The 124,733-nt window shown below is 37.9% G+C and overlaps 2 protein-coding genes across 6 annotated transcripts; one reads left to right on the plus strand and one right to left on the minus strand.

The window, feature by feature from the left end:
- The first annotated feature begins 40,702 nt into the window (after positions 1 to 40,702).
- Positions 40,703 to 106,126, plus strand: KIF2A (kinesin family member 2A). Of its 2 annotated transcripts, none has more exons than XM_042987586.1 (20): positions 40,703 to 40,997; positions 73,735 to 73,829; positions 75,028 to 75,147; positions 77,196 to 77,250; positions 78,661 to 78,783; positions 79,355 to 79,455; positions 81,449 to 81,544; positions 83,025 to 83,079; positions 83,460 to 83,622; positions 85,985 to 86,075; positions 86,213 to 86,276; positions 86,851 to 86,942; positions 87,297 to 87,439; positions 87,809 to 88,013; positions 88,730 to 88,840; positions 90,387 to 90,454; positions 94,740 to 94,890; positions 98,204 to 98,305; positions 100,247 to 100,382; positions 102,636 to 106,126. In XM_042987586.1, exons 1-20 carry the CDS (start codon positions 40,934 to 40,936, stop codon positions 102,719 to 102,721), a joined length of 2,121 nt encoding a protein of 706 aa, XP_042843520.1. In that variant the 5' UTR covers positions 40,703 to 40,933; the 3' UTR covers positions 102,722 to 106,126. The 2 variants fall into 2 exon arrangements, with proteins under 2 accessions (XP_042843520.1, XP_042843526.1); XM_042987592.1 differs by having other exon boundaries at positions 78,661 to 78,726.
- On the minus strand, positions 105,805 to 117,566 carry DIMT1 (DIM1 rRNA methyltransferase and ribosome maturation factor). Of its 4 annotated transcripts, XM_007079911.3 has the most exons (12): positions 117,378 to 117,566; positions 116,980 to 117,053; positions 115,504 to 115,590; positions 113,112 to 113,173; positions 112,935 to 113,028; positions 112,799 to 112,848; positions 111,598 to 111,721; positions 111,137 to 111,229; positions 110,028 to 110,092; positions 109,184 to 109,247; positions 107,864 to 107,970; positions 105,805 to 106,343 (listed from the first exon to the last, which is right to left on the minus strand). In XM_007079911.3, the coding sequence occupies exons 1-12, from the start codon at positions 117,454 to 117,456 to the stop codon at positions 106,301 to 106,303; spliced, it is 942 nt and encodes a 313-aa protein (XP_007079973.1). In that variant the 5' UTR covers positions 117,457 to 117,566; the 3' UTR covers positions 105,805 to 106,300. The 4 variants fall into 4 exon arrangements, with proteins under 4 accessions (XP_007079973.1, XP_042843537.1, XP_042843539.1 ...); XM_042987603.1 differs by lacking the exon at positions 116,980 to 117,053 and having other exon boundaries at positions 117,378 to 117,459; XM_042987605.1 differs by lacking the exons at positions 116,980 to 117,053; positions 117,378 to 117,566 and adding an exon at positions 116,347 to 116,480.
- Positions 117,567 to 124,733: the final 7,167 nt, after the last annotated feature.

Raw genomic sequence — 124,733 nt, forward strand, 5'->3', positions numbered from 1 at the left:
TCGGGTAACTATGCCTTAATGTGCTTATTAGTTGCAATTGCTTTTGGATTATGGTGGATTTTCTGTGTATACAATAATATTCTACGCATATAATGACCGTTACATTGCTTCAAAGTTGATCTTCATACCTCCTATTTTTTTTTTTGCTGCTTTCTTTTCCATGTGATATCTCAACTATAGTGCTGCATGGAAGTGGTTAAGGCTGGGCTCTGCTTCCCGGAGAAAAGCTTTCCATACATGTATGTTAATATATTGTTTGTCATAGGTTCGTTTTAGACAAACCTAAAATCAAGGAAGTTGTTTTCTGTTTTATTTCAATGTTGTCTTTAATTGAAGAAGAATTAATACACAGTGTTATATTAGTTGCAGGTCTGCTATATAGTGATTCAATAATTCCATATTTTACTCACTGTATATGTGAGTAAATTCCATATTTTACATCACTGTATATGTGGTCATCACCTGTCACCATACGTTATTACAATATTTTTTTTAATGTTTATTTATTTTTGAGAGAGAGACAGAGCATGAACAAAGGACAGAGAGAGATGGAGACAGAAGATCCGAAACAGGCTCCACACTGACAGCAGAGAACCTGACACGGGGCTTAAATTCACAAACCATGGGATATGACCTGAACCAGTCAGATGCTTAACCAACTGAGCCACCCAGGTGCCCCTACAATATAACTGACTACATTCCCTGTGTTGTCGTTTTCAGCCCAGTGACTTATCTATTTTATAAATGGAAAAAAAATCCCCTTTGTTTATTTCATCTCTCCCACCCACGTTCCCTCTGGCAATCACCAGTTTGTTCTGTGTTTTTAGGAATCTGTTTCTTGGATTATTTCTTTGTTTGTTTGTTTTGTTTTTTAGATTCCACATATGAGGGAAATTATACAGTATTTGTCTTTGTCTGACTTATTTCACTTAGCAAAATACCCTCTAGATCCATTCATGTTGTCCCAAATGGCAAGATCTCATTTTTTATGGCTTAGTAGTATTCCATTGTATGTATATGTGTGGAATCTTTTTTTTTTTTAATAAGTGTCGGAAGCTTTTTTTTTTTTAATGTTTATTTATTTTTGAGACAGAGAGAGACAGAGCATGAGTGGAGGAGGGGGAGAGAGAGAGAGGGAAACACAGAATCCGAAGCAGGCTCCAGGCTCTGAGCTGTCAGCACAGATCCTGACATGGGGCTTGAACCCACGAGCTGTGAGATCATGACCTGAGCCAAAGTCGGACACCCAACTGACTGAGCTACCCAGGTGCCCCACAGCACATCTTCTTTATCCATTCATCTATCATTGGACACTTGGGCTGCTTCCTTATCTTGTCTATTGTAAATAATGCTGCTATAAACATAGGGGTGCAAATAAATTTTCAAATTAGTGCTTTTATTTTCTTGGGGCAAATACCTAGTATTTGGGGAATTACTGGATCATGTGGTATTTCTATTTTTAATTTTTTGAGGAAGCTCCATACGTTTTTCTATAGTGGCTGCACCAATTTACATTTCCACCGACAGTGCCCAAGGGTTCCTTTTTCTCTACATCCTAACCAACACTTGTTATTTATTATCATTTTTGAGTCTAGCCAATCTGACCAGTATAAGGTAATATCTCATTTATGGTTTTGATTTGCATTTCCCTGATGACTGATGTTGAGCATCCTTCCATATGTCTCTTGGCCATCTTCTTTGGAGAAATGTTTATTCAGGGCCTCTGGCCGTTTTTGATCAGATTATTTGGGGTTTTTTGGTGTTCAGTTGTATAAAATCTTTGTGTATTTTGGATATTAACCCTCGTATCATTTGCAAATCTTCTCCCATTGAGTGGGTTGCCTTTTTGTTTTATTGATGAGTTCTGTTACTATACAGAAGTTTTGTGTGTGTGTGTGTGTGTGTGTGTGTGTGTGTGTGTAATCCCGGTAGTTTATTTCTGCATTAGTTTCCCTTGCCTGAGGGGACATATCTAGAAAAATGTTGCTACGGCCTGTGTCAAAAAGATTACTGCCTATGCTTTCTTCTAGGAGTTATATGGTTTCAAGTCATACATTTAGGTCTTTAATTCATTTTGAGTTTATTTATGTGTGTGGTGATATAAAAAAAAAAAAATGGTCCAGTTTCATTCTTTTGCATGTAGCTGTCCAGATTTCCTAGCCCTGTTTTTCCCCATTGCATATTCTGCCTCCTTTGTTGTAGAGTAATTGACCATATAAATGTGAGTTTATTTCTGGGCTCTGTTTTGTGTATTTCTTAAGCTAGCCATCTTATTTCTTTCTTTAGAAATGCAGCAGGATGGACATGAGTAAATGAATACACAATTGTTAAACTTCTGTGCACTCCACATAGCTCAGATTCTGTTACCGCCTCTAGGGAGTCTTCCTTAAGCCGCCCCTTCCTCTGCCTGAGTCTCATTTAGATGATCTCCTATGTACTCACATATCATCTGCTCGCCTCTACAATCACCAAAATAGTGGCTTGCTTCCTTGGCTGCCTTTTCCACTTCCTTTCTTCAAGAGAAGGGATCACATCTTACTTACCACCAGTGGATCCACAGGAATGCCTTACACATCCCAAGCCTTCAGTAAATGTTTGTTGAAGGAGTGAATAAATGACCACTTGCAAGTCTTGCCTCTTACAAATTAACTCCCTTCCGACACTTCCATAGCTAATTGCCTGGGACAGTTTGGGAATATTTTAAAATCTCAGAAGGGTCAGGGCTACCTGCGGGGCTCAGTCGGTTGAACGTCCGACTTCGGCTCAGGTCATGATGTCATCATCTCACGGTTTGTGAGTTCGAGCCCCACGTCAGGCTCTGTGCTGAGAGCTCCGAGCCCGGAGCCTGCTTCGGATTCTGTGTCTCATTCTTTCTCTGCCCCTCATCCACTTGTGCTCTGTCTCTCTCTGTCTCTCAAAAACAACAAAATGTAAAAAAAAAAAAAAAAAAAAAAGTTTTTTTTAAATCTCAGAAGGGTCTCTGGCTCACCTACCAGGGGATGATGTGTTTCACATTGACGCTTGTGCTCTTTTTCGTGCCACTGCTCACCCAAAGGAGGCTTACCTCTCCTTTTTGCCAATGTCAAGTTGGCTTTTATTTCAGTGCCACTGGAAACATTCCAGTGAAAAAGGATAAGTCCTTTTTCATTTTTTTCCAGCTCATTGTGATCTTTTATCCTTTGAACCACCTAAACATCTAGGGTGTATATCATTAATCTGACAACCCCCATATACTGCTAAATACTTTATTTTTTTTTTAATTTTTTGATTTCAGGAGTAGAATTTAGTGATTCATCACTTCCATATAACACCCAGTGCTCATCCCAACAAGTGCCCTCCTTAATGTCCCTCACCCAACACATCCTCCAGCAACCTCAGTTAAACACCTTTTTTATATTGTTGTATATAACCTTTACATACCTGCAGTCCTGTAGTTCAGTTCATGTTTATTTCTTGGTCCCCCAGCTCATACAGCATATTCTCTGAAGTAGTTGCCAAGTCTTGGTGATCATGGCCTTTTCTGCAACATTTTACACGCATGTATCCACAGATATTTTTTAACGGACTTGAAGCAAAGAGATGCCATTTTAGGAGCTGTATTCTCTGTTTGCCACCCCCACCAACTCCCTACTTCCTGACCCCCTCCATTTTCTGTCTTCTCTGCCTTTCTCCAAGGGAAGCTAACACCTTCCAACTTTCTCACTAGGGCTCCTTTGCCTTCTGGCTCCCATTTGAGTTCAGCCAATAGAACCACTTTCCTGAGTGGTCTCACACTCAGGAGACCAGTGGTGGCAGGACAGAGTTGTAGGAATTGCTTCCCTTCCTTGACCAGTCTGATTGTTTGAGTCCCTCCAGGACTGGCGTCTCTAGAGTCACCCCTCAAGGCCCTACTTCTCCCCTGGGCTCCCATAACATCATTTTCTCCCTTTGTCCTCTCAGGCGGGATCTCTGCTTCCTTTGTTGATTGTCCTGCCCTGCCCACGCTTTGGTAGATAATCCTTTCATTAAGATCTCTCCAAAATCCCAGTAGAGTGTGCTGTTTCTTGTTAGGACCTTGACTGATACAGGAGCTTTCAATTTAGTTGGGATGAGACTAGGGTACCTTTATAAGGGATCATCCAAAACAGGACACTTTTGAAAGGGAAAAGGAGCAATATTAATCATTCTTCTCTGGCAACAGGCATAAAGCAGAAATGCCTCAGACAGCCTGGAATGGATGGACATCCTAGGTAAGTCAGACACATAAAAAGATAACTGTTCTAATGAAAAGATAAAACATTTCTAAAAGAGGTATTATTTCAGGATAGTGTAAGCTAAGTGTCAAAGGGTGGAAGAGACTTTCAGTGCCATAGCTGTGCCAAGAAAAGGGAGATCATTTCTCCTAGGGGATGGCAGCTGAGATCAGCATGATGCTCAGTGTTCCTCCAGCTAAATGAAGTCACGCAATCCATGCGTGCTTGGCCCGTTTTGTAGATTTCCTCCAGGAAATCTCATTCCCAGTGTAGACCCACCTCCACCCTGATACACACCCAGTGTAACTCATACCGTGTCTTTCTATTATTCCAGGTTTTTAGGGAAAACAGATTAATTTAAATTTTAGTCAATTATTCCTTTTAAAAAACACTAAATTCATTCCTGGTTCAGCTGTAAATCACTGCAGATATGTGCTATTTTTAATTGTTTAAACCATGGTTTAGCTTCATTTTGCAAAGATATCTGAGAGGTGACTAATAAGCTTTACTTGGAAATTCAGACATTCTACTAATAATGGCATAAAGCCTAGTAAGTAATCAAGAAACCCTTTTTTTCCCCCCACTGTATGTATGTGTGTATCTGTTGCTCTCTAAACAAAGGATTTGACACTTCACAAATATCAAAAGGCTTGTCCCCCCTCAGCACAGGGAATCCAGACTCACAGCTTCCCCCACTTGTAGCTGATTCAAAACCACTTGGCAAGGAAGTGTTTCTAACCCTCATGCTGCCAGTAGACGCAAGTTGCTATGAGCCCCAGTGTGTGACTCCAGGCTTGCCAAATCACCACTTTGTTCAGGCATTTCATGCAAATGAGACAGTTCATAAAAACACTGCACCCCTGTCTGGAAGCAGAGAGTACCACATAGACTAGTGCAAGAGTTGCTTTTCTCCTAATTGCCAGCCAGCCCGTGCTGGTTAGGTTTAGACCAGTGAGAGCTGGGGGAGATTCAGAGAGTATCCTACGGCCCCAAGAACAGGAGAGGAAAGCCACAACTGAAAATAAAAAGCAGGCACAGAAGTTGAAGGGAAATGGTACGGATCCAGGCAGATAGGACGGAGGAAAGACAGCAGCAAAGTCAGGGAAGAGGTATCAGAGATGCCAGTCACATGGGCAGCCTCTTCTTCCACGCTGGCAAGCCATTAAGATCTGAAAGGAGCAGTGTGCACAGAGCAATTTCAGCACGATGCACGGTGCAGGCCTGAGACAAGAAAAGCTGCAGTGTGCCTTCAATCGCAGAAAAATTAGAACTGACCTAAGTGGCTTTACATATCTAATCCATTTCAGGCCCAGTCCAGATTCTTCCAAGGTACTTTGAGCCTCCTGCTTGCTCTATCACCAGGGAAGATCTCTTGCTGCTGTGATGGTCAGTGGAGTCTGTCTCTCTCTTTCTCTCTCTCTCTCTCTCTCTCTCTCTCTCCCTCTCCCTCTCCCTCTCCCTCTCCCTCTCTCTCTCCTGGTACACAGTACACATAGTAGTCTGCAGGAGGAAAGGGAGCACCGGAAAGTCCCTGATGAGAATATTCTGGGTCCATATGGGGTGTAACATTCTGTCAGTCTGTGAATTTTAAACACCACCCTAAGGCCCCACACTAATCCTTCAATTATGAGCCATTGCCTGCTGTGCTTTGCATGCATTATGTGAAATAGATTATAACTAATTTTTCAAACTCAGCAGATTGTTATTTACCCATATGTTGACAGTTTGAAGAGGCAGAAACCGGTGTCAGCTCCTCCATGAAAAATACTACACTTCCTCAAAAGTCTTCATTAGCAACATCTACATGGTTTTTCCTTTTAAAATTATATTAAAATAATTTTAGATGTAATATAAAATAATACAATTTTTATATAATATATGGTACAATTATAAAATTGTATAATCTAGACACAAATATTTTGACAACACATGCTCTATAGCTATAGAAGTTTATATTAAAATATAAAACAAATATATAAAATAATTTATATTAGAAATATTATATTGTATATTATATGGAAGTAATTTTATAGTGTATAAAATATGTGTATATAATAAACACTATATTATAAAATTATATAAAAAATTTTGTTATAATTTTTAAAGTAAAAGCCAATGTAAAGGTTAACCTGTGTATGTGTGCTATATAACGATAAAAATCTTTTCTAAAATGTGCAAAGGATCTACATGGCAAAATGCCAACATGTGTATGTGCATTTTAGAAATAAACCATTACAATTCTATATTATTGGCAAATAATTACATTTTTGTACAATTTCATTTCCATTCATCTCACAAACACATTATGAAGCCCACTTTGCAATAGGCACTATGCTATACATCCTGATATAAGGTCCTGTAAGGTAGAACCCCTGTTCTCAGGAGTTTTGTTGACCCCTTTGAGGGAACAAGTTCCTTCACGTTACAATAAATGTCTTGATAGGTATGTGCTCAGATGCCAGAGGAGTGGTTTCTGGGAAGATTTTTTTCAAAGACAATCTCAGTGGGAGCTGCATTGTTGTTTTCTTTCTTTCTTTCTTTCTTTCTTTCTTTCTTTCTTTCTTTAATGTCTATTTTTGGGAGAGAGAGAGAGAGAGATCACAAGTGAGGGAGGGGCAGAGAGAGAGGGAGACACAGAATCTGAAGCAGGCTCCAGGCTCTGCGTTGTCAGCACAGTCCGATGTGGGGCTCAGACCCACAGAGTGTGAGATCATGACCTGACCCAAAGTCAGACGCTTAACCAACTGAGCCACCCAGGCACCCCAGAAGCTGAGTGTTGAAGGATGATGAAGAGCTTGTTGAAGAGGGGACGAAGGGGAACAGAAAGGGTCTTCATACAGAGGGTAGAGGGAACCATGTCTTGCTAAGGCACATCGCTCTGCCTAATGCCTTTATGCCCAGGGCTCATGGTAGACCTTGAATAATGACTGACAACGAGACTGCATAGACAAGGTCCGTATCATTAGGGGCCTAGTATGCTAACCTGGGAGCTGTGGGAAGATTTTAAACAGTAATATAGCATGATCAGATGGTAGAGGGGGAAAAAAAAGATGAGTTTAAGAAGAAGGGTTATAGAATGACACTAGAGACTTTAAGTCACCCATGGAAGAAGAGATAGAGACAGTGGAAAGAGATGAGATTAATCAGTCTGTTCAGGAGTGGGAATCTAAGGTCTTGGAGCTGCTTGGATATGGGGAATTAGTGAGAGGAAGAAGTTATCTAGGTTGTCTCTCCAATTTCAGACTAAGATGAGTAGCGGTACTATTTGTGAATACAGGACTACTGGAGGATAAACGGACTACCACTGTTGGTTATTTTCATTTTGGGGTGTTTGGGAGAAGGATGTGGAGATAAAACATTCCACTTGGGAATGTTCTTGTTTGAGAAACTCTATGACTCCACAGCTCAGAGCACAGTGTGAACTGTAAGCTCCAAAACTGGACCTGGCCAGCATATGAGCAGATATGGGTACATGTAATGGGGTCACCCAGGAAAAGTGAGGAAATGTGGAAGAACAAAGGCCAAGGATAGAATCTTGGGGTCCACCGCCAAGGGCAATACGCACAGATAATACAGGAGTAGCCAAAAAGGTAGAAAGAAAAACAGTATATTTTTTCTTTGAAATGCAATAAGGAAAAGGGCTCAAGGAGAGATGGAATTTTAGAGTGTCAGATACATTGGAATCAAGAAAGGCTTTTAAACAGGGAAAAGTGCTTCTTGCTTTAGCAATGCATTTCAGTGTGCAGAGAAAAAATTAACTTTCTGGTATATAATTAATCGATAAACTTTAGTGTGGCAATTTCATACCAACGTAATCACTGGACTTTAACTCCACATATATTCTAATCTCAAGATGATGGGTAAAAGATCATTCCTCTCAAAAAGCAGAACTGCTTTAAAGTGACTGACTTTATATGGTGTCGCAGATGCCACGGGATGCCGAGAAGGAATTGAGTGTGAGATGTTCATGAGAGATCCACCCTGACAGGAAGGAAAGGAAGGAAGGTGGAACAGAGGGAGGAAGTCTCACAGCAGGTGGAAATGCCTGCGCCTTTCTATCCTGTCCCACTCAGTCCCTGGATACGCGCTGTCCCTGGAAGGGCACAGCTTCGGGAGGTGGTCTCTCTAGCTGAGGCAGACCCTGAAGGAGCAAACAGCTGGAGAGCTCTGCCATCGCTGGGCAACAAGGGCATCTGGGCAGCGTGCATTTGTTTAAACCCCACGTGGCTTGCAGTGCCTTTGGCCAAACGTGGGAAGCAGAGCTTCATCCAGTTATGACCAGGGGTAGCTGAAGTAGCCAACTGTTTGTTCTTTGCTCTATATCCGCATTACGAGGCCATTTCTCTGACCTTACAAATATGAAACAAGTTCTGATGATAAAAAGACATTAAGTTATGCTCCTATGATATTGGTTATGTGGGTGTAAAAACCTGGACTAGACAAGAAGGTTATAATTACATTTGGTTTTGGATTAAGTGCCGGATATAGTTTATATCTGAAGGAAAAGAGGAAAACAAATTTAAGTATGAGACAATAAAGCAATCGAGCTGTTCAATAATATCTAAAACAACTGAGCTGCTCAGTAACGTCTAAAACAAAGTTTGGATTACACAGGTTGAGAGGAATGTCATTTAATAAATGTTTTGTAGAAAATGCTTTGCAATTGGGCAGCCCTGAGAAAGTAGAATGAAGCAATCATAGTTGGTTATATATTGCATTTATACCATTTGACATCTCCTCCCTTGCAAAATAAATTTCCTCTGTGCCAGCTGTAATTAGGGGCTGAGATAAAGCTGCCTTAATATTCTGCATATTTGATCAGGGCTGCCAGCAGCTGTCAGATCACTGGCTCTGTTCTCATGTACAATGCAAACATCAAAGACATCTGTGGTTTGCCCTAAAATTAGTGCCAGAATTGCCCTTCTTTCCTTTATTGTGTAACCAGCTTTGCTGTTTGCATAACTAACGAGGGAAACTCCAGACCCTGCCGCTGGAACTGTGAAGGAAAATGACCAAGGCAAGACTGGAAAGTAGTGGATATGTCCTGTGTGCAGCATAAGGTCTCAGTGCCTGGGTTTGGGGAATTGCACAGACCCGGAGTTCAGACCCCAATCTCTACCACTTCCTTGTGACTTTGGGCAACTTATTTAGATTCTCTCAGCCATGATGTCTTTTTTGGTGATATGAGAATGAGGATAGTACCTGTTTCATAGAGTTGTTGGGAAAAACAATGAAGATAATGTCCATGAAGTACTCAGTACATGCCCAAGGTTTAGTATGCACTCACTGAGTACTGCAGTCTTCATTCCTTCATTTAGTGCCTTTTCGAAGAAATAATAACTTCAGTGGCCTTAAAATACTCATTTAGTGATCACACAAAAGTGTGAAGAGTCCATTGGGTTTAAGATCATAGATAGAACACATGCACATGCACGTGACATACATATACCAGCAGTGCAGTGACAGAACTCCAGGCTGTCCTGCTTTCTCTAAATACCCCAAATGCTTTTGTTCTTTTTATACAGTGCCCTGGCAGTTTTTCCATTCTTCCTCCTGCCTCTTAAGATGTGCATTTTCAGAAACATGTGCTGGCTACCCTCCAACCACCCCTCGAGCCCCCTATGCTATCCTGTCCCGTGTCCTGGAAGGCTGACTGAAATGGAATTGCCTTCTGGTTTCCTGATGGGTGGGGCCAGTGGGGAGCCTTGGGAGGAAGTAGAAGAAAGGGAAGAGAGTGAGGTCAAGCTATTCTTCCCCTTGGATCCCTCTTTGGGGAGTTTTCAACATGGGTTCTGGCAGCTGCACACCTTGCCCCACGAAGCTCAGTGGAGGTCAACAGCTCCCAGTTGTCATTAACCCTGGGGTACTTCGGCATCTCTTGTTAGTTTCTTGAAACTCTGCTCAGTCCTTTGTGAACAGTCCCTTAATGAAGCTCTTCTCAGTGACCCAGCGTGAGTGTGCCATCTGTTTCCTGCCAGGATCCACACTGATACAGACATCTCAGGCTCATCTAAGTTGCATCTCTTCTAACTCATTTTTTTCACCTCTCCAACCAAGCCCCTGGTTTCCAAGGAGGCAAAGACTTTTTTTCATGATGGGGGAGTGGGGAATGTATAGGGGAACTTGGTGAATATTACTTCATAATTTTTGTCTCATATGAGACCAAATAGAGATAACATGGATACATTTTTCTGGATACAAAGAAAATCTATAAAGAGTGCTTAATCCTGGGGAATCGGGAGTGGGGTCAAAAGGGAAAGGTAGGCGGTCACGTTTTTTCTTCATGCATACTTTTGTTTGATTTTTGTTTCTATAGGCAGTTACTACTTTTGCCTCCAAAAAACATATATTTATATGTATACACACACATTATACATTGTATGTATGTATATATGTATATTTGTTATACATAAAATGAAATGTATTAAAATATTTAAAATACATATAAAAATATAATTTATATAGATATAATTTTTATATATGTAATTTTTTAAAGTTTTTTAGATGTTTGTTTATTTATTTATTTATTTATTTATTTATTTTTTTAGATGTTTATTTATATTTGAGAGAGACCGACGGACAGCGCCTGAGTGGGGCAGGGGCAGAGAGAGAAGGAGACACAGAATCTGAAGCAGGCTCCAGGCTCTGAGCTGTCAGCACAGAGCTTGATGCGGGGCTCGAACTCGCAAACTGTGAGATCATGACCTGAGCCGAAGTAAGACACCCAACCGACTGAGCCACCCAGGCGCCCCTCATTTTTTTTAAGTTTAAGGAACAAATACAATTCCAGGAACTTCCTCCCAAAACTCTGAGTCAGTGGTAATAGAGTGGGGTCCTGAGATAAGAACCTGAGATATGCTGGTGTAACCATTCTTGTGGAGCCACGTTGTGCATTTGTGTGCACGTGGGCCTCAGTTGATGTGGGCTGACAACCAGCCTATGATCCGTCCACCAAACCTCAAGACCTGACACTAAACCCCATCTCCTATAAGAAAGGGTAGTTTTTACCAGTGTACCCCAAAATGCTCTTAAGGACCAAGAGCAGCCCTCACCTGCTTGTCTGGATCTGTGCTGATTTGCTGCCACTTGGAGATTTTGGGGTACTGTCTTCACTGCTTCTCCTAGTACTACAACCTGAACTTGGAGTTTGAAGTAGGGTTATGCTGATAATAACTTATATCTTGCCCATCTGTTTTCTTCACCCTGTCCCCAAACCCTGCTTTGACCAATCCTGCTCAAATCCCCAATCTCTTGGCCTTGTTCTAGGATTCTTTACTAGAACAGCTGTCTGCCCCCCAATTTTTCTGATCTTGACCATTTCATTGTTCCCTGAGCCCCAGCTTAGAAACTCCAACAATTCTCTTGGACCTTCTTTTGAGTGTTTAAATAGCTTCTTTGCCACTAACCCCATTACTAGGAGTCATCTAACCTGAATTTAACTTGATTTTCAATCTCTCTTCATATCTGACTTTTTTTTCTTAAGTAGCTTCCATTTAGAAATGCATTGGAGGGCCCCTGGGTGACTCAAGTCTGTTAAGAGTCCGACTTAGGCTCAGGTCATGATCTCGTGGTCCATCAGTTAGAGCCCTGCCTCGGGCTCTGTGCTGACAGTCTTGAGCCTGCTTCGGATTCTGTGTCTTCCTCCCTTTTTGTCCCTCCCCCACTCACACTCTGTCTGTCTGTCTGTCTGTCTCTCTCTCTCTCTCTCTGTCTCTCAAAAATAAATAAACATTAAGAAAATTTAGAAATATGGGGCGCCTGGGTGGCTTAGTCGGTTAAGCCTCCAACTTCAGCTCAGGTCATGATCTCGTGGTTTGTGGGTTCAAGCCCCGTGTCAGGCTCTGTGCTGACAGCTCAGAGCCTAGAGCCTCCTTGGGATTCTGCGTCTCCCTCTCTCTCTCTGCCCCTCCCCCATCATGCTCTGTCTCTCTCTCCTTCAAAAATAAATAAACGTCAAAACAAATTTTTAAAAAATTTAGAAATGCACTGGAATTTTTTCTTATTTTCCTTGCCTTAATGGCCATGACATATGATGTCACTAGGTCACCCCAGCCATTTCTAAAACAGTCCCATCTATCCCCAACACTGACTCAACAACCTGAGTTTTTAATAAGCCCTCTTTTTTTGAACCACATGTTATAATTTTAAAGCATTTATTGAAAATTGAGTAAATAAATATGTTTGTGTATATCCCTTAAAATCTTTGTACAGTGCAATTTTTTAAACAGTAAATACTACATACACGGCTCTCTACAAATTTCTAAGGGTTTCTGAAGTGAACTGAGGTTCTGTTTGTTTTCTATAGTGGTACTGTCTGGCACAGTTCCACCAGACTCTCCCTAAAACGAAGGGGTGGGCCAGGAACCGATCACCTCTCTCTGTGATTCACCTGCAGAACTTGCCTCATCCCTTCTGGAAGCTCAGACATGAACTAACGAACTGGGGCCCCATTCACCTTTGGTTTAGCAGACTCCTATTCAATTATCTTTCCCTCCCACTCAGGAGCAAGATTTGGTTACTCATTAATTTCAAGGGGATTTCCTAAGAGACACCAGGAAAGATTTCCTGGTTATGTGGGCTGACGGCTATGGAAGCACTAACAAGGGAAGTCATAGAATCTCTTCCTGGGAATCTTTATGAAAAGCAAAATTAAATGGGTCTCATTGAGAAGCAGTTTAAGAAGGAGGTAAGAGACTTGAAGCAGGTGAAGTGTCATCTGATTCTATGATTTTGTAGTAACAGGTGGGCTGCTAATTTAAAATAAGAAGCTGCAATCAACAAGACTTAGTGATTCCCACATTCCATGGATGTTTTAACCACAGATTTATGCTAACTGTATTCTCACCTTTTTCGAGCTTAATTTCGAGCTTCAATTTCTTCCTGAGTTGCAGTGCAGTATTCACAATTACAAATAGTAAGCTGAACTTGTGATTTAATATCTGATAGTAACGTATCTTCCTCTCCCATACAGTCCCAATCTCTAGTAGTGCAACAATTTTTGATGTGGGTAGAAGGTAGGATGTGGCTTTTTATTTCTCAAGTTCATTTCTACTCAATCTCTATCCCTCTTGTATAGGAGAGAGTGAGGAGGAACACAGCTTGCCCACATCTCTTAAGAAATCAGAACAATTGACTGTCACAAGCATAATTTCCATACGTGTCTGTATAATTTACTATAGTAATCACATGTTTGAACCAAATTATTGCCATCATGTGAATGTAGGTGAACATAGCAACAATCCTTATCTTTGCTGTGAAGTCAAATATTTTTTTATTCTTATGTTTTGCAGGTTTGCTTATAGTAACCCCATCACCACCATGTGTAAATGCCCATGTAGAGGCATTTTTCTGTGCCTTTCTTTTAGGAAATTTGTTATTACAGCACAGATGATTTTAAACTATTCAAGGGAAAAAAATTTTTTTTAATAGTTGATTTTCAAAAGCCAGGTAACTGCTGAGGACAAGAATCAAGTGCTGGAGACCACAGTCCTCTGAGCCGCTCCATCTCTAAGGCCTTTAACCAAAACTCCTTCCAGCATCCCAGCAATGATGTGTGGTTATTTATTGCACACTGATTTTTAAATCTTAAAATTTACTGCACACTAATTTCTAAATCTTAAAATTGATACTATTAGAATGATATTCAATTATTGAGCACCTAGCATGTGCTAAACACGAAGTGCTTTGCATATATCTTCTCACTACATCTCGTTCAACTCCCTGAGAGAATACTAATATCAGCTCCATGTTACAATGAGGAAAGAAGAACAGAGAGATTGAGTAACCTGCTCAAAGTCATGTGCCAGGGAGTAGTGGAGCCAGAGTTTGCACTACACAACGTCCAAGTAAGCTTTTATTAATTTGAGGGGGGCTTTTGTGTACAGAAAAGCATATTTATAATTGTATTTTGAGTAATATTCAATTTATTAGAATAGGACTTTTAAATCTGTCTTTCTTTATACATTTTTATATCATCTCGGAACAATCACTTGTGCTCTGATTAATCCTCAAATATCTCTTACATTTGACAGCTCACCGTCTTGTAAATATTTACCTATTTGTACATTTAATCAATCAGATTCTCTCAGACATCCTAAATTACAATAATAAATGCTTACATCGCCTGACCAGTCAGTATAAATAAAATCTTTATTATAAGCAATTTTATATACCTAATAAACCAGACCTTTAAATTTAGAGGATCAAATCCTCTTAAGCCTAAAATACGAACAATATACGAAGTATATTGTATATTGAGTGCAAGTCTAGTTACTAAACTTGTTCTTTTTTTTTAAGTTTATTTATTTATTTGGGGGGTGGGGAGGGACAGAGAGAAAGAGGGAGAGAGAGAGAGAGAGAAAGAGTCCCAAGCAGGCTCTGTGTTGTCAGCACTGAGCCCAACATGGGGCTCAAACTCAGGAACCATGAGATCATGACCTGAACCAAAATCAAGAGTTGGATATTTAACCAGCTGAGCCACCCAGGTGCCCCACTAAACTTGTTCTTGAATTTAAATAATCAAGTATAGGTTTATGGTTTATCATTGTATTATTTCTGTATCTTCCTGGGTTTAAAAGTTAATAATTTTTTACCCAAGCAAAGAGGACAGTTACCTCTTTAAGACAATTTATAATAGGAACACAGTTCCACTTCCAAAACTAATCCAGTGAATGTTGTTGAGGTGAGCCTCAGTTTATGGTCAGATTTTACCTTCACATCCTGTTGGTTCCTAAACTTATCCAACCAGCTTAAATTATCAGATAAGTTTGAATTCCTTATGATCTTATGACTTCCAAAAAATCCCCCATTGTTTCAAATATTGGGGACTTTTCAGACCCTCAGGTTTTAATTCCCTTTTAAATAACTGCAGACTGTTTCATTAATGACATTTTGAACGTGTTACCCAGACTTCAGTTTCTGCCCCCTTTCCTTTTTATCTTCCTCATCAAGCACCATTTTATGGTCATAAACAACCCTGAAAACCTTCCTGTACTTTCTGTTGCATCTCTACCTCTGGGAATGAGTTTCTAACCATACTATTCCCAACAGCAAAGTGTGTCATTTGAACATTTCTTTTGCATGATAGAAAAAGCGTTGGGCTGTGCCTCCAGGAAGTGCCTCCAGGAATTGCCCTTTTCAGAGTTCCACATGGACCCAGCATGTTTTTCCCATCATAATGTGGTCTTCGCATAAAAATGCCAAGAAACATTCAAAAAGGCCATGAATGTGACCCAAAGTCCCTGGTCCCAGTCTGTGATTGCTTGATAAGATCAGACCAATTTGCAAAAAGCACATGACACCTCACCGTAATTGCTCAAGCGCTAGCCTTGACCACTTTGTCTTCCACCATGCTACCACCTCAGTGATAGTGACCTCTGGAGACTGGACACTCTCCTGGGCACTGAAGGGTCCTCCCTACCAGTGCTCTGACCCCAGGAAAAGAGGACACCAATTTCCTCCTTACCTAATTCCCTAAGTTTAGGAAGAATGAAAGGGAAAAGCAGCCTAATGAATTCTTTTACCACTTCTTCGAAGTGGCAAATAGAGACTACGGGGATGCAATCCCAAGAGTATGCCACCCATTTCCTGTGTGGGGGCCACCTGACTTCTACATCCAAGAATGATCCAAATATTTCCACAGCCCCAGGGCAAAAAGTCAAGTTCAAAAGAGAGAACAGGAGATTTTCTTGTGCCCCAACCCAAGGCTCACCTTCCAAGCCCTCATATACTGACATGAGTCTATCTTCCCTAGATGATCCATTCTCTTCAGGGAGGTACTGTTCTTATGCCACAGCCTCCAAAAGACATCAGAACTCTCATTGTCCACCGTTGTCACATTTCCCACCATCCATATACTCGTGTCCTAACACCACAGCCTCAGTGCCGCCTTCACCAACCTGTGCCAGCTGAGGCTGCCCTAGGTCTCTCCCCCAGCAAGAAGTGCACATGTCAGCCCTCAGTATATTCCCTGTAATTTTGGAAGGTTCTTACTGCCGGCATCCCGAGGGGAAATTCTTCAATAAGAAAACATATACGCATGTACACATTATCTCTATAAGAACAAGAAAAAATAAATGAACACAGAGCTTCTAAATTCAGATTGAAGAAGACGAAATTTTCAAAAGAAGTGTTTGCTATCATGTGAGTCCCTGGGGGACTTGTTAAAACACGGATTTTTGGACCCGATGCCAGACCCAATTGTATGAGGATCTCTGGTGACAAGGCCCAGGGAGTGTGTATGTTAAACCAACCCTTCCAGTGATTCTTCTGTGTAAGGTTTGAGAACTAATCCTCGGAGGGCAGCCCGCCCCTAACATTTGTGGTGCCCAGAGCAAGGGTACAAATGGAAGTCCTGGGCCCACCCCTCTTCTGCTTCTACTCAGCTCCATCCCTAAGCACAAGGTCTCACAAGTGGTCACTCATTTAAGCTCTGTCCTTGCACCTCTGTGCCTCAGAGTATTCTCAAGAAATCAGACTCAGTGAAGAGGCTTGCAAAGGGATGTGGATGTTTGAGCAGGGAATTAAGGGGTCCTTGATGCCCACAGTGCAGTCAGGAAGTGGGAAAACAGGCTCCAACTTGGCATGTCCCCTTGGCCTTGGGGATTTCTCACCTTGCAGAGAGTAGCTAACCTAAAGAGGCCAGAATGGAGGGCTAAATCTCATTTCTAAGGGAAATATCATTGGTGGAGACCTAAGTTTCCTAATTTATTTACTAAATAGCGCTGCTTTGTTAGATGTATCTCTGCCCAAATGACTTCTCTGCTTGAAGTCTCTTCCCCAAGAACGTTGGAAAAGAACCTAATTTGCTTTGCAATGTCATTTTCCCCAAAATGAAGGAACTCTCCGTTCCACAGGTAAGGTTAAGTCTCAAACTTTAGTAAGTAAAAAATGCTTAAAACTATAAAATGGCAGGTTTTTACAGCTGCCACACCCATTAAGTTTTCTCCCAAAACGAACATTGTGAGTACCCCATTACACCACAGCACTCTGCTATTTAAACTTAAAACCTTCTAGAGTCAAGGTAGATTTGGGGGGGGGTGGATCATGCAAGATGGACATTATCTATCTTTGATGACATGAAGAGGTAATTACTGTCAATACCCAAGAACGCACTGTGGGTTCCATACCAAAGGACATCTTCAAGGCAGAAAGACTTGAATTATGAAACCATTTGCAACTCACCATCAATACTCACAAACTTTTTCCCATAAGTAAGATAAACATTTCCAGAGCAAAGGGCCTAGTTCACTGCCTCCTTGACAGGACCACTGCCTAGAACCCTGGGCATTTCCTCTTAGTGAAAGACGCTTTGATAGCCACACATGGAGTTGTCTGCCTAGACCCCCTTCTCTGGGGATTGATCCCTTGCCATGGATTATTTCACAGAGGCCAAGTTTGTGTTATGTAACTCTGCAACCCTGGTGACAGTTTCTTGGATGGGGGGCACCTGACTCCAACTGGGTCAGCTTGATTCCCTTAGAATTAGAAGAGAAAGAGAGAATGTTTCTCTATGTAGCTGAACCTGAAATATGCAAATTTGGGAGCCGTGAGCCAGCCATGAATTGTTCTATGTGAGTTGGAAGCCAAGGAAGCCCATCTGCCCAGAGACAAATGAAACAGATGTTCAGAGAAGAGAAGGAAATACTTTCTCTGTCCCTGTATCAGCTGCATTCCTGGCTTTGGGTTCTATGGGTCAGCCCTGGAACCTTGCAGTAAATGCTTTTGGGGGTTTAGGTTAACGTCGTAAGTTACTGGCGACTCTTCTACTTAGAAGTGCACCACTAGTGATCTACTTACTTGCTTTGACCCTAATTTTTCCCTGAGACCCTCATCCAAACAGCCAGGAAGTAGAGTGCATTGTAACTCTTAGTAGCTATTCAGCTCATCCTCTTCTATTATCACTGCCACAAGTTGAAGTCATATAGAATGGAGTTCACTTCCCAGCCCTGCTGACTAATAACTGTGTGACCCTGAGCAAGCTACTGAACCATCCTAAAATGGGGATAATCATAGTATTTGCCTCATGAGATCGTTGTAAGGACTGAATAAAAGTGCATATTACAAAATGTATGGACCATAGTCTATTATGTCTATTGTTGACATTATTATGTCAATAAATGCCTATTACCATTGTTATACCACTAATGTTGTATTTATATTACACTATTTTTAAAGAAAGGTTAAGTTACTCAGAGATCCCTGCCTAATTGCTAATACAGCCAACCATATCTTTCTAGGTATCTGTTTATTTTAATGACTATAGTATGTACAGAAGGGACATTTGCTTTATTAGACTATATCTAAAGTTGTTTAATTTAATTAAGCTATTTAAAAAGAAGGAAAATATTATCAAGTACACTGATAAGCTTTTTACACATATTTTCCTGTAAATTCTTTTTACTATTTTATTATTTATTTTTGAGAGTGAGAGAGACAGAACACGAGTGGAGAATGGGCAGAGAGAGAGGGAGACACAGAATCCAGGGCAGGCTCCAGGCTCTGAGCTGTCAGCACAGAGTACGACCCGGAGCTCCAACTCACCAACTGGGAGATCATGACCTGAGCTTAAATCAGACGCTTAACCGACTGAGCCACCCAGGCGCCCCTACACGTATTTTCTTAATTTACAAAAGCTGATACTATCTCTAATTTAAAAATGGGAGAAATAGAGGCTCATGAACATTAACTTACCAAGAGACAGAAAAAAAGAGACAGATCTGTAGTTCAAATTCAAGTTTGTCTGACTCCAAAGTCTATGTCCTTTTTTTTTTTTTTAATGTTTTATTCTTTGTTTTCTTTAAGATAATAGAAAATAGGGACCCTTGGGTGGTTCAGTCGGTTAAGCATCTGACTTTGGCTCAGGTCATGATCTCGTGGTTCATGGGTTCGAGCTCCGCATGGGGCTCGGTGCTGACAGTTTAGAGCCTGGAGCCTGCTTTGGACTCTGTGAATCCCTCTCTCTCTGCCCCTCCCCCACTCACACTCTGTCTCTCTTTCTCTCAAAAATAAATGAAAACATTAAAAGAAATTTTAATAAAAAAGTAATAGAAAATAAATATTTTACTAACTTGAACATTGAAAACAGATGCAATAATGACTAGACATGGATTTTTCCCTAAAATGAGATCCAGTTTATTTAGCAAAGGAATCTTGGAGGAATATCTAGTCCAGTTGTTCCAAGGAGTATGTGTATTGAAGGACTGTCATATCCTATCTTCTTTGTAAAACATACTAACCCCTATTATTATATTCCATACTTAGCTCCCTTGTGAATCTCATGATGTATTTTAAATTCTCCTTTTTATTTCATAATATGTTTTACTTCTCACTTTTGTTTCATTTCTATAATGCATTATTTTTATTTTTATGGTCAATTATAGTTAACATACAGTATTATATTAGTTTCCAGTGTACAATATAATGATTCAACAATTCTATACATTTCTTTCAATTTTTTTAACATTTATTTATTATTGAGAGACAGAGAGATAGAGCATGAGCAGGGGAGGGGAAGAGAGAGAGGGAGACACAGAATCCACAAGCTCTCAGCACAGAGCCCGACGTGGGGCTCGAACTCACAAACCGAGTGATCATGACCTGAGCCGAAGTCGGACACTGAACCGACTGAGCCACCCAGGTGCCCCTACATTTCTCAGTGCTCATCATGATAGTGTGCTCTTAATCCTCTTTGTCTATTTCACCCATCCCCTCCACCCACCTCCCTTCTGGTGACCATCAGTTCTCTATATTAAAGAGTCCAGGGTTTTTGTTTGTTTCTTTTTTTCTTTGTTCATTTGTTTCCTAAATTCCACATATGAGTGAAATAATTTGATATTTTCCTTTTTCTGTCTGATTTATTTCACTTAGCATTATACCTTCCAGGTCCTTCCATGTCATCCCAAATGGCAAGATATTGTTCCATTTCATAGCTGAGTAATATTCTTTTGGGTGTGTGTGTGTGTGTGTGTGTGTGTACATACTACATCTTCTTTATCCATTTCATGTATGGATGGACACTTGGGTTGCTTGTACATCTTGTCTATTGTAAAAAATGCTGCTATTAATTAACATAGGGGTGCATATATCTTTTTGAATTAGTGTTTTCATTTTGGGGGTTAAATATCAAGTAGTGGAATATGGTATTTCTATTTTTTTAAGCTTATTTCTTTATTTTGAGAGGGGGGTGGGGTGGGGCAGAGAGAGACAGAACCCCAATCATGGGGCTTGATCCCACGAACTGTGAGATCATGACCTGAGCTGAGATCAAGAGTCAGACACTTAACCAACTAAGCCACCCAGGAACCCCTGGTATTTCTATTTTTAATTGTTTGAGTAACCTCCAAACTGTTTTCTACAATGGCTACACCAGTTTGTATTCCCACCAACAGTGTACGAGTATTCCTTATTTTCTATGTCCTTGCCAAAATGTGTTATTTCTTGTGTTTTTTACTTTAGCCTTTCTGACAGGTATAAAGTGATAACTCATTGTGGTTTTAATTTGCATTTCCCTGATGACTAGTGATGTTGAGCATCTTTTCATGTGTCGGCCATCTGTATATCTTCTTTGGAAAACTACTGTTTAGGTCCTCTGTCCATTTTTAATTGGATTATTTGGGGGTGGATTGAGTTCTTTGTGTATTTTGGATATTAACCCCTTATTGAATATTTCGCTTGCAAATATCTTCTCCCATTCAGTAGATTGCTTTTTGATGGTTTCCCTCACTGTGCAAAAGCTTTTTTATTTCGGTATAGCCCCAATAGTTTAATTTTGCTTTTGTTGCCCTTACCAGGGGAGCCCATACTCTTCCTAGTATACTATTTAGTCTCCTGATTCCTGGGTATATTATTTTTATATTGGAGAGAGTGCTAGAAAGATTCATAACAATAACTGTGGATTACAATCTTATAAACTTATCATGTCTACCTAATGTAATAGTTACCCAGAATCTTTTTTTTTTGAGGAGTTAATCATCTGAGCATGTTGACATCCGTGAAATTCTGCTATCCCTATTCCAAACCATGAACATCACCTCGTACATTAAACCAAAATGACAGTACTAACCCTTTAGTTGGCATGCTGGGTAGCTTAAATATAAGCATAAATTTGAATTGCTGATGTAACAGATAAGAGTCTGTCAATACACCAAATGTTATATAGATATAGATATACAGATGGGATATAGATACAGATTCACAAGATATTTAGCTTGATAAGGCTTTTGTAGTAGGTAACTAACATGAATTTGGAATTCATACAATGTTTCTTCTTGGCAAGAAAATTTAGAATACTGTAATCTTTTTTCAGAGGTCTCTTTCTTTTGATTGAAACCACAAATGCAGACACATTTACAACAATTCTCTTTAGTACTTGAGTGTGCATATTACCTTCAGATAAAGTCAAGAAAAAAAATCCAAAGGACTTTTGATGCAGGAAAAAATTAAAAAGAAGAGAACAAGAAGTATTTCTTTGCTTTTATCATTTCAAAGTTTTTTGATGTTCTGAGAGTTATAAAAATGAGTTGTACTGTAGGAAAAACACTCTTAAATACAAATTCAGGTAACGTTAGAAATAAAATATTGAAGAACATATGCACGAGGTTTAAAGATAACCATCATGCTTGACAACAAAGTCTAATCTGCTTCAAAGGAGAAATATAGTTCATCTCATTCTTTAACTAGTAGGGAAGTCACTTGGCCTAATGTAGAATGTATTTTCTCCTACACAGTGTCTTATATTGTGTGCTGAGAAAGCCTGGGCAACACAGACCACCCTTTGAGTCTTCTCTAAACCAAGAAGTTTGAGAATGCAATTTTGCTGTAGGATTGAAATAAAGACTCAGGGATACTTTAAAATAAGAAAATATCTTCTGTTGAGCGCGTTGATTACACTGCTGCTGCTGGTATTTTGTAATCCTATTTCCCCCATCCATATGCTTCTTCAATGTACATTTCCTGCTAAAATTGAGGGTCAAGAGAGAATCATACTTCTGGTTCCTGCTGATAATGTGAACCCAAAATAACAGCCAAAAAAAAAAGGGCGAACATCTGTGAAGGCTTAGTCAGAGCATTTTCTCACTAGTAATACTTGCTAGAGTGCTATTGCTTTTACTATCAGAAAAAAATTTTCATGCTTTCTCAGGGTCTTGGCCAACAGCACCCTCTAATAGCCAAAGCAATCTTCTAGGGAAACCCTGTATATGGAAAAATAACTTTCTCCCCAAAATTGAAGAGGGAACTAATACACACAACCCAAGAATATGAGCATTCACTAGTACAGGCGTCAGTCAGTAAAAGTGGGATACAGAAATCAGATTTTCACATGCAAAGTAATGATTCAAGGCAAAGCCATAACTTTCATTGAATATAATCACACGTATTCATACAAACGGTATTTTTCACGTGGTAAATGTCAATTCTTTTGCCAAGTGTTAATCAATCACAACTAGTTCTGAGTTCTTTCTTGCACTTCTAGCCAACATATTGATAGTGTTACAAACATTATGTTACTAGAGCATTGATTTCATCTTGGACCTGAAATTATACATTTGGATTTCATGATCTTGTGAATAATTAGGGTCACCAGAAGTCAAATGATGGGCACTCTTGGTTTTTGGACATTTTTTTGGTCTTTAATGTTTATGTATTTATTTTGAAAGAGAGAAAGAGAGCAGAGGAAGGGCGGGGGGGGGGGGGAGAGAGAATCCCAAGCAGGTTCTACACTGTGAGTGCAGAGCCCAACATGGGGCTCAATCTCACAAACCGGGAGAACATGATCTGAGTTGAAATCAAGAGTCAGACGCTTAACAGACTGAGCCACCTAGGTGCGCCCTTTGGCCTTGTTTTGATGCATTTGGTATGGCAAGCTTTCTCAGGGTCAGTTTCTTATCAAATCTCTGCCTTGTATCATAAAACCTGCAAAGAAATCTGCTTAGAATGTGGAGGTAAAACTTTTGACTTGATAGGGTATTTCTCCAGCCCCATTCTGTGGCATGTGTATTTTCCATGTTATATTGACCCGTTTTGAAAAACTCAGCCTGCATTTTGCAGATAGAACTTTTATGAGAAAGTACTCTTGCAGTTAAAAAGAAGTCAAAGAGGGAGGTGGCTGTTGCAAAAGGATGCTGTGTGTGGTAGGTTGGAAAAAGGCTCCCCAAAGGTCTGTCCACACCCTAATCTTCAGAACCTGTGAATGATGCCTTAGGACGACATCGCCTTGGATTGTATGGGTGGGCTCTAAATGCCAACGCATGATAAATACAGAGGGAAATTCGACATAGATACACAGAAGATAAGGGTGTAAAGACGGAAGCAAAGATTGCAGTGATGGGACCCCAAGCAGAGGGAGCTAAGGAATGCCAATAATCCCCAGAAGCCAGAAGAGACAAAGAAGTGCTCGTCCTTAAAGCCTCTGGACAGAAGTGCTGGATTTTGGACTTTGGGCCTCTTGAACTATAAGAGGATACATTTCTGGTGTTTTAGGCCACCAAATTTGAGGTAATTTGGTACAGCTGCTCTAGGAAACTAACATAAGTGCCTTTACCGAATTCGCCATGGCCCTCAACCTCGTCGGTTTTGGAAAGTCCCTTTCATTACTTCAATCATAAATGCGCTAGTCCTAGATGACTGCCTCCTACTAATCAATTCATAAGAAACAGATTGAAAATCAGATTATGAATCTGTTCATTTACCAGAGAAAATATCCCTGTTCTAGTAGTTAGGATTAATGCCATATTGAGAGCATTGAGAGGTATATTTAGAAGCAACAAAATTCTTCTCATAACCAGACTCAGGCAGAAGACTTTCTGGGACCTCACCAGCTCAGGCTAAGAAGAAGACAGAGGAGAATCAAAAATAATGGGAGAAGGTTAGGAGAATATTGATGCTGCTGCAGACTGATGCCAGCAAGGGCTGCTGGAAAATAAAGTGTGCAATATTTCAAGAAATGACAAAAGTCATGTTTAGATCAGGCAGATATAGGTATTGGTGGGGAAAGATCCAAATCCCATAAGGGTAGGAGAAGCCCAAATAAAGAGCAATGAATCTGAATAAGGTTCTCCAGAGAAACAGAACCATTAGGATGGAAAGAGAGAGAGATAGTTTAAGGAATTGGCTCACACAGTTGTGGAGGCTGGCAGGAGTGAAATCTGTAGAGCAGACCAGCAGCTAGAGACCCTGAGAAGAATCCATAAGGCAGTCTGGAGGCTGAATTCCTTCCTCCTGGGAGGACCTCAGTCTTTTCTTTTCCGGCCTTCAACCAGTTGGACGAGGCCCACCCACATCATAGAGAATAATCTGCTTTATTCAAAGTGTACTGATTTAAATGTTAATCACACCTTAAACATACCATCACAGCAACATCTAGCCTGGTGTTTGATCAAACAGCTGGATACCATAGCCTGGCCAAGCTCACACATAAAATTAACCATCACACTGGCTATTCACGATAGTCTTCCGACCAGGAGAAAGACAACATAAAATGCAGGAGCCAGCTCTCCAAAGAAGGAAGCAGAGAGTGAAATGAAGAACCTAGGAAAACCAAGCCTGGGCATTATTAAAGATTATAGAGAAAAATGAGGACTGCTTAGAATTGAACCCTGGGAATATCTTTAATATTTAAACTGGGGTCAGGTCTTAGATAAAAGAGTTTGTTACAAGCTTCACCTTAAAATGTATTTGCTACCTACTGACCCCTCTACATTTTCTATTAAGATGTCAGTGGCCAGTGACAAGTGTCACTTTTTCCTCTTGAGAGACTGGGAATACGGGACTTTTTGAGAATTGCTTATAGGAAATGAAAAGCAAAAAGCAGAAGTCTGAAAGGTTATCTTTAGGAGAGACTTTGAGAGACTGCGCACAAGTAGAGTTGCCTTGGGGCCCAAAAAACAAAGGACACAAACCCAGGGTCATGGAACAGATGCCGGCAACATCTGGGGGTAGAAACCTTAGCACAGACACTGTCACCAATAGAAATTTCAGATACTTTCATATCTCATTACAGTTGTTACAGATATCTCAATGTATCATTATATTCATCACGACTTTGAAAATATGGTAGTTATTGGGCATGATCATTTAATTTAATGGGTTGATAAAGAAACTTATGTGCTATTTTATCTCAGTTTTCAAAAATACAATACTTTGTTTCTTCAATATATTTGATTTCCTTTGTAATCTTATTTATTTTATTTTGAGCATTAAAAACACTATCCTGAGAAGGGTCCATAGGCTTCATTAGGCCGCCAGAAGGGTCTGGACACAAAAAAAGTTAAGCGCCCTTGGATTAAAGGAGCTAAAATTTTGTCCCATTTAATCTTCATTCATTTAGCAAATGTTGTGTAGAACTCACTTTGTTCCATGGGCAAACTCTTAACTCAGAAAGTGTTTTGGAGGGATTTGGGGGAACATGCTTAAAAAGGAAACATAGAACATAGTGAAGTATTAATTTAAACCACAACATAAATGCTACAAAAATAATGACACAACGAAAGCCATGAATTTAGGGACAAATCCATTTGAAGGATTTCTTAACACTATGTAATTTGTTGCTGCTAAGCTTTTGATTACTGTATAATCAGGCTGACAAATGACTAATGCTGGGCAGGTCCAAACAAGTGAATTCTAGTTTTGTCTGGGACTCTGTCTCCCCATCTTTGTGTAGAGTCTTACAGAATTTAATGGTCCTACCTCCTTTTTGGTTGTCTGTCCCTCTATGTGACTGACAAAAGCTTTATAATTTTTCTCATCTAGACTCTAGACACCGGGTGGGGTAATTACCCAGAAGCTTAGAGTACACTTACTTTGTCTATCATTCATTTTTAAATATTATATTCACAAGTGGAGAGAACACACAGATTTTATAAAATGTGTGACATTTTGATAATGAAGGTTCAAAAAAGAAAAAGAAGATAGAAAAAAATGTAATTCTGCCAAAATTTCTGGAACTCAGTTTTAGGAGTTGACCATTGATTATCTAAAGGAAATAGAATCAGGGCACCTGGGTGGCTGAGTCAGTTAAGTGTCCTACTTTTGATTTCTGCTCCTGTCATGATCTCAGGGTTTGTGAGTTTGAGGACCACGTTGAGCTCCACACTGACACTATGAAGCCTGTTTGGGATTCTCTCTTTCCCTCTCTTGTTTGCCCCTTCCCTGCTCTTTCTCTCTCTCTCACATGCGTGCATACTCTCCCTTCTCCTCTGGCTTTCAAAATAAATAAATAAATACTTTAAAAAAAGGAAATAGAAGCATAATTATAATTGGCTATAAATGTTGGCATTGATGAGTTTGAGACGATCATTATTACATCAACACTTGAAATCAAAGTGGAAACCAAATGAATGAATGACAAGACTGCAGATGAAGGTAGACCTTGATGGAAAGAACTGAGAGCGTAAGTCATAGTCAGCAATGCGAAAAAGCCTGAAACCAGGGAACTTGGAAGCCAGGGGGGAAATGAGCAAGCCAATCCAACAGGCAGTGGAGGAGATTGGTTTATGCTTCCTCCTACCTCAGACCACACAAAGGCAAAAAGGAGCAGAGAACACTCATATTGTTGAGATCATGTTTCCCTGGTTGCAATGCTGACTTCAGTGGTGCCATCTAACAAGTGGTGAATGTAGGGGGCTCAGTCGGTTAGGCATCCCACTCTTCATTTGGGCTCAGGTCGTGATCTCACGGTTCGTGAGATCGAACCCCACATCAAGCTCTGTGCTGACGGCGTGAGCCTGCTTGGGATTCTCTCTCTCCCTCTCCTTCTCCTTCTCCCTTTGCCCCTCCCCTACTCTGTAGCCCAAAAGCAGTGGTGAATATAGACTATGATAAGGAGTAAAATAGAATGTTTGGAATTGGCAGATTTGAAAAAGGGATCTAAGAATAGTCTTCATTCTTCCCAGTCTCCCCACCACCCTCAAGACACACATACAACATCCCTGCTGCTTAGAAGCCATTTGTGTAATAGTAACTACTGTGCATTGAATGTCTGTGTTCTGCCCAAATTCATATGTTGAAATCCTGACCTACAAGGTGATGGTACTAGGAGATGGTATTACAAGAGGGGGTCTTTGGGAGGTTATTAGGTAGGTTACAAAGGCAGAGCCCTCATAAATGGAATCACTGTCCTTATGAGAGAGACCAGAGAAAGCTCCCATGCCCCTTCTGCCGTGAGAGTTTACAGCAAAAAGACAGCCATCTAAGAAGTCAGCTCTTACCAGCTATCGACTGAATCTGCCAGCACCTTAATCTTGGACTCCCCAGCCTTCAGAACTGTGAGACAACAAATGTCTGTTGTTTATAAGCTACCCAGTCTCTGCCATTTTGTTATAGCAGCCCAGACGAGGATGGTAACGTTTTGCAGAGATAACTTCACTCTGACCGTGATTTCTATTCCTTCTAAAAACTAGATCAGGAACATAATCTTCTATGCCTCCACATTCAGTAGTTTTAAGTTTTCTATTTTACCATAATAACAACATTTGTAATGGAAGTTTTTACACCTTTTAGAGAACACTGTCTTTTTTGCCAAAGTACACTAGACAAAAAGAGTAGGTAGTGTCAGAAGACATTTGAGTTTAAATATAAGCATTAAACTCCCCGATGCCGAAGTTAGCTATTAGCAAGTCTACTGTTGTCACTAAAGTCCTACAGGGAGGTAGGTGTTACGAAAGCCATCTGAATCCTCCTTTATGGCTAAACACTATAGTTAAAGCTGTAATCTGTAGTTGATCTTTTCTGAAGACTTCCTCAACATGTCAGCAAAGGAAATTAAAATCTTAATTAAACCCTTTTCATTAGATGTAGCAATGAAGACAGTGCTTTCACTATAGCCATGATGATACTGCGATAAAATGACTAGAGCATGAGAAATGCCACCTTGTCTTGGACCAAGATTCCAACCAGTCATTTCTTACAGTGCCATTGAGACTATCTTGTGATTTCTTATCAAACCCCAGGAACTATTGTTGGATCTTGAACAACCTTCATGTTTTATAATGAATATGTCATCCCTTATCTAAATCATCGTTGCGCACATATCTATGATTTTGTCTACCCAGAAACTATTTTCCAGGAATTACTGTCACCCCTTTGTCCAATTTGTAAGGTTGCAGAAGGTTTTGCAATATTCCTGTAACGTGACGTTGTTCCCAGGCATGACCAGTTGGTCTTGAGGGCACTTGGCCTTAAACAGGCCTATTGATTCCTTCCTCAGAAATTCTAAAACTGGAACTGAGAGGAGCAAACATAAGTGGCTACACTACATACGCTAACTTGGGTACTGTTCCTACTGACATGTAGACGGCAAACAAGAAAGCTGGTCTGCCCTGAGAAAGTAAAGGAGATGTGGTAAGAGGGGCAGAGATACAGGTCCCAAGGAGAAGAATTTCTGAGTTTCCTTTTGTGCTCCAGCTAGTGCTTGTGTTCTTGAGGATCAGGCACCTCTTGGATTCCATTAATTACTCCAATTATTTTCCAATAAATCTACTTTTTGTTTTTATTGTTAAGCTCGTGTCACTGGGCATCTGTTTCTTGCACCAACAAATATGAGCCCTAACTAATATTTATTTAAGACACTTTTCTTTATTTAATATTTAACATATAAATTACTTATACTTTACCTTGTTCTACCTTTTGAAGGTACAAATTTCATCAGTCTTTAATTCATTTCATCTAAAGGATATGTCGTTCAAGTGTCGGGAAGTACCTTCTAGTTTGAGATTTGATGTTAAGTTTGTGTTCACCTTAAACATGCCCTTAATTATTTAAGAGCTTTGTTCATATCCTCTGTCTGTTGAGTTCAGTTGAGTTCACACATTTTTGGTTGTCTGCTTGGTGCCAGACAATGTACTTGGTGATATAGACTGAAATATGAAGGAAGAGATCTTATAATCTAGTAAAAGTGAAATATTTGTAAATGAACAATTGAGATGTAGTACCAAGAGGTACCAAAGAAGTGCAAGGTATGAGCAAGGTATGAACAAGGGAATTACTAACACTCTCACTAGTAACAGACAATAGTTTTTCCCCCAGCAATCTTCCCCCAATTTTTCTAGAAACTTCTCTTTCACCTTCTTCATGCGTATAGTAGTAATTCCTTCACTCAAGGGAGTTGAATGTTCTCACACGCATTTATATTCCATTTCCACTCTGGCCGCAAAGTCTAGAATCCTAACACAAGTTGTGCCAGTTCGAGTGCCCTGTATGTGGCCCCGCAGCTGACCTCCAGTGAGCCTTACCTCCTGCTTTCCCACACTTGTGTCATCTCCTCCTACACTAGATAGGGCTTACCTGGGTAATAATTAGAATAGTAAAGAAAAACAGAGTATGACTTCCATATCTCGATCAGAGAAAGTATTTGAGCTTTATAATGTGTATAGCAATTATACTCTCCCGCAAATTAAAATAATTTTAAACATAAAATTTTTTTACAGAAAAAAAATATTACAGCTCCTGTCTTGCTCCTTTGGAGTACTCACTCTGGGGTAAGCCAGATGCGTTGCCGTGAGAACAATGAGGCAGCTCTGTGAAGATGTCCACGTGATGTGGAACTGAGGCCTCCTGCCAACAGCTGGCAGTAACTTAGCAGGCATGTAAATGAGTCCCCTTGGAAGTGATCCTTCAGCCTGGTCAAGTCTTCAGATGCCTGCAGCTGTAGCTGATATCTTGACTGCAGCTTCATCAGAGACTTCCCCAGCTCCAGCCTAAGATAGACCCACCTAGCTAAGCTGCTCCTAAGTTCTGGTTGCACAGAAACTGTGAGATAAAAAATGCTCGCTGTTGTTTAAAGTTGCTAAAGTTTGGAGTAATTTGTTATGCAGGAACAGATAATACCATACCACATCCTTTTGGACTCCATAATCGGTCCAGGGATGGGCAACTAACCCAAGTTAGGCCAATGACTAATTTCCTCCTAATGTTTTGATGAACTGTCACAGAAAACACGTAGACCATTTCTCTCTGGTGGCTGAACTAATAAGATGTATAATTTAAATGCTATCAGTGACCATGTTTCCATGAGGTGGAGAAAACCAGTCTTAAAAAGCATGAAGTTGACACAGAGAGAAACAGAATATCAGGAATAGAGCCATGGTCATGTTAAGGCCTTAGTTCCAACTATTCCTGACACTTACCTGGATCTTGCCCTTTATTTGTCTTGTGTTTGTCTCTTCTCCAGAATCTTCCATCCTGATGTTATGGCCTTACAGCCTCTGCATATCTTGGTTATCTTTCATTTATTCTCTTGACCCATTCTCTTGCTTCAGTTGCTGTGCATATGTCATCTCACCAATGAGACCACCTTGCCTAATATGGATTATCCAGTGCGTGATGACTTTTTAATTTATCATCCTGGCAAGGTGGAACATTTCCCAGAATTTACTTTCTTGTATGTTTCCAGGTACAGTGGGCCACAGGGAAGATTCTTGAGAGATTTGCAGGGTCTACAACTGCTCAATCTTCCCGTGGATCCTCCTTCAGTTCCTCCTACTTCCAGTCCCTGTGAGTGTGTTTAGCTCTGTGCTGATGAGCCCCAGCCTTTGCAAGATACCCTTATCACCAAGGTCAGAGGCAAGGTCAGAGACAGGTTTCTGTCTGTCCTTGTGGAGTTGCTTCTCAAGCTTATGGATTCCATGCTGCCCTTAATCATCTTTCTCACTTGACATCCATTTTCCCCTCCCAATGTATTAGCAGACACAGAGACAATAGCCTTACAGGGCTTGCAAAACTAGCTCCCACAGTTGGGAGAGACAGAAACATTAAGTGGAGAAGAGGCTGAAAGAGGTCCTTAGCATCAGAGGGGGCCAAGGTGACTCTGAGAAGTAACAAGAAAAAACCTCACTCACCATCTACAAGGCAGAGGCCATAACCTTGGCAGAATCCAGCTATAGAGAACAGGACTAGACAGAGCCAAAGGTCTTCCACAGAAAATTCTATCTTTCTTCCTAGTGATCTCCAATCCAGTGAATTAGGAGAGAAAGGGGAGAAAGAGTAAAAGAACTGACTCTGAAGTTCCTTTGTCCCTGGGTCAAGCCTTGGCTGGTGGAAAAGTAAGGATGTGATTAGAGTTTTAAGTGGACTCAACCAAAAGTGTCCAGCAAGCTGTGGGATCTTTTTGACACGTTAGGAAGAACCTACCTACTAAGGGAGAGCTGATATAGCACAACTGAAGACAGAGAAGGGAGAAAAATAAAATCTTTAATGTTTGTACTCCATCACATTTATCCTATTCAATAAAATGGTGATGTTCAGATGGACATATTTCTGGGTTTGAAGATCATCATATTCCCAACAAAGGAAAGAATACAGTGTAATTGAGTATGAGAAGAGAGGAGGACTTAGGGCAGAACCCAGGCAGAACATTAAAGGGTCAAGAATTGGAAAGAAAAGCCAGTGAAGAAGACAGAACACTCAGAAGAGGCAAGACAAGGGAGAACTTCAAGAAGGAATCAGTTCCATAGTAGTTTATGCTGCCTTAATGCCACTTGACTGATTCCAAACCCTACCAGCTTGTAGACACAAATCTGATCACGTCAGTTTCCAAACTTCACAGGTTCTACACCTCATCTGTATAATTGCTGGTTATCCTTCTCCCCTGAAGGCTTCTTTGCTATAAGCTCTTCAAGAGAATGTTGTTTCTGTACTATCTCTCAATTCCCCAATGCTCCAAAGTACAAAATCCTGAGTGAGCTCATAGGACTGCATTTCATTTGTAGTCATGTGTGTTGAAGCCACACTCTCTTCCCAACAAAGATGGGGAATATGATAGTAGTAGAGACTATTATACTTCGGTATCCTTTTGTTTGTTTGCTATCCTAGACCACCAAGAATAAAATAAAATATAAAACCTATAACCCAGTTTCTCTTGAAGCTAGGGATGGCAATATGATTAGATTCTAGCAATAAACTGTGAGCAGAAGTAGTGCATGCAACCACAAGGATGTTCCCTTTTACTTCTTTCCCTTCTTCCAGGAGGTTGGAATGCTGAAATCATGCTGAAGCAGCCCTCGTGGACCACAGGTGACCTTGGGAATGAGGACCCCCCACCCCCACCCTGGGATTGATGCTGAGGTATACTTCCCAGCGGTTCCTTTAATAAACGCTGCTGGGAATGATGTCAATAGACAGCCCACTGCTCTCAAACCCCTCAGCTGACGAGAGCTACCTTGTTCAAGTTCACAGCCATTCCAAGGTGGCCCACATCCAGTGACACATCACTGTGGGAATATAAAGACCTGGTCATTTTGGCCTAATTCAAGATAACTCTGGCCACAGCTATTATTGGGGCTGGATCACAGCTTGACCCCCTCTGCCCACTCCTGTTCCTCCCCATACCAACCAGACAGGCCTTTGTGTAGCTGCCCACTAAGGCTGCAGTACTCCTCGCCAGCCCCCCTCCCAGTCACAGAACTGAGCTCCTTCATGTCCTTCTGATTTTTGTTCAAAACTCATGACCTCAATGAGTCTGGCCCTGCCTACCCTCCTAGACTATCTTGCCCACCAACATTCCTGATCCTTGTCATCCTGCTCTACTTGTTTCCTTTTTCCCTATGCTTACCATTCTCTAATATGCTATATCAGTTATTTATGTATCTATTTATTATGTTTTTTTCTCTCTCTCTCCCTTAGTAGGATGTAAGATAGCAGTAGCACAAGGACAGGGATCTCAGTTTTGTGCACTGATATATCCCACACACCTACAACGATGCCTGGCACATTCAGTAAATATTTGTTGAATAAAGTGAATAATTCTCAAAGAGAATTTTGCAGATATTCAATCTTCAGGACTCTCAATTCCAAAAACAGATTGGAAAGAGTTCTTGGGCAGCAGATTCACTAGTTATTACATATTTATATCATCCAATAAGAAAAAAAATGGTCGTGCATTTAAAAAATTTTTAATGTTTATTTTTGAGAGAGAGAGAGAGAGAGAGAGAGAGAGAAACAAAGCACGAGAAGTGGAGGGGCAGAGAGAGAGGGAGACGCAGAATCTGAAGCAGATTCCAGGCTCTGAGCTGTCAGCACAGAGCTGGATATGGGGCACAAACCCATGAACAGTGAAATCACCTGAGCCAAAGTCAGAAGCTCAACCTACTAAGCCACCCAAGCTTTCCAGTTGTCATTTTTATGGAGTATAAATCATTCCTTTTATAGTTTATATTAATTAATGTCTCTCTCTGTCTCTCTGTCTCTGTCTGTCTGTCTCTCTCTCTCTCTTACATACACACACATTCACAAACACACACACACACATACACACACACACATACACCCCTCTGAATATTATGATACCTATTTCACAGGTAAGGCCTGTGATTTCTGTTCCAAAGAGATGGTCATTGTAAAGAGTGACTTTCCTTAGAATAGAAAACTTAGAAAAAACAAACCTGAAATTCTCAAGTGTGGTGATCCAGGACAGCTTGCTGGGTTACATGATAGGGTACGGTTACTTCTAACAGGAACTGTCTGTTCTCAAGTACAATTCATCACAACTGAGTTGTTGGAAACTTTGTTTTGCTTCATATTACCAGCTTCTGAAAGAAGTCAGTATTTGTGAAGTTTCAGGGAGTTTCCTTTGAAGTCAGCACTACAGTAAAAACATGAACTAGATCAACTGAACACTCATGGAGTCAGCCTGAGGATTTATTTCTGTATTTTCCAGGGGCTTTCTTCTCCTGGGCAAGTTCCTGCTTTTTCACCATTTGCCTTAAGAGTTAGTAAAGGTTATCTAAATGTCATTAGTGAGTAAACATGAATAATAATTCCAACAAAATCTTGTCTTCTGAGGCTGTATTCTTTAATATATTTCTCTAAATTATCAGTTATCTTTTTATTCTTTGACTTCCATTTTGCCTGGCTATTGTTTCCCAAACTACATTTTTGTAGAGACTACTTTTTACTTTCTGTAATTGTACACCAGAAACATTCCGACATCTGGTAATCACATTGTCCTCCATTCTTTTTATAAAAAATTGTTAATGTTTATTTATTTATTTTGAGAGGGAGAGAGAGCAGGAGAGGGGCAGGAGGAGAGAGGAAGAATTCCAAGTGGGCTCCAGGCCATGAGCGGAGAGCCCAATGGGGCGGGGGGCGGGGGGGCTCAATCCCATGAACAGTGAAATCACAACCTGAACCGAAATCAAGAGTCGGGCACTTAACTGACTGAGCCACCCAGGTGCCCCGACAGTATCCTCCCTTCTTAAGAATCAGAAAAGTGCACATACCACTGTCCTTTATGATCCATGTTTCATATGTAACCAGTTTCTATTCTTGATGTCTTTTATATGTACTATCTACTAGATCATATTAGATGTACTACTCATCTACTATACTAGACCTACAAAATCACAGTCTCTGGTGACAGGACCCTAGACTCTGCCTAACAATCAACCACATGAATTTTGTGCCTTATACAATTTGAGGATTAATAGATTATTATGGTATTAACAGGGGCTCCTCCCAGGCCAAGGAACTTGGAGGGAAGGGGGGCTTTCCTTCTCATTTTACTTTATACTCTTTTGTATTAAAAACAATTTTATGAGCACTTATTATATATGTGATAATCTATATCTACTAGAGATTTCTTAGGTTTAGAAGAATGACATATTAAATATTGATTTTCTGGGTTATACACATGAGGAAATATCAACTTAGATCATTCACGAGGAGAAAAGACTATCAAATCAAAGGCTATACATTTGACGATATATAATGCAGTTATCAAATTTTCCCTTCATTTATTCAACAAATAGTTGCTGAACATCTGTGTTTTAGGTACTGTTCTATGTGCCAAAAATATACTGAAGAATATTAGATAAGGTTCCTACCTCCAAGGAGCTTACTTTAGAGTGGGGGAGGGGACAGACAAAAAATAAATAATGGAGCAAGGTAATTGCAGGTTGTGGTAAGAAATAGGGTGATATGACAGTAAAGTTGGGGTAGGTAAGGTTAAGAAGACTTTTTTCAGGAGGTGATTTGTGACTGAGAGCCGAAAGATTAGAAGAACCAGTCAAATGAAAAGTTGAGTAAGAGCCTCAATTTTGATCTGGGTAAGAACTTGATATTTTTAAGTGATAAATAGAAACCCAGTGGGACTGGAACAGAGTGAGCTAGAGAATAGTACTAGATAAGGTTGGAGACATAGCCAGAGCTAGGTCACGTACAGCTCTGTAAAGAGTTCAGATTTTATTCTAGGGGCGCCTGGGTGGCTCACTTGGTTGGGCATCCAACTCTTGATTTTGGGTCAGGTTATGATCCTGGGGTCATGGGATCGAGCCCTGCATTGGGCTCTGTGTCGAGCGTGGAGCCTGCTTGAGATTCTCTTTCTCTCTCTTTCTCTCTCTCTCTCTCTCCCTCCCTCTGCCCCTTTCCCTCATTCATTCTCTCTCTAAAATGAAAAAAAAAAAAGAATTTAGATTTTATTCTAGGAAGTTGATGATATTGTCTCATTTGCATTTTAAGTAATCACTTTTGTACCTGATATTTTCATTTAGAGGAATTTGCCCACAACGAAAAAGTTTTACACAGATGTTCACATTGAGAATTTTATATCGGTAAAATACTGAAGACAGCCCAACAGTACAATGAATGTATAAGCAGAAAATGATTTAGAAATATATGAAATATTATGTAGCTATTAAAAATTACAAGTGTTTATACATTATAAAACACACTGAAATAGTCCTAACAAATGAATCAAACCAAAAAAAAATCTCTTAACAGAAAATTAAATCGACAATGTAGGGGTGCCTGGGTGGTTCATTCGGTTAAGTATCCAACTTTGGATCAGGTCATGATCTCACAGTTCGTGGGTTCAAGCCTGGAGTCTGGCTCAGCTCAGAGCCTGGAGCCTGCTTCAGATTCTGTGTCTTTCTCTGTCTCTGTCCTCCCCTGCTTGTTCTCTCTCTCTCTCTCTCTCTCTCTCTCTCTCTCAGAAATAAACATTAAAGAAATATGATGTAAAGATGTCTTTAATGTATTTCCACAGTTGGAAAATATATTCACTCTGTCCTAGCTATGCTCCACTGATGGTATACAACATACATTTTCAATTTAAACAAGAAATTCAAACAGCCATCAAAAGTAGTGTATATTAACAAAGGTTAGGAAAATAAGACATGTTTTGGGGCTTAATATTTATTGGAAACTTTGTCTTCTATAAATTTGCTTAAAGCATTATGAAAAAAAGTCAAGTGTTCTTTTTTAACAACAAGAAATATTTCAGTGAAATCCATTTTTTCCAGTTGTGCTTGATTTGGACTGAATACACTGAGAAAACTAACACTGCTCATAGTTTTTTAAACTATGTAATGAGGATGAGTAGCACACCATTAATCATTTTGGTTTATATCACCAATGCTCTTTGATATATAAGACTTTATTAAGTTCCTGCATTAATTTTTATTAATATAAAAAACTTTTAACTTTACTACAAATGGTGAAAAGACTCCCTGTTATTTCCGAGTTCATACTTACCAAATTACTGAAAATCTGGTATAAGGGAAAGCCACGATACTTCCTTTGTTTGAGAGGGATTAGTCATGTAAATTGAAATTAAAGCAAAAATTACAATAATAAGTATAAAGATTAGGAATATCTCAATGTAGACAATAATTGAATATGACACCATATTATGTGATATTTCTATATAGACTGAGTTGAATATGGACCTCAAAAGGTTTTGTACATTAGCTGTCCACCAACAGCTTACCATTAATCCAATGCAATACACTAGCAAAGAGTATAAGCACAAGAATTATAATGAAGAAGGTGAACTAGGAAAATAATAAAATCAATTCAGTACATAGTCCCTAAATGGTCAATGTACAGAAAATACTAAATTATGGGGATTCAGGATAATCAATAGATCTCAACCAGTTGCACTTACACCTCAGTATCTTCTGATGAGATTTACAAAGTGCGCCACATTGAGGTCCCCACTGGAGATTTTAAACCATAAGGCCCTAGAGTAAAGTTTGTGCTCTGTATTTGTTTAAAGTGTTTCTCAGGTCCTTCTGATGATGACTAGGGGAGAATCACCCAGATAGGAGAGTCATTATAGATTAGATCGAGAAGAGAAAGCTCCATAAAGAAGGGGGGACTTCCACTGTGCCATGCCAGATGGAAAGGCTTTAAATGGAAAGAAAAGAGAAGGGTAAGTCATTTACCAGAGGAGCAGAAACAGGCAGGAATGCGCAAGGTGTTGTAGGGAAGAAAGTAGGTAGACCATTCTTCAAAGAGTTCAAGGTAAATAAAGATAGTAATATCCACTGAGTGAGGTAATTAGAAGGTAATTGTTGACTTAAAAAAAATACAATTCAGTAGAGGATTGAATCCAGATTTAGGGCTTAGGAAATAAATGAGTGATGGGGAATGAAGGCAGTGGGTATTTAGAGCACTCATTTGAGAATTTGGCGGGGGAGGGAAAGTGAAAAATAGAATGGAATTTCATAGGAAGTGAAGGATCAAGAGAAGATTCCTGCCTCACCCCCCCGAAAATTGCCTGAACATGTTTGCAGGCAGTGGAGAGAAATCCAGTGGAGAAGAAAAGAGTCGATGATATTTTAGAGCAGGTAAAATTGGGATTTATATCTCCCAGGTGTTTTTTAATGTATTCATAAGGACTAAAATGAGTTACAGTGAAGTTACACCAGTTTAATTATAATTTAAATCTGAGTAAATTCAGGGGAATGAGAATCACTGACAACCAAAAAGTCTACAAGAAAGTTTTGGGCAAAAGTGGACAGCCCCAAAATCAAAGACAGTTTCTGCCAACACTACCTGTTTTCTCCATTTGATCCTACATCCGCAAACTGTGGAAATAACTGAGTATAGATGTAAATATTGAACGGGACATTTCAAGTAAGATGTAATCAAGTACGGATAATCTAAGCTAAAACTGGAGCCAAGTTGTGCCTCTGCTCTTCCAACAAAGGAGCAGGTAACTGGCTAAGGTGAGTGCTGGCTGCCACTTCAAAACTCACTAGTTTAAGAGCCTCTTTCTTAGAATAATCTCTTAAGGTGTGTGTACTAATGACCCCAAGGCAGAGAAATTTTTAAAAGAAATCCAAGCATAAGAAGGAGATTGCTTTCGCTGGACTTTTTAAAAAAAAGTTTATCAACTCGGGTAGAATAGGTCAACAGCAGCCACTCTTGTTAGGTTATGACTTGACAGAAATGATTATTGAGCAAGTTACTCTGCCAGTTAAGGTAGGATGGACTGGAGTGGGTAAAAGAGTATAGACAGATCTATAAAGCTCTTGCTCTCCTGCCAAATGTGAGGTGATGAAGGTGAGAGCCGATGCCAACTGTGTTTAACTTTATATCACTGGACATAAAATTCTAATTAGTGACTTGAGGATCATAGTAGAGTAGTGGTTTATTTTTTATAGGATGGTCTTACTATGTGTTTTTTTAAACTTGTATTGTACTTTATAAATGTCAAAGCACTATCATGTTTTGTGATTTTATTTGACCATCACGAAAACGTTCTGCAGTTGAGAGAACACTTTTCCAGGTTGTTCTAAGAGGTAAGAGATTCAGAGTAGTTTAACAAGTCAACTTATTGAACCAATGTCAGTGTCTACCATGTGCCAGTTACTGTTCTCATTAGGGTTATAGATTTTGCTTATGCCTGAGCCAGAGTCAGAATTCTTGATCTAGGATGTTTATGGAAACGTAGCTATGTTGCATTTATTTATGACTGTTCTTTAGGAGGCTACTTTCACACAAAGCCCAAGATGCAAGTCTTGGTAAATACATATGCTGGGATGTACCAAAAAACATAAGCCTTTTGGATATGACCTACAAAGTAAAAGTTTTTATATTCAACATGTGGCATGTCTCATACATTTTTTTTTTTTTATGGAGCAGGATGATGTACCTATTTTTAAAATACCTTTGTATATGGATTAAAGGTTTAGACTTCTTAATTACATAACCCACAGGGTACGAGGTATGTGTCAGCAACCATGATAAAACATATTTTATGAAGCAATTTTAAATTTAAAAGCTGGATAGCTTGATTCCTTTGCATTCTGTAAAGCATTTACAAGCAAATAAATAGGTGTTTTACACCTCAGTCATTGAGACATCAGAGAATGAGTTCTACTAGACAGAACCCAAAGAGTTCAGATACCACTCTTAAGATTATTTAACACAAAGAACAAAAAACAACCAAATCTTGATTTGGTCAGCTTATTTTGAAACAGAGGTCCTGAAGTGAGATATACAGTAATGCCATTTTTGGAATGTTAAAGCAGATATTATTTTCTAAGTTGTCTACCCAGTATTATTATTTTTTCATAGAAATTACTCCTACTTTAAAATGAATTTAAGAAACTTTAGGGTCTATTTAACCTGATTATTTACATTGGTTGAAAATTCTAGGTATGTGCATATATGCACATAGGCACTTAACATACATATTCAGCTTCCAGTTAAAAGAGTTTTAAACTGTATATTTTGTTATTATTACAGAGAGATTAACAATGACTTGAGAAAGTAAGGCAAGTGTGTTTTCCTCCATAACACGTCCCAACACTAGACGCTAAAGTCACAGGTTGGAGGTTTGTACGCGGTGCTGCAAACAATTTCTTTATCCCAGGTCCACATAGCCTTCGTGCTCTCCCAGGGTGGGGAGTCTTTCTCTTCACATGTTGATGTGGTCAGACTAGTCAAGTGACTCTGCAGAAAAGGCACATTCCTTAGTCAACCTTCTGTGTCTGCCCTCTGTCCTTGAATTATAGTTATTGGCTTTATTGGCCAGAGCAAATAAAGTCTTGAATCCTACCCACAGCAGAGACTGGACACCTGCTTCGGATGCACCATAAGGGAATAGTCAAGGCGGCTGGGTTTATTTTTGAACGGCGATGAGCTAGCTTATAAGGCAAGGCCATGAAGAAGCGGATCTTCATTCTGATTTAGGGTGGGTGACACCGCAAAGGTTTTTCTTCCCCTTTACCATAACTAGATGGGAAACCTTGGGTCAGCCACCTCTACGTGGCCATACAGATGACACTCAGATGATACACTTACGCCCGTGCTGTCAATGGCCGGTCCCTAAATTCACATCCCTCAGCCCTACAATACACTCAGAAAGCCCAGAAACCACAGGGCCCTTAATTCATTCCGGCCACGGGGCCAAGTCATGGAAGCCAGAGAGACAGGAAGGCACTAGCACACGGGTTCCCGCCTCTTCCAGGCCGCGCGCCGAAATCAAACTCGATCCTGGCTCTTCGGGGACCGCGCCGCGCACGCTCCGCTTCCAGGACCGGCCAAGCCAAGGCCGACGCCCTCCCACCCGGCCGCAAAGCTGCGCTGGGGGCGCCTGGAGGCAGCAGGGAAAGGCTGGCCAAGGAGGAAGAGACGCGGGAGGTGCGCTTTGCGCAGGCGCGCGGCGCCCCGCCTCCCCAGCGTCGGCTCCTGGGCGGGCGGCGCGGGCCCTCCCACTCTCCCCCGCGCCGCCTGACGGCCCCGGCCCTCGCTTCACCCCGACGCCCCGGCGCGCGCGTCCTCCCGCCGGCCTGCAGGCCCGGGGCCTCCGCCTGCTTCCCCGCCGCTGCTCCTCGCGGCCCCGTCTCGCGTTCACGCTGTCGCCCGGGCCGGCGCGGCCGCGGGCAACCGCTCCCCCTCCCACACCTACCCCGCCCCCTCCCCGCCTTTTCCGCCCTCCCGTCCCCCTCCCTCGGCCCGCCGCCGCTGCTCCAGATGAGGTGATGGCAACGGCCAACTTCGGCAAGATACAGATCGGGATTTACGTGGAGATCAAGCGGAGCGATGGTGAGCCTCGCCGCCGCCCCTGCCGGTCGGGCCCCGCATTCGAGCGTTCACGGAGGGGACGCGGGGTCGGCCGCCTCATTGATTGCTCCGCCGGGATGTGGGGGCGGGAAGGCGGCGGCCGCGGCGCTTTTGTGTGTGGCGTGTGTGCGAGTGAGGCCGGCGTGGGGTCCGCCCCGGGTGCCGCTGCAGTGCGGGGGGCGGGGAGGGGTTGCCGGCAAAGGGCCAGGGTGTCGCGGGCCCATCTCTGGGGTTCGAGCGGGTGAGGCGGAGGGTCCCGGGACTGGCGGGGGGAGGGGGGGCGGCGCTCTTCGCGCGATCCCCATCCTCCCCGGGGACTCCAGCCCGGGGGGCCGGGGCCAACGGGCTTCTGTAGGGAGCACACAGCCTCGCGTTTCACCCGGGCCTTTTCATTTTCCGGCAGTATCTCTGAGGGGGTTGGGGGTGGGGAGAGCGTGGAGACCATTGGTTTCAGGGTTTAGAGAACCGACTACCGGTCCGAGGCGGGTGGGGAAAGGCCAGCCCCGAAGCTGGGCAGGCTTCTTCGGCTTTCGCTTCTCGAGCATGCCTTTCATTTTTTTGCTAGTCCTTTCCTTGGAAGAAGGATGCCGAGAACGTCGTGCTCGGCCATGAATATGTGGGGGGGAGCAGTGGGACGTGGTGTTCGATGAGCTTCTCAGAGGTGATGAGACTGAAAGGGAAGGAGAGGGATGAGCCTAAGCTCTGCGATGCATTACTGAGAGGGTGGGGGTGGGCCACCGGATGTTGATATTTTCACACTCTCTAGAGAGGTAGCCAAGAGGAAAGTGTTAGATGAGGTGAACATACATGCCTAATTCAAAAGAAAAAAAAAATCCTTGGGCTTATGTATCTCTCTATAGGTTCTAATTGGAAAAAATGTTTTGTGTCATTGGCTTGGGGTGTGGAGTGAGGTGCCAGCCAGGCTTGGAAATAATTTATATTGTAAAGGAGAAAAACACTCATGGAGAGAGAAGTAAAATTTTCTTTCAGTGCGAATATTGAAAGGAGCTAGAGATGTGTAATGGAGATGTGTGGTGTTCTTGACTCTATTTCCCTTTTGCTCATAAGCCTTTATTTATGGCTTATTATTCTCTAGTCTAGCCAGTAGTAAGGTTGCTCTCACATTCACCCCCTCTTGGTTTCTAGCAAGTTTGACCAAGTTATGTGAAGCTAGACTGACTTTGCTGTTACTTTGTGTGATATATTGGTAGGCCCTATATAGCTAATGGGTTTTTTTCCCTCGTATTTGAGATAATTTGCCTTAACAACCAGAAGCATCATTACCCTGTATGTGAAAAGGTAAATTACACCGCTTAGAGCTTTAGAAGTTACCAGTAACACTAGTGGGAAGGCGATGTGTCCTTTATTTGGGTTGGGCTTTCTTTGCATTTTCTTTTCAAATAACTGTCCTTTAACAGTGCTGTTACTGTCATTTCTTTTTTAGAATGAATGAGGGTGCACTGTATTACAACAAAAGTAGGATTTGCATATTATTTAAAATTGGAGGGTGCAATAAAATGTGTAAAGTTCTTTACATTCTAAGCCTTTGTGATTGTAGGTGTTACTACAAAATATATATTTAAAAAGGGTCATATGGCATTCCAAAGCTTTGTATTTTTATTTTTAAAATTTTTTTTGTTTAAAAGTTTTACTGGAAACAATTTTGGTTCTTGTAGGGTTCTAGGATAGAGACTTTTACTAATCTTTCAACATTTACCTTTTGCATTTACCTGAAACCCAGACATGTCTAAGAGCTTTGTGTTTATGTAAGTGTTAATAATCTAAAGTCACATTTCAAAGCAGTTTCCCCATGAGGTCATAACGGAAATCATCGCAATGTGTATTATCACAGCGTATAGTCATTTATGCTCATCAGGTGCAAGATGGAATTGGAGGAAGGTAAAATTAGACAACTGGAAGGGAATAGCCATTTACATTGGATGGTGGTATTTCACAGAAGGAAGTCTCTGGGAGACTCCCTGCATGTTTTCCTTTTTCACTTTAAAGAAGCTGTTCTGTTTCCTCCCAAGTCTATAGCACATCTGTATAAGATAAAACACTAGTGGTTATTGTAACAAAAATAAACTTTGTAGTTGGATGAGCACTAATGTGATGCCTGAGACCATGGAAATCACATGAGTGAAGAAGGGCTGTTGCAGACTGCAGTTAACTGGTAACTTGATGTTCTGCATGCTTCCTGATGGTGATCCTTGCCCTTATTTCAGAGCATGCTTCTCCAATAAGTGATCCTCATATATAAATAAAACATATATTCTGAGGGCCAACAGGTAAATTAAAACAGATTCATTCTTATCTTTCAAAACCCTGTTCAAAACTAATCCCAGTAAGTCTTCACTGATTGCTAAAGCCAGATGGGGAGTTAGTCCCTGGATAGTCAGCCTCTGAATTCCTAAGTCATTCTGTATCACTCATGAGGCAGCATATTTCCTAAGTATTGATGTTTGGATATATTTCTTTTAATACTGTGTTTTCAGACTACACTGGAGACCAGGTGCTGTAGAGAATCCAGTTGAGGGATGGCAGGCTACTCACATCCATGTCAAGCAAAGTCAGGTGTTACTGGATTAGAATACTTACTAATAGTCTCTTCAATTCCCTGAATTTATCTGTGGATCTCCTCTATGTGCCTAGCAAAGGTTCTTGCATATAGTTTTTGAGTGGATCATTCGTTACTGGATTTCTGGTTTTCAAACATTATATAAGTTAACTATTTGGGTGAAATCTTACCTGGAAGTGAAACCCTTCCATCGAGGCTCTTCCTTTGCTACCACATCCCTATTCTGCTCCCCTCCCCCAACTCTGTTCAGGCCTCTTAATTCAGCATCCCCGGAATTGACTGCAATTGAGTGATGTACTAAAGCTAATTTGACATTTCTGGTATTTTAAGTTAAAAATGACAGAAGTTAGGTGTACTGAGATTGATCCCCACCACAGGAGATAACCTGGTAAGAAATTAGACTAATTTTTGGAAATAGGACATTCATGTGTAATCTATTTTTTTTGTATGTGGCTTTCAGTTATCCTCTGATTCGATTCCCTTCTAGAATCCAGTGACTCTAAAACTGTAGGTTTTAATTATACTGTTAAAATATCTCTTATCTCTTTGACAGTAGCTGTGATTATCCTTTGAGGACTAGGGGAGAAACGAGAAATGTTTTGAATATTTGGAAGCTGCAACTATGAAGGGATTGTTCTCTGGGGGTCCCTTAGTCACAGCATTGATGTATTTGATCTGAAGAGAAAGATCAACCTGAAAGATCCTTGAAGTTAATGTAGTTATCACTTTTATAAATATGGAAGCAGAGTCCCAAGTCACCACAAGTGACTTGTCTAGCTATATTCATACAACTTATAGTGGCAGCCAGGAACCTGTCTTGCACAGCATAGAAACCAGACTATCTGTCAAGAACTGAGAACTGTGACAGTTAAGGGAGAATTCAGTTATTTAGGAACCATACACAGCTTTCTGCAGCCCAATAAGGATATGTAGGAAATTGCTTCTCAGTCATAGGAAAAGCACTAGGGAGCAGTGTTAAGCCCAGTTGGAATGATCTGGTAAAAAGTGATGATGGTATAGTAAATAGAAAGTCACAAAGATGAAAAATATTCCTGTGTCTTAACTAGATGTTAAGGAAAAGAATGCTTTAATTAAGCATCTGAAATCATGAAATTAAAGATTTCAGAGGATTTGTTGGGAATCATGGAGTTTAGGGCAGGCACTCTTTATTTAGGAAAGATTTTAAATGGCCTAATTCTTGTATCTACTTTGCCACGTTTATTCTTCTGCTAGTTCATCTTTACATGTCATTATATAGACTTTTGGAGAATGGACTGTGTGAAGGTAGGTAATAAAGATGAACAACACAGCAATATGGTTGTTCTTTAGGTACAATTTTGTGGCTCTGTGGAGTGGGTGGAATGGGGGAATTTGCGGATTAATAGTTTCCTTTTACATGGTAGCTAGCATGATAATGGTTCCATATATGTGTCTGTTAGGCCTTCATAGTTTTCCAAACAGGTTATCTAATTGGATCTTCACTAGAAACCCTATGATGTAATAAGCAGTGTGGAAGCTGGTAGATTTATCGTTTTATAGGCATAGAATCTAAGGTTGGATTTTTTTTTTTTTTTTTGGCCAAGATCACATGTTAATTAATTAGGGACATAGCCTGAACCAAACCCTCGGTTCTTTCACTCCTGCTTTTCTTTTTAGTGGGACAGATGTTTTTGGATAATGGTAGGAAGTTGTATACTTTGTACTTTGGTGGTTTTTTTTTTTTTTGAGATGTTAAAAGCTCCTGTAGTAAGTAAATTTTTTTCTACTATTACCAGAGAGGCTCAGAAAACTTACATTGAATTAAACTTTCCGAATTGGTGAGATCAGATTGAATTCTGATATTTTATTGACTATAAGGATGAAAATTCATCACTCTAAGGCTTTAAAATCCCTTTCAGTAGTTAGTCACTTGTTGCTTCCAGAATTACTACAGAATCCCAGGTTCATTGCTTAGTCACTTGATTCTTATGACACAAATTTGGGGACCCCGGGGAAAACTTACGTGTCAGCTTGTTTTATATGTTATAATTTTTTTAAAGTCTAGAAAATAGCAGAGTCAGTTAAGCGTTTGTCTTGTTTCAATAGGGAAGGAGGCGTGAGTGGAAAATCCAGAGACGGGTTCCTTGAGAGATCATCCAGACCCATTCTTCCTAGGCACAAGTGTACTTGTCATTAAGTTACTTTGTTTCTTTAATATTTTTTAATGCTTACTTATTTTTGAGAGAGAGAAAGACAGAGGACAAGTTGGGGAGGAACAGAGAGAGAGGGAGACACAGACTCCACAAAGCAGGCCCCAGGCTCCCAGCTGTCAGCACAGAGCCTGATGCGGGGCTCAAACCCACAAACTGTGAGAGCATGACCTGAGCTGAAGTCAGATGCCCAATCAACTGAGCCACCCACACACCCCTATATTACGTTAATCTTTTGCAAAGCTTAATTCTTGGATTCAGCCATCTATTTTGCTTTTAACACCTCTGCCCTGTAACCTAAAATAATCTTTTAAGGAGTTTATTTGTTTTGAGATCATTCTTCTGAGTTTAAGAATAGATACAATTCTTAAGCCTTGAGTACAATTAATTTTCACTCTTCTGGTCCAGCTGTGGAGTAAATATAGGTTATAGGTTACCCTCCCATCACATACTACCTCTTTTGATTAAAGTAATAAAAATGGTATTATAGTGCCTAAATGAAAATAGAAGTTAGAACCTCACCATGTTAAACAATCAAGCCCTTGATTACATGCAGTGGCTACTGTGCCATGTACTTATATGGAGAGGTAAATAAATTCAAGTTCATGGTCATTGGGATTTGTCTTTAAAAACCTCCTCCAGGGGTGCCTGGTGGCTCAGTCAGTTAAACGTCCAACTTTGGCTCAGGTCATGATCTCATGGTTTGTGGGTTTGAGGCCTGCGTCTAGTTCTGTGCTGACAGCTCTGAGCCTGGAGCCTGCTTCAGATTTTGTGTCTCCCTCTCTGTCCCTCCCCGCTTCTCTCTCAGTCTCTGTCTCTCTCAAAAACACACATTAAAAAAAAACAAAAAACAAAAACAAAACCTCCTCAAAATACAATATCGTTTCATTGTTGGTTAGCCTTAGGTTAACTTTTTGTAACTGGGAGTAAAATGAGTGGGGAGGTGTCCCTTTTTAAAGTTGTGCTTATAAATCTAGTCCTTGGGCTCTCTCAGTTTGGTGCTACTTGTTTTTCTCATTATCCACTACAACCAAGCTTGTAGTTCAAGTGGGCATTTACTAGAGCGTGAGAATGTTTCGGTATATAGACTGAGTGATTATGTCATATCACAAAACAGTGTGTCTCATAGTTTTCTCTTTTCCTACTGATTTATCAAATACATTTTTATTAATAGCTCATTATGTATCAGGTATTCTGATAGGTGTTGGAGATACAAAAAATACACAGTTCCTGCCTTCAAAAGCAGTAAATAAATGATTGATGTATGGTGTGATTAGGACTGATAGAAGTATGCTGTTCTGTGTGTACATTATTACCACTTCCCTTTTTAGGTTTAGGCTCTTTATTTGGACTCTAAGTTATGAGTCTTGTGGAAAATAGATGTCATATATGTTATCCCTTTCACCTCCTCTGTGCAAGACTAATATCCATTATCCCTTATGGTGTGCTTTCCTGGTAAGTTCATATTGATCCTCAGAATTCTTCTTAATAAAGTTCCACCAGTCTTGGTAGCTCCTGCCACTTTATTGAAATTGGCATTATTTGTCATTACTGGCCTATTTTCTGTTCTCTAATACCCATCTGAGTTTTAACTTTATGACTTTTTACTTTTGTTTTGATATCTAAAGGAATAAGATTTATTCAGTTTTAAATTTCTGGTGGAGGAGCCACTGATTTTGGAATTCTGGGTTGGGGTGCTTATAAACACAGAGATTAGGGAACAAGAGCATGAAAACTGATGGAGCAGCTGCTAGTGCTTATATGTAATTTGGAAGTAACCTCCCTACACAGTGTGGCCAGGGGACTATGAGAATCAGATACCTCCCTGAGCTGTGTATTTTACTTAATTTCAGAGACTTCTCCAGATTTTTTATTGGTTTTGCTATTAATTTTAACCAGATTTCACTTACATAAAAATTTTTAAAGGAAAGACCGGATCAGCTGAGTGTCTACACTGTACAAAGACTCCTTTTTGATTATAACTCTCATTCAGCGGCTATCAGTGTCTTCCAGATACCTTGTATCTTCCATACTGCCATGTGAATTCTGTTTCTTTCTTAAAAATTGAATCCAGGTGTCACTTTTGATATCTGAAGGGTTTTAACATTTGCACCCTTTATAAAGTCATTTGCTTTCCTAAATGTGTTAATATCCAGTATCTTGCTTGATTTTTATGACAGCCCTGCAAGGCAGATAGTATTTTACCCATTTTATTGAAGAGGAACTCTATGCCCAGAGTGTATAAATTACTTGGAAGTGTTTAAGGCTTATGAAGGGCAATTTCATATATTTATACTATATACATTGGTCAGGACAATGTGGTAAGGGTATTTTAGTGGGGTGGGATGTGATAGATTTACATATATTTAACCCATTGGATAAATGTGGTTGTGGGAGCTGTTTCTAAACTGGGTAGACTCTGCATAGTGGTGTCACAACCTTGGCTACTCACAGAATTCACCTTGGGACATTGAAATTAAAAACAGCCAAACATAAAAAACAAACCCCCACCCATCAACACCATTATCCTGGCCCTTTGCATAGAGATTCTGTTTTAATTGGTTTGATATGGAGCCTGAGAATCAGTATTTTATTTTAAAACACCTCATACGTTGATGAAACTTAACTTCACACATACAGGTGATTTCAGTGTGCACCCAGGGTTGTGATCTGTTATTTTAGCAAAAGTAGCATTTCCTAATGATGATCTGACAAAATTTCATGGAGAGTGAAGTTTAAATGGTGGGAAGAAGATGACCAGTAGATTGCCTTGGAGAGGAGGCGGCATTCCAGGCATGTAATGTGCAGCATGTGAGAAGTTCCTGAGCTGGAAGTGGAGGGCTGTGAGGTAAAGGCATTTAAAACAGGCAGAAGGGAGGGTGATAGATGAGGAAAATAAGGAAGGACAAGTGATCTGGGGCACTTTATTAAAGACTTGGAAACAAAGGTAAGGTAATGCTTCTTGGAATTAATTTCTAGGACACTTGGAAACTACGGTAGGACTTAATCTCCTAAGAGCAGTAATAGGAGTTAGCTCGTGATTAGTGATAGATTAGAGGTAGAGTAATACTGAAAATGAGAGCTAGCAAGGATAAGATTGCATCATTCTAGGAGGGTGAGCAATGATTAAGGAACAGATGAAATCTAGCAGCCTGCAAAAAGAATTGATGTTATATGGTGGTATATCACTTGTGCTGAGTAAAGAACAGATGTGTTGAAAGGAATGGACTTAACATTTGGAAAGTCTGAGTGTAGGTTATAAAATCTCTTCAGTTCTGTTTAATCAAGCTAATCCTACTCATGAATATTTTGTAGAGGACTGTAGAGCCTGTGTACAATTTAATATCAAAGAGAGCATCCAAATCAGGCTGTTTATAGTTTTTGCAGCTAGTATCTTTAAAATGAGTCTAAGGTATGAGTCACTTCCAATAAATGTTTATATGTAGAGCAGGAATTTACTTAAGCTATAACTAACTGCTTTGCCTACTTAAGAAGAGTCTGTTACAGTATATTAGTCAAAACCCTCTTAGAATTCCTGGAAGGGAATGGGAAGGAAAAACAACACTTAAAGGATCTGGCTTCGGCTCTTTAATGGATGAAGGGTTTTGATTCTCGAAAGGCAGCTGCTCTCCTTTACTTTTCCTTTGCTCTTATTTTTGCCCTATTTTTTTCTGCTCTGGCTTTTGCCTTACTTTTCATCCTCGATATTCTGAATGTCATTTCAGCATTTGGAATCTCTTAACTGCGGGGTGCTTGGGTGGCTCAGTCAGTTGAGCGTCTCACTTAGAATCAGGTCATGATCTCAGGGTTTGTGATTTCAAGCCCCACATGGGGCTCTCTGCTGTCAGCATGGAGCCTGCTTCGGATCCTCTGTTCCCTCTCTCTTTATCCCTCCCCCTCTCATTCACTCTGTCTCTCCTCCCTCCCTCCCTCCTTCCCTCCCTCCCTCTCTCCCTCGCTTCCTCAAATAAAATAAAAATTAAAAAAAAAAAAGAATCTCTTAACTGCTATTGCAGTTTAGGACTTAAAGAGAAATAACTGAGGGATAAATAGGGCCTATTGGATTTTTAGGGCAGTGGAATCATTCTCTGTGATACTATAATGGTAGATACATGTTATACATTGGTGAAAACCCACAGAACACATGACACCAAGAACAAACCCTAATTACGAACTTTGAGTATTATTGATGTGTCGGTGTAGGTTCATCCATTGTAACAAGTGTATCCAGTGTGGGCTGTTGATGATTTGGGAGGGTGTGGGTATGTGGGAACAGGGGTACATGGAGAATCTGTACCTTTCTGCTCAATTTTGCTATCACCCTAAAACTGCTCTAAAAAATGTTAAGAATGAGGGTCAACCCTTTAGGGTTGCATTTAAGGTTAACTTTTGCTTTTTATTTTTGTTACACTTCATCTGTTGGCCAATGTGAGAGATTGATGGTTTGCTAACACAATTTTTAAAATGAGCTTTAGTGCAGTGGGAGAATTCAGATATGCTTGACCCATGGACATTATGAGTTTAAGTTCAAATGCTGTGACAGATGTCCAAGCAGTGTGTCTAGAGCTAGAGCTTCATTCTTGAGGGGAGCCAGGGTTGAACTTAAATAATTTAAACAGCTGTTCTATTTATAAAATAGGGAATTCCTCTTGTGGGATAAATACATGAGGTCTAATGTCTCATCTCATGGAAAGTGAGTTGGAGTGCAAACAGCATTAAACTTTTGAGGGGGGAAGGGTTATTATTTTAGTTTGCTATGGATTAAAGAGAAACGGATATAGTGACTTACCTATACATGAGTTTTAGGAATGGAGAGCAAATTAGAGGCCCTAGTTAGTGAGGTTAAGTTTTAAGAATTTAATCACAGACAACTCTGATAAAATACTGCTGTTGGTCAAAACGTGCTGATATTTTTACATTAAGGAAATTAACTTGTCTAGGGTCATACATAGGGATGCCCGGGTGGCTCAGTTGGTTAAGCGTCTGACTCAATCTCGGCTCAGGTCATGATCTTGCACTTAGTGAGTTTGAGTCCCACATCAGGCTCTGTGCTGATGGTGTGGAGCCTGCTTGGGATTCTGTCTCTCCTTCTCTCTGCCCCTCCCTCGCTCGTGTGTGCGCACATGCTTGCGCGTATGCTTGCAGTGTCTCTCTCTCTCTCTCACTCTCTCTCAAAATAAATAAACATAAAAAAAGGAATAAGGTCATACATAAAGTAAGTAGCAAATAGGAGATTAGAGCATAGGTTGTCTGCCTCTAAAGTCCTCTACACTAATTCTGTAAGAGTTCTTTGTGTACGATGGATGTTCCAGGCATTGGAAGTCATTAATTTAAAAATGCTTTCATTTTTCTGTGGTGTAGATTGCCTTCAGGTGTTTTTTATTAATCCATCTAGCATCTGCTGCATGACCATTTGTGTTCCTTCATCTGATGCCTTTGAGGGAATAGAAATAGGACTTCTCCCTAGTAAAGACTACTGTGTCAGTTATAGCCAACTGTTAAATCGCTGTTGCACTCAGTGCAGGTGCTCGGTGGTTTTATGATTTTTTTTTTTTTGAAAACGAAATTTTGGCTTCTGCCAGACTCTTTGCCATTGCATGAGTTTCAGCCGTCCTTGTTCTCATGACTTTCAGAATTTTAGACAAGAGCATATACTTCATTTGAAAGAATGTTTCTTATTAGATGAGCAGCTATATTGTCAGGAAAATACAAGAGATTATAGCAACTTGCTAGGAGTCCGTTGGCATAATTGATGGGTTTGGGGGCTTGTCTAGGTTCAGTGATCTTTATTTTTTATAAAACTGTTGTTTGAAATTGTCTTTGGGGTAATGTATGGGTTGAATTTTTACATTTTCCACTCCCTGCCATCCAAAGCTGATATTGAGAGTTGGTTACAACATGACCCTAAATATGGGTATTTTCTTGGTTTGATTTTTGGGGTATACCTTTTTTTGAGGAGGGTACACTTTTATTAAGAACAATTCATTGCTTTTAACCTTACATACTCTTTTGGGTTTCATTAAGAGCCATTCCTTAACTAATTTTTTTGTTTCCTTCCTACCCCGCCTACTCTTACTTCTCAATCTTTGTAGGTGCTTCTTTCTCTCTTCATTTTCTTTTTTTTTTTAATTTTTTTTTTAATGTTTATTTATTTTTGAGACAGAGACAGAGCATGAACGGGGGAGGGTCAGAGAGAGGGAGACCCAGAATCTGAAACAGTCTCCAGGCTCTGAGCTGTCAGCACAGAGCCCGACGCGGGGCTCGAACTCACGGACTGTGAGATCATGACCTGAGCCGAAGTCGGCCGCTTAACTGACTGAGCCACCCAGGCGCCCCATTCATTTTCTTTTTTTTAATTAACTTTTTAGAAAGTTTATTTTAGAGCAGGTGCAAGCAGGGGAGAGGGACAGATGGAGAGAGAGACAATCTCAAGCAGGCTCCACGCTCACCTTGGAGCCCAATGCGAGGCTCCTTCTCACAGACCATAAGGTCATGACCTGAGCCAAAACCAAGAGTCAGACTGAAGCGCGCAGACGCCCTTGTTCATTTTCTAAATGTTGATGTTCTTCAGGGCTTGATCCTAGCCTTGTAGTACTTCTCACACAGTAATCTCACTCTGGGTGGACTAAATGCTTCTCAGCCCTGGCTGGCTACAGATTCTTTGTGTATCTGATGGATTAATAAATATCTCCACATGGCTGTCTCATACATACATGTCCAAATTCATCATGTCCAAAATTGAACCCATCACCCACTGCCCAACTCAAAACCCTAGATGTCTTCCTAGACTCCTTGGTGTTTCCCAATGTCATGTCCTATCATCAGTTTCTCTTAATATATAACAGCTCAGATACCTCTTCAATCCATATACTTTTTCCATCCTTCCACTATAACTTTGTGAGGCTAGCATTATGTCTTGCCTGAGCCATCGCAACAAATTTCTAATAGTTATCTCCATCTTTGGTTGATTACTGTTTCAGAGTAACCTTTCAAACCTACAAATTTGGCCCCCGATCGCTTGCTTAAAACTTTCTGTTGCTTAAAACTTTGTCACACGCTGTGTGTCTGTTGCCCTTTGGCTAAAGCCCAACTTTAGCATAGTTTACTGTAGACCCTGAACAATCACCTCCCTCTCCAGTCTGATTTTTTGCAACTTACTTGAGGCATTCCAGACACACTGAACTCTTATTAGAATACTACACTTCTGCTTACTGAATCCACTGCTGTTGCTCTTTTTTGTCTCTATTAAACATTCCCTTCTTCCTTGATTCATAGACTAGGATAGGTCCCCTGCTTTGTGGTCTCCCAGTCCCTTCTGTTTACTCATAAAAACACTCATGGGATTATATTTGTTTAATTGTCTTTGGTCAGACTCAAGTTGCATTGTATCCTTGGTGCCTGGGACAGTGCTTGTTCATGCTTAGTAAATTATCTATTTTTTGAACCAATGATTAAATGAACTTATAACTCTGCTCTTCTCTCACTGCTCTATTTAATTTTGACATTCTGGAAAAAAATTGATTTGTGTTCATCTTCAGTGTCAAGAGGTATGTGTCATTGCTTTTAATGTACACTTTCAACTTGTTTTTTTTTTTATTTAATTACCTGTTTTGAATAATAATATAGTCCTGTGGTTAATAATTAAGCTGCAAAGGATATATACTGGAAAGTCTATTATATCGCTGCCTCCTAGCCACCTAAGTCTTCTCCCAGGAGATAACTGGTATTTCCAGGTTCTTGTATATGTGTGCATGGATTTGTTTTGCATTTTCAAGCAAATATTTGTGAATTTGTGCCTATATGTAGAGTGTGTGTGTGTGTGTGTGTGTGTGTGTGTGTGTGTAGTTGGTTAATAATAACCAATTTCTTATTGGTTAAATATAACACAATTCAAATTGTGCCCAATCTGTAGTTCGTACACAGGCAATATACCGTATTGAATAATTTTGAACTTTTGACATTTTTTGCCTATTGATGCCTTTATCTGTAGGATAAGGTTCTAGAAATAGAATTGCTGTGTTGGAAAATTTTTAAAAATAATATTTTTAATTTTGAAAGATCTTGACAATTTACTTCTAGAGAGAAAATGTGAATTTACCTTCTTAACTGCACAAGTGCCCCTTGCTTCATACCCTTGTCCACACACTGTACAACATACCTTTTGGAGATTTGCTAGCTTGGATTATAGAATTAGGCCTGTGTGTGTAGAATGTTTTCTTTTGATGTTAAATGGCCCAGAAAAGATAATATACTTAATCTATAAAGTGTTTATGAGGTCCAGACATATAATGAAAAACATTTAAGTTCTAGTGTTATGATAGCTAGTATAGAAAAACAAGATGTCGTGTTATGTCTGATAATGAGAAGAAGGTGATGTTTTTAATTAAAAGTTTTTGAAAAATAAACATTATGGTTTTTAACCTAATAAACTTGAGCAGTCCTACTAAATAAATGGGAATTCTTTTTTTCAGACTCTGAACACAGTGAAATAAATGTGTTAATGAAATTACTTGCCTGTATTTCTGTTCATTTGTAGTTGGTTAACTCACTTAAGTAGATTGCCTCGTTATTTGAGGCCAGATCAAGGAACTGAACCTCTTAAAGCCACTTACGTCTCTGTTCTTTTACTGTCCAAAACATCAGCTTTTGCCTGGAAGGGCGGTTGGGTGAAAGTATGTGTATTGTTTATTCATTCAACCAATATGTTTTGAGTATTTTAGGCAATGTACTAGTTTTTGAGTATAAAACAATGGGGTGGGGAGGAAGACCAAAAATATGTCTCCACATGGAGCTTTCATTCATATAGAGGAAGTGGAAGATGCATGGCTATGCCCCTTAATAATTTGTTCTTTTATTAATGGAGAGAAATCACATCAGCATATTTGTTGAAGGGAAGAAGCTAGAGGGATGAGAAGAGGCTGAAAATAAAGAGCAAGGAAAGATTATCAGTAGGTCAGGATTTTGGAGAACATGGATCAGGTGATCCTTAACATGACCTTTCAAGGCTTTATGTGATCAGGCTCTTACCTTTCATGTGTCACCTTATCCACTTACCTCCTTGCTCCCATTGTTGAGCCTCACTGGCTTTCATTTAGTGACTTTTCTTACCTCAGAGCTTTTGCACAAAGTGTTCCCTTCACCTCAGATGTTTTGTTCCCCACTCTGCTTAATTGTGGCTTTTCGTTTTCATCTTAAACATTATTTCTGCATTTGTCAAAGGGGTCTTTTGTAACTCTCATAATCAAAATTTGATCTCTCTTCTTATTATTTCTCAGTACACTTTATTTTTTCGTAATAAAATTTGTCACCCTTTGTAAGTATACAGGTCTTTGTGATTCTCTATTAGAAATTTAGCGTCAGGTATGGTACGTGGCACATAGCAGGCATTCATTGAGTATTGACTGAGTGAGTTATGAACTTAATGAACTTAACACCAGCAATGAATTAGATTAGCCATGAGCTTACATCCTCGATAATTTAGGTTTTTAAAAACCTTTTCAGGGTTTTATGGGTTATGAGTGGGGGGACGGATGAGTAGTCAGAAGTTAGGATGTTTAGGGCAGTGAAAATACTGGGTATGGTACTATAATGGTGGATACATGTCAGTATACACTTGTTCAAACCTATAGATTGTACACCAAAATTGAATCATAATGGGCTTTGGGTGTTGTGTCATTGCAGATATCAGTTATAACAAATGTGCTACCCTGGCAGGGGATGTTGATGATGAGTTAGGTTATGCATATGTGAGGGCACAGAGTATTTTGAAAATCCTATCTTCTGCTTAATTTTGCTGTGTACCTCAGGCTGCTCTAAAAAAAAAAAAGAATAAGTCTTGGGTGCCTGGGTGGCTCAGTTGGTTAAGCATGTGATTCTTGATTTGGGCTCAGGTCATGATCTCATGGTCGTGAGATCAAGCCCTGTATTCAGTTTGACTCTGCACTGGTGGAGCCTGTTTAAGATTCTCTTCTTCTCCCTCCTCCTCCCCTCCCCACTCCAAGCACTTGTGTGCTCGCTCTCTCACACACACACACACAAAAAGTCTTTAAAAAATAAAACAAAAAATGCTATAGTCTAGGAATATACCCAAGAGAAAGGGAAATATCTGTCTATATGACAACATGTACATTAATGTTTATAACATTATTCATAATAGCCAAAAGGTGAAAACCCCAGTGGCCATCAAATGATGAAAAACAAATTGTGTTTATTCTTATAATGGTATATTCCAACATAGACAAGATGTTGAAAACATTATGCTTGGGATGCCTGGGTGGCTCAGTCGGTTAAGCATTCAACTTTTGATCTTGGCTCAAGTCATAGTCTCACGATTTGTGAGATCGAGTCCCTCATCAGGCTCTGCCCTGACATGGGGAGCTTGCTTGGGATTCTCTCTCTCTTCCTTTGCCTGCCCCTCACCTGCTTGCGCTCTCGCTCTGAAAATAAATAAACATTAAAAAAAAAAGAAAAAAACCCTTCATGCTTAGTGGAAGTTGCCAGTCCAAAGGACCACATTATATGATTTCATTTATATGAAATGTCTAGAATGGGAAATCTATAGAGACAGAAGGTAGATTAGTGGTTGCTTATTATGGGGAGGGGGTTGTTGGAAGAATGGGGAAGTGATGGCGACAGTATAGGAGGTGTCTTTTTGAAGTGATTAAAATATTACAAATGCTAAAAACCATTAAATTGTATACTTTAAATAGATACATGGTATATTATGTAAATTATATCTCAGTAAAGTTTTTTTTAAAAAACTTCATAGGCAACAGGGAGGAGTTTTATTTAAATTTGCATTGTTACTAGTAAAGGTGAGCATTTTTCATATTTTTTGTCAATTGTAGTACTTTTTGTCAACTCCTACTTTTAATTTATTATTTTTTCATTATTTTTTAATGATGATTTATTTTTGAGACAGAGAGAGACAGAGCATGAACGAGGGAGGGTCAGAGAGAGAGGGAGACACAGAATCTGAAGCAGGCTTCAGGCTCTGAGCTGTCAGCACGTGGGGCTTGAACTCACAGAGCGTGAGATCATGACCTGAGCCAAAATCAGAAGCTCAACTGACTGAGCCACCCAGGCGCCCCCAACTCCTCCTTTTTAAAATTGTTTTCCTGGACTTGATTGTACTACGTTATCTGAGTTTTCTTCTTACTTCTTGATCTATTCTTCTTAATCTCTTTTCTATGTTTTTGTTCTTTGTCTCCCTCTTAAATATTGGTGTTTCCCAGTGTTTTATCATTGGTCTTCTATTTCTCTGCGTTTTCCCTAGTTACTTTGATCTACTTTTCTTTTTTTTAATTGAGATAGAACTTACATGTCATAACCTTTTTAGGCAATAAATGCAAAAATAAGTGAGACTACATTAAAAAGCTTCTGTACAGCAAAGGAAACCATCAACAAAATGAAACGGCCCCAGGAGTTGTTAATTTTGATGAAGTCCGGTTTATTCATCTTTTGTTGCTTGTGCTTTTGTTGTTCTAAGAAATTATTTGCCTAATCTAAGGTGTGATCTGCTTTTATGTCCTTTTATAGTTCTTTCCGTGACCTATATCACCTAAAATATTTGCATGTATTCTTTTCTGCTCTTAACACTCATTCTTGACCTTTCAAAATAGAGAACAAATTAATTTAGCATTTGTGAAAAACAACACTGCAGTGTGAGAGAGGATATTGGTAAAGGATAAGTAAGGAAATCCTAGTCTTGAAGTTGGCTGTCTTTGTTACCAGAATTGAAGGTTGCTGGAAGTTGACTATTATGTGTGTAGGTGTGCATGTAAGTATATTGTGTGTCTTGGATTTAGAGAAATCATAGTAAGCATGACTTAAAACCAGACATAAAGACATATTCGGGACGTGGAGTTTAAACTTGAACTATGGTAAAGATGATTTGTTTTGGTTTCTTTCATGATCCTTTCTCCTTATTTACTTTAAAACAGATCTGTGCATGGGATTCATTTTATTTAAAACCCTTCCAGCTATACTAAAACATCTGGGAAGAGAAGAAAAATAAATGCATTAGAATGGATTTCTTTTAAAAAAGGAGAGTATGAAAAACCTATAAAATTGTTACCTCTAAATGTTGCAGTAAATATGGATGATTGATATCTCAGATTTGCTTCGAAATAATCCATTTGTGGTGGTGGGAGGAATGGCAATAGGATTGACCATGTGTTATACATTAATGAAACTGAATGAAGGGCATTTGGTGTTGATAAATGTATTGTATAGGTTTGTAATTTTTCATAACAACTAAAATTTTTAAGATAAAATTTTTTAAAAATGTCTTTTGAGACCATATCTTTTCTCTTCAGTTTCAGGTCTTACATCTAGATATTATCACGTGGATTTCCTGCCAGTATTTCAAATTAAACTCATTAAAAATGGAATCCATTGCCTTTTATCACCATATTTCTGTGTTTCCTCTATTCCTTACCTTCGTTAATGGAAACACCCATATACTTGGTTTCCTAAGATAGGAACCTAAGACTTTGCCAACTTTCCTAATGTCATAAAGATTTTTGCTTCTGATTCACTGTTACTGTCTCCTATCCGATTCCAATCATATTTCTTCGTAATTGCAGCATTCACGTATAGGTGATCCCTCCAGTACCCTGGCCTCTCAGTTCTTTGAACTTCTTCGCTTCCTTTCAGTGATCTTGCTCTTGGCCTTAGCCCACTTACTATATACCTATAGAACTATCTCCCTGCAATATCTCCATAATCTCCGCTTTAGGCATGTACCGTTTTTTCACTTACCACTCAAGTCTTTCCAGCATATTCCTTCCTTCTAATATCCTGATTTCGCTAATCTTTTGACCCCACCAGGATTTATAATCCTACTACTTTTTTTTATTGTTCCTTATTGTTTTTGTTCCTTATTCCCTTCATGTCCTTACTTAACTTTTTTGTAAGCACTGCCTCGTTTGTATATCTTCAGCTCCCTTACCCCCTCTGTTGATTGGCAGATCATTCTCTCTCCCTCATGTATATTTTATACCTCTTTGTCCTTTCTTGATTGTCTGAAATTGACTGGAGGGGGAGAAAATCACATTTGTGCTGACTGACCACAATTTAAATTCATGGTTGCTTTTTTTTTTTTTTTTGAATGAGCAATCATATCTCTAGTCCATTCACTCTTTCCTGGCCCACTTTTGTCATAAAATCCTTAGTGTTTATTTACTCACCCATACTCTAAGCCGATGACCTTGCTTGCCATTTCACCACTGAGAAATACAAGCATTCAGAAAATAACTTTTTTTGAGAGAGAGAGAGAGAGAGCACATGTGTGTGCGTGTGCATGAGTGGGGGAGGGAAAGAGGGAGAGGGAGAGAGAGAATCTTAAACAGGCTCCATGCCCAGCGCAGAGCCTGACCCTGGGCTCCATCCCACGACCCTAAGATCAGGACCTGAGCCGAAATCAAGATTCAGATGCCCAACCGACTCAGCCACCCAGGCACTCCCAGTAAAGAGCTTCTGCAAGTCTACTACATGTACCCAAGTACCAGTATCTGCACGTGTAACTCTCTTCCGTATTTTTCCATGAATCAACTCTTTCTGTTCTGTTTTAGGCCGTTTTTCTCCACGTGTATACTAGATCCTATTCCCTTTTCACCTGCCCAAACTTACCACTTCTTCTCTCCTGAATTATTTTCATCACCATTGGAAGGCTGTTACTTCTGTCATCTTAAAAAAAATGTCAATCTCACTTTGACATTTAGGCATTGCTCTTAGTTTACCTGATACATTAACAACAGTTGATGCTGTTGATTTACTCTCTCTTTTCTGAAATGCATTCTTCACTCACCTTTCAGAACTCTGTGTTCCTGATTTTTCTTAATTTCCTCATGCAACTTCTTCATCCTTTTTGCTGGTATTTCATCTCCCTCACTTCTGTACATTGAAGACCAGGTTTTCCATCCAAATTCTCTTGGTGATCACATCCACTTTCATTGCCTTAAATACTGTATCATTATTTTCCAAAACCTCTTTAATTATTGCCCTCCTTCAAAGTGCTATTTTAGACGTTTTTCTCCTAATCATACCCCCCCATGAAGTTTTAATGCCGTATATATTCTGTTTATGTACTATATCCCTTCGGAGGGCTACAGGCCATTGTAATATTTAAGATGCCCCCTTCCAAAGAGCCAGTTTTTGCTTTCTTGGGAGCACTATCACCCCTGTTGAGAATGCATGATCTGTATGCTGACAGAGTTCAAGCTTTTATCTTTAGCCTAGACCATCCTCAGTATATCAGATATATACCGTATACATGGACACACTATACCTCCACTAGATGTCCAATAGGTACCTCAAAAATATGTATAAAACCAACTCATAGTCTGACTTTAGCCCCTGTCCATAATGTGCTTCTTTGGCTTTATTTTTCTTTGCACACTTTTTGTTCTAGCCACACTACATTTGGTATTTCACATTTTACCCTAGTGGTAAAAGGGCTTAAAGTAGTGATCACTTATTTTCTTAATCCACATTGGCTTGGCATTGAAAATAGAAATATCCGTGGCTCAGAGCCTCTATCATCATAGTCTTCAATAGGTAGGGTGGAGCAGAGATTGTAGTAATCAGTTTCTGGAAGAAGGAGTGACATTGCAGTCAGGGATTGAGATTTTGGCACAGGGCAGGGAACATGCCGTATCTTTGATCCTTTTTTTTTTTTTTTTTTTAAATCATGGTCAATATCATTTGAAAGAGAACGTTGTAGTCTATTCTGGATGCTATAACAAAGTACTGTAGTCCAAGTGGCTTGTAAACAACAGACATTTATTTCTCACAGTTCTGGAAGCTGGAGAGTCCAATCAAGATAAAGGGGCTGGTTGATTGGGTTCCCGATAAGAGCCCTCTTCCTGTCTTGCGGATGGCCTCCTTTTTATTATGTCCTCACTTGGCGGAGAGAGCATCTCCCTGTTCCTCTTGGAAAGCCACTAATCCCCTCATGAGAGTTCCACCCTCAAGACTTCATCTAACTTCCAAAGCCTCATCTCCAAACACCATCCTATTGGGGGTTAGGACTCCAACATATGAATTTGCAGGGAGGCGCAATTCGGTCCGTAACAAAGGAGTTATGGGTAAATGTTCCGAATTTGTACTGCTATTCAAGCAATAGAATAATGCATGAAGGAATGCGTTTTTGTTTAGTGGTTCAGAATGTGACCCCTTTAAAGTTAAACTAATTGATTTTTAGTGATGGCTGGTTGACATTGCACTTGTATGACTACAGATTCAGCATTTCCAGGGAAGATTTCATCTATGTCTGTAGCAATTTTGTTTTGAATGTGTTTTTTTTTTTAATAAAAATTTTTTTTTTTAATTTTACTTATTTTTGAGAGAGAGAGAGAGAGACCGAGTGCAAACAGGGGAGGGGCAGAGAGAGTGAGACAGAATCTGAAGCAGGCTCTAGGCTCTGAGCTGTCAGCACAAAGCCTCATGATCGGGGCTTGAACTCATGAACTGTGAGATCATGACCTGAGCCGAAGTCATGCTCAGATGCTCCCCTGAGCATGTCACGCAGGCTCCCCTGAATGTTTAAATGTAGGTATCATTATTTGGCTTGGTAGGCAGTTTCCAGAGATTTCATTTTCTAGTGAAAATGCTTTTTTAGAATATGTGTTTTTGAATATCACGATGTGTTTGTAACACTCTTTAGGGCTTCCAGGGAAGCTTTCTGTCCTGTCATCCTGGACAATAGGAAGGGTAGACAGGGTAGATTTTGAATACTAGGGATTTTTTCTTATTTATGTTGGCATATGTTATTATTTCTATAGACAGTAGCAAGTTTCTCTTCTAAGTGATAAACGGTAAGATTCATCTCAGAATATTCAGATTGCTTGTTCTCTTTATCAGTGAGAGGTTTTTTTGAAAGATTCTGGTGTCATCAGTTGGCTTGGTGTCCTCATTAACATATCTGCAACTTTTACAAAACACTATTGCGGTCAGTCAACTGACTTCAGGCCTTAAATTTCCTAATGAAATAATAGGAGGGTAGCTGAAAACCAGTTGAAATAGTTGAACATTTTATAATGTTTTTGGCAATTTTATGAGTGCTATTTAAATTCTGGTAATAAAGATTACATTACCTGGGTTACTGCTGTTGAAAACTTTCCAAAAGATCCGTGTGTCTTATTAGGATGTGTTTAAGGTAAGAGAAGATAATATATCTACATGTCGCTGTGAAAAGTTCACAAAATAACACAGCTGTATTGCTATAGAATTCCCTTTTGAGTAAATAAGAATTTAAGCTACGGAGCAATTAGATAGCATTGCTCAGTGCATCTAGCCGAACATCTGTGAAAGGCATTTCTTCAAATCTTTGGACTATCAGCAATGTGTGTTTTTTTTTTAACAACACTGGTTGTAAAACTGTGGTATTTGAGATAGCAGATCTTTTATTCTAAACAAATGAGGAAAGAAAGATACAATATGGGTATTCTAAAACCCAAGGGAATGTAGGTATAAAGAATGACTTTATAATTAGAATGTGTTGAATTACTTAGTTAATAAACTTTGTGAAGTTTTTTAAATGCTATTTTGTGTTTGGGGGATTTTTTTTTTTTTTTTTTTTTTTTTTTTTTTTAGAAATTCTGTTTTTATGTTCCCTTTACTAGTGTTTTTGAACAATTTTTAATCATCTTTCCCCCAACCCCAAATATGCAAAGTAATATCAGGAAACTACGGTGATTTAATACTTTTAAATGGCATCTTGGCCCATTTATGATGTTTTTCTTCCTACCTGTGTGAGTTAAAAATCAGCTTTCCTAAAAGGGCGCGCAGTGGTTCTTCTAAATGACAAATCTGTGCAAATTGTTAGTGTGCAGTGTGGTTCATTCATCACAAAAAAATACCCCAACAAGATCTGACATTTTCCTGTCACCCCGGAGAAACTGAGCAGTATTGAATTTTCATATCCCTCTTCAAAACAATGGGTAGATGAGGTAAGAATTGGAAAATTGGTAGTTTGTGTACAATATGAAGTTTGTCCCATATATTAAGTTGTATTTTCTTCATGAAAATTCTTAGCTGTATCATTCCCAATTTTCTCTTCTAGTATCAAAATTCTAGCTTTATGCTTTAAAGTCGAAGAAGAGAAATGCTAGAACTTTTCAATTTAGTTGTAAACAGTAACATCTTAAAATGTGATAAACCAAAACAAAAAGATCTCTATGTTTGGCAAAGTCACATTCCCCAGGGATTTACTGGACAGCAACAGCACTGTTACCAGTGTCAGCTGAGGCATTATTTGTATCCTTCTCTAATGGCTCCTTGTTTCAGCAAAGCTATTGAAGAAGGTGTGACGCTTAGATAGTCCTCATTAAGAATTCTTTTCATCACTGTTTAGATTAGTTAACAAAACCTGGATATCAGAGTTTGAGAGTTTGACTTCTGCTGGATCTGCTGTAATCATCTGACAAATGTCCATATTCTTTTCTGTCCTCATTTACTTATTTACTGTCCTTGTTCACTGTGAGGGACATCTAGGAACAGATTGGCATTTTCTGTTGGAGGGAATGTAAATAATAAATTATAAGCTACTTTGAGATAGTTGGCAAGATAAATGATGTATGAATGTTACTGTGTAATTAATGTTTATTTTCTAACTAATGCTTTAGTAGTGTCCTTTGATTGTCATATTTAGTCTGTTTTAAAGCAGCATTTTGGCAGTCTCCATTTTCCCAACTTTTTCCAATTTCACTATTATAATGCCAGAAAATTATATTGTAAACTTAAGAAAGAGGTGAATTTTTTTTCATACTCTTGACAGAGCATCCTTTTACTGTCTAAATTAAAGTAAGCTGAAAAAAAAGGAATGTCTATTTTAAAAGACAGCTGTAAAACAAACCTAAGACAATGAAAGCTAATATAACCTGTTTTGCTTTGATTCTACTTGGAAAGATGCACTCAAGTTTACGAATATGCATTCTACACTGCTATTTGGTTCCTGTAACTAAATGTACACTTGATTTATTGTACTGGAATCAATATTTTATATCAAATTTATTTAAGAAGAATGAGAGATCTTTTGTTTTCATCAGTTATATGATTGAAGTCACCAAAGTTTGAGGTCAGTGTATTTTAAGATAATTTATCACGATTCTCTTTTGTTAGGAACTGAGTTGGAAGAAAGTGCTTTTTTTTTTTTTTTTTTTTTTTTTTTTTTTGTGATAGAGTGCAAGCTAGGGAGGGGCAGAGAGAGAGGGAGACAGGATCCGAAGCAGGCACCACGCTGACACGCTGACAGCGCAGAGTCTGACGCGGGGCCTGAACTCAAAAACTGTGAGATCGTGACCTGAGTTGAAGCTGGACACTTAACTGACTAAGCCACCCAGGCGCCCAGAAGTGCTCCTTTCACATATCTATTACCAACTATTTTGAGTAAGTGTGCGTATTTTACTCACCCTCTGGAAACATTATTCTGTCAGGCGCTGTTCTGAAGGTGCGATTTCATAATTCAGAGTAATACTTCTTTATTCTCAAAATGGGTATTTATGGTTGCTTTTCCTCTCTGTCTCTGCTTGCAAGGGTACAAAAGGAGAGAACTAGATTTCATTACCATTTTTTTTTTTTTTTTTTTTTTTTTTAAGTAAGCTCTATGCCCAATGTGCTGCTTGAACTCAAGACTCCAAGATCCAAGAGTCACAGTGCTGTACCAACTGAGCCAGCCTGGTCTCCCCTCATTACTGCTTCTTTGAAGGTCAAGAAAAAAGAGGGGCACCTAGGTGGTGCAGTCACTGAAGCATCTGACCCTTGATCTCAGGTCATGATCTCATGGTTCGTGAGTTTGAGCTCCACATCGGGCTCTGTACTGATGGTGCGGAGCCTGTTTGGGATTTTTGTCTCTCCTCTCTGCCCCCACCCCGCTTGTTCGTTCTCTTTCTCTCTCAAAATAAATAAATAGACATCAAAGTAAATAAGGAAAAGTAGTCAAGAAAAAAAGAGCCTGTCACATTATGCAGTGGTATTCTGATTGAAAATTGGGAAGGTTACTAGAGGTTTTATAAGAAAAGATGCAGTAGAGAGACTGTATATTTAAATTTAGTGGTGGGATGCCTGGGTAGCTCAGTAAGTTGAGAATCCACTCTTGATTTTGGCTCAGGTCATGATCTCACACTTTGTGAGATTGAGCCCTGCACGGAGCCTGCTTGGATTTCACTCTCCCTCTCTCTCTGCCCCTATGATGCTCGGTCTGTCTTTCTCTAAATAAATAAACTTAAAAAAACAAAAACAGAGTGGGTCTGAAAAGAATTGATTGTTGCTTTTTCGTGTTTTTCCTAACATTCTACCATTGTGTCCTTTTAATAAAATACATATATTTTAAATATTACCATTTTAAATATTCAGTCTTGTAAATACTTGTAATGATATTTTATTAGTATTCTTGACTGTTTTATTTTGGCTCTTGTCTGCTGCATTTGCAACCAAATTATACTTTATATGCTAGACAAGGTTTATGCCAGCCTAATTGGTTGCTGGCATTTCTTAGCCTCGCAGCTGCTGTGAATTCAGCTGTGAACTAAGGAACATATAATAGGATCCTGTTTTCAGAGACCAAAAGGCAATTGTCAACATGTAAGACTTGTTTTTGACAGCTCAATAAATATATGAAATTTTATGGCAAGCTAAATAGTACTAATAGCAATCTTAAGTAACCACCTTAATTTTAAAGATTAGAAGAATCTGTATGTTACTTTTGTTCACTGGCGCAAAGGTGACTTAAGTTCTGGTGTTCTCTATTCAGTGATTTTTAAAAAGTAATTTGTCTTAATGTTTACTAATATTTTTATTTTTATTTTTTATTTTTTAAATGTAATGTTTGGTTTTGAGAGAGAGAGAGAGAGAGAGCGCGCGTGCACGCGCGGGGGGCACGTGGGAGTGGGGGAGGGGCAGAGAGAGAGAGGGAGACACAGAATCTAAAGCAGGCTCCAGGCTCTGAGCTGTCAGCACAGAGCCTGGCATAGGCCTCGAACTCACCAACCATGAGATCATCACCTGGGCTGAAGTCGGATGCTTAACCGACTGAGCCACCCAGGCACCCCTACTAATATTTTTAAAAGTTGAGATCTGAACTGTTTTCTCTATGATTTTACCAAACAAAAAGTTGAGGCTTTCAATGATGCAAAAATATTTCTAAAAATGAACTAAACATAAAATGGCTTTGAAGTAAAGGTTGTGATTTCAAAATATTTTGTGTATTTATATTCTTTGATTTAGCAGTTAATAGTTTTGTAAATTATCCTAACATCTAAATTTGGGGTGAAATATATATTTCTTTGGGGTTGAACCATATTAAATTAGCCTTTTTAGGTTAAAAAATATAGATCTTGTGATTTTTTTCTTAATTATCATGATTTAATTATATTTATCATATGATTTAATTATATTTAAAAATCTGTTAGTTCTCAGTAGCAGAAACTTAGGATCCTGTTTTTAAACATACACATTTAAGGTCTGTAATCTGTTGAATCTGTTGAAAATTATGTTGTGTGTGAAAATGTTAAGTGAGAGTCCATTTGCCTTTGTTTTTATTTTATATTTTAATTTTTAAAAATGTTTATTTATTTATTTTGAGATACAGGATGCACACTAGCAGAGGAAGGGCAGAGGGGGATGGAGAGAGAGAGAGAATCCCAAGCAGGGACTGACTTGGGGTTGGAACTCAGGAATCCCATGAGATCATGACCTCAGCCAAAATCAGGAGTCAGACACTTAACCGACTGAGCCACCCAGGTGCTCCTATTTGCCTTTATTTTAAGTGGGAAACAATTACAGTGTTCATCGTTGACTCACATTCCCCAAACTATTTCATAAATGCAACTGACACTATAAAATCATCTACATATCAGTAAAAACTATCATGTTGCACAAATAATAAGTATTAAGGGTAACAAATCAGTTTTATATGCAGTAAAAACTTTTCTTTCATCATAATTGCATTTTGCCCATGCTCTTTCAACATTTTCTTAAATATTTTGGGAGCTGTTCAACACTAAGCAAAACAAGGAGTAGTAAATATGAGAGACTTGAAATACATTTGGGACGAGCACACACTGTCAGAAAATGGCTCATAATGTGTATGATGCAAGCATCATTCTGTGCCTACATTTTGTATCATTTTGATACTTGACATGCTTTTTAATATGTGATTCTGACCGTCTATCAATTATATTTGGAATGTAACTCAACTTTTCTAGCATACTCTTTTGTTTAAAATGTGAATTGAGTTTTGGCATAGATAAATATAAATATAAATTCTTCTGTATAAACATTGGCCAAAGTATCTTGCATTGAGAGAGAAGTATGTTTTATGAAGTTTGAGTATTAAACACGAGGAAGTATTCTACAGGGAATGGGGAGAGAGAGGTTCTGCAGGATTTGCTTTTACTTTCCAAAACTCTTCCCAAGTATTATCCTTTGCTCTCAAAAGATGATATTTTCTACACTGTAATTCGTCTTTACAAGTAGTTGAAATAAAGTTGAAAACTTCTAAATATCTTGAGTTTTGAGATTGTAACAGGTATAATTAATTCATATAAGAGTAATTTTATATGATAGTGTGAACCTAAAGTTTTCAAATCTGACTCCCATTTTTTTATGAATTTGACATAAAGAATTAATGATGGATTGGGACTTCTGATCAAAACAGTAAAGTTTATATATTGGCATTCTTCTGACCCACATACATCAGAGAAAACAGAAAGACATAGCTGAGCTCAAGAACAAGATACCACGATGAAGTAGAAATGGATCAGAAATACTGAGGGATGGTGGGGCTCTGCAGGCAAGGATGGCAAAAGTTGATTCCTGTAGGAAGATAGGGAGATTTAAAAAAACCCCACAAGTTCCCTGTTTGAAGACAGAGACTGGTATGGCTCCTTTTTATATAGGAGCTCCCTGGAGCTAGGTTTATAGAAAATTTTCTCCAAGGGAGGCAGTCCAGTATGATTAAGGTAGAAATACAGGGCTGACACTTAGCCCCTGTGCACTGGGAAGTCATACCAGTTATTTCTGGCATTATTTATTCTCATCGGTCAGGTGCCTTATCTTTGGAAATCTTTAACAGGATATGTAGAAAACTTGCATGTGTTTGGAATTTGGAAAACACTTCTAGAAAACTCATGAGTCAAAGAATCATAAAATTAGAAAATAGTTTCAACTCCCGTAACAAAAATACTAAATACAAAAATTTATAAGATGCTGCTAAAGCAGTTCTTGGAGAGAAATGTGTAGCTTTAATTGCTCATCAGGGAAAAAAAAGGATAAAGATGAACAAGCAAAGCATCCATCTTAAGAATTTGAGAAAAAAATGATGCAGCAAAATGTGTCCGAAGTAAGTTACAGGAAAGATTAATGTTAAGAACGGTAATTAAGTATTTAATAACACAGTAAAAGGGCTCAACAAAACCAGGTGTTGTTCTTGGAAGAGATAAAACTGACAAATCTGATACAAGATTTACCAAGAAAGAACGATGAAAAATTATTAATGAAAAAGTGATTGTTACAGATTGCCACAGACATTCAACATAATTATGAACAACTTTATGCCCAAAATGTGAAAACTTAAATAATTGTCTCCCAGAAAAAAGTATAATTATCAAAAGTCACAAATAGAAAACTACAATAATCTTAAAATGGTTAGGAAAATTGAATCTTTTCACAAATAAAACCCTAGACCAAGATGGTTTTAACCAGATACTCAGGGTTCAAATAATTCTAATTTTAAACTGTTCCAGAATAAGGTTGGAATGAGAAAGGAAGACTGCTGGCAGCTATTACTCTTAGTCAATGATGTAAAGATCCAGCACAAAATTCTTAATGTAATTCCAACTAGAATCCTGACAGGTGGTTTTTTAAATTATTAGGTTATTTGATTTTTGGATTTTGACAAGCTGATTCTATAATTTATACAGACATGCAAAAGGCTAAGAAGATCAAAGAAACTCTTAAAGAGCAATTAGGTGGGGACGCTTCTTTTATCGGCTAGCAAGACTTATTGCAAAGCTGTAACAGTACGACTGTGTAATTTTGGTTCAAGGATAAAGAAATAGGCTGATGCATGTTTGCTTGAAATTTGACGAGTCATAGTGCAGATAAGTCAGGGAAGGAAGAGCCTTCCAGGAAATGGCACTGGGATAATTTGGTTTTCATGGTGGGGTTGGGGGAGTTGGGAATTGTGTTACCATACACAAAAATCAAAATGACAGTAGGTTGCAGTCTTGAGTATAACTTTTAGACTTTGTGAAACTGTGGAAGAAAATGTCAGAAACTTTCTTAATGACCCGAGTCTCAGGAAGAATTTTAGAAGGTAAAAAGCCGTAATTGAAACCTGTATATTTACATTAAAATTATCGTCTTGAAATTCATCAAAAAACATCATAAGGAAAGTAAAAGATGAGCCTTAAATTTTGAGAAAATATTTGCAACATATTTAACAGAAGATTGATACCAAAATATATGGAGAATTTGCAGAGAAGTGGGAAGAAAAAAACAGTCAAAATGTTTGGTGGCCAACAAACACACAAATAGGCACAGCCTCATTAAATCAGAGAAATTAGAACCACAATATGATCATAGTGGATGTGAAGTCATTGTTAGTAGGATTGCAAATCATTGCAGGTATAGTCACTCTGGGAAACATGGTGGCACTAACTAGAAAAGATACATATGTGTGTATTCTGTTTCTTACACTTCCGAGAGAAATTCTTGCTTATTTGTATCGGTACGCATGTATAAGAATGCCTATAACACCATTGTTTCTAATACCAAATATATGAAAACACATGTTTGTCAACAAAGTAGATAAGTTTTTGGCATATTTGTATGTAGTGAAAATAAGTGAATTAATTTACAACAGCATAAATGAATCTTGGAAAACTAGTGTGTACCAGAAGCAAGGTTTAAAGTAGTGTCACTCCATTTACACAGTTTAAAAACAAGCAAGCTGTTCAGGTACTTTTGTGTTACATGTATAGGTGGTAAAACTTTAAAGAAAAGCCACAGTATGACTCTCAGATATTAGGATAATGATTACTGCTGGTGGAGGGGGAAGAAGGGAAAGGGAGATTCACTTAGGGAGGGGGGCATATGGAGTTTCAAAGGTATTGTTCCTTTTTTTTTTCAAGATTTTATTAAAAAATTTTTTTAGGTTTATTTATTTTTGAGAGAGAGAAGAGAGAGAGCACACAAGTGGGGGAGGGCAGAGAGAGAGAGATACACAGAATCTAAGCAGGCTCCAGGCTCTGAGCTGTCAGCACAGAGCCCATTGGGGGGCTCAAACCCTTGAACTGTGGGATCATGACCTGAGCTGAAGTCAGACGCTTAACTGACTGAGCCACTCGGGCGCCCCTTAAAGATTTTATTGTTGAGTAATCTCTCCACCCATTGTGGGGCTCAAACGTACAACTCTATCAAGTCTCATGCTCCACTGACTGAACCAGCCAGGCCCCCTTCAAAGGTATTGTTTTCTAACCTGGCTGGTAGTGAATACACAGGTGTGTTACCTTTTTTTTTTTTTTTTTTTGAATGTAGAAGTGTATATGATATAATTTATAGTAAAGTAAATGGGGAATCAGAGAGTCAAAGGGCAATGAATTAGTGATGATGGAATACAGGAATTTTCTCAAACCAGAGAATGGTGATGGTGTTAGAGGGGCTATGTGGGAAGATTGTACCAGGTTCTAAGGAAAGATACTTCAAATTCTGATTGGTCTCTGAGCTGTAGTTCCTTATCTGTATCAACAACTGCACATGATCCCTATTAACAACTATCCCTATTAGGATAAAATACTTGTTTTTGATTTAGTGATAATCATAATGATTTCTTTCCCTTGAAAAATGTTGTATATATTTATCCCTCTTTTTATTATATTACTTAACAGGTGTGTACTATTTGACTTCAGAAAAAATCAAATTATGATTTTTATTACAATTAAAAATAAGAAATTTGAGTATCTCACTTGAGCTATATGTAAAACATTTTTTAAAAAAACCTTTAAAGGTATATTGGATAAAGTTAGACTTAAAACATTTTTTAGAGGCAACTTTTGTTAAACATAATCAAAACCCCATCCTGCAGATATTTCTGGTTATCTCATCCACTGACCAAAAAGCATACACTTGAGATTTGATTCATTCATTCAGCTCTAGTCTTTATTAATTTCTTCTTATTGGAATTTCATATTTCTTTGTTCCTATTAGATGAGTAAACTGGACCCTGGTAGAGATAAGCGAACAGTTTATCCTTTCTCAACATTTCTGTCTTCTTAAACCTCTAGAGCTTAGTCTCAACTGGTGAATTAGCTGCTTTTGACTCTCATTTACTTGTGGCCTAAGGCTTTCTGCATTTGTAAGTGAACTTCTGGAGGTACAGCTATTGAGGACTGCTGATAATGGGTTTTCAAAAGAGAATCTTGATTTTCTTTATCCTCTTTCTGTAGTCTGTCTGATTTCTGTAGTCTGTCTTTGGAAATTAAGGTCCCTGTGAGATTGTGTGACCTGTAGTTCTTTAGGTCCTATAGTCCACTCTTCGTTCCCAAGGTAAGTTGGAATATTGTAGTAGATGCCTAACAGGAATGTGGTATTGGTCTTGCTTTTGCAACATGATACACTTCCTCATTCTCATTATTGTGGTACTTCCTCATTCTCATTATTGTGGTACTTCTGTTGGTAATTGCATGGAGACCCCCTGTCTCTACTCTTCAACAATCTCAGCTACAGCCTCTTCATTTCCTGCTGAAAGTTAGTATTTGTGGTATTTAAATATATCTTCTTTGTTGTAGTAACCCTGTTCGTACTCATGGGTATTACTGTTTTGAGGCTGGGTTTCACTAGACCTAGTAGCTGCTGGGTCTCAGATTCACTAATTATGTTGTGGAGATGGTGTTGAATGTGGGGCTTGATGCAGCAGTGGGGATTCCTCCTAGATTATAATGGAGACCATCAGGGCAGCTCATGGCTCTCTGGGGTCCACTCTTCACTTCCACTACCAATTAAACTCAGTTTCTCTTTTTCTTTTTTAAGTTTGTTTATTTATTTATTTTGAGAAAGAGAGCTCAAGTGGGGTGGGGCAGACGGAGGGGGAGAGAATCCCAAGCAGTGCAGAGCCTTATGTGGGGCTTGAACTCATGAACTGTGAGATCATGACCTGAGCTGAAATGAAGAGTTGGACGCTTAACCCACTGAGCCACCCAGGCACTCCTCTCTTTTTCATAACCTGTAGCAGCTTTGTAGATGTACTGCTTGGGTCTCTCTTTAAGAAACTTCTTACTGTTCCTTCAGCTCCAGGGAGTACATTTAGCTGACAGCCTCTAGCTGTTAATTTAGGCTCCTAAGATTTTGAGTTGAGGCCTTGTGTTTCCTAGGAAACCTCCTGCCACTGACTGAGCATGGTGTGGGTTCTAGGGTGTTTCCATTTTGTCCCAGTGTTGGACTGTTCTAGTGGGCAGTCTTTGCTTTGGAGTACTCTACTGGGTTTTCCAGCACATTGTCAGATCTTTGTCAGGGTCTGAGGCTCTGTCTGCTCAATCCTGTTTTATATCTCCTTTCCTTCACTGATTTTAGATCCATTTGAGTCTGAAAGTTTTCCATCTTCAGTCGTGTTTTACTCCCCCCCCCGCCCAGCTTTTATCTTTCATAATAAAATTCTTGTCCTTGAACATCTGCTTCCTGGAGGACCCGACTGACACATACCACTTCTGTTGGTTGTTTACCTAATTTCTGTCCAATCACATTGGTAGTGAATGTTGTCTCATTTTCCCCTTTTTAAGTCTCTCCCTTGAATCTTCTCAGTATTTTCCAGTTCATCATTTCTGTCTACCCTTAATACCCGATTGTCTAATGTCCACTAATCTCAGTAAATGCCTTATTTTTACAATAACATTGTTTCATATACTGTGTATCTGGTTTTTTTTTAAAGATATTTAAAGAGGTATAAACTGTATTAAGGTAAATTATAAATGCCCCCAAGGATTTCATTCAGGAAATACATATGAAACCTATTAAATAATATAAAAATGCACATCTGTAACATAGTTTCTGTCCTTCCTTGAAGAATAATCAAATGGGTGGGTAAGATGAAGACAAGTAAGTAAGAAGTACACACGCACACACACACACGCATCTAAAATCTTGATCTGCTTCTAGGAATTTGTCCCAAAGAAATAATCTGACAAGTGTAAAATAATACACGTGCAGTAGTATTCATTGCATTGTTTATAATAGTAAAAAATTGCATACAACCTAAGTACCATGAATAGATATTAAATAAGTTGTAATAAACATAATGGAATATTCTATAATAATTAAAAATAATGACTTAGTTCTGTGGTTATTAACAAGCAAGATCCACAGTCTGCTAAGAGAGGGAAAACAAGTTTAATACGTTACATAGGACACCCTGTCTCTACAAATGGTAAGTAGTAGAACTGTCAAAGAAAGTAAGGTGTAGAATGGATTTAGATAGGCAGCATGAAGAAAGAGAACATTTTAGATTACATTTTCCAACCTTTTTGGACTTAGAATCCTTTTCTCAATATTTTAAAAACAATGTCACTTTGTCCAGTATATGATAGTGATTTTTTACATACAAAGTGTTTTATATTAGTATAGTATTAAAAAGTGCTCTCTGAATTTTTTTTTGTGTTTTATAGTCAGTATCATCACATAGTAAAGAAATTTTTTAATGATTAGAAGTATATAAAATTTCAGGCATTCTCTGCCACTGTGTAACCATTTTTAATGTATGTTGAAAATAAACTTTCAGTCTAAACCAATTTCTCGAGTTTCTGGTCTTAACAGCACATCTATGATCCCATAGACAAAGTTTATTCACAAATCCTGAGAGTCTGGAAATCCCTTGTAAGAAAAGTAGTGTCGTTTTCTTACCATAATTTATTACCATAATTTATGACATCTTAAAAATGTATGTTTTATTCCCACTTAGGCCGAATACATCAAGCAATGGTAACATCTTTAAATGAAGATAATGAAAGTGTAACTGTTGAATGGATAGAAAATGGAGATACAAAAGGCAAAGAGGTATGATCACTGGGTTAATTTTTTATTTATTTTTTTTGAGAGAGTAGGAGCAGGGGAGAGGGGCAGAGGCAGAGGGGAGTGGAGGGTGGGAGGGAGGGGGAGAGAGAGAGTGAGAGAGGGAAGGAGGGTGGGAGGGAGGGAGGCCTAAGCAGGCTCCATGCTCAGTGTGGAGCCCAATGCCGGACTTAATCCCACGATCCTGGGATCCTGACCTTAGCCAAAATTAAGAGACGCTCAACTGACTGAGCCATCCAGACACCCATAAATTTTTTCTGATTATAGTTTTAAATAATCTCTACACCCAACATGTGGTTCGAGCCTACAACCCCAAGATCAAGAGTTGCATACTTTACTGACTGAGCCAACCAAGCGCCCCAATCACTGGTTTAAATTTTATTTCTGGTCCCACAATCAAGGTTCCAAATATAAAACAAAACAGAGGCTCCTGGGTGGCTCAGTTGGTTAAGTGTCCACCTTCGGCTCAGGTCACGATCTCGTGGTTCATGGGTTTGAGCCCCATGTCGGGCTCTGTGCTGATAGCTCGGAGCCTGGAGCCTGTTTTGGATTCTGTGTCTCCCTCTCTTTCTGCCCCTCCCCTGCTCATGTTCCGTCTCATAAATAAAACATTAAAAAGTTTAAGACAAAACAGAGAGTATATAATTTTTTACATAGTGCATGTATTCTTTATCATTGCTTGAAAAACTTAAAAATGATTAAAAAATTTCACTCAAAGATTGGTAGGTTCCTCTTCAATATTGTAAGTGATGGGACATATAATCAAGACCACAAAATGCTGTCTTTTAAAACAAATTTAATGTTTATTTATTTTTGAGAGAGAGCAAGCACAAGCAGGGGAGGGGCAGAGAGAGAGAGAGAGAGAGAGGGAGACACAGAATCGAAGCAGGCTCCAGGCTCTGAGCTGTCAGCACAGAGCCCGACGTGGGGCTCGAACTCACGAACCTCGAGATCATGACTTGAGCTGAAGTCGGACTCTTAACCAGCTGAGCCACCCAGGTGCCCACAAAATGCTGTTTGAATACAGATTCTTTAAATATATGTGGGTTGTAATTGTAGATAATATAGTTTTCAAGGCAGTACTATTCATGAGGCCAAAATCATTTAACAATTAGTCTCTCTGTGTAAATTCGTAAAATAATGTCAAAATTTACTCTCAAAATATATGCATTTTTTAAAACAGATTGATCTCGAGAGCATCTTTTCACTTAACCCTGACCTTGTACCTGATGAAGAAATTGAACCCAGTCCAGAAACACCTCCACCTCCAGCATCCTCAGCCAAAGTAAACAAAATTGTAAAGGTTAGTGATGAAAATTCAGAGCACGGGTGGGTGGGTGTGTGGGCTGAGGGTCTGGTTTGAAATGACAGTCTGTGAAGAGTATGTTTTAAGTATTAGTTTGCTTTAAAAAAACAAACTGTAATATTTCTGCCATCTTCATGTCCTGTATATGCTTACATCCTTTGAAGGATCGAGGTTGTCCAGTTAACAGTTAATGATCATCATTAGGTAAAATCCTAGGAATTCCTTTCTTGATTAGGATTTTTCCTAAGACTAGTAGCTTCTCAGGAGATATGGATGTCAAAACCATTTGCTGTCCATATTTGTTGAATGATACATATGACTTAGATAAAGAAGGAATGTTGATTTTTCATAATAAATTCCCACTCCACTAGTCTTTTGAAGTAGTGATTCTGCTGCTTATGTTCATTAGATAAGGATGGGAAATGATAGAATGTAGTTTAACTACTGTGTTATCTGTAAAGATGAACTTTAAAACCATGCTGTATATCCTCCCTGAGAGTTTTATCTTTACAAAAATAAAAGCCATGTCGTTTTTATTATTTTAAAAGGTAATACTCGTCCTTCCTATTGAAATTTCTCACTATTAAAATTGTATATCAAAATGCAACTCTTTTTAAACCAGGTCGCTCACACCGTTGTTTAATCTGTAGTTCTTCATCTTGAGGTTTCAAAAAGTATTTGTTGATTTTGTCATGTACAGGTATAACTTTAACCCTATAGGAATTTGGTATCTTGAAAGGAAGATATACAAAAGCATCCAAATATAGTGTGATGGGAGCTTAACATTATCAACAAAACATTCTACTTTTTAAGTTCTGCATATGAACATAAGGCAGATTTTCAGTTCATGTAATTTAACTAGGATATTGAGTGTCACTGCTTAGAGGTCTTTAGTTATGACTTGTAGATGGACTGTTTTTCATATTTGACTTCACAGCCTTGAAGGATCTTTATAGTTGATCCTTCTTAGTATGTCATTAGCAGCCTTTGCTGTGCATTAAAATCACTTGGAGAATTTTTTAAAATACTGATGCTTAGCCCACTTTCAGCGATTCATTTTATCTAAAGTGAGGCCCTAGAATCAATATCCTTTTATTAGTACCCATCTGATTTAAATTTGCAAATGTTCTCTCTAGCTTTGAGAACCACGACATTATTTGATATCTTTCTTTTCAGGTGACTAAAATGAAGTCTTGGTAAATAAATAATAGGATCAAAAATTTGCTGCTCTAGTGTATGCAGTGTTGCGAGTCTTTGAGAGTCCAATGAAATCTTTTAGTAGAAATGAGAGAAAAAAAGAAATGACAGTGAGCATTTCATGGTATTTTGATGTTTAACAGTAGATTGTAAGTTGTCTAAAACTGGTATTTTATTGATTACTCCCACATCCAAAGATGAAATGTAATACATGCTTTTGAAATGTATTACATGGTTGTAGCATGATGACTGCAACTATACCTTTTACTGAAATTGCTTAACTTCACCTTGCTTCAGTTTTCTCATGAAACCAGAATAATAGTAATTAATTACCTCATAGGGTTGTTGTGAAGGTTGAATGAATTAATATTAACAGTGTCCATCTCATACTAATTCCTGAATATTGCTTTTTGTGGGGAGGTGGTGGCCAATACTCATATGAAGAAACTTGAATATTGCTAACATTAGTGTAGTAATTTATTAGCAGATTATAGTTTTTTTCCATTTAGTTTCATAACATATTTTTAAAAAATTTTTTTAATGTTTTTATTTTATTTTTGAGAGAGACAGAGTGTGAGACAAAGCGAGAGAGCGAGGTGACACAGAATCTGAAGCAGGCTCCGGGCTCTGAGCTGTCAGCACAGAGCCTGACATGGGGCTTGAACTCATGAGCCGTGAGATCATGACCTGAGCGGAAGTCGGACGCTTAACCAACTGAGCCACCCAGGCGCCCCTAATTTTATAATATTTTATATTCACCTACTTTCATTTAATTAAAGAAAGCTGAAATTATGATACAATCTGAGGAGTAAAGAGAGAAAGTAAATGAACATTTTTTTGTTGTATAGAATCGACGGACTGTGGCTTCTATTAAGAATGACCCTCCTCCAAGAGATAACAGAGGTAAAGTAAACATTTCTCTATTAATTTTTCCTATTAACTTTTTAGTATGACCCTGACAAGGTAAGTCGAAAGTTAATATCACCCTTGACATTATTATTCATTTAAACTTTACATGGCTAATTTGAAGATTGGCTATCAGAAATTCCCTAATATAATAATGTCAATAATATGAAAAACGATTTATAAAGGTACATGATGAATGTGAAACTCCAAATCTGTGCATTTTTTGATTCATCTCTTTACCCAGTAACTTTTCAGATTTGAGAAGAGTTATCATGAGAAAGAAAGGAATGGGGAAGTAGTCAGTTAATTGATTTCACAAGAGTAAATCTAATCTTCACATTTTAATGTGACTTTTTGGCTAACAGTCTTCCAAAAAGAGTCATGGGTAACTTGGGAGTCAGTTAAAGAAAAGTTGAATAGGTACAATTTGTAGTTAATTGCAGGTATTCCATATATTTTCAGCCCGGAAATGTAAAACACAGTTAATTTCTTTTCTTTTCAGCAATTCACAATTGTCATTTCTAGCAGTGATAATTTCTCTGTATGTGAAGGACAGGCATAGGTATTAGAAGAGAGATTGGAGGTAGAGGCAAAGTCTTACGCTTTAAACCTATCCTTCCTTTGAGTCTTGTGAAAATTTATATTGGCTATGTGAAATGTGATATTCATATTTTACTTTATATTTATTTTTTCACTTTTGTAACATAATTATTGGGAAATTCTTTGCTGAAGATTTGCATATTTGAGGAGCAGAGAGTGGGATTTGGAATTACAGGCAGGGTTGAAGGGCTTTTTTTAAAACTTTATGTACAGAATTGGGTAAATTTTTCAAAATGACAGTGCATTTAAATTTAAAATTTATATTTTATACACTTACATTATTTAAATGATTATTAAGAGTTAAGCTTGGCTTTAGTTTTTATATAAATTATTCAGAATGAGTTGTTTCTTTTTTTAAAATATATTTATTTATTTTGAGAGAGAGAATGGGGAGTGCAGGTGGAGGAGAGGCAGAGAGAAAGGGAGAAAATCCCAAGCAGGCTCCACACTCAGCACAGAGACTGACGCAGGGCTCGAGCTCACGAACAGTGAAATCATGACCTGAGCCAAAGTCGGACACTTAACAAACTGAGCCACCCAGGCGCCCCTCAGATTGAGTTTTGTAGCTTAAATTACATTGGTGGGACCGAAGTCCACACACATTCCTGTGAAAAACTTCTTGGCTTGTTAGATTATTGAACAGAATTGATTGTTCCATACTTTATTTATACCCACATAAGTAGAAAATCTGAGAGTTGACTAATGTACCTCTTAAGTATCTGTTCTTTTGAGGTCTCTCTGTTCCTTTTACTAGGGTTCATCTTTACTAATTTTCTGTTCTGAATTTAAAAATTGTTTCATTTACAGTGGTTGGTTCTGCACGTGCACGGCCTAGTCAGCTTCCTGAGCAGTCTTCCTCCGCACAACAGAATGGTAGTGTTTCAGATATATCTCCAGTTCAAGCTGCAAAAAAGGAATTTGGACCCCCTTGTATGTAAATCATGTATCAAGGATTCAGTTATTTTAGGCATACATGTATTCTCTCTTGGTCATCTTTAAAGTCTCCAAATGGTAAAGTTTAACTACAAACGATTGCAGATTTCATTTTACCACTGTGGAAAAATTTTTTTCCTGTTAGTTTAGTCTGTTAATTGGGTGTTTAAATGTATATTTTGGAGAATTTCTAAATGTAAAATTATACCAATATCTCAGTTGCTTTGAATTTAAAATTCTGGTCAGATGATAATTCAACAGATGTTATGGAAGAAATTCTTATGCTCCTCGATCTTTTCAATTCAAACATCTGTGATTGTAAACCAAGAGATGACATGTATCAATATGTTAAAGTCATTTTTCTTGACCATTTGTATATTGTCCTGTTCCTGGTTTCATTAAAGCAGCTCATAATAAAGTTCACGTAGTTGTTATAGGCATGCTTTGTCAGTGTGTACCTTTTTTTTGGTGTTATGTGGTGAGATTGATTATATGTAAAATTTTTGCATGTAAGTTCAGTACTATAAAAAGAAAGCTCTGCTTCTACAGCTCATCTTTTTTCTTTCAGCACGTAGAAAATCTAATTGTGTGAAAGAAGTAGAAAAATTACAAGAAAAACGAGAAAAAAGGAGACTACAGCAGCAAGAACTTAGAGAAAAAAGAGCCCAGGTTTGTGACAGAATCATATTTTGTTTATGCATGAACTGAAGATTTAGACTGTGTTAGTGAACGTGAGATGCTTGTGAAAAAGTAGTGGAGGCGTTCATTTAAAGTTTTCAGTATATTAACTGATTGTTAAACTGATGAGAAATAATATAAATTCTTATGAAAATATGTTACAGCATTTTTGCTACATGTACTTTTCATGTTTTGTTCCATTTTGAATAATAATTCATTGTGTTACTGAATTCAAATGCAGCCATTATACCTTTCAAGAATAATATATTTTGGTTTTCTAAAATGATCTAAAAATACATGCAGAAGAATATCTAATTAAAGTAGATGATTATAAAGTAGACAATTTTACTACAAAATTTTAGTATTTTTCCATGGTTGATGAATTCAGCATATCACAAGGAAAGCGGAAATTCCTTGTATTTTGATTTATACTAGATATTAAAAGCCTATCTCTTGTGTCTCTCACATTCCCTTTGGATGGTAACAAAACTGTTTACTAACAATGGAAAAATTACATAGAAGACTGGTCTTTCATCTCTCTGCAGGTGTTCATCTGCTGCAAATTCCGTTACTATACCCATAACTCTTTTATTGTGCTTATATTATAATTGTATTCTTAGAACTTGTTTCCTCTAATAAAATATCAGGATTGGTGCGCCTGGGTAGCTCAGTTGGTTAAGAATCTGACTTCCCCCTCAGGTCATGATCTCACGGTCCATGAGTTCAAGCCCTGCTTCAGGTTCTATGCTGACAACTCGGAGCCTGGAGCCTGCTTCCGATTCTGTGTCTCCTTCTCTCTCTCCCCCTCCCCTGCTTACGCTCTGTCTTTTCTGTCTCTCTCTCTCTCTCTCTCTCTCTCTCTCTCTCTCCAAAATAAAGAAACATTAAAATATTAAAAAAAAACAAAAACAAAAAAACGAGCATCAGGATTGTTTCTTTATTCAGGGGTATGTTCAAATGCCCTTAAATTATAAAGATGTTGTGTTGTGGGATTATAAAACCAATATAAAATTCAGCATTTTTAATAAATCAGGTTCTAACTTAAAGTAATCTGAGAATGATCATTTGGTTTTGAAATAAATAAAACACAATACAGATGGACCTACTGACACTTAGCACAGATGCCACCTAGTGTTTCCTGTGGGAACCTCATAATATTTTCACATTGTGATTTCTTAATTTTCACTTTACATTCAGTTTTTCAGTTGACATAGTTGTTACCATTTCCTAAAAGAAAGTTAATTGAAAGTAATTTTAATTAACAGTTTTGAAATTTATATTCAAAGCAAATCTGTACCTGGTGCATGATAAAAATCTGACTTTTTAGAATGTTTAGTAACTTATTGACTGCAGTCAACACATTCAGTAATTTAAATTTTAAAAGTTGAAAAAATTTTGTGTTTTGATTCCTTTAAGTTCTGAGGTGGTTTTTACCACCTTTAGGGTTTCTTTCTTTTTTTTTTTTTTTTTTTTTGTTGAGAGTCAACAAAAACAGAAAATGAGCATAAATGAATCCGTATTTCTACTTTATTGAAACACTGGATTCAGTATTGGGAAGAAAAAGCTGATTAAATGAATTTTTCTAGAATTTCAGTTTTTTAGAAATTTAGAGTTTTTTAGACTTCTTTATTGATGTTTAAGATGAGCACTTTTTCTCTTTTGTTTAATTTTCTGGGATGATTAAGTTATATGTAACATGATTTTGAAAGAGTTCACAGTGGCTTTAATGTGGAGTGTTTGGTTTAGAGTTAACACAATGCATTAGACTATCAGAATTGTGTATGTAATAAGAAGGTGATTCTTGGGCATGTTATTAATCCTAAACTCTGAAACTAATTTATATAATGCTAGTTTGAGTTTCAGCTTGGCTATAACAAATGACACAATCTGCTAATTTAATTTTAATTTGCAAACCGTATTTAACATAAATGCAGCAATATAATTAATGTAATTATAATAAATGATGAATTCTCTTGTCTTACAGGATGTTGATGCTACAAACCCAAATTATGAAATTATGTGTATGATCAGAGATTTTAGAGGAAGTTTGGATTATAGACCATTAACAACAGCAGATCCTGTAAGATTCGTTATAAACTATTGCTATGGAATTTTTTATGCTGTAAAAGAAAAAAAAATTTGATAACCACTTAATTAATATTGGATTTAGCTATGTAGTTTTTTTCTCTCTTTATGGGTGCACATTCCCCATATTTTAAGGAGAAAATCAAGAAATCATCCACATTTGTGCTTATCTCTCATAATTTGATTTATCAGACAGGCTTCCCATAGAGATGTCCTTTTCAGAGCAAATCCTCTCTATCTTTGGTAGGGCAGAACAACAGTTAAAGGAATGATGCCAGAAGACCCATTCTCCTTTTTGACTGTCACTTAAACTTCTGTCCCGGTTCCAAGCTTATTTCCTCTTGGGCTATAGATCCCGCTGTCCTACCAATTTGCTATTAGTTAATTTGTTATTTTTAAATAAATGTTAGTCTGGCTTTTAACAGTAAATATGGTTGTTTAGAACTGTACCAGTCCAGAAACCTAGCACTTGAAATAAATTCTCATTTTCTTACTACTCAACTACTTTCCTGTTGAAGAATGAGAATTTTTTGGACAGGGAATAGTTTGTGAGTCATTAATACTTAGGAGATAATCCATCTGACCTGGCCTGTACAGAATACCTTGGGTACGTAAAATACATTTTTGTCAGGCTGATGTATTGTTTAGGATTTCATAGAGTTGTTATTCATAATACTTTTGTCCCATATATTTTAGTCCTTGCTACCCCTTTAACCTACTACATCTGAAACTCCTACTTTGGGGCAGGGATTGGCAAACTTTTCCTTCAAAGACCCTGATAGTAAAGAATTTGGCTTTGTGAACCAAATGGTCTTTGTCACAACTACTCAATTTTACCTTTGTAGTACGAAAGGAGCCATAGACAATACCTAAACATATAACTGTCTCATTAAAATTTTACAAAAGCCGGTAGTGGCCTGGATTAGCCCTGCAGGCCATACTTTGCTAATCCCCGTGTTACGGATTTAATTATTATTAACAGGCAAGTACTGGGAGCATAAATTTTATGAAAAATATGTGTAAGAATCGACCTATTATAAAATTGTTGAAGTTATTTTGCTCACTAATATTCTGAGAATTGTGTCTATAGTTAGTTATTTTTGTCAACAACTTTCCTTTTAATCAACACGAAAATACATCACTTGGTGGGAAATTATGCCTTTGTTATATGTAGCATATCTTGTAGTGAGTAAGGCAGCTTCTTAACGTGAGCCTAATGCTACAAAGTGTCCTCTACAAGGTTGTTTACTGTTTACCAAATAAAAAAATAAGCAACTTTCCATTATGCTCAGAATTTTAGAGATCATTGTCTCTTAACTATTAAAATTTGTACTTGCCATTTTGTGTTTTAAACTTATTTATCCTATTTATGCTATACATCAATTTCTAGAGCCTCTGTAGGAAATAGTGCATAACTGACTTTTTTAGTGTTTTATAACACTGATAAACATTGAAACAAAATATTTTATTTCTAGATTGATGAACATAGAATATGTGTTTGTGTAAGAAAACGACCACTCAATAAAAAAGGTATGATGCTTTTTGAACTCTTAATAAGAGGTTGATTTTGCCTAATTTGTAATTTGTTTTGATGATAGCAGAAATTAAATTGGTTCAGAAGAGTTTAATATAAGTCATTTTATTTGTACATAATCATTACGCAGATTTCTATGGTTAGGTCTCTTGATTTGTTACTGCTCTATGAATCATTGCCATTTTTGGTTTTGGCTTCACAGAAATTTACATTATTTTTACTTGGTTGTTGAAATATTATATCTTATTGAATGGCATATTTCTGAAATTTTTGTATTTATAGAACTTAATACTTCAATTACATTTCTTTTTGCTTACATTTGTACATCCTAATGCTGTGAAAATTACTGGGCATTCATTTTCATTTATTCTTTTAGAAACTCAAATGAAAGATCTTGATGTAATCACAATCCCTAGTAAAGATGTTGTGATGGTACATGAACCAAAACAAAAAGTAGATTTAACAAGGTACCTAGAAAACCAAACATTTCGTTTTGATTATGCCTTTGATGACTCAGCTCCTAATGAAATGGTTTACAGGTAGGTAAATCTGTTTTAAATAACAGTTTTGTTCTTACACTGTGTATCTATCACCACCCTGAAACTTAATTGATCTTGGCATATCTCTCAAAAAATATAGTATGCTTTTTTTTTATTCTGAGCTTAAACAAGGTTACATAATAAAAATAATAATGAAGGGCACCTGGGTGACTTAGCTGGTTAAGGCTCTGACTTGCTTTTGGCTCAGGTCAAGATCTCATGGTTCCAGGGGTGTCTTGGTGGCTCATTTGGTTAAGCGTCCTACTTCGGCTCAGGTCATGATCTCATGGTTTGTGAGTTCAAGCCCTGTGTTGGGCTCTCTGCTGGCTCAGAGCATGGAGCCTGCTTTGGATTCTCTGTCTCCCTCTCTCTCTTTCCCTCCCTTGCTTGCCCTCTGTCTCTCTCTCTCTCAAAAATAAATAAACATTACAAAAAAAAATCTCACGGTTCGTGAGTTCAAGCCCCACATCAGGCTCTGCTGTCAGCGCTGTCTCCCTCTCTGTACCCCTCCCCCGTGTGTGTGCTCGCATATGCGCACTCTCTCTCTCAAAATGAATAAACTTTAAAGAAAAACAATGATGAATATATTAATACTTGTTCTTTGTAATGCTCACCTGAAATCATGGTTTTTATTATTGGCTAGATACATTTCCCTCCACACACACACACACACACACACACACACACACACACACACACACGTTCACATATTCAACTTACAACTCAAACTTGGAAGTATTATACATTGATATCCCAAATTATTAGGCCAAATTTAGATTTTCATATATAGTTTGTAAACACTGCCTTCTAATGGTAACAGGTCACTTTTAAGAGCAGTGTTCTTTCAGTGTATATAGAGCTGTCTTGGCAGTTACTTGAATGTTTTTTAGTTTATTTATTTATTTTGAGAGCGAGAGAGCATGAGCAGGGGAGGGGCAGAGAGAGAGAGAGAGTGGGAGAGAGAATATCCTAAAGAGGCTCCCTGCTGCACAGAGCCTGAGACCCATGAACCTTGAGATTCATGAACTGAGCCCAAACCAGGAGTCAGACGCTTAACCGACTGGGCAACCCAGGCGCCCCTTGAATGCTTTTTCATTGTTCTTTCATTTTATAAATAGGGCTGGAAAACAAAATTTAAGAATTAAGAGTCCTAAGAATTGAAGACTTATAAATGAAATATTATTGAAACCAACTTTATTGGTCCTAAGCCAGTAAACTAGAAGTTCAGTTGCAAAGAGGAGGAAATTAAAGAACCTGTGAACGCTAAATAGTATTATGAAAAATTTGTTTTATAAGGGAGCTATAAGTATAAATTATCTATTTTTTACCTTTCTGAGAATAGTCCTCTCCTCACCACTCACTTCTTTCTCTACTTCCACTCCTGTTTCATAAAATGCCTGTTTGACTTTGTAATTGTAAGATATTTTTCTCTGAATATACTAGATTTAGTAACCATTCCTTTTTACCTTATATTTGTGCTTCTTAAATTTACCAATATTGATGCTATCCCCTTTCTTTAACTTTGAGGGAGTGCAAGTTAGGCCTTTTTTTTGTCTAATCACTCTGCAGACCCATTTTCTACTTTGGTTTGCCCTTTTTATCTTACTCCCTTTTATTCTATACCTTTTTCAGTTTTGTCTTAAAAATAATTGAGCAACTGTGTAAAGTGTTCCACATACATTATTTTGAAACCTAAACAATGATTACAATAATATATTTGAAAAATAACTCAAACCATAATAATTTTGGCATACTTTTCCCGAACTAAGACTATCAACTCCAAACTCAGTGTCTTACAAATATAATTTATATTTACTTAGCCATATTCAAGGAAATCCTGTCACTTTCTGCTTGGGTAGATGGTCTTAAGATAGTTTTGTAGTTTTTTTTCCCTTTTAGTTTTTCTCTGTTGAGATTATCACTCTCTTGATTTGGTTTCTTTTAAAATGTTTTTGCTTTTCTTTGTATAAATGTTATTTGTCTGCCTAATATTTTGATATTTTGTTTATTTTTTAAAACTTTCATATTGTCATATATATATATATAGATATATATATATATCATATATATATATAGATATATATATATATATGTCCAAGCTTAGCTACTGTCATTTTTTTTTCTATCCATTATTGTGACCATTGTTTATTATGGAATTGCTTGAAATTATGCTTTAAAGAGCTTTCAGCAATATTAAGAGGAATTATTTAAAATTTTTAACGTATCAGTGGGCTTAGTTGTAGTCTGACATTTGAGCACATTGATTTGTTAAAATGATTTTGTTTATTAATAAGACTTGATATTTTATTTATTTAATTTAAATATTGACAGCACATTCTGACTAGTATATTTTATTTCTAAGGTTTACAGCTAGACCACTAGTTGAAACTATATTCGAAAGGGGAATGGCTACATGCTTTGCTTATGGGCAGACTGGAAGTGGAAAAACTCATGTAAGTAATTCATTATAGTTCCATCCTGGTATGAAGCTTGTTTATTTTCCTTATAGCTTAATTCTAAGATCTATTTTTTTTTTAAGATTTATTTCTGGAAAATGTCTACTATTTTTTATTTCCTTTTTAACATGTAGACTATGGGAGGTGACTTTTCAGGAAAGAACCAAGATTGTTCTAAAGGAATTTATGCGTTAGCAGGTAACTCTTTTTTTGCATATCATTTGTAATATTCTTGAATATTATTCAAATGGCTTTGAAATAAAACATGGAAATATTGTTCAGGACTTGAAGGATAACCATAAAGCTAAACTTACCGTATATTATGTCAGTTTTAGGTTGTCAGACTGCTTGAAAAGAATTGTGAGATTAAGTGTTTTGGACAGAAATCTTGATATTTGTGTCATTTTAATCTGGCATGTTGTTAGAGCTTAGTATTTGTTGTTAGATAGTTGATTTGTGAAAAGCTTCTGTTTGGTGTGGTTGTGGAAATAATCTTACTATGACCACCTATAATTTTATGTTATTTATAAAGATAATAGTAGCATTCTTTTACTGAACATGAAAGAGAATGGCATCTAGACCCTAAATGTCAAAAAAACTATTACTATTTTTTTGTAAAATAATGTTCACTTTAGTCTTTATTGTTATTATTGATCTTGTCATTCTAGGTAAAGATTAACTGATTTTCTCTAAGTACAGAAAATTTGAATTGCTTTTCAAAGATAGTATTTGTAACATTTTAACAATTTTCTCCATGTGAAATTCTTGATAGCTCGAGATGTCTTTTTAATGTTAAAGAAGCCAAACTATAAGAAATTAGAACTTCAAGTATATGCAACCTTTTTTGAAATTTACAGTGGAAAGGTAAGTGGAAACTTAAGACTCTGATTTGGAGGGGGAGGGGGAGGAGTGTTAAATTGTGGTTTAACATGCATAACATAAGATTTAACATTTTAACCATTTTTTTGTGTACAGGTTCAGTGGCCTTAAGTACATTCATGTTGTGCAACCCTTGCCACCACATTTTTATATATGTTAGAATATTATGTTAACATTTTTTGAGGTTTTTAAAAATTCCCTTTGAAATGCTCAACTTTTCAGTATTGAGAATTATTCTAATTACTGTAATTTTCTGAAATTTTTTGGACTCTGATTTTTTGGACACTGATTCTTTTTTTCTTCGAGGCTAGTTTTCTGATTTGGATTTTTTTGATATAGGTGTTTGACTTGCTAAACAGGAAAACAAAATTAAGAGTGCTGGAAGATGGAAAACAGCAGGTTCAAGTGGTGGGATTACAGGAACGGGAAGTCAAATGTGTTGAAGACGTACTGAAACTTATTGACATAGGCAATAGTTGCAGGTAACTCATTTTAATTAAGGACAACTTAATTTCTTAATTAGTTTTAGATACTTGGGGTTTCTAAACAAAGCAAAGGTGTTATTCAGTGCCTCTTGGCAGTAAAAATTTGTTCATAAAAACTTTTACTGTTACTTGTAACTCTGAGTGACATCTACTATGTTGATAATCATACTACAAGTATACTAGAAGTGTGCCAGATTAAATTGTATGAATCCAGTTGTATCGAAGGGTTGTAACTCAGATTGTCTTCATTTGTATTTAAATGATGAGAACTGGATAGTTTTTTCTTGCTTTTTAGTGAAAATACTCTGGTTTGAAGCATAAACTAAAAGGGTTTTTGTATGTAAAATATCCTTAATCACATTGTAGGACATCCGGTCAAACATCTGCAAATGCACATTCATCTCGGAGCCATGCAGTGTTTCAGATCATTCTTAGAAGGAAAGGAAAACTACATGGCAAATTTTCTCTCATTGACTTGGCTGGAAATGAACGAGGAGCTGATACTTCCAGTGCAGACAGGCAAACCAGGCTTGAAGGTGCTGAAATTAATAAAAGCCTTTTAGCACTCAAGGTAAATAAAATGCATTTAATTGTGAAAAGTCTTGCTTTTGACTTTAATTTTGAGTATCTACAAAATGATAGCACTTGTAACATCTAATAAATAAGAGAAGTTATCAAAATTTACTTATGTTTACAGTTCTAGATTTATATTGTGCTCAGAAATTTTCTTTACACATACTCTTTTTTTTTTTTTTTTTTAGAGTGAATAGAGGACCAATTTTGAGCCTACTTAGGGAGGTTCCATAGGGCTTTAGTCAGTCATACTGTCTTAGAAGAAGGCAAGGAACCACAAAACTCAGCTAAGAAATAATGTCAGGAAAATGTGGAATGACTTTCAGTGAGAGAGAGGGGGAGTGTTACATCCGTTCCTTGACTACAAAAGGAAGGATTGAAAAGACTACAAAAACATTATGTTTTTTCTTTTGTAGTGCCACTTTCAAAGTTTAGCTTTTTATCCTATTGTCTATTACTTCTAAATAGTAGTCATAGTCTCCAGAAGAATCTTTTGGAATGATAAGTACTTTATTGTTGTTGTTGTTTAATTTTATTTTCTTGAATTGAGATTTATGGGACCATCTTTACTGTGCTGTAAACCTGTTAGTAGGGTTTCCAGAGCTGATCAGATGTTAAATGTTAGGGTTATAGTAAAAGATCTTTTAAATATATTAGTTAAGATTACTCTTTATAAGAAGCCTAACCTGTGAAACTTGCTTTCTTAATTGGCAGGAGTGCATCAGAGCCTTAGGTAGAAATAAACCTCATACTCCTTTCAGAGCAAGTAAACTCACTCAGGTGTTAAGAGATTCATTCATAGGTGAAAATTCTCGTACCTGCATGGTAAGTTTATTTTTGTTTGTTTTGTTTTAATTCTGAATAATGAATAACTCACACTATCTGTGGAAAGATTATAATGCACATTAATAACAAACATTTAAATCCTTCTATTGTGAGAGATACAGTGATACTTAAGATGTGGTCCCTGCCAGTCTGATAGAGAGGATTATATTGCAGTTATAATGCATTCTACTAATTCCAACATCTGAGTCTTCTTGAGGTTGGTCTTCATTGATTTTTATTTTCCTTGAGTATGAGGCACACTTTTCTGTTTCTTAGTATGTCTAGTAATTTTGGGTTCTATCATTTTCACTATGAATAAATACCTTAATGAACACTCTGGATATTCATATCTTCTAAAGATTATTGAGTTTTTTGTTGTTTTAGCCAGAAGTGAACTTACTTGAACTTCAAATTCTTGTCTCCCCTGCTTGGGGGCATCAAATGAAATAGAAACCTGTTTAGTTCTTTTAGACTTAGCTATGTTGCTTAGTGTAAGCCTTGTGTATGCCTGCGTCACGGGTCAGCCAGAGATTTGGGGCAGTTTATATGAAGAATTTCTGGGTATCAAGATTACCTCCCTGCATGGTTATCTCCCTCTTCTGGGACAAAGTCACTTTCTAGCTGCTATAGTTCTACCTCCAAACTCTGTCTTTTTTAAAAAAAAATTTTTTTTTTTAACGTTTATTTTTGAGACACAGAAAGACAGAGCATGAACGGGGGAGGGGCAGAGAGAGAGGGAGACAGAATCGGAAGCAGGCTCCAGGCTCTGAGCCATCAGCCCAGAGCCCGACGCGGGGCTCGAACTCACCGACTGCGAGATCGTGACCCGGGCTGAAGTCGGACGCTTAACCGACTGAGCCACCCAGGCGCCCCCAAACTCTGTCTTTTTTTTTTTTTTTTTTTTTTTTTTTAATTAAAAAAAAAATTTTTTTTTTAACATTTATTTATTTTTGAGACAGGGAGAGACAGAGCATGAACGGGGGAGGGTCAGAGAGAGGGAGACACAGAATCTGAAACAGGCTCCAGGCTCTGAGCTGTCAGCACAGAGCCCAACGTGGGGCTCGAACTCATGGACCGCGAGATCATGACCTGAGCCAAAGTCGGCCACTTAACCGACTGAGCCACCCAGGCGCCCCCCAAACTCTGTCTTTTAATTTAACCTGTGAAATGTCAAGTTTCTAATGCAGTTGTAGTTGCCCTGTGTGGGAGCAGCAGGGCTTGCCCTTGGGCGGAAAAGCTGATGTGTGGAGGTGGGGAGGGAGGATGGGAACACTCAGTGCTATTCCTTTCTAGGTGTTGACCTCCATTTTCTGCCTGATGTAAATTATTTTTCTAGTACTTTCAGAGAGTTGTTTGTATTTTATATGGTTTATAATTATCATCTGATTATGGGTGTGATATAGCAAATTATTTTGGAGTTTAGATATCATAAGTGTTTTCTTTGTTTAATAACTATTTTAAGATTAGATCTTAATGAGCTATATGTTGATATTATTGTCTTCATCATTTATAACATTTTCTTTACCTTTGCATTTTTCTCCCGTAGATTGCCACAATCTCTCCAGGAATGGCATCTTGTGAAAATACTCTTAATACATTAAGATATGCAAATAGGTATGAAAAATAGTTATTCAGTTTCAAATTTGAGGGGAGTAGAGCAGTATTTAGTTTGACTTAATATCTGATGGGATAAATTGTATTACATTTTTCTCTCGGTTTTTAAAAATTTTTTGCATGTACATTAAGATGGTATGTAGAATCCTTTGGTCAAGTTCTGAAAGTAAATGGAAATGTGTAATTTGGAAAGAGATTTGGATCTTTAGTAGAATTAGTCTTTCTTTCAAGAACATGATTACATTTTTCTGTTTCACCAAGTTATATTTCATATTATTTTACAACATCTAAATCACGCAAATTTTTCGTATTAGGTGAGTCTGAGGGGACCGGTTTGGTCTGTGTTTCTGAAATTGTTTTTTCTGTATGCTAAAAAGTATTTCTGACAATATTAAGTGTTTTACATGGTGGAATCTAGAGGTTGAGTAAGTAATGATAGCACATTTCTTTCTGATGTTCTATATGAGTTACATTTTATTATTCATGTAATTAGTGTTACATACTTTAATGGGCAATGGCATTATTACAAATGAAAGGACAGAAAGCATTATAGACTTTAATCAATTTATTCTTTATAGTCATGAAATGCCCTTGGAACTTTGGATTATGATGGGCATATTTATATTTGTTTCATAAATTCCTCCCATTGCTCTTGTTTTGAAAAAATGACTATATAGTTTTAAATTTCTATTATCACATATTGCATTTGTGATTTTAATTTTTAGAGATCAGATTCCTTTTTGTATTCCATTTCTACTGTGGACATTCTTTGAATTTTGCTGAACCACAAGTATTTGTCCCGTTTCTTTATTTTAATTGCTATGGAAATTTTGTTTTTAATCTTTTTTAAAAATGGGAAGTATGTACACAGAAAAGGGCCAAAAACATAAGTGAATAATCTAATAAATATTTATAAAATGAAAATTCTTATCATCAGGTTGAAATAGAATGTCTCTACCTCTCCAGAAAGTTCCTCATATGTTCCCTCCTGATTACAAATCTTGAATAACATGTCCAAATCCATTAACCTCTACCCCAAGATAGACATTGTCTTGATTTCTGTGGCCTAATTTTCTGGTTTTTCTTTCTTTTTAAAAATTGTTTAACTGCCTGTGACTGTATCCGTGAAAATATACATAGGTAGCTATCTATATTTGAACGTTACATAAATGGAATCATACCCTTTGTTCTTTTGTAACTTGTTTTGTTCTTTTTCTTTGTTCTTTTCTTGTTCTTTTGTTCTTTGTTCTTGTAACTTGTAACTCTTGTTTCAACTGAAGAGATTTTTCAAAATGATGGTAAAAACTGTTGGAAAATATAAGCCTGTTGACATTTTATAAAAAGGTAGTAAGATAAAATAACTTCTTTTAAAAATATAATGGATTATTATTCCTGAATGTAAGCCCTTAAAAACTTTAAATTATAGGCTCTGAACTGCAAACATTTATAGTCCTTTTAATTGATTTTTATAATGAACACTTGTAGTATGTAGGGTTTTAATCATTAATTTTAAATGCTTCTTATTTCAAAAGTGTTCATGGGAGAGATGAGAAACAGCTTAGTATAGCAGAATATTACCATGTTGTAGGATTAAAACAAACAAAAATCTCCATGTCTTCAGACTTCAAACTGCACAGGACTCTCCCTAAGGTGAAAATGTTATATCTGGCCATGTCTCTAGTTCATTTAGGTTCTAGTAAATGTTTTAATTTGTTATCCTGTAGTGTAATTTATCTGCAACGTGACTAACCACCTGGGACAAATAATTCTGTCTTTTCTTTCTAAATCTCTAGGAATAAAGACTTTCAACCTCCCTTGATAGCTCATTTGAGGAATATGATTCCTGCATAGAATATTTCCTGTTTGAGTTGGGCAAGAGGTCTTGGAGTAGAGGAAAATATTAGGCCATTAGGGTAATCTAAATTAGGAGATTCTGAAAGAATCCTAAATGAAAGAATCCTAAATGGAATTGGGAACAAAAAGAGTTACGTCACAGTTAGAAATTTAGTCAGTCTTTGTTGTAAATAAGTTTTCCAAAGTGACCATAAAGAATGAAGGGCAGCAGAATCCCATATTGAACCTTTGACATCAGACATTACCAATAGCTTAAAGGAAGATTGTAAATAGAAGAAATAGTTAGTTTCATCTACATGATATTATTAGTTTGATCTGTGTGATTGTTTATGACAGTTATGTTATGACATGATTTAGATGAAACCTAAAAGAAATAATGAAAAAAACAGATGGTTAGTATATTGGATTTTTAAATAACATAATGTTTGTACTCAGAGCTAGGTTTGAACCTCACTTATGCCACAGTCTCATTGAATAACCTTGGGTAAGATACTTTATTTATGAACCAGTGTCTCATCTCTGAAATGGCAAAAATAGTATCGCAAGATTGTTGTAAGAAATAATAAAGTGACTAAAATTTACTAATCGTAGTATCTAACATGTACGAAGTACTTAATAAATATTGCTTACTGTTATGAAATGGGATTGGCCTGAAGGGGACATAGGGAATAACAAAGATGGGGTCAGAAAAGCTGTAATTTGGTTAAATATAACCATTAGAGACATTAACAAAAGCAATTTAAATTCCATTGCTAAATAGCCTTTTTTTTTTTTTTTTAAAGTTTTTTTAAGTTTATTTGAGAGAGAGAGAGAGAGGGGGAGAGTGTGTATGTGATCAGGGAAGGGGCAGGGAGAGGGAAAAAGAATCCCAAGCAGGCTCCACACCATCAGTGCAGAGCCTGACATTGGGCTTGATCTCACAAACTGTGAGATCATGGCCTGAGCTGAAATCGAGTGGGGCACTCAACTACTTAAGCCACCCAGGTGCTTCTAAATAGGCTTTTTCTTAACCAGGGTTCTTCATCTGAACCAAACACAAAAGATTATTTGAATGACTGCTCTCTCAGTTTGTACCAAGGATGGGTTATAGCTAATACCATTCTAAATGCATGAGAAAGAAGTTAATTCATTACAAACAGTGGATGCCATTAGGACTTAATCCTCTTGTGTTCTGTTTTAAAAGACTGCAAGAGTATTGAGGGCTCGTTAATGCTGATATAATATTTGTGGTATTGACTGCACAAGGAAATTTGATTAAGTAGTCAATAGGACAGAGAGACTCAAAACCTTAAAATTGATTATTTTTTCATTATTCTAGATGCAATAAGTCAAAACAATGTTGATCTCTTTTTCTAAATGAATTAAACTGAATACTGAATGAAAACTTGAAATGTGCATTGCTGTCTGTATAAGAGCATTTTCTTTTAATTTGTTGCTGTTTTGGTGCTGCAGAGTAAAGGAGTTTGGAATTAGTCCATCAGACATTCCCTTCTCACAGGGTAGTGGCAGTCGCCCCGATCTCTCTCCTTCTTATGAGTATGACGACTTTTCTCCTTCGATTACCAGGTCTACTTCCTTCTATGCATAAGATATTTATTATAATAGTTTCTTTTGAATTGCATTACATATAAATATTTCATTTATACTTCTTTTGTTCTGAGCCATTTTATTTTTCATTTTCATTTCATTTGGCAGGTGGTGGTTGTACTGCATGATCTTCATTTTTGTGTACTTTATTAATTTATTTGCTTTAAAGTATTGATGTAGAATTCAGGCTTCCTATTTCCCCTCATATTTTTAAGGATGATGTCATCTTTGCATATTTACAGTTGAGAGATAAACTGTCTCATTTAAAGTGAGAAGTTTACCTTTATTTCCTATGTTCTTATAAATTTCCTTGTCTCCAAGGAAATAACAAGGATCCTCTTGATTTAGAACATGTACCCTCCCACTGTGTAAATTGAAGTATAATCGGTAAACGTTTTTTTAAATGATAGAAGTTTATAACTTACAATCTTGATACAAAAGAAATATTATTTCACATGTAGCTCTTTTAATAGAGCATTATAACAACTAAAAAGTATGCAAAGTGTATTCTCTGATTTTGGCAGTAATCCATTTATTAAAAGTGCATTTTTCTGTTTATATAATTCAATTGCAAAAAGTTTCTTTTTATTAGCTAATTATCATTTATTCCGTACAATAACTATATTTGAAATAATTGTAAAGTTAACCGCAGTAAGTTCTGAAAGTTAAATAGCCAAACATCCCTTTGGTCTTCCTGCAGATTTCAGGTAAACTTGATCTGGAAAGCTGACATCATCAGTCTTAACATGTTTAATAGAATTCCCTTTTTATTGAATAGGTTGGCATTTTCTTGTTCCTCTGCATGTGTCTTTGTTAATTTTAGGTACTTCTTATGTGTTTATAGGGTGAAAGAATTGACTGTGGATCCAACTGCTGCTGGTGATGTCCGTCCAATAATGCACCATCCACCCAATCAGATTGATGACTTAGAGGCACAGTGGGGTGTAGGGAGTTCCCCTCAGAGAGATGATCTAAAACTTCTTTGTGAGCAAAATGTGAGTGACAATATAGTTATAACTATCTGTTTTTAGTTCGTTTCATCAGTAGCAGAACTTAATAATTGAAAACTACTGTCTAAGTCAGGGGTCAGCAGACTGACAGCCTCTGGGCCAGCCATCTGTTTTTTACAAATAAAGTTTTACTTAATTGTGGCCAGTGCTTATTCATTTACAAGTTGACTGGCTGCTTTCTTAGTACAAAAGCAGTGACAAAGACTATAACGCTCAAAGGCCCAAAATAGGTACTGTCTGGCCCTGGAAAAAGTTTGCAGACTCCTGGGTGCCTGGGTGGCTGGTCAGTAAGCTACTGACTCTTGACTGACTCTTGACTGACTCTTGATTTCTGCTCATGTCATGGGTTTCATGGGTTTGAGCCCTGCATTGGGCTCTGCCCTGGCAGCTTGGAGCCTGCTTGGGATCCTCTCTCCCTCTCTCTCTGCCTCTCTTCTCACACTTTCTCTGTCTCTCTCAAAATAAATAAGCTTAAAACAAAGTTTGTTGACCTCTGATATAAACCATTATTTTTTTCAGATTTTATATCAATATTAAAGTTCAGGGATTTTAAAACTAACACAGGGGAAAAAAGCAAATTTAAGAATTATGCATACCATATATTATACATACAGCTTAAAAACAAAATTAACTCGGACACATGCATGTATATTAGAAGGATACCATGGGCTGTATCAGAAGTCAAACATGGAAAAATGCTAATAACATTTGTTAAATATGGTTGTATTCTATATGTTTGAAATGTCTAGTGACATTTCATAATTTAACATATGATTCCCGATTACTCAAAAAATTATATCCCCCATTTTATAAGGACTACGAGGTATATTAAAAAGTAACAAAAAAGCGTAACACACAGTTTCACATAATTACTTTAACATATTGAGGGGATTCCTTTATGTGAGATGTGAAAGTTTACATAATTAACTTTTAAAGAATTTTAATTATTTAAATATTTTAAAATTGTGTTTTAAATAATTTTTTAAAACTTCATTTTTAAAAATTATATAGTTTTCTACCCTTTTTTCTCAGAATCTTACAGTAATATTTTTTCATGATAAAAAGTGGCATTTACTAATTTCTTACTACATGACTTAAATTTGGTAAGCATTTTATTTATTATCTGATGTAATCCTTAGAATTTGATGTGATAGGTACCATAAATATCTGCTTTTTAACTGATTTTCTAAAAGGTGAAGGAAGTCAACTAAGATCATACATATAGTAAGTGCTAAAGCCACAACTGAAATCTCCATCTTTCTTATGTGAGAGCCAAATCTTAGGTCCACTAAATGTATTGCTAGCCGCAATAATAAAATACTCTTTGGAAATTATATAACTTTAAGTTAACGTTTTTATGCTTTTTAACTCAAGTCCACAATATTCTAGAGCAACAAATGGGCATACTACTTTTTGTTATGTTGTTCCAAATTATTGTCTGTTAATAATGAAGGGCTTAATGTAGTGGTCCTCAACTAGGAGTGACTTGACCCCCTAGGGAAAAATGTGTGGAGACATTTTTAGTTGTCACATCTAGTGGGTAGAGGTCAGGGATGCTATTAAACATCGTACAAGGTATAAGACAGTCTTCCCTCGAACCCCAAATGTCAGTGGTGCCAAAATTGAGAAACTGGTTTAAAAGTAAGAGTTCTAAACTTTGAACCATAGAAAATAAAGAACTGAAAATGAGATTCTGACCTTAGTCTATCCCCCATCTCCAAAAGTTTTGAAGCAAAAGTATAGTTGCTTTTAGAATTCTTAACACAAACCATGTATTGTACTTAGATATGGTGCCTTTTACGGATGTAGAAAGCCAGAACAAGATGGGCCTCCTCTGTAGCAGACCTTTTCTGTTTTATTCTTACATCTCTTGGGTTGGGTCTTTGTAGGACTTAATAATTTGGAGACGCTGGCTAGATGACGAGAACTGATCCAGAGGTTTTTAAGCATAATATCATGAGTTCTTGCAGTCTCCTCCATATTTGAGAGTGTGTGAGTTTTGCCACCCCTAGGAAACTTTGAATTTTGCCACCCCTGGGAAACTACCTTGAGGTGGCTCAGAATTAGTTTTTAGTTAAGTATTGGTTCATGTGCATGTTAAGTTTTAACAAGGTAAATTAAAATGGGATAGTGTCTAAGACTTGCCTTAGAGATAAAACCAACACAAGTACACAAACTAGAAGATAATAAAGTGCATTAGAATTCCAGAAATAGTTGCACAAACAGAAAAGTCTTCTAAGACTGCAGGGAAATGATAGGAACTTGAACAATATTTTAAAGCAAAGGAAAGAAGGCATTCTGGGCTTTAAAGGGAGGTGGGCAGGTAAAATGAGTAAAGTTGGTTGAGTGTGTTTATTGGAGAGAGAGAGGGAGTGAGGGAAAGAATAATGCCTGAATGTCTTAATGAAAACAGATGCCTGTTTCCCAAAGAGAAGATAAAAAGGTCATTGGCTAACTTGAATGTATAAACTTGTAGTGATGGTAGCATACGATGAAAGAGTCACATGTCTCTTTATAATATTTAACCAAAATGTGTACGTATGTTTAGAATTGTGTATTTTGTTTGAAAAACATTGCTTTTCCTACTTACAGTTTATAAAGTGATTTTAAGTAAACCTTCTCCCTAAAGCCACATTTTGAGGAAATAAATCATTAGACATTGGGGTTGGGAAAGAAGCTCACAAAGAAGGCGAGGCTAGAGAAGTTTTCACTTGATGTAGGACCACAATAGGAATATGTTATATTCATGTATGTGGATTTTTTGTTGATGAGGTAAAGTTGTCATTTGTCAGTTAAGATTTCTCTAAAAACTGGAAGCACGTTATATGGTGTAACTCAGAAATTAAGACTGAGTAAGAGTTGAGACCTTCCAAAACACTAATTTAATAGTCACAGTCATGAAAGACATTATCTTGAAATCTCTTTTCTGGTGGAAAGATGTATAAGACATACATATGATTTAAACTGTTAGTGAAAATTAAACAATATTGAAGAAATATTTCAGCATCTTTATTGCTTTCAATAAATATTTTTGAAAAGTTGCGCTATTCCAAAAGAGATTGCCTTTTTAGGGTAATTCTGCAGTAAAGTCTGTGCTAAATGAAAATTATCTCTTACTTAATATGCTTAAATATGGGATATCTTATTGTGGCTTTGCTTTTTATATTATATTTTCATAGTCTTTATCTTTCAAACCTCCTCAATTTTTAAATGGCATTTTTATAAGTGACCTAGAAAAACTATTTTTTTGTAACATTTAAAATGTAAAGTCCTAATTTTTAAAACTGTTCATCTTAAGGAAGAAGAGGTTTCCCCCCAATTGTTTACTTTCCACGAAGCCGTCTCACAAATGGTAGAAATGGAAGAACAAGTTGTAGAAGATCACAGGGCAGTGTTCCAGGTAAAGTTAAGACAGGACCTTACATCAAAATGTTTCTGTAGGGAAATTAACTAAAAACTTTCATAATACTTCGAATATCACACCAATCTAAAAATTTACTTATTGTGTTTATGTGTATTTTTGGGATATATGACACGGGATATTTTGAACACAATGATTGATGGTTACAATGTTTATTTTGCACTATGGTGAAAGAATCTGGTTTATTTACTACTGTTCTGTTTTATTTGCTTTCTTTAGTTGTCCATTTTTAGAGAAGGGTTGAACTTCTCCCCTCCACTATCCTTTTCTCTCTTGTTAGGTCAGTTTATTTGACAGCAGTAAGAAAAACTTCTAAGGGTTATCAGAGTAGTTGAGGAAATACCTTTCTTTGATTGCTTTAGGAGAGGTAGGGTTACTGTCAGTGGCAGATGAGTAAGGGGTGTTAAATCCTTGCCTGTCACAGCAACTCCTGACGTATTCATCCCATTGTGTTCAGCCAGTTAAAAGCACGTTTACTTTATGATTTCCCTCTTGATCCCCCTACTGCCTTTTTAACAAGAAAATATCCTAGAGGGTGATACTTACAAGGAAGCGTAGATAAAGTTTGGATATCATTATGGAAACTATAAATATGTTCTGAGAAAAAAGTGAACAATAGCTCAGTCTTTCTTTTGACCTGTGTTCTTTCTCTGATGTTGAAGAGATATTAACATGACTCAGCTGTAGACCATTTGAGCACCTGGATGAAAGGCTTAAAATATAAGTGAACTATTAATTTTATAAATTGAGAATAGGATGTACATGCATTGAAACTGTTAACAGTTTTAGTCAAGCTCTTACTATGAGAATCTATTTAAAGGCCTAGATGTTTAGATTAAATCAAGAAAGGACACTTGTAATTTAAGAAATTTGTGTCCTTTTGGAGCAAGGTGTCTGTCAAAAAAAAAGACCATCGTTTCCCACTCTGCCATTTTATGGTGAAATCTAAAAAGTTCTTTGCTCTTTGGCAGAACTGGATGTTTTGAGTTTCAGTCCAGTATTCTTTTTACAATTCCATTTATTGTTCCTCCATACTGTGATCTGCCATTTCTTAAAATAGGGTTTTATTTTAAAAAAGTAAGTAGATAGCTAAGGAAAAAGAAAAAAATTGTGGGGGTGTGTGTGTATATATATTTAAACTGATACATGTATAGTTTTCTAATAGATACCTACATTAGCTAATTCTTACGATACACAGTCCAGTTATAATTAGCCATTAAATTGCATTGAAAGCTAGAAAGTGCCCATTTTTATATCCCAAAACTCTTTAATTCAGAATGATCTGAACTTGTTAATAATCAGTATGATTCATTACATTGCTAGGAAATGAAACTCCTAAATTCCACATTATCTCAAATCACTTAAGAATGAAGGGTTTCCTTAAAGCATGTGTGAATAGTAAGTAGCTACTATTTAGTGGTTTCTTTGACTCTTCTAAAATTGGCTGTCCCTTATAGTTAAAATAATTTTGAAGAGCTGGTGTTTAACCACTGTGAGGCCACAAATGGGGATGTAAATGCTAGATGATTTACAAGTTCTAGGCTACCATAGACCTCATTTGATTGCTCAGTAGCTTTGTTATACCCATTTTCCCCCAATTTTAGGGATAGCTACTAAGATTTTGAGAATTAATGTGCTCACTGATACTTACGTGTTTGATTCACACCCTTACCCAGGGCACAGTAAAAGAAAAATGAAGTTCTCTTGCTTGGCTTACCATGTTTGTGTTTGTGTTTGAATTTAAGGAAATATTTCTTAATTTTATTCTGTAAATAAAGATGTTTTATACTTACTAAATTCTCTAGTTTTAAAGAATTCCATCTTCAGTATGTTTGATGATATTTAACATATGCCAACGTTTTTAATTGGTCTTTGTCTTACAGAGAGGCTTATTGGATTGTTGAATTTTTGTCCTTTTAGGAATCTATTCGATGGTTAGAAGATGAAAAGGCTCTCCTAGAGATGACTGAAGAAGTAGATTATGATGTAGATTCATATGCTACTCAACTTGAAGCTATTCTTGAGCAAAAAATAGACATTTTAACTGAGCTGCGGGGTAATTCCTTTTTCATTTTGGTGTTTTACGTCTACTTAATATTTGAATATAATTAGTAGAGGATTTCATATTGCAAGAGGACATCTGAAATAAAAATTATGGGCACCATTAATACATTTCCAGAGGTATTTAAAGACAAACCAATCATTCTGTTTTTTTTTCCTAAAAACATGGAATATCATTTCAAGTGTTCTTTAGTTCTCTTTTCTCTTTAGGCATTTGTAAAGATAAAAGCATATTATGATTAAAGAGGGAAATGTATTTTAACAAATTTGTAAATTTTATACACTCATTCAGATTTTTAGTTTGATCGGCCAGTGCTTTTCAGAATGCTTTTGCTTAGATTACGTCTTTTCAGGGCCATCTCTTCTCCAGCCTCCTATCTGCGTTCATCTCTTTTCTGTGCATCCGTGTCATGTTTTTCCTTTGAACACTTGTTTTAAAGCATCAGGGGGAAGGTTTCAAGACCTTGAGCAACTCAAGACCTTTCAGCAACTATTCTTTCTGCTTTGCTAATGAGGGAAGCATGTGACTTACCCACATGCCTTGTCTTCTTGGCTTTTTATAATTAGGTTATCTGTAGCTTCAGAAATGCATTTATTGTATGTGCTTATTTCTTAGGCATTGGCAAATTAGTTGTCTCCATTTATATGCGAATGGACATCTGTGCATGTGTGTGTGAAATGCAGAGTGAGACCCAATTGAAATAGCTAGTTTTTAGCACCAAACTGGCTAAGTTTTTAAAGTAGGGTCTTTGTGAAGTTGGTTATTTACATAATCTATAAAGAGTCAGCAGTGACCATTTACCCAATTCAGAATTGTAAAAATGTAGGATTTCTAAAATTTATTTTTGTTTTTCATGTTCTTCATACTCAAGCTTTGATTTAAAGTGTTTTGATCATTTTTCTAATCTATCAGAATTCACAAGCAGCTTATCTGTTCCGAACAGATCATAATTCTAATTTTTTTCTCTGTAATATGTGGTATTCAATTCACTTGACTTCCTTAATTTTTTCAGTATTTATGTATATCAAGCATATCCATAACTTTGAAGAAATTACTGTCTATTGTATTATTCAGTCCTTTCTTAGAAAAAAAATTCTTTTGCCCTTCAGAGATAATTTTGGTATATAAGAAGTATGAGAGCTTTTATCTTTGTCTTAGCGGGTATGAGATCCAGAAGTCCTTAAATTCCTTTCTAAATTTCAAAAGAGTTAATTTTTAAAATACCCCTGTACTTCTGAAGGGGGGAAAGAAATTGAGACTCCAACTTGAATCTTTTCTTCTAAAGACCATCACCTTTGTGCTGTTAGTGCATTTTAAGTTGGGTAATTGTTCAGGGTGCTATCATCTGCATTGTACAGTGCTTACCAGTGTCTTTGGTCTCTGTTGACAAGAGGACTGTGGTCACTACCCCAGTTGAAACAAACAGAAATGTCTAGATATTATCAGATGGGGGGGGGGGTTTGGTGGGAAACATCACCTGCAGTTAAAGAAAGGAGATGAGATATTTCTCATCTTCACAGCTGTTATTTGCCTGTCAGTTTACCTATTTCCTATTCTTATGTGACTCTGAGTTAATACATAAGAGTAAAACAGAATTGTGAGACCAAAAAATGTATTGTGCTATAATCCCCCGCCCCTGTCTCCCTTTCCAGTACAAAATAACATTTCTTTTTAAAAATTCAAACAGCTTTTGAAATTTCATAGCTTAATTGAGTAAAGTAGGCATTGGGTATAGAACCTTCTTAATATATTGAGGAAAGAAATGTCTATAGTTTAATAAGACTGAAGCGTGCCTGGCTGGTACAGTCAGTAGAGCATGTGACTCTTGATCTCAGGGTTGTGACTTTGAGCCCCACGTTGGGGCTTCAGTACTGAGTACTGAAAAACAAAAAGACTCAGTGTTCTTTTAGACATGACTATACACATTTAGCACACACATATCTAGCCTGTCTACACTCCAAAAGGAATTCAGATAAACTAAAATTGAACACTGTAAAATGTACCAAGCAGATCAAAAAAGGTCAAGGTATAGAAAAAAACATAATTTCATGAATCTGTGGATAATGAAACTGTTGCTATAGTTGACTATTGTATTTAGTTCTGAGTTTCTGGACAGCAAAGAACAAAAGGAAAGATCGTTAGTTAATGTTATGAAGTAAGACAGCTGACTTGATAGGACCCATGAAATTATATACTGTATTGCATGCGATGCAGTACTTACTCTCTTGTTCTTTTCTTTTTTCCAAGATAAAGTGAAATCTTTTCGTGCAGCTCTACAAGAAGAAGAACAGGCCAGCAAGCAAATCAACCCGAAGAGACCCCGTGCCCTTTAAATCAGCCTTTGCTGCTAGAGGATCCCCAGAACCCACATTACTGTAACATACAGTGGTTCAGCTGTTAAGGGCCATTTGAAAGTTTGAAATTTTAAGTGTCTGTGGAAAATGTCTTGTCCCTTCACCTGAATGACATTTCAATTTTGTGAAACACTCCTTTGTCTACAAAATGCTTCTAGTCCACGAGGCACAACCAAGATTGGGAATAGTGAAGCATTTTGTTTCATTTACCCAAACAGTGATTTACTTTTGGAGATCCTTGCCAATTTTATTTTCTGTATGATGAAGTGAGATTGTGGACTTGATCCAGAGGTGAATAGTAGGGGGAAGCCACAGCATTTCCTTTTAACTCGGTTGAATTTTTCGTAGCAAGACTGAGCAGTTTTAAATCCTTTGAGTGCATGCATACCTCATCAGTGATTGTACATACCTTGCCCACTCCTAGAGACAGCTGTGCTCACCTCTTCCTGCTTTGTGCCTTGACTAAGGCTTTTGACCCTCAATTTCTGAAGCACAGCCAAGATAAATTACATTCCTTAATTGTCATTGTAAATTACCTTTATTGTGTGTACATTTTTACTGTATTTGAGACATTTTTTGTGTGTGACTAGTTAATTTTGCAGGATGTGCCATATCATTGAATGGAACTAAAGTCTGTGACAGTGGACATAGCTGCTGGACCATTCCATCTTATATGTAAAGAAATCTGGAATTATGATTTTACAACCATATAATGTGGTTATAATTTTCTTAGCATTTTCTTTGTAAAGAACTAAAATATAAACTAGTTGGTGTATAATAAAAAGTAATGAAATTCTGAGAAGAGTTTTATCTTAGGATAATACATATATATATGCAGTGTGTGTTCCAGTGTGGTATTAACAGGACTAATAGTGCAATTTGATCCTTACCAATACCATTACTTAAGTTAAAGTGTCCATTAGCACCCCAAAATGTACCTTTTAAATGTACTGGTAAAGGAAATTGGCTTCTGATGCATGAATATTTACATGTACACTGAAAGTAGTCCATAATAGAACTGTTAGTTTAAGCCAAGTGTAGACAGTACATCACTCCCTTGAAAAAGAATTAAGCTAAAAAAAGAGTTGACTTTGCCTTAAAAGGCAGATCGATCTAACCCAAGCCCCATCTGTTACCTACTATGTGATATTTCATCATTATTTGGTGAGAATCACCAAATCCTCACCAATAAATTGGTCTAGGGTATGCTGCTTTTTAAATGGTGGCACTATTTTTACAGATTGCTACTCCAAGGAAGAAAACTGGCCACTTTTCATGTAAATATTTTGTTAAAAGATTTATATATCTCTCTAGGAGTTTTCCCTTAGTTCCTAGGATAGAGTCCAGGAGTAGATTAACAACAAAAAGTCTCCCAAGGATGTCTTGTTTTGATTTACTCTAAGGAACTAATGCTCATTCATTTGGGCCAAAGGGAAGCTATGAATAGAGAGTCACATGAGCCAGACTCCCTACTTCATTGTTCATAGAAACCAGAGAGTAGTTGTGGGAAATCCTACACCATGGTGAAATGCTCCTCTGTAAACTTGAAATCTAGAACAAATGTAGATTTTCACAATGTGCTTATTAATAAATGATATCTATGGAATGAGTTTTAGAGATAATTTACTTCAGAACAATCACCTTTGTTTTGGAAGGGACTCAGGTTTTCTTGCAGTTGTAAGATAACGTTCTATTTGTGTTTTTTCAAAGAGAAGAGAAAGAATGGAGCAGTTACTGTGGACCTTGCAGCAGCTGCTTAAAAAGGTAGTTTTTGAGGCTAACCAACCTTCAGAGGACAATAGAGATGTGAACTTGCTCATTTTAAAGCACAGCAGATTCATCTTAATTTATTAATTAAGTAAGATGGGTACGATCTCTGGAAGGTCTCCTTATGTTCAAATATGTTGCCTTATACTATAATGGCTTCATTCTGATAAGTGATCAAGGTCTATAGAAAATTGATACCGGAAAAGATGTTGGTGGTTATAATCCAATCCTTCAGTTTTACAGATAGGAAAAACTGAAGGTCAGAAAAGGGACTAAAAGTCAGTTCATGAGGGAAGAGGAAGTAAGAGGGAAAGCAGAATTAATTCTTAAAATTTTCCTGTAAAGATAGAGATGGTACAAATGAATTTTGCAAAGTAAGTAGTTTTGTGATAATAAAAAAACCCTGCTCTTGAGGTATATTTAATATTTATGTAACAAAAGTGGCTTGATGCAGTATTATTTAAAGAAAAATTTTTTGGATCTGGATTAAACATTCTTGACTTTCTCAGACTTCTTGAAAGCTGATATTCCTATTAAAAAGCATTTATATAGGAATGTTTTACTATATCACTCTGAATCCAGATTTCCAAAAAAATCTGTTGAGGCAAACAACTTCCCTTCTAGGTTTACTCAGTGTACCTTTGTTAAAATAATTTGGAAGCAATCTTTCTATTAAGTTAGGTTTTTAAAAAGCCAATTATTAAGATATTTTTGTTAATTTCCTCATATAAATTATCAGCTACTGTAATTATTACAGGACATTTAATAATGATTTAAACATAGTAGCTAATTAAGACTTGTTTATGGTATCTATTAAAATTCTCAACCTGACATTTTAAAACTTAAAAACATTTTAAAAATAGCTTAGAACAGTATGTGAAAAGGTACTGGAACTTTTAATTTTCCATAAGTCATGTGAATACTGGGAGCCTGTAGTTCTGGGAAAATGGCTGGTTAAGATTTTTTTTGTTTTAAGTAAGTTGAAGGGCGGAATTTTAACTTCATAGCCAGTTTTGATTTATAAAACCCTTTAGAATTTCGTTAAACCAGTGGTTTTCCCCAAGAAAAAAACCATACTATCTTATAGTTGATTTCATCCTAGTTGAGCATCTTGTTATCACAGTTGACGAAATCATGCCTGGAAGTAATGTGCCCGGCACCACCACACGGTGGCAGTAGCAGACTCAATGCTTATCCAGAACTGTGAAGTAGCTTATGATGCTACAGGACAGCTTAAAGGTGTGGGCAGAGATAGAAGGTGTATAAGATGAACAGAAAAAATGAGAGAAGCAAAATAAGAAACAAGTGTTTTATTGTGCACATGAATAAAAAGAAATCATACGGGGAATATGTAACTTGAGTTAAGCATATGTTAACTGTCTGTTTGAGGGACAAAGGCCTACAGAGGCCCTCATGGTAATATATAACATAGAAAATAGAAGAGTAACATCTTTATACAATAAACTGTTAGAAATAAGTTTAAGTGTAAAGTTGTGCGTGCCTGCGGCTCTTAAAGATTACCGTGTAGAGACTGGACCCTGCCCTATGTTAAATATTAAAAACACCAAAACCAAAAAAAAAAAAAAAAAACCAAAAAAAACCTTGGGTACTTAGAATTGACTTACTACCATAAAACTTCAGAGTAATAAATGGTGACAGTGGTAGTATTAAATCAAAACTAGTCAAGCACATAGTGTTCCAGTGGAGCAAAAGCATAGTTTATCTTCTCTGTTAGAAATGTATAATTGCGGTTTCTTTTTCTTGGGCTTGAAAATTCTCTTTTCCAGATACCTAAGAAAAATGTATACCTTCTGCGTTGAATCCATGTAGCAATCTGAAAAAAGAAACCAAAATGAGATGGTATTGAAAAGATAATTTATAACCTATAACAATGCATAGTTCCTGTACCATGAATTCTAAAACAAACACATCAAACCTCTGAAACCCACCCACTCCTAACACCAGTCATTAAAGAAACTTTATTCTTCAATTAAATTTCTAAGATATATATTGGTTAAAAATCACATCATTTTGGTGCCTCTTTTGTCACAGCCTGTATGTCTTAAGTCATGGTGAATTTAACCAAGTTATCTTAGACCTCCACTATCCAGGCATAAGAGCTCACTGGCACTTGTGAAGCTATTTGGAACTGGAGACTGAAGAGAGATGAATGGCTAATCATCCATGTCCATTTTTCCTCTCTGGGCTCACTATTACTAAGGCTCAAATTAAGTACTGACACATTGCTTTTCTCTGGATACCAATGTATTTATTGGATCCTAGTTAGCAAACTGCATATGCTTAATAACCTTGAAGAAATTTGGTGAGAATGAAAGAAAATAAGATGAAATATTTCTTTAGACCTGAGATTATTTTCAGGATGGTGACAGTTCAAGATGGATTCGAATGTCTGAAAATGGAAGATCGGTTCTTATGAATAATTTCAACTCCTATGACTAACCCCTGATAAAGACTCAGTAGTTCTGCTAGCCTGTCGATGTAAAATATAAACCCCATTTGTCTTAGTTATATAGAACTGTTTCCAGCTCAGAAAAGTCAAACCAATTCCTTTGGTAACAATCTATCCTCATTTTTTATTCAGCTCCTAGAACATGGAAATTTTAAATATGAATCGGCTAAAATAGGCAAAAACTGTGCAGTAAGTGATGGTTTATTAGTTAGGAAATCAGTTTTAGTGATTGAAAACTGTGAGTATAGGTTAATAACTACCTGGGTAACTGAAGCCTTATTTTGCTTTCATACCACTTACTTGTTTAAGGAAAACAAAGTTTTGTCTGCATTGCCCAGATAATTATGACACCCTTCTTTTATTTTAGGTGTGTAGAACTTGCCTCCGTCTACAAAACAAGTAACTATTTTATTAAACAGGTTGGTTAGAAATGAAAACCAGGTATGATTGTAAACTGGCATTATTTCATGTGTAGGATCTGTTTTAACAATAGCTATTCCCATCAGAGAAAAACGATGAGATGCGACTATATCCATTATGCTTCTTCTACCTTCCAGGCTACTATGAAGACACACGTTAAGATGAACTATGAATGGGAGTTGGGGGAAGAGGCTGAAGGGGAGGAGCACACACACCACAACACACATTGACACAGAGGCTATCTCCAGGCTCGGACTGTTCTTTATTACTGTTCTTAAAATGTTCATTCTGCTGCAACTAACTAGCCTCCATCTTCTACACCAAATACTATTCCATGCCATGGAAGTGCTATGCAATAACTCCAGGTAGCACCTTATACCGCTTAAAAGCCTTTAAATCTCTAATCTGAGGGTGTCACAGTAAAGAAATGTAAACACCTTAGGAAAAAAGAAAAATGTAATTACCTGATAAAGTCATCTATGTCCATGGAACGGGCCCGCTTGTCACTAAAACCTGTGCTGGTTAGGATTTGCTGTATTTTATCTGCTATGCTGAAATCTTCTGGTATTATCTATCAATATAAGATTCAGAATAAATGAACAACATATCTTTAATGAAGTCACGTTGACTCTTTTTTGTTTGTTTAGCTCAGTAACTGATAAAATAGTCACCTTTATCTGCTTACGACAGTTTGAAAAGCCTATTTGTACAGTTAATAAGACTCGGACCACCAGTTATGCAGTGGTTCTTCAGTGCATACCAGATTCTCAGAAAACTGAATGAGTTACTCATGTATACTCCCCCCTTTCTTAAAAATTCTGGATGGTCAGTTTCAGGATTAAGGTACTTTATGTCACAAAATAAATCAAGCTGCAAACTAAATTTTAAAGCAGATGTTACTCCTTTAAAAATAATCTCACATTTTCTTGGCACAAATTTAATTTTACCAGCCAAATTTTCTCAAAGAGATAACCTCCAACCTTTGAGAATATTAAATATTTCATACCACACATTTTTTTCTCCAAATATTTTTCTTAATCCAGTTTAATGTTTTCCTACCCAGACAGATGTTTTATGACTTTGTCCATAAGAAGAGAAACTGAAAGTAGCAATATATTAAGCTACATAAAAGATCTGAGTCCAAAAATACAATGGAAATTTGGTTTTATCTTTCTGCTGTTTAATTAATTTGAATTAAAAAATTATCAAACATCACATAATTACTATATAGTTATGTGTAGGTGGGCTTACCCACATACAACATTGGTTAAAGAAAATGCTGCACAGATAATGATGATAAAGAGGCTCATAACCAAAAATCTATTCAGCCTATACTTCATTCTAATTATGCCAATTTCTGGATTTAAAAAAAAAAGTCACAGAATGGTAACTTTAAATCTGGAATTGCTACGTGAGCAACAAACAAGGAATGATCACAATTCAGAGTATAGCAAATGGTACATAATTTGAGCCGAGCAAACTACACATGCCTAAAGCTTTAAGAAAATTACGAGTCAACTGAATCTCTTTTTATGTCTAAGAACAACTGTACAGTTAAGCTTAGTGGTGTAATCCAGGCTGCTCAGCTCTGGTCCAAGAATATACTGCAATACTGACATATTAGGGTTCAATATTAAGGTTGTGTTAGTTAAATATCGCTTTTAAGGATCGCATGGAATGTGCAAAATTAGTAAGCTAGCGATGAAAAGGAGTAAGAAGTAGAGGGGCATTTTGAAACACAGCAAATCGAAACCAAAGAGACCACAGAAACTTTTTTTGCTTACAATATTATGGACCGAACAGTGAATTCTGTAGTTTTTTTCCAAAAGCTGTTGCACTGCACTTGACCTATAATATAAAGGAAGTGATATCACTATTACTCCAAAATCAGAGATTATAAATAATTTCAGTTTATTATAAATTTAAATCTATGTTCCACATGGTAAAATTAAGGGACTAAAAAAGGTGTTAATATTTAAACTTGTGAAACAACCACAGACTGGTTATATTTAAAAGGTAAAGTTTGCCAAGCAGGTCCCATGCTGTCAGTGGCAGCCCGATGCTGAACTAGAGCTCACGAACCATGAGGTCACGACCAGAGCTGCAATCAGGAGTTGGATGGCTAATTGAGCCACCCAGGGGCCCCTTTTCGAAATTCTTAAAGGAGTTCTAGACTCTCCACAAAACATCACCTCAAAAAGAAAAAAAAAGTGAAATTACAGCTTTCAGAACCTCTTTTTTTCCCTTAGGCCTCAAATTGCTCTTACAGAATTTTTTCCAAGTTAATAAAATTGCATCAATTTTTCATAGGTGTGGAAAGGACCCACTACCCCATTTTTCCAAGGAAAAATGAGACAGATGTGTGGTCAGTTTTTGGGTTTTTTTTTTTTTTTTTTTTTTTTCCGTTTTGCCAAAAAACCTGATCTAATTCCAAATTCCTAGGAACGTTCTTTGTTAAATTTTCATGCCTCCCAGAGTACCAAGTTAGTGTAAAAGGTAAAGTATATCTGGACATGGATAATCTTTACACTTTAGGTTATCTGTTCAGGTATCTGTTACCAAATTCTAATACTTAGCAGTTTCTACAGCAATAGTCCTTCATATATCATAAATGAGAAAAATTCTCACTTAAATGCTGCAGACAGTGTCTTGTTCTTCCTAACAAAGGTGATCCTTACTAGGCCATCCCATTCCTAAAACAGAAAATGGATCATTTGTTATAAAATATCAAACCTGCCTGTCTTCTAGGTATTGTCTTTTAATATATAAAACTGAAAAGAACCTTCTGGAGTTCTGTATTTTGATCTAATTGACGTGTAAAAAAGTAAGATATGTACTTGATTTTTGCACTTTTGTGCACTTCACTGAATATTTTATCCTCAATTTTAAAAATAAAAAAAAATTATTCCACATCTGAATAAAGAATGTGACATTTATTAAAATCAAAGTACCATTTTCAAAAAACATGATTCCTAATAGGATTTAGAATATAGCCTATGCAACATCCCTAAACGACCCAGAAGAGGTAACTAACCAGTCCATTTACCATTGGTTACTGACCACACAAGAAATCATGTTTTTATCCAAGCCGACCGCAGTATGGTTTTACATCCAGTGATCTAACTACTTAATTGCAGAAACATGAATTTTGATTAAAAACTGCTACCCAGAAGATTACTCAAATCCAACTATTTTTATTTTATCTTGTTTTCTATCTTGTTTGTTCAAATTTTTATTTGAATAAGTCGAATAGATACAGGTTTTCCATAGTTATACTCTTTAGTATGCAATTATGCACTGGCATTCTATTTTTTTTTTTTTTTTTTTGAAAGACCGAGAACGTGCAGGAGAGGGGCAGCAGAGAGACAGGGAGAGAGAATCCCAAGCAGGCTCCAAGTTGTCAATGCAGAGCCTAGCATGGGGCTCAATCCCATGAACCATGAGACCATGACCTGATCCGAGATGAAGAGCCAGGGGCTTAACTGAGCCACCAGGCAGGCACCCCTGCAATAGCATTCTAATCTGCACTTTTTGCAAACATTTTCCATGCTTTTTTGTGCTTTTCACAATGATCTTACATCCAATTATTCCATCTACTCAATTACACAGATGTCATAATTAGCATTTTCCTGCTTGGACATTTAGGTTGACTCAATATTTTCTGCTGCTAGAGACACACATCTCCCAGCTTGGTCTTTTTTCCGACTTTATTGAATGACCTAGTATTTTAATCTCACCTGAAAATTGATAGGTGGTGGTGGATTCTTGGGTTCTATTCTTACGACACTGGATTCCACCTTTGGTGGTGGCCTGAAATTGTTCTTTCCAACCTATTAATCAGAAAATAAGGAATCCTCTCAAAAACTGCTTTTTTGTTTTTGTTTTTTTTGAGAGCGAGAGAGCGCATGTGCATGCACCCACAGGAGCAAGGAAGGGGGAGAGGGAGAGGGAGAGAGGCTTAAGCAGGCTCCACTCTCAGCACGGAGCTTGATGCAGAGCTGAATCTCCTGACCCAGGGACCATGACCTGAGCCGAAATCAAGAGCCAGACACTCAACCAACTGAGGCAGCCAGGCACCTCCCTCCTTTTTTTTCAAATACAGTTTTAAATTAGTGATTAAATATGCTTTCCTCACAGAAGACACAACTAGATGCTCAAGGATGAGGTAAGCCATATTATTTCACTAACAGTCACTTACTTTCATCAGATGGTCCACACGTGCTAACAGCTGTGTATTGATAGATAGTCTGCAGTATAATTTATCTCCAGGCTTTGCAACTAGTCGGAGAGCAAATTCTCTTTGAAACATAAGTACAGCACATCTGAAGAGACAGTAGTAGAAAAGAGTAAGGAAAATGGTCACTTTTAACTGTAAACGTATCTTAACTTCAATTAATTGTCGTAGGTGGGAAATAGCAGTGCAAGATCTGTGGTTAATGAGAATTCATTCAGCTGCTGAGAAGGCAGAACAGTTTCAGATTTAGCTTTATTACCATAAAATGATCCATCTGGCTTTTCTTTTTATAATGGCTGCACCTCCAATCCTTGCGTATGTAAGCCCTCGGTGATCAGATGAGAAAGTATTTCAGATAAGCCCGAGTCCATTACCCTCCCAAACTAACAAAATTTGCTCAGGAGCCCAGTGGTATTTATAGGGTAGCAAACACCCTTATGGAAGGAGAGGCAGGAGAGACAGATTGTGACGTTGGCGTCCTCCGGATATAACAGGTAAGGAACGTGGGCTTTTTATTCGGCAAGCAATGGGGAGGCTTTTCGGAGGCTCTTGAACCGGAGAAGAGCACCTTCACAGCTGGGCTTTGACTTTCAAATTTTTTTGACAATGCATCAGACCAGGAAATACCTTTGACATTGCAGGCCACGCCACAACTATCTGTATTATATGTGTTTTCATGTAACTCAAGCAAAAGTTTCATAAAATTATAATCACCTGGGCCACATGCAATGCATGCTCTCTGATATACTCTATGCCATGTCATTAAAAAAATGACAGTCATGACTCAAGAAATTTAAACTACTAAAGGGTTTTTGACTTGGAATTTGAAAACCCCTGTTACATATCGTGCTAGAGACCAGTTAGGAGACCACTGCAATTGTCTAGACATAAGGTAATAAAAGAAGTCTGACCTGGACTAATGGAAAGAGTATTAGAAAACAGGGAAGGGCTGCCTGGTCTCAGAAGCGGGATTTATACCACACCTCCCCCAAATAACTATGTCAACTGAATAAAAAGGAAAGAAAGACCTCCATACAAATAGATACTTTCTACAGAACACATTCTTGATTCTCCAACAGTTTTTTAATTGAATTGACTTTCATCTTTGGCTGTGTTTCATCTTTGGCCCAAGATATGGCGGTAATTTTGGTCTTTTGTCACAAACCTGAAAAAAGGTCGGTGCAGCAACAGCTTGAAGACAAAGGGGGAAGAGATCTGTAAGAGAGTTCACGAGTTACTTCTGAGAAAGACACACCACAGAAGTATGTTTGTATAATGTTCCCAACAATTTGGACACATACCTGATATGGCAAATTTGCCACACAGGCATCAAAGAATGGCAAATCTGTTTTCAACACATCACCCACCAGTACTTGAAGTTTGCTGGCCAGAGGCCTAATAGTAAGGAAAAAAAGCAATTAAAAAAGATAGTGTTTCACAAGATTGAAATGCACTCTAATTCTAACTTGCATACTCACGTGCCCTGAACTCTTTTGTGAAGTTCAGCTACTAGTCTTGGGTCAAGTTCACAGGCAATTACCTATGTTAAAAAACAAAACAGCACAAAACAGAAAACGGTATTTGGGGGTAAATTATGGAGCGTAAATCTTGTTATCTCAGTCATAACTCTTACATGATTAAGAGGAATTAAATTTCTTTTCCCAATTCTACCATTAATATTCCTTCATTTATACTCTACTATTTCAAACAAAAAAACCCCCCACCATTGAGATAAGTAGACTCTGAGTGGCACCTGTTCAACGGCTCCCCTTCTTACTGGGCTCTGGTAACACAGTTCCCTCCTTGTGCCCCTTGAGGCCTCTGGATAGTAACTTTCTGGCTGTTGCTGGCCTGTGGGTATTTCACTAATGTGTACTGGTTCCCTTAACCCCACTTTGAAATTTTGGATGCATTTAATTGGAAACTGAGACACAGAAGGTACCAGCAGCAGCCAGGCAGTATCCCAATCTCAGAGACTCATGCTTCAGCTCTTCAGATCTGCTCCTCTAGCACCCAATACTCCAGCCTCCATGCTTTGTCCCCTGGAGCCTAGAGGCGGTAGCTACTCTTTGTAATTATTATTTTTGGGTTACTTCAGTGTTTCCATTTTATTCTTTTAGTCACCTAACAACTTTGTAACTAATTCCCTCTATTAAATACCCTGTATTGAAATATCTAACATGGGTTCTATTTTCCTGACTGATATATCCCATACTTTTTTTGTAATCCATTTTTTTAAATTGAGATATGGTTGACATATAACATTCTATTAGTTTCAGGTGTATAGCATAGCCTATATTTATATTGCACAGTATGTATATATTTTGAAAAAGTCTAGTTAGCATCCATTACCACACACACAGTTAAAATTTTGTCTTGTAATGAGAACTTTTAAGATCTACTCTCTTTGGGGTACCTGGATGGTTCAGTCGATGTAGGGTCTGACTTCGGCTCAGGTCACGATCTCACTATTCATGGGTTTGAGCCCTGCATCGGACTTTGTGCTGATAGCTCAGAGCCTGGAGCCTATTTTCGATTCTGTGTCTCCCTCTCTCTCCACCCCTCCCTCACTTGCGCTCTTGTGTCTCCCAAAAATGAATAAATGTTAAAGAAAACAATTAAGAAAAAAAAAAAGATCTACTCTCTTAGCGACTTTAAAATATACATACAACAAAAGGAGCGCCTGGGTGGTTTAGTCAGTTAAGTGTCTGACTCTTGATTTCAGATCAGGTCAGGATCTCCTGGTTGGTGAGTTGGAGCCCCATGCTGACCTCTGTGCTGACAGTGCGGAGCCTGCTTGGGATTCATTCTCCCTCTCTCTGCCCCTCCCCTGTGCACTCTCTTTCTCTCAAAATAAATAAATAAATAAATAAATAAACAAACAAACATTACACACACACACACACACACACACACACACATATGGGCACCTGGGTGACTCAGTCGGTTGAGCGTCCAACTTCCGCTCAGGTCATGATCTCACAGTTCATGATTTCAAGCCCTGCACTGGGCTCTGTGCTGACAGCTCAGGGCCTGAAGCCTGCTTCAGATTCTGTGCCTCCCTCTCTCTCTGCCCCTCCCCTGCTCACACTCAGTCTCTCTCTCTCAAAATTAAATATTAAAAACATTTATATATATATTATATATACAATGCATGTTATTAATTATAGTGACCTGCTGTACATTCCATTTCTAGGACTTACTCTTTTTATACCTGGAAGTTTGTATCTTTTGACCACTTTTACTCATCTTGCCTACATCCTGCATATGTGTTTTTTTAATTAATTAATTAATTTTGAGAGAGACTGAGCAAGGTAGGGGCAGAGAGAGAGGGAAAGAGAGAATCCCATGTAGGTCCCACATTATCAGTGCAGAGCCCAATGTGCGATCCCACGAACCACAAGATCATGACCTCAGTGGATATCAAGAATTGGATGCTTAACTGACTGAACTACCCAGGCGCCCGTTGCCCATATTTTTATTTATTTTTTTTAATTAATTTTTTTTTAATTTTTTAACGTTTTATTTATTTTTGAGACAGGAAGAGACAGAGCATGAACAGGGGAGGGTCAGAGAGAGGGAGACACAGAATCTGAAACAGGCTCCAGGCTCTGAGCTGTCAGCACAGAGCCCGATGCAGGGCTCGAACTCACGGACCTCGAGATCATGACCTGAGCTGAAGTTGGCCGCTTAACCGACTGAGCCACCCAGGCGCCCCGCCCATATTTTTAAAGATAAAGCTTTTAGCAAAGGATCAAGGGTTGCTGTTAAAATAACAGCAATTAATTAAAAATAGATTTCTATTTGTAAACCAGGTGAGCTTGCCGACATAATGATTTCTGATACCAAAACACAAAATTCCCTTTTTACCTTTTTTGCCTTTTCTAGCAACTTTACAGTCATATTGCCAGTTCCAGGTCCAACTTCCAGCACCACATCAGTTGGTCTTAAGGCAGCCTGCGAGCAAGCACGACCACGTTAGCTTTACTAGCACATATGAACACATCATTTAATTTATACCTATCTTTGCTTAAAAGCATATGGTTAAGAGATCTTATTCTGACTCCACTGTTACGAGTCCTTCATGATCTATGTGCTTAACAAAATTTTCTCTTTAACGTTAGGTGCAAGTGGAAATCTATCACCTGTTGTTGTTTTTTTTTAATGTTTATTCATTTTTGAGAGACAGAGAGCACAAGCAGGGGAGGAGCAGTGAGAGAGTGAGAGAGAGAGAGAGAGAGAGAGAGAGAGAGAGAGAGAGACACAGAATCCAAAGCAGGCTCCAGGCTCTGTCAGCACAGAGCCCGATGCGGGGCTCAAACCCATGAACTGTGTGATCATGACCTGAGCTGTAGTTGGATGCTTAATTGACTGAGTCACCCAGGTGCCCCTCTATCACCTGTTTTAAGTTGGGGCAGTTAGGAGTCAGAAAACAGGAATCAGAAAAGCAGGAATAGCTATTCTTTCTGGGAATGGCTTTCTGTTTGCTATCTTACAAATGATTCCAACAGCATCTTTTCACCAACTCTGTCACTATCAGCACGTTCAAACAAGAAAGGACTATATATGAAGAGCTCGCCTGAGAATTGTAGCATGTTGTACCAGCATTTCTCAATTTTCAACTCAGTATAGTTTTAGGGATAGGAATACTTAGAAATTGTACACAAACCTGGGTGTTTGTATGTACAAAGCTGCAGTGTCCTGGGTACACACCTTTCATCAGACGCTCAAAGGAAATCCATGAGCCAAAAAGGTTAAAACATTAGGCCTTCGTTTTGCAAATGACACTAAGTCAAGATGAGATTCTCTAAATACATAATGCTCTCTCTACAGCTCTAGGATGCTTCCTTTGTAACCGTGAAAATATCCTGTACCACATAAATTTCATGTTCTAGTACTCAATCATCCAGAATAGTAAGAGAACATCCATAACTCATAAAGGAGGCACTGGATTGTACCATATAAGGTTCTTTGGGGGAAAAAAAACTTCCCAAGCTGTCATTAAAACATCTTTTTAGGCTCTGGAGTAAACAAAAATTGATAGACGGTGTCTAGAAAAAGTGATTAGGCATAGAGTAATAATACTAATGTGGAACTGAACAAGTCCATATGTCTACCTATGAGGTAAATAATCTACAGAAAGAATTTGGAGGCAGGAGAAACCCAGACCTACAGAACAAAGCAAATCATGCCAAAGACAGTCTGTGAATCCTAGACAGTTCTTCGATTCATTCCACAAGTATTTACAGAACAATTGTTTTGTGACAGACATCCTCTATGCGCTTTAGTATTCCTAAGAACAAAATCAATAAGCCCACAACTCTCATTTTCCTCTTCCACACCCACCTTATCGATAATACTGTTAACAATGAGAGGATTTTTCAAAATATGTTGCCCAATCCCCGTGTTGAACATGAGTCCTGGAAGAAAACACGGAAGAGCCTTAATTTCCCGACGAAAAGTAGACATTAGACCGTCCTAGAGAAGAATGCAGGGTGGTTGGGGGAAGGTGTCTGCGCCAACCAGAGGCACCAAACGTCATGCTAGGAGCCTAGGTGACACCCAGTTCAAGTCCACCCCTTCTGCAGGAAAGGAAGCCAGAGGCTGCGCAAGGCCTGCGGCCGTCGATCCAAGAGCGCCGCGCCACCGGCCTCACAGTCCCGGCCCAGATCAGGGCCCGCGCACCCGACTATGTCTTTCCCGGTGATCGGACCTGAGCATAGCCCCTTCCCGGCTGTCCCCACCTCCGGCGCTCTTCAGCTCCCGGCTCTGTTTAAGTCGATCGCGGCGGCGGCCGCTCGTCCCCGGCTTGATCTTTGGCATCACCACGGGCGCGGACCTACAGGCCTTGCAGATCAGAGAGGACCAAAGCCGGCTACCCCGTACTACACGTGGGAACTTGCCACCCTAGGAGTGCCTGGACCACTCCCCGCCACGTGGGGGATGGGGGAGGGCCCGGCCCCTGTTCGCCCTGGGCCCCGCCCCAAGAAAGGGGAATGACCTTGAGCCCAGTGGTCGCCGGGAATTGTAGTCATGAGCAGGCGGAAATCCTAAACTCGAGAAACTACAGATCCCAGAAGACACCGCGCCGCCGATTCTGGCAGTTAGGATTGGCTAGTTTAGAATCGAAGCGGGTCTCTCGCCTAACTGCGCGGAGTTGGTCAAGTAAGTTTTGGGGTGGTGATCTCCATGTTGTGGAGGAGGTTTAAATTACGCGAGGCCTTTAGGATTGTGGATATTTCCCTCAAGCCAGGTCCTGGATCCCTGAAATCCAAAAAAGGTGTCTTTCCGTCATGCACCTCCCTCCTGTTTCCCAGCAAATTCTGGGGTGGGAAACCTAAGATCTCGGCTTAAGGAGCTTGCTCTTGGGGCGAGCGAGTTCGCCTCTTGGGTTGTGGAGGGGAGCTCCGAGAATGTTAACAAATCTCTTGTTGAGCTACGGCGTCTAGTTGCTTTGCTCCCTTTTTGTGCCATTCATTAATTACCTAAATGTTTATCGGGCTCCAACTATTAAACTCTACTGGGTGCTGGAGATTCAAAGTTTATACAGGAAACCGCTCTTCTCAGTCTATTCTATTGGGAGCGAGAGGCAGAAAGTCCGAAACGCTGTAAATGTAATAAGTATGGATTGAGTATTGTTGTAGTACGGTGTATCTGACTGTAAGCTCCATGCGTACAAAGTCCACGTCTGTTTGGCCACGTTTTTTATTTTTTTGTGTGTACTCTATTTTCTTGAAGAAACGGTTTGAATTACCAGCGCTGCCTCTTCCTTGCTAAATTAACACGTGTGCGTTCCCCAGCGTTGGCCTCTCTTTGCTGTTATTCTAATTCAGTAAAAAACTCATAACCTTAGTAGCATCTTCAACTACTTATGACATTTCATTAATGATTAATTTATTACACAATTCTGGAGAATCTACATTATTCCAGGTACTGCGTCAACTATTAGGAATAAAAAGCGACGTGATCTCTGCTTTTAGGGAACCTTCTGTCAAGAGAGGGAGACATGCAAGTTATTACAATAATAACACCATTTGGTGTTCAATTACATGCCAGATATTTTGGGTACATTATTTAATCTTTTCAAACAAGTGTCTGAAATAGGTCTTATCATTATATCCATTTTACAGATGAGGACGATGAAGGATAAAAATGTTTATTATCTTGGGGCACCTGGGTGGGCCAGGCGATTAAGTGCCTGACTCTTGATTTCGGTAGGCTCAGGTCATGATCTCAGGGTTAATGGGATACAGCCCTGAATCCAGCTCTGCCCTGCTGCGGATTCTCTCTCTCTGCTCCTCTCCAACTTGTTCTAACAAGCTAAAAAAAAAAAAAAAAAAAAAAAAAAAAGCTTACCTTTAAGAAAATTAATACCTTGCTCAAGTTCACACAGTAAATGACAGATGCATCTGTATTCCAAAGATTGTGTATTTGTAAAAAAAAAAAAGGTATGATCATAGCACAGTGAGGAACATTTTCAAAATACAATATTTGAGTGGAGTCTTGAAAGACAAAAATTAGCAAGGGGAAATTTGGGAATTCAGAGGAAACCGTACTCACAAAGCGAAGATATAAACGAGTTTAAGGGAGAAAAAGAAACGTGGTATAGCTGAGGAATTAATAGGAAACGTAAATAGGGGCTTACTGCAAATGGCCGAAAATGTTACGCCAAGGAGTATTGGTAGAATCAAAGTAACCATTTTGCATTTTCTCCTCCTCTCTAGGCTGTGAGAATTGTGGGACATCACACAGTACCATAGGTAGGAGATATTCATGGGCTCCACTTTTAGCTGGGTTTTGAACCCTGCCCAGCCAGTGCTTTTGAATTTCCTCTAATCCTTTCCCATTCTCCATAAAAGATCTTCAAACCTGAATTCTTCTCAGGCCCGCTTGCCTACCACCTCCCCAGTTCCCTTTCAGCAGAAGGCCCTGCCTTTTACTTCACAAAAGAAATGCAAGATTACCTCAAGGACATGCTCATTTTCCTGGGTTACTGTTCTGCACTCTGGGGATACAGCTGTGAGCAAAACAAAGCAGAGCTTACCCTCTAGTGGGGGGAAAACAGACATTCTGAAGGTGGTGATGAACATGCGGGGGAAAAAAGCAAGGCAGAGGAGCTAGATAAAGTTCAACAGGGTGGGTGGGAGAGGTTATTTTATATAGCATGGTGTGGCGAGACTCCCATGATGGGGATAATTTGATCAGAGACCTTCGAGCACAAATCTAAAAGTGACTCACAGTACATCTCACACTCTGGCCGTTTCTGCTACAACTAACTGCAGGACAGTGAGGAAAGCTTGAAGGTAGGAGATACTGTGAAGGTAACTACAATGGTATGCTAGAAAGAAAGAGGGGTGCAGGTTTTGCTAGGAGAATTCATATGGATAGGCCAGGGAGAGCTTGAAATTTTGCAGTGGGGAGATAGCTCTACCAGTTGGAAAAAAAAAAGTGGTTTAGCATTAAACTCATGGGTGAGTCTGTGTCCTAGACGGAATCCCTCTTTTCATAGTTTAGGATTCTGCAAAAAGGAAGTCCCCCGTTTGCTTTTGCTAAAGAGTAAATAGGGTAGACCATAAGGATGGAAAACCAAATGATAGCCAAATGCTATTTTTTTAGGCGTAAAATAGCAAGACCCTCCTAGAAGAGGCTACATCTTTTAAGCCACAGAAAACAAAGGGACGGAGGTGACTGTGCACAGTTACCTTGCCTAGAGTCTAAATTAGTGTTTGTCTAAATATGAATCTTCGACCACCTGCATCAGAAACACTAGGGCACATGTTATGGGCTGAATTGTATCCTCCCAAAATTCATATGTTAAAGCCCTAATCTCTCGTACCTCAGAATGTATCTATATTTGGAGATAGGACCTTCAAAGAGATGATCAAGCAGGAGTGAGATCACTAAGCTGGGCCCTAATCCAACAACTGGTATCCTTTTAAAAGGACGTTTGTATACACATCTGTATACACAGATACCAGGGTCATGTGTGCACAGAGAAATGACCTTCTGTGCACATGGAGAAGGTGGCTATCTATAAGCCAAGGAGAGAGGCCTTAGGAGAAACCAACCGTGCTGACACCTTGATCTTGGATTTCTGGCTTCCAGAACTGTGAAAAATACATTTTTGTTTTTGCAGGGAGGGAGAGAGTGCAAGGGAGGAGGAGGAGAGAGGGGGACAGAGGATCCGAAGAAGTGGGTTCCACACTGATAGGCTGATGGCATCGCCCGATGTGGAGCTTGAACTCACACCACAAGATCATGACCTGAGTTGAAGTCAGACCCTCATCCGATTGAGCCACCCAGGTGCCCCTATATTTCTATTCTTTAAGCCCCCCAACTTTTCTAGTGGTATTTTCTATGGCAGCCCAAGCAAACTAATATAGCCCATAATGAAAATTTACATTTCCAAGCCCCACCTTGAACATTCTGGATCAGAATAGGATTGGGCCCTGGCAAATGCATTTTTAACAAACCCTCCAGGAAAGTCTGATGTACACCAAAGGTAAGGATTTATTGCTTTCTGCAATAAAATAAAGTATGTTGAGGAATTTCTACAGAAATGAAAGAGTATGGGGAGGGCTACCATCATAAGCACAGGGGTCCCCTTATTACATAATTACATAAATAAAATGGCCATATGACATCATCTTTTTTTTTTTCTGTTAGTTTCAAGGCGGCTTTCAGAAGTGAGACAAAATGGGTTGCACCATGGATCCATGAATCCTAGGAAGTTGTGTGACACTGGGTTATGAGCTGCATTAAAGAAATGAGAATTGGAAATTGATGCTGGAATGTATTTGAGTTATCTTTGCAGCCACGAATGGCTTTGAATTATATAATCTTATGCTTTTCTGGTTCATGTTTATCTCCATTGTTAATTAAAAATATTTATTTTTCAATTTGGAGTTGCACAATGGATTCATTGCCATTTTTATTTTATTTTATTTTGGTTTTGATATAATGTGTCATAACTGGAAAAAGAATTATAATCGAGGCGCCTGGGTGGCTCAATTAGTTGAGCGTCCATCCTCATCTCAGGTCATGATCTTGTGGTTTGTGAGTTCGAGCCCCACATCCGGCTCTGTGCTGACAGCTCAGCACACATTCTGTGTGTCTCTCTCTCTGCCCCTCCCCTGCTTGTGCTGTGTCTCTCTCTCTCTCAAAGATAAATTTAAAAATGTTGAAAAAGAATTATAATCGCAGTTGCTTTGGTAGAAGAGGCTTACTTAAGTTTACCAGCATGCCTGAAATGATAACATTTTAAATGTGCCAGGGAATACAATAAGGAATAACAATAAAAGGTAAGCATTTTCCTGTGTAAAATATATTTCCTTATAGACTTTTAATGTATTGAAAAGTCATAGGAGCGCCAGGGTGGCTCAGTCAGTTAAGCGGCCTGCTTTGATTCAGGTCATGATCTCACAGTTCTTGAGTTTCAGACCCACTTTGGGCTCTGTGCAGACAGTTTGGAGCCTGGAGATTCTATCTCTTTCTTTCTGTGCTCCTCCCCCACTTGCAATCTGTCTTTCTCAAAAATAATATACATTAAAAAAAAGTAAAGAGAAAAGTAAAAACATTAAGAATGTTTGAATTTCACACTTTTAACACATTCATTAACATCTACTGTGTTCTTATGAAAAAGGAGTATAATTCGCTTGGACAGAAAACAAATTGAAATCTAATAATATCAATTGTTCAATTTCATTAGAACAATGAACGTTATTATTGTGCCAATATTCAAATCTCAATGGTAAATAAAATTATGCCTTACAAAGCTGGACAATTTCAAAAAAGTACCTAGTGTCTTAATTTCTACTAGGCTGTTTAAATCTTAACAGAAAAGTATAATGAAATTTGGCTGAAAGAAGTTAATATACCTTGAATATTATGGGAAAGATTCTTCTATAAACATACTCTTAACTTTTTTTCAGATCATTATAAATGCTATCTTAAATTAAGAAAAGTAATTAAGAAACACAATTATGGCCTCTGTTTATTATCAGCAGGAGTCTAAACATTGTCACTGAATATCTAATATCTAATAATTGTTTCTCCCCAAAGTGTCTGTCAGATAAATTTTTTCATATCCTCCCCATAAAATAGTATGTATCATGTTACAAAATGAAGTTTTTTGAAGTTTTACAAATATAACAAAAATAAATTATTATCGTACTAAGAATTCTACTTGTGAATTATAATAGAGCCTGTTATATATTTTATTTTAAGATCTACAGTTATATATTTTTATATTCTGTTTTATGGATTTTGAAGTGCTTTTCACAGAATTTAATTTTCAGTGAAACCCTGGGAAGTTTGTTAGGGCAAGCATGATTACCCTATTTTACATAGGAAGAAACTGAGTCTCACTGAGATTAAAGGTACTTGCTTGGGGTCCTTCAGGTAGTAAGCAGCAGAGGAGGAAGTGGAAGCCTGTGCCCATCCCACAACAGGACACCTGCCTGCATCTGTGAGCTCCGTTGGTCTGTAGTTTCAGCTGAATGTGAACATTCGAGTCATTTGCTCTCATCACTTGTGGGAGATCAGGGAAGTAAAGGATACTGAGTCATTCTAAATCCAATTTTCCTTAAAAAAAAATTTTTTTTTAAATGTTTATTCATTTTTGAGAGACAGAGCGCAAGCAGGAGAGATGCACAGAGATAGGTAGACAAAGAATCCAAAGCCGGCCCCAGGCTCTGAGCTGTCAGCACAGAGCCTGACACAGGGCTTGAACTCACTCACGAACCATGAGATCATGACCTGAGCCAAAGTCAGACACTTAACTGACTGAGCCACCCAGGCACTCGAATACAATTTTACTTTTTAATAACAATCTAATATACTTTTACATTTTTATAATTTTGTACTTTTATAATTTTACTTCAACAATCTAAATCAATTTTATTTTTTAATAACAATTTGATCTAAGATTCATGATAAACAAAATACATTGTAAACAACATAACAAAATACATTGTAAACAAGATAACAAAACCAAAAATTTAACTTGGAAAAATCTTGGAAGATACAGAAACTAGGAAGAAGATGAAAAATTTACCTATAATCTCTCCATGCTAGGATAACCTCTGAACATTTTGACATTCCCTGCTTTCTTCTGTTGTTTTAGCAACACGTAACATAATTGAAGTCATACAGTTTACTGTTATTTTTTGATAAAATATAGTAACATGAAAAGCACTTTCCCAGGTTGTACAGTATTGATCACCAGTATCCAAAGATGCTGAGGAAGATTTCCTCTTGTGAATGTGTAAGAGTTTACTAAATCATTCTCATACCATTGTTGTAAAAAAAGAGTCATGCACACTTTAGTACATACGTGAAAAATATTTTCTGTCTTTTGATAATTTCCCTATTACAGATTTCCACGAATGGAATTATTTTGTCAAACTGTATGGACATTTAAATCTCTGGGTATATATTAACAAATTACTTTCTTATTATTATTATTTATTTGAGATAGAGAGAGTGCGTGTGAGCAGGAGAGAGGGACAGAGGAAGAGAGAGAATCTTAACCAGGCTCCATGCTCTGCACGGAGCCCAATGCGGGGTTTGATCCCACAACCCTGGGATATGACCTGAGCCAAAATCAAGAGTCAAACAGTCTTGGGGTGCCTGGGTGGCTCAGTTAGTTGAGCACCCGCCTCTTGATTTCGGTTCAGGCCATGATCTCATGGTTTGTGAGTTCAAGCCCTGCATCAGGCTCTGAGCTGACAGCATGGAGCCTGCTTGGGATTCTCTCTCCCTCTCCTCTCCCCACCCCCACATGTGTGCTCGCTCTCTCTCAATAAATAAATTTAAAAAAAAATAAATAAACATTAAAAAAAAAAAGGGTTAGATGCTCAACTGAGTCACTTAAGGGCCCCAACAAATTATTTTCTAAAACAATTGAATCAGTTTTTGTTCTTACCAGTAGGAAAAAAATGCCCATTTCACTGAAAAAAGAACTATAGGTAGAAGATGTTCTTACATTTCCTTTTCCAAACTAGAAATTTATTTATTATTTTTCTTTGTTTAATTTTATTTAGATCCAAGTTAGTTAATATATAGTGTAATAATGGTTTCAGGAGTAGAATTTAGTGATT

This window comes from Panthera tigris, chromosome A1 (genome assembly GCF_018350195.1).
Source record: "Panthera tigris isolate Pti1 chromosome A1, P.tigris_Pti1_mat1.1, whole genome shotgun sequence".
In the NCBI taxonomy this organism is placed as follows: Eukaryota; Metazoa; Chordata; class Mammalia; order Carnivora; family Felidae; genus Panthera; species Panthera tigris.

What these genes read in the sequence shown, in the direction of transcription:
- DIMT1 (XM_007079911.3), bottom strand. Translation starts at nt 117,456, where the DNA reads ATGCCAAAGATCAAGCCGGGGACGAGCGGCCGCCGCCGCGATCGACTT. An exon ending in GGAGCTGAAGAGCGCCGGAG is followed by an intron (nt 117,054 to 117,377) that starts GTGGGGACAGCC and finishes GTTTTCTTCCAG; the next exon opens with GACTCATGTTCAACACGGGG. An exon ending in ACTGTTCGGTCCATAATATT is followed by an intron (nt 107,971 to 109,183) that starts GTAAGCAAAAAA and finishes TTATATTGATAG; the next exon opens with ATAATACCAGAAGATTTCAG.
- KIF2A (XM_042987586.1), top strand. Translation starts at nt 40,934, where the DNA reads ATGGCAACGGCCAACTTCGGCAAGATACAGATCGGGATTTACGTGGAG. An exon ending in TTGAAATTTACAGTGGAAAG is followed by an intron (nt 86,943 to 87,296) that starts GTAAGTGGAAAC and finishes TTTTTGATATAG; the next exon opens with GTGTTTGACTTGCTAAACAG. An exon ending in AACTTCTTTGTGAGCAAAAT is followed by an intron (nt 94,891 to 98,203) that starts GTGAGTGACAAT and finishes GTTCATCTTAAG; the next exon opens with GAAGAAGAGGTTTCCCCCCA.